This window comes from Eutrigla gurnardus (genome assembly GCF_963514095.1).
Source record: "Eutrigla gurnardus genome assembly, chromosome: 3".
Classification (NCBI taxonomy): Eukaryota; Metazoa; Chordata; class Actinopteri; order Perciformes; family Triglidae; genus Eutrigla; species Eutrigla gurnardus.
The window spans coordinates 23015104-23137948 of NC_139917.1; the positions used below are offsets into that span (position 1 = coordinate 23015104).

General features: G+C 41.2%; 16 protein-coding genes across 20 annotated transcripts in view; 8 read left to right on the plus strand and 8 right to left on the minus strand.

Annotated features, from left to right (window-relative positions):
* The first annotated feature begins 272 nt into the window (after positions 1–272).
* On the plus strand, positions 273–2478 carry slc25a4 (solute carrier family 25 member 4). The gene is made up of 4 exons (XM_084006399.1): positions 273–458; positions 1101–1587; positions 1681–1821; positions 1933–2478. The coding sequence occupies exons 1-4, from the start codon at positions 348–350 to the stop codon at positions 2088–2090; spliced, it is 897 nt and encodes a 298-aa protein (XP_083862525.1). The 5' UTR covers positions 273–347; the 3' UTR covers positions 2091–2478.
* Positions 2479–2777: 299 nt separating this feature from the next.
* On the minus strand, positions 2778–7947 carry LOC311010444 (cilia- and flagella-associated protein 97-like). Of its 2 annotated transcripts, none has more exons than XM_084004933.1 (5): positions 7859–7947; positions 7028–7508; positions 6626–6897; positions 5144–5234; positions 2778–3573 (listed from the first exon to the last, which is right to left on the minus strand). In XM_084004933.1, the coding sequence occupies exons 2-5, from the start codon at positions 7479–7481 to the stop codon at positions 3455–3457; spliced, it is 936 nt and encodes a 311-aa protein (XP_083861059.1). In that variant the 5' UTR covers positions 7482–7508; positions 7859–7947; the 3' UTR covers positions 2778–3454. The 2 variants fall into 2 exon arrangements, with proteins under 2 accessions (XP_083861059.1, XP_083861058.1); XM_084004932.1 differs by having other exon boundaries at positions 2778–3576.
* Positions 7948–9676: 1729 nt separating this feature from the next.
* Positions 9677–14075, minus strand: ufsp2 (ufm1-specific peptidase 2). Its single transcript, XM_084004913.1, has 12 exons — positions 13971–14075; positions 13722–13809; positions 12932–13115; positions 12768–12834; positions 12223–12377; positions 11915–12107; positions 11274–11420; positions 10983–11147; positions 10590–10714; positions 10422–10498; positions 9987–10111; positions 9677–9883 (listed from the first exon to the last, which is right to left on the minus strand). The coding sequence occupies exons 1-12, from the start codon at positions 14058–14060 to the stop codon at positions 9797–9799; spliced, it is 1503 nt and encodes a 500-aa protein (XP_083861039.1). The 5' UTR covers positions 14061–14075; the 3' UTR covers positions 9677–9796.
* Positions 14076–17992: 3917 nt separating this feature from the next.
* Positions 17993–26037, plus strand: gucy1a1 (guanylate cyclase 1 soluble subunit alpha 1). The gene is made up of 8 exons (XM_084004914.1): positions 17993–18414; positions 18643–18710; positions 19164–19252; positions 19336–20051; positions 21370–21855; positions 23050–23193; positions 24341–24495; positions 24796–26037. The coding sequence occupies exons 1-8, from the start codon at positions 18175–18177 to the stop codon at positions 24959–24961; spliced, it is 2064 nt and encodes a 687-aa protein (XP_083861040.1). The 5' UTR covers positions 17993–18174; the 3' UTR covers positions 24962–26037.
* Positions 26038–26892: 855 nt separating this feature from the next.
* Positions 26893–39093, plus strand: gucy1b1 (guanylate cyclase 1 soluble subunit beta 1). The gene is made up of 13 exons (XM_084006127.1): positions 26893–27006; positions 27302–27375; positions 29095–29195; positions 29326–29444; positions 29906–30103; positions 31205–31435; positions 31625–31741; positions 32527–32660; positions 33238–33435; positions 34999–35236; positions 35972–36112; positions 37321–37475; positions 37648–39093. Exons 1-13 carry the CDS (start codon positions 27004–27006, stop codon positions 37790–37792), a joined length of 1854 nt encoding a protein of 617 aa, XP_083862253.1. The 5' UTR covers positions 26893–27003; the 3' UTR covers positions 37793–39093.
* A 1545-nt stretch (positions 39094–40638) lies between these two features.
* fabp2 (fatty acid binding protein 2, intestinal) lies at positions 40639–42116 on the plus strand. Its single transcript, XM_084005675.1, has 4 exons — positions 40639–40868; positions 41116–41288; positions 41607–41714; positions 41978–42116. The coding sequence occupies exons 1-4, from the start codon at positions 40802–40804 to the stop codon at positions 42026–42028; spliced, it is 399 nt and encodes a 132-aa protein (XP_083861801.1). The 5' UTR covers positions 40639–40801; the 3' UTR covers positions 42029–42116.
* A 1934-nt stretch (positions 42117–44050) lies between these two features.
* usp53b (ubiquitin specific peptidase 53b) lies at positions 44051–60746 on the minus strand. Of its 2 annotated transcripts, none has more exons than XM_084006126.1 (18): positions 60329–60746; positions 59530–59726; positions 59077–59237; positions 58436–58528; positions 58065–58199; positions 57157–57270; positions 56514–56596; positions 56151–56256; positions 55300–55446; positions 54973–55122; positions 54722–54890; positions 51070–51192; positions 50278–50986; positions 49055–49116; positions 47747–47825; positions 46825–47636; positions 44264–46551; positions 44051–44139 (listed from the first exon to the last, which is right to left on the minus strand). In XM_084006126.1, the coding sequence occupies exons 2-17, from the start codon at positions 59612–59614 to the stop codon at positions 46475–46477; spliced, it is 3105 nt and encodes a 1034-aa protein (XP_083862252.1). In that variant the 5' UTR covers positions 59615–59726; positions 60329–60746; the 3' UTR covers positions 44051–44139; positions 44264–46474. The 2 variants fall into 2 exon arrangements, with proteins under 2 accessions (XP_083862252.1, XP_083862251.1); XM_084006125.1 differs by having other exon boundaries at positions 44258–46551.
* A 1305-nt stretch (positions 60747–62051) lies between these two features.
* Positions 62052–67410, minus strand: myoz2b (myozenin 2b). The gene is made up of 6 exons (XM_084004434.1): positions 67250–67410; positions 66126–66229; positions 64971–65137; positions 64514–64607; positions 63671–63830; positions 62052–63598 (listed from the first exon to the last, which is right to left on the minus strand). Exons 2-6 carry the CDS (start codon positions 66205–66207, stop codon positions 63373–63375), a joined length of 729 nt encoding a protein of 242 aa, XP_083860560.1. The 5' UTR covers positions 66208–66229; positions 67250–67410; the 3' UTR covers positions 62052–63372.
* A 748-nt stretch (positions 67411–68158) lies between these two features.
* Positions 68159–75793, minus strand: synpo2b (synaptopodin 2b; the record flags this gene model as incomplete). The annotated part of the gene is made up of 3 exons (XM_084004510.1): positions 68159–69625; positions 72228–74293; positions 75118–75793. The coding sequence occupies 3 exons, from the start codon at positions 75791–75793 to the stop codon at positions 69101–69103; spliced, it is 3267 nt and encodes a 1088-aa protein (XP_083860636.1). The 3' UTR covers positions 68159–69100.
* Positions 75794–79423: 3630 nt separating this feature from the next.
* On the plus strand, positions 79424–83046 carry LOC311009859 (solute carrier family 22 member 7-like). Its single transcript, XM_084004286.1, has 10 exons — positions 79424–79843; positions 79951–80054; positions 80235–80389; positions 80480–80648; positions 80739–80862; positions 80964–81073; positions 81468–81682; positions 81772–81880; positions 82018–82224; positions 82460–83046. Exons 1-10 carry the CDS (start codon positions 79463–79465, stop codon positions 82491–82493), a joined length of 1608 nt encoding a protein of 535 aa, XP_083860412.1. The 5' UTR covers positions 79424–79462; the 3' UTR covers positions 82494–83046.
* Positions 83047–85578: 2532 nt separating this feature from the next.
* LOC311009867 (solute carrier family 22 member 7-like) lies at positions 85579–88212 on the plus strand. 2 transcript variants are annotated; one of them, XM_084004298.1, is made up of 9 exons: positions 85579–86075; positions 86182–86285; positions 86358–86512; positions 86615–86783; positions 86925–87048; positions 87140–87249; positions 87347–87561; positions 87679–87787; positions 87900–88212. In XM_084004298.1, the coding sequence occupies exons 1-9, from the start codon at positions 85695–85697 to the stop codon at positions 88111–88113; spliced, it is 1581 nt and encodes a 526-aa protein (XP_083860424.1). In that variant the 5' UTR covers positions 85579–85694; the 3' UTR covers positions 88114–88212. The 2 variants fall into 2 exon arrangements, with proteins under 2 accessions (XP_083860424.1, XP_083860425.1); XM_084004299.1 differs by having other exon boundaries at positions 87877–88112.
* A 706-nt stretch (positions 88213–88918) lies between these two features.
* On the minus strand, positions 88919–96599 carry LOC311009812 (ATP-dependent RNA helicase DHX15). Its single transcript, XM_084004224.1, has 14 exons — positions 96442–96599; positions 94871–95213; positions 94572–94765; positions 94311–94470; positions 93790–94008; positions 93519–93686; positions 93324–93410; positions 92982–93131; positions 92775–92883; positions 92490–92681; positions 91114–91236; positions 90434–90624; positions 90119–90288; positions 88919–89354 (listed from the first exon to the last, which is right to left on the minus strand). Exons 1-14 carry the CDS (start codon positions 96501–96503, stop codon positions 89237–89239), a joined length of 2286 nt encoding a protein of 761 aa, XP_083860350.1. The 5' UTR covers positions 96504–96599; the 3' UTR covers positions 88919–89236.
* Positions 96600–96906: 307 nt separating this feature from the next.
* LOC311009978 (extracellular superoxide dismutase [Cu-Zn]-like) lies at positions 96907–99007 on the plus strand. The gene is made up of 2 exons (XM_084004459.1): positions 96907–97198; positions 97648–99007. The coding sequence occupies exons 1-2, from the start codon at positions 97185–97187 to the stop codon at positions 98294–98296; spliced, it is 663 nt and encodes a 220-aa protein (XP_083860585.1). The 5' UTR covers positions 96907–97184; the 3' UTR covers positions 98297–99007.
* Positions 99008–99155: 148 nt separating this feature from the next.
* Positions 99156–105500, minus strand: LOC311009837 (coiled-coil domain-containing protein 149-like). Of its 2 annotated transcripts, XM_084004254.1 has the most exons (13): positions 105280–105500; positions 103785–103946; positions 103599–103637; positions 103360–103467; positions 103038–103154; positions 101735–101907; positions 101463–101535; positions 101236–101320; positions 100958–101105; positions 100781–100857; positions 100632–100667; positions 100408–100464; positions 99156–100323 (listed from the first exon to the last, which is right to left on the minus strand). In XM_084004254.1, exons 1-13 carry the CDS (start codon positions 105328–105330, stop codon positions 99800–99802), a joined length of 1650 nt encoding a protein of 549 aa, XP_083860380.1. In that variant the 5' UTR covers positions 105331–105500; the 3' UTR covers positions 99156–99799. The 2 variants fall into 2 exon arrangements, with proteins under 2 accessions (XP_083860380.1, XP_083860381.1); XM_084004255.1 differs by lacking the exon at positions 100632–100667 and having other exon boundaries at positions 105280–105499.
* Positions 105501–107669: 2169 nt separating this feature from the next.
* LOC311009850 (leucine-rich repeat LGI family member 2-like) lies at positions 107670–111960 on the minus strand. The gene is made up of 8 exons (XM_084004274.1): positions 111715–111960; positions 111485–111556; positions 111253–111324; positions 110875–110946; positions 110681–110752; positions 109695–109864; positions 108812–108976; positions 107670–108555 (listed from the first exon to the last, which is right to left on the minus strand). The coding sequence occupies exons 1-8, from the start codon at positions 111888–111890 to the stop codon at positions 107720–107722; spliced, it is 1635 nt and encodes a 544-aa protein (XP_083860400.1). The 5' UTR covers positions 111891–111960; the 3' UTR covers positions 107670–107719.
* Positions 111961–118061: 6101 nt separating this feature from the next.
* LOC311009800 (uncharacterized protein C4orf54 homolog) overlaps positions 118062–122845 on the plus strand; it is an 8445-nt gene continuing 3661 nt past the window's right edge. Inside the window, exon 1 of the mRNA XM_084004208.1 lies at positions 118062–122277. Coding sequence (XP_083860334.1) covers positions 118123–122253 — 4131 coding nt within the window. The 5' untranslated portion in view covers positions 118062–118122 and the 3' untranslated portion in view covers positions 122254–122277. The remainder of the gene's footprint in view (positions 122278–122845) is intronic.

Here is a 122845-nt window from a genome sequence, read left to right on the forward strand (position 1 = left end):
TAATGTAAAAGACTTCATGATTTAGATTAGTTTAGATTACAAAAAAAAAATCGACGTTTTTATAATAATCAAACTACACACATTGTGTCCTTTAAACGTCCCCGGCTTGACCCAGCCTTAACTTCAAGAACATGGCGCACGTCTTGAACTTCAACCTCGGATATTTATTCAATCTCGTTTATCTGTTTGACCAAACGCAAATCCATCACTCAATATTCTCGCGATATATTGCGCCGGTATATTAAGACAGACGGGATGTGGGGCTCGCCCATTCTGAGGGGCGTTGGGTTTCCTTAAGGACCTTAGTGGAGTTTCGGTGCTCAAATTTGCTCAAGACAGATTCAACCATGTCGGACGCGGTGATTAGTTTCATGAAGGACTTCTTGGCCGGTGGCATTGCCGCTGCCATCTCCAAAACAGCCGTCGCTCCCATTGAGAGAGTCAAGTTGTTGCTGCAGGTAAAATAATTGAACCACCTGTTGTCCATTTGTGCGTAAAGTGTGCGTAAAGTGTGCGTAAATGTTGGGTTATTGATACAATCTACCGCTGAAATGTAAACCTGGAATAGATTTTAACATAAAAATGACAAACTATGCAGAGTTGATGTTCTTATGGACCGGTGCATAAAGTCAAGGGGCACGTGACAGGTTCTGGGGCAATGTGGAGATGGTTTTACGCACTGGACTGGATATTTTGGCGATGGTTACAAGCGCTCATATGCGTCAATAAAATGGCCATAATTATAGTTTATAGAATATTGGTAGTTTTATTGCGTTACTTATTACTGCAATGTGACAGATACCCGCAGTACTATTTAATGAAATCGTATTGCTAAATTTAACTTGAACTATGTAATCTAATACACAGCTGATTCTCAAGTGACATGGGTGCGTAGATCGGGCTAAGGCCTAAAACTACACACAGTCATGCCTGGCCGACAAAGACTGTATAATAAAATAAGTTATTAAAATCGAAATAAACAATATATTCATTTGTTAATGGAAATTGGGCATGAACATGTTCATTTGCACATCGTTTGACAAGGGAATTAAATCACATTTTGAGGAGGCAATATGTGCTTATCTTGTCTTACCTTGTAGGTCCAGCATGCCAGCAGACAGATCACCGCAGAGATGCAGTACAAAGGGATCATGGACTGTGTGGTCAGGATCCCAAAGGAACAGGGCTTTATTTCCTTCTGGAGAGGCAACCTGGCCAACGTGATCCGTTACTTCCCCACCCAAGCCCTCAACTTCGCCTTCAAAGACAAGTACAAAAAGATCTTCCTCGGTGGCGTGGATCAAAAAACGCAATTCTGGCGTTACTTCGCCGGTAACCTCGCATCTGGCGGCGCCGCTGGAGCCACTTCCCTCTGCTTCGTGTATCCCCTCGACTTCGCCAGAACAAGACTCGCCGCCGACATTGGCAAAGGCGCATCTGAGAGAGAGTTCACCGGTCTTGGAAACTGCCTCTCCAAGATCTTCAAGACCGATGGCCTCAGGGGTCTTTACCTCGGGTTCAACGTGTCAGTGCAGGGCATCATCATCTACAGGGCGGCCTACTTCGGATGCTTCGACACAGCTAAAGGTGCGCACGTGTGACTTGTATCGTGTTTTTCTACTTAATACGTGTATTTTGTATTTCGTGACGAGGGGGTGACTAAACTCCTCCCCCACACAGGTATGCTGCCAGACCCCAAGAACACGCACATCGTCATCACCTGGATGATCGCCCAGACCGTCACCGCTGCAGCTGGTATCATCTCATACCCCTTCGACACCGTCAGGCGTCGTATGATGATGCAGTCCGGACGCAAAGGAGGTGAGCGTCATTCATGCTTGCGGGTTTGATTTGATTTGGCGCAATTACGCATTTTTACGCACCCATGGGCGTTATGGTTCATTCTCCTTTCTCGCTGTCACATTTCCACAGCCGACATCATGTACACGGGCACAATGGACTGCTGGAGGAAGATCCTTAAGGACGAGGGAGGAAAAGCCTTCTTTAAGGGGGCCTGGTCCAACGTGATCAGAGGCATGGGTGGTGCCTTTGTGTTGGTGCTGTACGACGAGATCAAGAAGTACACATAATAAACGTTTCTGATCGCCCGGTCCCCAAGGAAACCCTCCACTTTGTTTGAAGTCTTAATTGTTGTGATAGAGTGAGAACAGCTGGTCATACACTACACGGTGGGCATGTACTGTACAGGTAGGTGTACTTGACCTGGGTTAACAGGCCTCCTGAGGAACATGTATACATCCTGTCTCCGATGCACAGTCTTTCAGTGCGAAAGACTGTCAAACTGGTGTTTCAGTGATGTTGTTTCACGATGCAAGAGAAAACGTCACTACCCCTCATATGTCAGTGAGTAAAGCAGACGCTGAGGTCCATGTGTTGTTATGTTGTGACCACTCCGATCCATGTATCCCACCTCACACATTATTTTATGAAGAATAAAGATTTATTAGTCTAATACTCCATTGCTTTTGATGTATGTTTTTTTGTATGTTTGTTGTCGTGGCAACTTGTCATCTGCAGTTATGTGTGTTTTTTTCCACAGCAAACCTTCTGACAAAAAGTCTGACAATAATGACATTCAGAATGGCTCTTTTCTATGCAAGTGTCTCAGTAAGTGTGAGAGCGATCCAGCATCCGCAACACTAAGATCCTGAATTTGAAGGAGCTAAATGAAATACCGCCATCACTGATTTTATGATTCACCTCTGTGCTGTTACAAGTCAAATGTCTTCATTGAAACAGCTCTATTAACAACACAATCCAGTTAAAACACGGTAATTCGGATTTTGTCAAAATATCCACAATGGTTATATTGGAAAGTGGCATCCAGTAACTACACCATACATTTAGTATGGACAACCACTGCCCTAACCAAGCATCTTATTTTATTTGGCATGTGCTCAAGTGGTAAAAGTATGTTTTAGGAGAGAAGAGATTAGAACATATATCTGCTGGAGCAAGTAGCTCAATTTTATTAAGAACAGAATATACATAACATCAAAATATCCATCCATCCATTTTCTACCGCTTATCCTGTATTCAGGGTCGCGGGGGGGCTGGAGCCGATCCCAGCTGTCATTGGGCGAAGGCAGGGTACACCCTGGACAGGACGCCAGTCTATCACAGGGCCAACATGTAGAGACAAACAACCATTCAAACTCACATTCCCACCTACGGGCAATTTTAGAGTCATCAATGAACCTATCCCCATCCTGCATGTCTTTGGACTGTGGGAGGAAGCCGGAGAACCCGGAGAGAACCCACGCTTACACGGGGAGAACATGCAAACTCCACACAGAAGGGACCCGGGCCGACCCGGGAATCGAACCCAGGACCCTCTTGCCGTGCAGCCCACACCAAAATATAATATTTCAAATATCTTTCCAATTGTTCCACAGATGCAGATATTACTCAAATATCCCGAAAGGCAATGTTCTCAGCACCAGGCTGCTTTGGCTGCACTCCGTTTGTTTGACCTGGGTACGGGTGTTTGGCTGTATCCAGTAGGGGTGGTAACTGCTGTGGGACGACGGGGCAGAACTGGCCGGCCTGGGCCTGCTGGTCAAACAAAAGAGAGATAACATATTAACAGGTTCATAAATTGGTCAGTTCATAATCAAATCAGAAATTAATGCACTTTTTACATGTTTAGTTCAAATTCTTATTGAGAAACAAAAATATAAACTCTCTCTCTCTCTCTCTCTCTCTCTCTCTCTCTCTCTCTCTCTCTCTCTCTCTCTCTCTCTCTCTCTCTCTCTCCCTCCCTCCCTCCCTCCCTCCCTCCCTCTCTCCCTCTCTCTCCCTCCCCCCAAAGGCTTTATTGGCATGACATGAAATGTGTTGCCAAAGCACAATTATATACATACAATAAAATAAAATGACAATAATAATAAAAACAATAAGAGATAACAGAATAATAATTGAATGAACATACATATATGCAAATAATATAAGCAGAATATACATATACCTACATATACAGTGTGTGAACATGTGTGCGCCCGTTGGGTGTGTTTCGGTTTCACTGGTTTTCCTCTGGTCTTCACAGGCTGCTATAAATTTAGCTGCTATAGTCTCACATTTATGTTTTTCTCCCAGTAGATATGGGAGTGTTTGTGTGTGTGTTGTATGTTTGAATTGTGGGTGCATGTGTGTTATTTGGGGGAAGTATTCCTCTCTTATATTCTGGTATTGGGGACAGGATGTGAGGAATACACCGTCAGGACTTTTCTTAACCTGACAGTTTTAACGGTGCTCAGGTAATCTGCCAATTTGTATTCTCTATTTAGGGCCAAATAACATTTTAGTTTACTCTGTTTTTGGGTTGTTTCTTTCCAATATTCAATATATTTCTGTTTTTGTTGGTTGATAATTTTGTTCGGTCGTAATGGGGGGGGGGGGGTGCTGTGGTCCTGAGGCTGTCCAGGGTCATGTTATGTGGGTGGAGCCTTTGGACCAGCTTGTTGAGGGGACTTTTCTCTGGTTTCAGCTCTCGGCAGCTCAGGGCGGTGTGATGGTAGCTCTGGGGATCACTGGTTTTTAGGTGTTGATAACATTTTAGGGCTCTTTTTTTAATTTTGAGTATAAGGGGATATTGGCCGAGTTCTGCTACATGCATTGTTCGGGGTCTTTCTTTGTACATGTAGGAGGTTCTTACAGAACTTGGTATGGAACGATTAAATTATTGTTTTGTCTCATTTGTCAAAAGTCCTGATTGAGTTTTGGGCCCCAGATTTCACTGCCATACAGAATAATTGGTTCTAATACGAATTGGAAAATTTTGAGCCAGCTTGTAATGGGGAGGCCAAATTTAATATTTCGTTTAATTGCACAGAAAGCTCTTCTTGCTTTGTCTCTCAGATCTTTGACAGCTACGTTGAAGCTTCCTGTGGAGCTGATGTTCAAGCCTAGATATGTATCGTTTTTTGTGTATTGTAATTTAGAGGTGTCCAAATAAAAAGGGTGTCTGTTTTCCTTCTCTCTCTCCCTCTCTCTCTCCCTCCCTCCCTCCCTCCCTCCAACCAGTACATCCATTTAAACATTAAAAAAAGATTTAGTATGATGCTTGAAAATAAATTAATGGGTGATGTTTAGGTTATATATATATATATATAGGGTGTCTTACAGCTCCCATGTCTGTTCTGGTAGTCTTTCAGTTGTTCTGAGCGCTTTAAGGCAGGTGTAGGTTTGATGGAGTTCAGCTTCTTCAGGAAAGCCTGGAAAAAACAAAATTAAATTTCTTATCTAACAAGCAGTGATTAGAAAAATTAATAATAATAATAATATATATATATATATATATATATATATATATATATATATATATATATATATATATATTGTCTTAGAAAAGAAAAATAGTCCCTATTCAATTATATGATTCTATTTTATTTTATCACAGCGAACACAACCAAACAGCATGAGGCATATCAGTGTAGGTAAGTGGCTGAATGTCATACATGCAGTCACGCTCCCACGTGCATGCTGTGCAGAAATCCCTCAGTGAGCAAAAAAGTCCACATGAAGCAATGCAGCTAACAAAAAGCTCAACAGTCAAGAGACCGTTTTTCTAAAATGCATCGTCCACCAGAGGTCAAGTGCAAGTCAGACTGGTCTCCTACTGCATTTCCAATACATGAATAACTTAAGAATTTATAATTTATTGATCATTTAAAGATATACTGTGGAATTGAACAATCTTGAAATGCAACTAGTTCTAGTTGGGCAGTCTTAAGTGTGTGGTGTGTGGGATGGATAGACTGATCACACGGCAGATTCAATTACTCCACTCTAAGAATAGAGAAAGCGAGATGCATCCCCCGACAACGTGGAGAGATGGACGCCAGAGAGAGAACAGTCTGTCCTGAAAATGACTGGAACACATTCCCTGATAAAACATCAATCTGAATTAATGTGAGGACTCTAATTAGCAAAGATGAAAAAAATAGGGGCCAGTATCAATCAAGTTTTCTGTTTTCACTAGTTAGAGGAGACAATAACAGCCTGTCATTACCTACCAGTTATAATTCCCTGATTCCCTTTTAAACAATGCTTTTTTTGTTTGCTTCCATCACAAAGTGGTCTGGCAGAGTTAATGTACGGGGTGAGAGGCCAAAGCTGCAGAGGCTGAACCGTCTCATAATGTCACTCTGTGACGCTGCTAGCCTTCCACCTGCTGCCATCTGTCCAAGTCCATTCGGGTCTACTTTCAGAGGTGGAACCCTTCGTCGGACTGACTCAACCCAAGTAACTATAGCGTCCTTAAATACATGTAAACTTTGAATGGCACAGAGTATTCTCATTGACAGAAGTTAACCAACAGATGAGAACATTCAAAGAGCCAACAGCAGCTACACATTTCAGTATCAGTTTAGATATTTACACTAATGAGAAATCTGATATTTTTCCATCTGGAGATACAGCAGCACTTTAAATCTTGCGTTTAACAGAGAAGAACTCGTAAGTTTCTTGGAAATAACTCAATCATAATGGAAAAAAAGACTATAAAATGACTCATATATAATAATAATTTATATATATATAGAGAGAGAGAGGTTTAGTGTTTGTATTAAATCGAGTATCGATCCATATAGGAGGCAAAACTCACCAGGTTTTCCCTCTCAATGCGTTGCTCTTCACTCTTCCTGTTGATTGTGCTGTGATAGGTGTGAAGGTGAGGAGGCGGCAACTTGCAGGCCATATTGGCTTTCTTCCTTCTTCCTGAAGAATGAAGCGAAAGCACTCGAAGAAGACGCTGGTTCTCGTGATCTATGCGCATCACCTCATCATTGCTGAATGAGTAGTTCTTCCTGTTGTTTCTCCCCCCAGGACCACAGGAGACCACTTCACTACCGAGCCGACTCGTCGAACCGAGTGTGTCTGATTGGTGAAAAGAACATTTGTTATAGTTTTTTAAATCTGCCACCACCACCCCTATTTTCCTCAAAACCAAAACCAAAAAAAGGTTGGCAACATAACTGACAGACAAGAGAGGCACACGTTTACTCACAGTCAGATACGTTGTGATCCGAGTCCTGAACTTGCCGACTGTCGTTAAGGCCACTGGAGGGGACACTCTCCTGCTGATGCTCCTCTGTGTGGTTCAGGTCCACCGAATAGCGAGGGCTGGTGTCAGGAGAAGAGAGGTGGCTCACATCCGTCAGTGTATCCTCTGACTCCTCTGTAGGGCCTATAGGCATTTCCCCAGATCCTGCTGAGCCCGCTCTGGCCCTTCTCAATCTAGGGGATAAAGGATGCTTGTTGAGCCTGGGAATGGTGGGGGAATCTATACTCCTTCTCCCATGGCTGCTGATAGAGGAGCTCTCAGAGTCTGCGTCCACGCTTCTCTCCTTCAAGTCCTTGTCAACCTTTCCCAATCCGTCTCCGCTGGCATCATCACAGTCACTGTCAAAAAACGAGTGATCCACTTCACCTTCTACATCACTGAGGTTGAAGGTTGCCATCCTTCCCCAGCACCCTAAATCTGTAACCTGAAAGATTAAGATTGTGTTAAAGGAGGATCTAACATTGCCGTTACTGAACGAACTATAGCTTGCCGTTGCGATTAAGACGAAAGATGAAAACGGTACCGTCACTTAAGACATTTCCCACCGCGTAATATAGGGGGAAGGAAAAGCGTGACATGGAAAACACACGTCCAACGTGACATCTAACTAGAGTATGCTAGTTAGCTTAGCCCAACATTAAGGTTAGCTCACGCTAGCTTTGCGACAACGACATCTACCTGGCGGCGACTTGCCCCATTAGCAGTGTTTCATGTCACAGTAGCTTTGACTTACGAGAAGACTAGTAAGTAAGTGAAACGCAAAGCTGCACTTACATACAATCTTCCGTCGGCGTTTCCATGCCTTGTAACTATGCAGCGTCACTTCCTGGCAACTGCTGCTGTGGTGCGGAGCTCCCCGCTGCAGTCTTCTCCTGCGTCATCCGTTAGCGATCGTTATAATTTCCTCTTTCATTCAAATTATATATATATTCAAAGCATTTTTCATATTTTATTGCAAATCTCTGTTTTATATTTATGTTTCTTGACTTTTGCAATACTGGCTTTTTCTTATGTTTCTCTTACTATGTTCAAAAACAAAAACTGGCAACTTCCCTGTATGTGAAACGTTCACGTTGTAATAAACCGGATTCTGATACAGAATATAGGGAATTTGGTGAGTTCTCTTAACTATTGCAGTGTTTTTGTTTATATAATTGTTTGGACTAAGTTAATTTAATTTATTGCTTTTTATATTTGACTAACATTTGGGTGACAGGCATCCGAATATTAATACTATTTCAGTAATGAGCATAATACACAATACAATAACTGACAGAGAAACCAAATAATGATAGAAAGAAAATCACACTGCACTGATTTGTTTTTAAAAGGAATAGACAAGAGGTCATTTAGTTTTTCCTTGGGTATCTATTATGCCAAAGTAACTGCTCCCCCTGGTGAATACCCATTACCAAGAAAGGGGATTATCTGAAGGCGCGTCCCCTGACATTCTAATTTGTCACGGGTTTTCTCTTAATAACATTGTTAGAGCTAGAAGTGACACACACTCATGAAATGCCAATGTCCTAGGATAATAGGACGTGGGTGAATCTATCGTATAAACTTGTGTCTGGTCACTGTCATAGAATTTACATGCCTATGCAGGATGGGTAGAGCTGGGGACTGAATGGGTGTTATTTCTGTGGCAGTCCCACAGTTACACATTCAGCCAATGGGGAAGAAATCACAAAGAGTGACAATACGTTTCTGCAAAATGACTGTCCAGTCTAAGCTCTACCTTTTTTCTCTTTTTTTTTTTTAAAGAAAATTTTACATTTTGTTATGCCTAGTGAGGAGGGGAAAAAACACCCATTTGACTCGGACAACTGGCTGGTTGTGAAAACTCAATTATAGGGCCTGATTGTTCTCCAATAATTGGCTGTGTCAAGACAGGCTGCATTCTGGCATAGCTTCTTCTTTACATAAATAGTTCTCAGAGCAGAGCAAGCGCCCGGGGGTCTTTTAAACAATTAAATTACAACTAATATATCGATACATCAACAATTCTCTATATCTATGTTAATAGGGAAAAAAAACCCATTAATCCTTCAATGCAAAAAACCCAGACATTTGTCCAATGGATATTTGGGGCTAGTATTATTTGTGTCTGTGAAAAAGGCCCATTATAATTTCGTACAGCCAATTTCCAATTTTCTTGTTTCTTCCAACCACTTGTTTCAGTCTTAAACCCAATGACACACAATTGACTGTCCTATATGACAAAGTATCAAATCTGCTTTGAACAGCTATAATCAGAGCAAATTGGTATTTTTGCTTTAAAAAAAATCTCCCTAATTTTCATTTGATCAGGTAATCTATTTATTAACTATTCATTTCAGCTTGAGTCTGTTCTTATTTCTAAAACTGGATAAGCAAGTGTATACACACACACACACACACACACACACACACACACACACACACACACACACACACACACACACACACACACACACACACACACACACACACACACACACACACACACACACACACACACACACACACACACACACACACTAGCAAGTAAAGAAAGAAAGAACAGTTTCTTTGCTGCAAAGGCAATGGTTTATTGGTTTATGTAGCACATGACTAAAACCGTAACAGTAAATTACAAGAAATTAACACCATTACAGAAATTACTCAAATTTGCAATGGCACTCCAACGTTTTGCAGACACTTTACCAATTTCAGATGTTGTTTGAAAGGAGCTCAGATGACCTTTGGCCTCTGAGGAAGACACAGATTATAATACGCAGTTTGATCCCAAAAATCTGGTCCTTTCCACCCACACCAGCCCTGGGAAAGATAACATGCATATCACATTCAACGCAACACGGTACATCAAAATGTGTTCTTAAGGGAAAGACATGCAGCCAGTGAAGATGCTTATAACAGTTACCTTGTCTGTGATAACCTGTAAATCCTCTGCTCCCGTGTAATGTGGATCCAGGATGAGATAGCGGATCTGCCCGGTGGTCTCGCTCCATGCCACACCGAGAATAGTGTGAGCTAAAACTCCCCCACCTGCAACACAGGTAAAAACATGAAAAGATAGCTTGCATTCAGCTGAAGGAAACCTTTGCCAAGATTATACCAAGGCTGTGTTAGTGACAGGAAATTAAGATTTGTATGTCTTTGGGCCAATTACTTCTTTTTTTTAACCAGATATCAATTACATGTCGCCTTAGTTTATATGTTATTATCGTTACTGGACGATATTTGAAGTTAAACACAAATGTATGGTTTTAAAGTCTGCGTCAGTTTAAGTAAAAGGCCCGAGTGCTTGTAGCATAGTTTAGGAGCAGTTCTGAAACAGTTCACACATCCAACTTACCGATCATGATGGGAGTCCCTTCAGTAAGGAAGTGGTTGGCCAGTTCTCTGCCTTTGGATGCCAACTCCGAACCTTGACTAAAGAGGACCAACATTTATCCTCAGATTAATCCAAAACATGTAGTACATCATCACACACGTTGCTATCCACAGGTGTCGCACAACAAACCTCACAAACATGATCTTGGAAGTGACCCCAAGCAGCTGGTTCAGAACAGCCTGAAGCTCAATTGATCCGATCCACTGACGTGACCCAACAAAGGATCCTTGTTTGTCTCCAACATCCACTAAAGCCTGGAAAGTAATTACAGTAATTTGGAATCAGCTTTATTGGCCAAGTATGTGTGTACAAACAAGGAATGAAACGGTTTGCAGCACTCTTAATGTACTAAGACAGAAATAGAAATAACACCTAAAGACAAAAATAACAAAGCAGGACTGCTATTTATGCAAGTGGTGAAACAAAAGGTGTAAATGTAAATATTAAATTAATTTATGTAAAAAGCATAAATAACAAGTTATAAATAATACAAATAGTGCAAATAAATAAACACTCCTGTACCTGTTGGATCTCCTTGTGAGTGGGCACAGCCCGCTCTACATAGCCTTGCTGCTGGAACCAGGAGCAGATGGTCTGCAGGGAGCGATAAGCACAGCCCCAGCCATTGTCATCCATATGGTCCTGCATGTAGTGGTGATAGCTGTAGATCCCCTGGACCAAGTACACCTTAAGAAAAGACACACATAAGGGTAGACAAGGTTTTAACAAGGTTCCTTCTAGATGATGTCTCAGTATCAGTCTTCAAAAGAGGATATACAGTGAGACAGACTTTAATTTACCGATTAGACGCACCTTTCCATTTTCCAGCGTGGGATGTGTGAGGACCAGATGAGGGTTTCGGAGGTAGCCATCTTTGTGGGGCTCATTGGGAAAGTGGTAAGCATTGGCTCTTCTAAAATAGGGCCAGTCGTCTGGTAGCTCAAACTGTCGATGCAGCTCCTACTTAGACAGAGATTTTGTGCACAACAAAATGAAAAAAAAAAAAAATGTTACAAAAGAACATAAATCAGGAGTTAGGCAAGGGTTTTCATGCAAGTACAATGAGTTGAATCCACTGCCTGCTGGATAAACAGCTGGACTTCCTGTACCTTAGTATTCATCTCTTTGCTACATGTTGTCTGTTTGTTTGGGATTTTAAAGATTCTCATTTTGTGTTTCTTACTTAGGAGCAGCTGTGGCTCAAATGAAAGCGGTACTATCCTTGGCTCCACTGAAGTGTTCTTGGGCAAGATACTGAACCCTAAATTGCTCCAGAAGGCTATGCCATTGGTGTGTGAATGTGCATTAGAGTAGATCAGGGGGGCACCTTGCACGGCAGGCTTTGCCATCGGTGTATGAACGTGTGTGTGAATGGGTAATGGCTTACATGTAGTGTAAAGTGCTTTAAGTAGTCGGCAGACGAGAAGCGTGGTATATCAATGCAGGTCCATTACCTTCCGTTGTGTCTCTAATTGGCTGTCAGGCACTCCTGCTGGGTAAACCACGGTCACTAGCCCTTTCGGTACTGGGAGAAGGAAGTGGAGTGGTTCGGGTACCAGCAGCGTGGTCCCCTTCATGTGTTGCAGGGTCACTTTCTCCATCTCACACAGCTGATTTGTTAGCGCCTCCAACAGGCGGTCAGAGGCACTGCAACGTCAGAAGAGAAATCTGGTTTGGTCTATATATATTATATATATATATATATATATATATATATATATATATATATATATATATAAACATGTTTAAAGGTAAGACATACTCTTTGATTGTGTCATTACAGGTGGTACGGACGACACAGTCCATTGGAAGAGTTGTAAACAGGAAGTGGGATTTCTGGACTGTTCTGCTGAGGATCGGGACTGAAAGAGGGCCTGTCCTTGTCGCCTCCATCATCAGACGAAGGTTAATGACACTCTGAACGACAAGGGAGAATTTACATTCAAGCACAGGCACACACACACCATAAAGACAATAAGGCATAGGTGAATATAGTAGTAATAATAATGGGTAATAGGCTGAAACAATTAGTCAGTTGGAAGACAATTAATCTACAACTATTTTCAGAAATGTTTATATCATGGAATTATCCAAACAGCAGGGTCTAGCTTCTCATATATGCATATTTGCTGTTTTTTGTGATAGTACATTCATTCTCTTTGGGTTTTGGTCTTTTGGTCAAAAACAAGACATTGGAAGTCATCATCTTGAACTTAATCTACAATACAAATACTGGTAAGATGCTGTGGCAGATACCTCTTAGTGAAAAAAATAATACATAAATAAAAAATCCCAACATGTACATACGGCTGCCAAACTTTTTTTGCTTTTCTTTTTTGCCGATCTCTTGCCAGCTGTCTCTTGTTCTTCTGTCCTGAAAAAACAAACAAAAACAACTTAAGTATAATTCAGTCAAACAAACTAAAAGCAGAGGAATCCCTGTAAGAGAAGATTTTATAAGCTTAACTTACTGAATCCATTGATGTAGATCATCACACAGTGTGTTTGGAGTTATTTCATCAGGCGTTGCATGAAAACCTCTGTTTGGCCAAATAATAACAGGACTGTCACAGACTGTTAGGACAAGGGATTCAGATTTCACCTGAGAGAGAAGCATCTCAAATGTTCTCGAGATGACTTTGTGCACAAGCGTTTCTGAAAGAAGACAGGAAGACAACATTAGCCCTTTATCAATTACTACATTGTTTACACGTTATATTTCATAGCCTGCTGGTAATGTATTATTATGCTGCCATGCTTTTGATCTCTTAGTCAATTTAAAAACATTATGAAACCAGTGCACATCCTTTAATGTGATACTGCACTTTATGAACGTTTATTAATCTCTATCTATTTTAAACACAAACAGAATCCTACCATCATCATTTGGTTCACTGTATTTCCGACCTTGTTGCTTTAGTGTGTAGAAAATTTTACATAAAAAATGGTTCAATAAGCTTTATTAAAGTTAGTAATTAAAAATAATCTATTTATTTTTGTTAAAGACAAAATATAAATCAAAATAATGGGATCTCCTACTTCTCCAGACGTTTTGGTGTCTAATCAAAAATGATTCAGGGTGGGTGGGAATGCAGTGGTGGTGCTTTAGTTTAGTTTTAGGTAGTGTTAGGAATGTAATATATTGGGGTTGAGGCTTCCATCTCATCTGTGCTCTATGTAGCTCTCCTTTGGATTATAGATAAGTAATATAAAACATATATTTTTTAAAATACAATAGTATCAAAAGGTCCATGAACATACCATCTGTGCTGTCCAGCTGACATTTGAACTCCAGCGGCCCTCTGACACGAAGGATGGTCCCTGTGTCGGAGGATTGCTCTCCAGCAACCTGAGATCACACAAGAATAGTAAACTACCTGAGAGAGAACCAGCTGGCGCTGCTAACAAGGAAGCGAGGAGCCGCTGTCAGTTGACAACTATGTAGAACAGTAAGCGCTAAACAGAGAAAGACACGAACGTCTCGTTAAGTTAATTAATCGGTAAACTTACCATAGTGAAGCTCTGTCCAGTCCTGTAATATGAAATCACGAAGCTAGCTGCTGTTTCTTCCGGACGCTGACATGTCTGTCGCGGTATCATCGACGTGTCTCTGGGTGATGAATTCTATTGGACCACACTGACCCCGCCCACTTGTGTTGCATTCACTGTACCTCGTAAATGGTGCATTTCCTGGATGACACGAAGTTTGCGGTCCTTTTGAAATTAATTATGACAGGGATTTTGCCTTGAGATTATTTCAGAAGGAGACTTAAAAAGGTCAGGTGAAAATATCCACTGTTTCACAAGAATAATACCATATTAGCAGACTGAATAAGTTAGCAGAGCAGTGAGACAATTCATTTTTAGGCCTCTATAGCTCTTCTTTAATGATTTAATATTGTAAAATGATTTTTAAGAGAACCAGGGAAATAAATACACAATGGCCTAATATTAAGCACTTCAAAGTGGGGGTAGGTTAACATTTGGGGCTAATATAAATTATCATTAGCACTACTACTACTATTACCACTACTACTACTAATTATCATAATAATAAAACCTACTATGGGTGCAATCGCTTAAAGAAATTATCCAGTCAGTTATAGTGATCATTACATTTCTTGTGAAAGATGGAATAATGTTTGTACTGTTGATGGTGTTCATGCTGGTTCTGCTATACTTGGATAGTGTGAAGCTTATTGTATCTGATTATACCACCATCAGTTCACATGTCACACCATTTGAAAAAGAGCGTCAACATTCTCATATTTTCATCTTTTGATTCTGCAATTTAAATTGATTTATTTACTTTTTTGTACATGGACAAAGAACGCAAGGAGAGTGCAAAGAGTCACAACTAACAAAACATCTTCGTGTTCTTCATGTGGAAAAGAACACGAGTTGTGTGATGTGTTCATGCAGTTTGATGGACCAGTTTTGACCCATAACGCTCAAAGCGATCCGCTATCAAATCTGCCTGAGTGCATAAATGCAACATTACCCAAGATTTCCTTTAAGTATCTATTAATGGGCTTTATGCCCCTGAATGTTGCAATGGGCCTTAAAAAAAAGGTTTCTTCTTGTTAAACTGAGTGCAGCTTGAGTATATACATTGTAACCGTCTGATGTCATGGCTGTTGAGTTCCTGTGGATTAAGGTGCCTGGTTTGATTTGTGAAGAGATTAGTTATCTCTTCCAGCGTTTCATAAACAGAGTAGCCTATTAGGATCTCTGGACGAGTGTGTGCAGGGACTTAATATATGGCAAGCGCTATGGAAACACATTACAATTGTACATTCATCATATGGGCATAGGCAAAGGTTAAATTTAGATTTACTTGCTTATGTAATATCAAAGGAGGGATGGTGAGAACCTTTCTTGAAGACGTTGCTTAAAGAGATTGCTTTTTTCATATTTGAATTTTTTAATATTTAGACATTTTTATTGCACATTTTTCTCTCCCCATTTCACATTTTAATTCAAGGTTGTAATGCAATAATAAAGGAAAACACCAAGGAGTGTGAATGCTTTTACAAGGCACTGTCATTTCAATGTGATGAATTTTCAAAAGCTAAAGACAACCGAAACCAGGAGTCAGCAATTAGGTCCAAAAATGGAAGAGAAATTGTTCAGATGTTTTGCAGATGCTGGCTTATATGGTTTTAATATGTGTATTTAATGTGATTCATTTAAGAATACCTCGTTTTATAAAAGTAATTTCTCCATCCTGTATGCTTTGTGTTGCACTACGACAACCGACGTTATTGACTGGTAATCAACACACAATAAAAAGTTGGTTTAACCATATATGGTTAAAATGCTGTTGCTGCTGCCCTGCGATTAAAGATATGATGATAACTAAAGTAAAACACCGCAGCATGTCAGCATGTCAGCTGTTGACCATCCAGCATTCATTTCTAGTTCATATGTGTTGTTGAGTTTAATTTCAGCACCTTGAGCTGCACTGTTCGAAGCCCCAGCGTTCATGTCTCTCTTCGTGTAGGGGCATTCATTATCATTGGATGTTAAAAACTTTCATTTATATATTCGTGATTTATCAGCCTTGTATTTACAGTTTTATGCAGCAGATTTATGAAAAAGTACAAAAAAAAAAAAAATAGAAACGGAAAACTTTCATCAGACTTTTATCATGGGGCCAAATATTTGTGTTAGGGATAGATTTGGCCATTTGCCTTCCACTCACCTAAACCTTCCTTATTCAGACTTTAATGACCACAATGTCATCATGTACCATAATGCTCCATGAAAGTGTCACTGATAAAATAACGTTGCACATTTCAAAGTGGCCAGTTTGATGAATTGCATTGAGGATGGCCACCCTGGAGCCTAATGAAAGGATTCCCTGTTTAATGTCTAACCTATAAACCTTTTGTTGTCATGGCGACAGAAACTTCCTGCGGCCTTGTTGTTGTAAGATTGCCAATGTAAGCAGCCTGCTCATCCAGAGTTATCCTGCAAGAAATGAGAAAGCTGTTCATTATTTAAGCTCTGAAATTGATTTATTATGTTCGACTATGAAAATGCTCTTTTCAGACCAAACAAGGCCGACAAGCACTGCAGTAGCCTCACCATGGCCAATGAAATCTATTTCTGACATGTGTTTTATAAATGATCACCAAACATGTAGCCTATAATCATCACTGAACCATTTCCGGAACAGTCTTCAGTCAAATTACTTGTGCAAACCACAAGTGAATTATTAGATTAACTTGAGATATAATAACATCATTTTCACATCATGAAAATGTGAAAATATTGTAGTTAATGTTGTTTTATTTCATTTATAGGAATAAAGCAAATGAATCAATGCTTATGTAAATGTGTCACTGTTTTTATGCGAATGAGAGGAATTAGTTTTTTTGGCAGGATGTTCGAAAAACCACTTTCACACTCTTCCTTGTCAAAACCTGGTGCCTACATTACCCACAATGCAACGCAACCACCAACAGTCAGAAAACAGATGTTATGTTTACATCACTTGAGGGAATTTATAGCATAGCTCCCACTTAAGGGCTTTACCCCCCCATTATACATACTCCTCAAGACCTGTTAACAGATTTCAATGAGTAAAATCTGTGGAGTTCCCCTTTAAGTCAATTTAAAGGAAACATGCTGCCACAGCTGGTACTGGCTTCATAATTGTATAGAGTAGCAAACGTAATGTCTTTGGGTTATGTTGCGTGAACAAAACAAGTCAGGCTAATTTGAAGATGCCCCCTGAAATGTAATTGATGAATTGATGAATAGAAAATACATTTTATGGATAAGGAGTGTTCATCTGTCTGACATCCGACTGTTCAGAAGCATGCAGGTCTGCAGAAGGAGAGAACAGAAAAGGGAGACGGGTCGAAGGAGCTGCTCCTGTGAGGGATTGGGCAAAATCCAATCCCTTCTCAGAGAAGACCTTGTCCACATGTTGCTTGCGCTTCAATAAGAGAACTAAGAGGCGAAGGGTGGAGGGGGACCTCGCCATTTATAACCTTAAACGTCCGATAGCTGTCAATTTACAAGGTTTTCACAGGGGAAATACAGCAGGGAAGTTGCAATGTGTGTGTGTGTGTGTGTGTGTGTGTGTGTGTGAGAGAGAGATGAGGTAAGCTATATTAGTTATATTATTAAATCCAAGTATTACAAATAAAATGTTTAACTATTAGGCCCAGTAGAATATTCTGGAATATAGTGGGGGAATACATAGCACCATGCAGACTGCAAACACGACACTAGCTCACGCACCTGAAGTCCCATGTGAATATAACAGAAATATGATTATTAATTTATGGGGGCAGCTCGTATGATGGGACCCAGTCTCTAGGCTGATCTAAATAAAACAAAAATAAAGTCCCCTGCATGCGAGGAGTCGCCTGGAAATCATTTCTCATTGCTGATAGGTTGTTCAGCCCCACTTGCGCATGGATTGGCCTACTGCTCTTTTTCCTTCCAGTTTCTCATTGGCTTTTGGTAATGATAGTTCCCTGCCCTTCAATTGCGCGTGCAGTTCTCAGTAAATATGCATGTGTTCTCTGGCTTTGGTGCTGATCATTTGAATCAGTGGGTCGCGAGGAGGGAGGTCTCTTGCATGAGCACACCAGATGATGGAATTTCTCCCGGAGACCGCAGCCGCTCGACCAGCACCGTCTCCCTCCGAAATTAGATAAGACGAGCAGAGTCGGAGGGGGATCACAGAGCGGGGAAGATGTTCTGCGCGAAGCTGAAAGAGCTGAAGATATCTGGAGAGTGTGCGTTCTCTGGCAGCGCCAAAAATAACGAGCTGGGAGACTTTGAGGAGCGCTCAACTGACGCCGCGGATGTGTTGCCTATTTCTCAGGACGTGCACGGGAAAATAGGTGAGGATCTACCTCAACAGAAGACGAGCAGAGGCAAAGTTAACCTGCACACGCTCGGGGAGAGCATCCGAAAATTAGCATGTCCCGAGGTGAGTTAAAAATACATATTGATATTCTCCATCATGCAATTACTACAGTATGTTTAACATGTATATATGAAGGGGAAAAAAACATCTTGGCTGCAGTTGTTTTTGTCGCATGTCTGCCTCAACCTACAGACATCATGACTGATGAAAAACATATTTTTTTTTATTTCAAACTGCTGTTCAGTCTGGCCAGACGGTAACCTTTAACACGCTGTACACTTTGTCATACAGTTTCAAAGGCTGCACACTGCCCTCCAACGAGTGATGAGGCTATCAGATCAAACCAGGTGCTCTGAAAGGTAACACGTGTTTTTAAATACAGCTGCCACCACTAACAACTACGTCACTCCTCATCGACTGCTAATTGCTGCCACTGCTGCTTGTAAATTTGTATATTCCTAATTACAATAATGATGCTGTCAGTGTCCTTTGGCCACCTGTTTACCTCTTACACATTTCTGTTGACTGATACTAATGATGATGAGCACAATAAAGGTGTGAGGGGAGCTGCTAAAGAAATCCTTTATAAATCTGCTGAAATACAGATAATGACATTGAGGCCATATATGATTGTAAATGGAATATCTTTGGGAAGACACAAGCTTTTGGAAATGCTCCATTTTTCTCCAGTTAAAATGAGTCGATTTATTGACCAAATATTTAGCAGATAAACTGATAATAGGTAGTTGAAATTCTAGTCTGCCCTTATTGACCGTTTTATGGAGATCTGACTGATGTTTGTCGTCTGGCAGTCCAATCATCTGCTGTTCAGACTATACGAGTTGCAGTGACGAACCAGAACATCTGGTGGAAATGATGAACATTTACTCAGCCAAATCAGGTAATGCCAAAAATCTATTTCCAAATCCCGGGGTATTGTTGTGCTCCACATCTTCACCCGTCTCCCTCCGTTTGTCCCGACAGCAATCCAGATGGAAGCTTTGAAAGTTGCTCTTGGCGAGGAGCTCTTCAACATGTGTTATGAAGAGGACGGACACATTTTGAGGGTGGTGGGGGGAGCTCTCCACGACTTCCTCAACAGCTTCAATGTCCTGTTGAAACAGAGCAGCACGCCACTCAACCCGGACAGGGAGGATTGTGTAAACGAACCGTCGGTGCTGTGCTTAGACAAGGACGCAGGTCTGCTTACTGTCTACTTCTTCAACCCCTGCCCGACCACTGAGCTCTTCTTCCCTGGAGTCATCAAAGCCGCCGCCCGCCTGCTGTATCACACCACTGTGGATGTGTTGATGGACCCCCCCGGTGCACGAGACAGCATCCTGCAGTCCAGCCCGCATCCCAGTCTCCTGTACACAGTGGTAGTAAAGGATGCTAAGAATCTGAGCCCCAGTCCGCTGCGGGCTACCTCAGCCGGGACCCTTCCTACCTCTCTGTTCTCCACCGTCTTCCCTTTCCATCTAATCCTGGACCCGGATTTGGTTCTGGTGCAAATAGGACACGGGCTTAGGAAGAGACTGTTCAGGAAGGATGGACTGAGGCACTGTGCTACCTTCCTAGAACACTTCTCTATTGTCTCTCCCCAGATCAAGTGTACCTTTCAAGGTATCCTGACCATGCTGAACACACAGTTTCGCATTCGGATCAAGCACGGAGTGTCCATCGCAGAAAACGAAGGGAAGGTACGTCGACGTGTCCGGGAGATGTGACTTGAACCGTGACGTCGCTGACTAATGAGGCAGAAAAGGGCTTCCAGTCATTGTCTTGATAGTAAAATAGAGAGAAAAAAATCATGCTATTTATAAGCAGCAGAGCTTATTAGGTTTTTACTCAAGTGCACTTGGCCTGAGGTAGAGATCAACATTATACCCCCCCAACGGAGATCAGAAGCAAATGTCAAACCATTTCAACCATCAAAGGCACAGCCGTGCCCGTGCTATTTATGTGAGGGTGCACAGCAATTGGTCACCATGACAAGAAAAAAAAAGATCAGTGGGTAAACCTGGCAGTGTATAAAACAATCAGCCAGAGATGCTTCCACTTACTACTGTGAGTAGCTACAGAGTCCAGTCAAAACAGGTAAATATATATTTATGACTGACTGTGAATAGAAGTGACACATATAGCATGAATTATTTCCAAATACTCCTGTGGCTGTATTTCTACCGATAGCCATTGTCGTTATAACAGTTCAGACGACACACGAGCGTGGCTCTGTGAGGCTGTGATAAGAAAACCAAGTGATAAAAGTTGTTCGAAAACCCTAAAATATTGTTTGATCTTCTGCGGCCGTTAGGAAATAAATACATAATACCTGGAATAAGGGTGGTGTCTGAAATCCAGACACTCCTTTTGTATTATTTATCATTTAAGTCAGTATTTCAGTTCAAGTGGCAGCACTAAACACTGATGAGTATGTTATTGTTTTTACCATGTTAACGATCTTAGTTTAAACTATTAGCGTGCTTTTGCTGTAGACACAAAGTACAGTTTATGCTGCTGGAAATTTTGAAGGTACCTAAAAACTGAAGTACTGGACGAATTAAAACTTTGACTCCATGTCGGTGCCAAATGAAAAGTCAGGAGATCTCCTGAATTCAGAAAGATGAAAGTCTGCATCAAATTTCATGGCTATCCGTCCAAAAGTTGTTGAGACATTTTACACTTTGAACCACAAATATCGACGTGGAGGAAAAGTCAGAGGATCGCCAAAGTTAGTTCATCTTCTGGGAATTATCCTTGTCATAGTTGTTCAGGTATTTTAAGTTAGACTAGTAAATAATAAAACCCTATGACAAAGTTCACTGCTTTGACTGACGGCTGTCGCAAATTTGTACTTAAGGGAAATAATGAGAGATTTTTGCTTCAGGATGTAGCCTTCAATCTTTCAAACCCAAAGTCCCTGAGCTACAAGTACAGTTAAAATATTTACATGATCCCAACTCAAGTTTTTCAAATTCCACTAAAAACCTCACTCATCTGATTTGTTCCTCCTTTCAGCTCATGGACCTTAAAGGTCAGATGATCTACGTCTCAGAGTCCAACGCCATCTTGTTCTTGGGCTCGCCATGCGTGGACAAGCTGGAGGATCTGACGGGCCGGGGCCTCTACCTGTCGGACATCCCTGTTCACAACGCGCTGCGTGACGTGGTTCTCGTGGGCGAACAGGCCAAAGCCCAGGACGGTTTGAAGAAGCGTCTGGGAAAGGCCAAGGCCGCCTTGGAGCACGCTCACCAGGCGCTGGAGGAAGAGAAGAAGAAGACGGTGGACCTGCTCTTCTCCATCTTCCCCGGCACGGTGGCGCAGCAGCTGTGGCAGGGCCAGACGGTGCAGGCCAAAAAGTTTGACCAAGTCACCATGCTCTTCTCCGACATCGTGGGCTTCACGGCGGTTTGCTCGCGCTGCACGCCGATGCAAGTGATAACCATGCTCAGCGCGTTGTACACCAGGTTTGACCACGAGTGCGGAGAGCTTGATGTTTATAAGGTAGGTTAATGGAATATAAGCGTATACTGATGAGCAGAATATTGATTTGCTTGAACATTAGACAGTTGTTTATACTGTATTCTCACAAAATAGTAAAATGTAATTTAGGTTTTACTATCATGACTCAAGAAACTATTATTTATTCTATTATATGACTATTATTTTTCTTATGGCAAAGGATGAATGTCCCATTTATCATCCCAGTATATTTTTGAATACAACCAAAGAGAAAGTGATGATGTTTTAAGGCGTTTTACACACTTGTAAATAGCATTATCTAATAAATGTAGTTTTTACACTATTGCCCGTTTTTAATCAGATTTTATTTCTAACAGTTCAATTATGATTATCCAGTGACACATCTACACTTCAGGTACAGTATGCAATTGTGGTGGAGAATAAAAAAATGAGTTTTTATAGTTCTTTGGCAGTCAAATCTTCTGATCTTCTGATATTTTTGTTCTCATATATTCTGATATTTAGCCTAAAAATACAATTGATTCCCAGAAGCATTATGAAGGAAACCAAGATCAGTGTCCTAATAGCTATAAAAACATCAAATAAAAACCAACGTATTATTTTTATTGATACTTTTTCCATCACATTCATTTATTTTCAAACAAAATAACACACTAATCCGCACCAGGTTCAAAAGACAGACTGAGACGATACCTCAACCAACGACCCTGGTGTCTGCCAAAGGCTGCTAATCTACAGGGAGGTTGGATAATGTAATCAAAGTGTCATGGAAGCATAACAGAGAGAGCAGCATGTCTGACAAATATCTCGTAAAACGCTAGGAAGTCAGAGGTTCCTTCAGGACCCTGTTTCCACTCCACATGTATTAGCCTAAAAATAGTTTCACTTTGTCTCCGTCACATAGCTGTTGAGTGCTCCGCCGCCCAGATTTACACGTACGAAGAAGACGAAGAAGGAAGCGCTTGTGGACTTTTTAATAGGACCGGGGATCAAGTAGTATTACAATTGAAGTTTTATTACTCTTCATTTTTTTTTTTGCTCTTCTACTGCGAAGTGAAGAGCAAGTCAGATTGTGACAAGATTTTAACAAATGTCCGCTCCCTATTTGTGATTTTGCTTGAGGTTTATAGTGACTATAAAGTTTAAACTTTCAAATGAAATGTTCTCTGTCGGTTGCCAGGTTAGAAATGTTTTTTAATAATCATGCGTTTTCAGGTGGAGACCATCGGTGATGCGTACTGTGTAGCCGGAGGCTTACACAAGGAGAGCGACACTCACGCGGTCCAGATTGCACTCATGGCCTTAAAGATGATGGAGCTTTCAGACGAAGTTAAGACGCCGACTGGAGAACCGATACAGGTGAGGTTCAAGTATTGATTAGCATAATACTCATTCATTAATTTGATGTAAATTCCAGAAATGAGTTTTCTTATATGACTCTGTTGAAGTTTTTGGTTAAAAAGAAAAGTCTCCCATTTGAAAATGAATGATCCCTGATAGAATAGTTGCTTTCACTAAAGTGAACTCTTGTTTAATCTTCCATATCTATAGATAATTTAGCATTCACCAGTAAATAAATCAAGAAATCAGCTATCTCCAAAGTGCTTCAGTGTGTTTTTATATTACAAACACTTTATGTAAAGCTATCAAAACATAAACACATCAGAAAAGTAAGTGGAAAGTATTAAGATCTATTGACTGTATTCATCTAAGTAAACATAAATCAATTGGCAAATTACAGGGAAATAAAAGGAAGCTACCAAATTGGATTGACAGTTTTCCATTTGATGCAAATGCGCAGCCACAAAGAATGACAATGTCTCAAGTTTAGATGCAAATCTGATAGATAATATATAAAATGATATACCGGTATACATTTTTAAATATTTTTAAAATATAAATATTATAATCAGGCTTTTAAAATAAATGCACCATGTGTAAACTCCTCTTCATAGCATTACACCTCTTAAATAAAAACAAGTGTCCCCAATGGTACGTGGCATTAAAATTCTAAAATTCTGTCTAACAAAAGTTCTTAATGCTGTTCTCTCCTCATCCAACATTTGCAAAGTAAATTCTACATCGTGCCTTGTTTGCAGTATGTTGTATTTTTACTTGCTAGCGGTCTTATTTACTGCCTATGTTGGTGCATTGCTATAAGTTTGTTTGCAAACCCGCACCAAGTGCAGATGAAAGCATAACTTCACAGCATTAGTGACCATAAACTCCACAGGGAATCTTTAAAAAAGAAGTAAATCGCGTATTTGTTCGGGACGATATCAGCGGGAGAATTTGTGCGCAGAGCGAGTATTTACAGCAGCAGGACGTTGCTCATTGTTGAATTTGTACTTTTCATGGGATTTGTTGACAATAACGGAGAAGCATTTCCAGATGCCTGAGGAAATACAGGATCCGTATCCGTGCCAGAACCAACAATGCAGTCGTGGATTCCAATTTGACTATTGATGAATAAAATCACATGTTTGAATGTTTCCTCCTTCCTCAGATGCGTATAGGCCTCCACACCGGCTCCGTACTGGCTGGTGTAGTTGGGGTGAGGATGCCACGCTATTGCCTTTTCGGGAACAATGTCACGATGGCCAACAAATTTGAATCCTGCAGCCTGCCTAGTCAGATCAACATCAGCCCTACAACCCACAGGTGAAGTAGCACAGCCAATATAACCCTTACATGCTCTATTAGAATTACAGAACTAACTCCTATTTGATTAAATGGCAAAACAAACAAACAAAGAAAAGTGCATGTCAGATTTGAATGAGCCTATGGTACAGTATATTGTTTGGTTGTTGAGTGGTTGTTGTAGGGGGAGGGGGGGGGGGGAGGGGGGGTGCTCTAGACAGGAAACGTAACTTTTAAAAGAGCACTGTGTTTCCTCCCGTGTCAAATAATTTGCCACATTGTTTTTAGATTGATGTTTTATTTGCATGCTCTTCGTCCCAGATTGCTGAAGGATCGGCCAGAGTTCGTCTTCGTTCCCAGGAGCAGACAGGAGCTTCCGGCCAACTTCCCAGAGGACATCCCTGGTGTTTGTTACTTTTTGGAGGCGTCCTTCGAAACCGCCTCGGAAATTAAGTCAAGCCGCAGAGCCCAAAAGCATGAGATGTGACGAAATGTAAATGTGTCGGGTGAAAGTGCGAACATCGTGCAGGCTATCAGTCGGTTGAGGTCGTTTTTGTGATTGATGATATTGTCGAGCCCATAAGTCAAACTCTTGCAGCTACTTGGTTACAGACATGTCAGTTTAACGTCTTTGTCTCTGTGTCCAAGTATCCATTTTTAACGGTTGTAGCGCAGAGAAATACTCACTTGCTTTATTTTTCTTCCAGAGTGAGTCATCTCTGCAAATTGATATTATATGAAAAAGTGGCTTTCTTTGACTGTTTTGTTAACTTTAAGGAGGTACAAAATACATAAAACGTGCTAAATGTGGCCAAAAGTCAGTAGCTGCTTCTGGTTTGCTGTTAAGATTAAATATATTGTCTTGTATAATATGATATAGAAATTACATTTTGAATGTCGATCCTCAATGTGATGTTGTAAAACAGATGAGTTCATTTTTTATAAGGATTGTTCTCTGTAAATATCTGACTGGACCATCTGTCCAGACGAGGTACCTGCTGAAAGCACCGTGACCTGTTGGCACGTCAGAAGAAATCCAGATTTAAACTGTTGGCTCCGTGTGTTTCAGTGGAAGATGTCATAACAAATCATTTGGATTAGCTGAAGCCAATGATAAAAGTGAGTGAGATTAAGGAGACACCCAGCCGTCTTAAGTTTCACTCCTTGAATTGGATGAAGTGATGCAGAGCAGATTCAGGTGCCTTATGGGAAATATACAGGCAGGAATCACAGATGTTTAATGCAATTTTATTTCACCCCTTTTTCTTATGTTTCAATATGATCTGTGTGTCAATTTCTTCCGAGATATGTGACTCCGACTCAGTATATATTTGTAATGACATGTAGACTTCCATTTAGTAGACACGGCATTCCAAAATTGTGTTTTCCTAATATAATATACATGTATTTTTTACTTTTTTTTCCACACGACACATGTTTATACTATATTTATTACATTGGGTTCACTCCTTTCCTCCACAGCAGGAATATGACACGAGAATACAATGAATGTTCTGCTAACCCTCATTATGGTGTGTTTTAATCATTATTGTAATGTAATCAAAGCGCAATAAATATTGACATGAATATACTTAAGTGACTCCGCAGTGTGTAATATAACGTATTATGTAACAACAATTTGAAATGTGAAATTACGCTATTGACAAAACCCATTATATGATATGGTGGAAAGCATATTTTACTAATATCTGTATTTACAACGTTCATGTACTTGGACATTACTTAGAATTTTGATTTTATGCTATAATACTGCTACTGTGCTACATTTTAGAGCAATATATAGCCTACTTACCTAAGAGCTGCACTGTAGTTACAAGCTAATTTTGAGATTAAGTTTTACATAAGAGGAAACATCAGCTCAATATATACGCTATGGTCTATTGTTATTAAAGCTATTAAACGTATAAAATAGTTAGAATTAGCTCTCATGTGACCTCATTACATTGCTCTTTAGATGTTAAAGCATCAATAATAGTAATACATAAAAACGGCTATATATTATATTTTGTTTAATAATGAGTACATTTACTTTTGATGCTTAAAATGCATTTTGCTAATATAATAATTGTGTATTTTTAACAAACGTCTCTTTTGACCCTTTAACCGTGTTATAATATATAAACTATATATTACGATATGATGTTTTTGACGTAATACTTTTGTATAAAATTACATATTGTGCTTAGTTTTTTATGTTACAGTTCCACTAGTATGTTATCTGCGTAAAGTTCATCGACTACAACATGATGTTGAATATAAGTAGCTGCCTGCGGTGACTTCAGGTTCACCAGCATCAGTTGGACAACGCAGCTGTGTTCTCATTGGTCAGAGATGTGCTTACGTAGCACCCTTTCTGCTCTGCTATTGGTTAGACTCGTTGTCAGTTACCAGAGGGGGAAAAAAGGGGGAATGGACGCAGACACCCAGCATCCGTACCAAACGATGAAGGTTGAGTCACATTCAACGGATTTTGCTTGAAAATAAGGGAAAAGAAGAGCGGGTATCATCATGGTATGTTTGTCCTCATTTTGTTTATTTTGTATGATGTTTTAATGCAGGTAAAATAGTCTTGTTTTGTCGCGCGACGTGTGTGTTTGCGTTTGACATTTCCTGTTAGGAGACCGCTATCTTGCTAATAATTCCCCTCGATTAATACTGAACTATACATATTTAGCACAACAGTGAATGCATGTATTTCAAGCGAAGCATACAGTTTTAAAAACACGCCGTTGCTGCTAACGTACGTCGCAGGTGTTTACATGTAATTACATTCACGTTGTTGTTGTTGTTTATTATATATTTACAGTATGGTTTTGTGAATCACGCCCTGGAGCTCCTCGTTTTAAGGAATTACGGCCCGGAAGTGTGGGAAGACATCAAGTGAGTTTCGGTTTACTCTTCGGCCCTGTTGGCATCACAGATTACACTGTGGCCAAGCCGACATCAACAAGGACACAAGACAGGGCTGCTCACTGGCAGCTGGCATAGATGTTTGTCTTTACTGTAATGATTAACCATCATCATCATCTGCAACCTCTCACTGAACTCATGTACAGTTGGTAGGCTAATTATAACATTTTAAATTATAGCCGAAGGAAACTTTACTCTTGGTCCAGAGCCCCAGTAATTGTAGGCCAGAAAACACTTGCTTGATGCTAAATAGTGTTACAATATGTCATAAAAAATATTATTGTCGAGTACAAATATGCAAGTATGATATGCATGTCCAAAGTAAGCATAGGCCTACTCATTATATGGACACGATGGTTCCTGTAAGTGTTATATTATTTAATTGTGGAGTAATTTAATGTAGCTGGCCAAAGTGGAATTCATGCCTTTGGCTTTATATACATTGTTTTATGAATGGTGATATGTTTGTCATGTTAAAACCAATTAAAAATATGCAAACAAAATATTTATATCTGTCAAATAAATGCAGTGAAGTAAAAAGAAAAGTACAAAGCAAAATAAAAACACTCAAGTAAAGTACAAGTACCTTGAAACAGGGCCGTAGAAGGGGTTTTATAAATACCGAGGTCGTGAATCGGAGCACCATCCCCCAGAAATATTGTGACTAGGTAACTAAAATTAAGTCTCAAGTTTCGGTTTAATAATTTTTGCATTTTTCATATTTGATTTATTAATTCATGGTCTAATTTGTCTACATGGCATCAACAATAGCTAACGGCGACATGGCGGGTTTTTAAATAAAAACTCCCCACAAACCATATGTAGCTTTTGTATCAGACTATAGAGGGAGGTTGAGGTGCTCTCCATTCCAACACATCCTGTTGGATGAATGTCTTCCACTATAATGCTAACATGTCCGTTTTTCAGCTTGTTGAAATATTTGTCTCAAACTGCCCTAGACGTGACCTTGCCTAAAAAAAGAGTACGAAAAAAACCTGCAGCAGCTGCCTTGTGTAAATGTTTTTAAAGTGGTCATTCTTTAGCCACCAAAAAAAAAAAAAGAAAAAAAGAAAGCTAACTGCTGCATCTTTTGTTATCTCTGCAAATGTAACTCGTTATTTACTGCACAATTTATCATGTTTGGTCTGTTTTTCAGACCTTATGAGTGTAATCATTTAAAAAAAAAAAAGTATTTTCTTTACAAAAGCTTTCAAGACTTGGTATGTTTTTTCAGCTGTTACACATTCTGATAATATGGCGACTGCTGCTCAGGCCCATCAATCACTTCTGTTTTCTCAGTTTAACAGTACTAATCAGAACCTCATTAACTTTTTGACAATTTTATATAAAAAATGGGATGTCAACTGATAAATAGCACTCCCAGTATGGAGCTGTGCTTTTCACCAAAGGATCTGCAGCAGATTTAAACTGGATTTTCTGTACTTGTGCAACAGTTTTTAAAACTGCACAGCCACTTCAAACTAATATAAATCAAGACAGCTCACACAGCCCACAAATAAGACAAATAAGTTGTTATTGCCTTATTCCTGTAAACACAAAGTCCCTCCGTGACATTAGCAACAGCAGAAAAGCAATTCCAAGGCAACACCATTGCCTGCCTAGTGCCTACATTGACTACAAATCTGATGTGACATTTAATCATAAATGGTGGCTTCACTTTGTTTCCAGGAGGGAGGCTCAGCTTGATATTGAGGGTCAGTTCCTTGTTAGAATCATATATGAAGATGGCAAAACATACGACCTTGTTGCTGCTGCAAGTAAAGTTCTCAGTAAGTCCCAGAGTTTTTTTTTTTTCAAATTGGTTATTATTGCAATTATAAAAGTCACTGTGATGTAATACCAAAGTAATAATTTATATCATAAGCTGAGATACTGATTACATCCTTTTATGCATTTCAGAGATCGAAGCAGGAGACATCTTGCAGATGTTTGGCAAGATGTTTTTTGAATTTTGCCAAGAGTCGGGATATGACACCATCTTGCGAGTGTTGGGATCAAACGTTCGTGAATTCCTGCAGGTAGGCTCTCTCCTTATTGCATGTAGAAGAGCTGGATGGTAATGATCAAACCACAATGTGGCAAAAATGTTGAAAGGGGTTCTCCACACATGAACCTCAGTCAGTTTACTCATTACTAGGTGTATAAAGTCTTCTGTAACCCTGGTGATGTCATCAGGGTCATCCCGGTCTGGGTTTAAGACTCATTTTTCACAGAAAGGATGCATTAATAATTGGGGCTGTAAAAGATGCTTTTGCATTGCATTGTGGGAGTTGGATCCTGCATTTTGACCTATAATCTCATCTTACTTTCTACAGCTTCAGTTTTGAACATTAATTTTGTAATCCGTCTCTCACAAGGCCCATACTTCTGTAAAGATTCATGTTTAATGTACGTTGTTGTTATTAAACCTCAGACATGGTTTAATTAACTGTGCTGTGAATTAATTTAGCAAATTTCATCTTTAATCTAAAATCTTCAGAATCTGGACGCCCTACATGACCACCTGGGTACCATTTATCCCGGGATGAGGGCTCCCTCGTTCCGCTGCACCGATGCAGAGAAGGGCAACAATCTGATCCTTCACTACTACTCGGAGAGAGAAGGCCTACAAGACATCGTGATTGGCATCATTAAAACAGTGGCTCAACAAATCCACGGGACGGAGATCGAGATGAAGGTCTGCTTTGCGGTTTTCATTCCTTTTTGGGTGCAGCTCTAATGGCTCACTCTGCTAAGGATGATGAATGAAGATGACTTCATTTTTTTTTTCTGTGCCTCTCCTAATTTGTGGCTCAACATTCAACGAAACCATTTTCATCCCTGTAATGTTGTGTGTCAGAATACGCGTCTGTGTCTCAGAATATAATTGAAGAGTTTATAACGTTGAGCTTGAACTGTAAGTTCCAAAACACCTAAACGAGAACAGTGCCGCGCTGTGACAACCCCAGTTCAGCAGTGAGTTTTTGGCTAATGTCTGTGAGTCAGAGGGTATTTTTAGATCTAAGTTATAGAGATTCTAGCTTGGGAGTCTTTCAGGGAGTTTTTTTTTTCCCTTCTCTTCCACAGTTTTATTTTAACAGATTATTTTAAATTGGCGAATGGCTGCACATTTATTACATAATTTCTCCAGAGGAGAGATCCATATTTGTGATTTTTGCTCATTTACTCGACCACGCTAATCAGAATTTGTCTAAGCTAGTAGGGATATATCCATATCATAAACGGTCATGTATTTTTATTTGATTCTTCATGTGCAGCCCACAAATTAGCCTGTAATTTGTACCTGTAACTGCTGCGTGTTATTCTCATGACATCTCCTGTTCTTTGGCTGGAGTTCTCTTTGGTTTGGGAGAGACATTTCCTCCCAAACCGAATCATGTTGTTCAGACGGGATCATATTTTTTCAGCAATTGTGTGTGTAATGCAAGAACAGAAAATGGCAGACCCTCCAAATGTGACACCCAATTTCTGGAAGTATTAGCCACTGTTGCTGTGGCAACAGGGTGCAGAGACAGCAGCTTGACGTCAGCAAGCCGTATGCCCATAAACCCACTGAATAATGACATTTTTCACTGCTAATTCGATAATAATAGACTAAATGTCATCATTAATGGAATCATATTTGATGACACTGAAATTGTGTGGGTGAAATGTTTAATTAAAAATGTTTTATTGCCGTTACAAAGAGCCACAACACTATAGACACGTTTAATTACATTTTAACTTAAGTCAGTTTTGCAACAACAACATCAATATTCAATCTATTGTTATTTAACAGATGATCCAACCGAAAAGCGCGGAGTGCGACCACATCAAGTTTCTGATTGAGGAGAAGGACTCGGAGGAGGAGGCGTTCTACGAGGACCTGGACGGCTTTGAGGAGAACGGCACACAAGAGACCCGGATCAGCCCCTACACGTTTTGCAAGGCCTTCCCATTCCACCTCATGTTTGACAAAGACCTGATGCTCACACAGTGTGGGAACGCCATTTACAGAGTCCTGCCTCAGGTGTGGATTCACATCCAGTTAGGATAAAGCCTGTTTTACGTGAAACAAACACTTGATGTTTTATTTTGACTTGTATTTGTCTCAGTCTCCCTCTTAGTTTTGGCTGCATAGAATAAAGCAGTAATTAATCATAAAGATAAAGCAATAACTACTCACCCATGTAACTGAATGTTTTAATTCTTTCCCCAGCTCCAGCCTGGTACCTGTATCCTCCCTTCAGTTTTTTCACTGGTCCGACCTCACATTGACTTCAGCTTTCATGGAATCCTTTCCCATATCAACACCGTCTTCGTTCTGCGAAGCAAGGTAGGCACGCCATGTAACTTAGCCTTTTCGTCACATCAGTATGTTGGCCAATCGCATCAGTCATTTTCTTATATTGCCACACTTTTCAAGGAGACAACATAAAGCACCACAACATCTCGTCTAGATCAAAACAGGATTTAATTGTACATGACAGAAGTGATATTTTTAGCATCAGCATAACCCTTTAGCACTCAACATCCATCCAACCATTTTCCTACACTTATCTGGGGAGGGGTCGCGGGGGCAGCAGGTTTAGGAGGGCATTCCAGACGTTCCTCTGGGTACACGCCTGGAAAACCAGGAAGAGGCCTGGTCAGATGCTCGAACCACCTCAAATGGAAGGAGCAGCGGCTTTTCTCCGAGTTATCATAAATCATTATCATTCTGGAAATCTGTGGGTTGCCAGTAGATAACCATGGCCTCAGACTTGGAGGTACTGACTGCTTTACACTCAGCAGCAAATCACTCCGGTGCATGCTGATGGTTACGCTCTGAAGGAGCCAGCAGAGCCACATCATCTGCAAAGAGCAGAGTTTCTGGTTCGAAAAATGGTTGGAGCCTTTTTCCAGCGCCCTGGATTAAACTTTCCCGGCAAAGTGTGTGTTCTTTACACACATCCCATCTCATCTAAATATCTTGAATGGTGGATGATGCATTTGACACTTAAGGGATAAAAACATACAGATTTAAGAATAAGGAGTGAGCTGAACTGGTGCCCAGTTTTAAGGCCGATTTAGTGAAGAGCATATCATGCAATATTCATAAGTGTGATGTAATCCTGACAGGAGGGCGTGCTGAATGTGGAGACGGTGGAGAACGAGGACGAGCTGACGGGGGTTGAGATCAGCTGTCTGAGATTGAAAGGACAGATGATTTACTTGCCAGAGGCAGAGAACATCCTTTTTCTTTGCTCACCCAGGTAAACCCAGTCTGTCCTGACAGAAGAACAGACTACAGACCACACACAGTTTTACTCTCTACACGTATTTTGCTTTCGTGCTTTCATAAACAAAACATGTATCGATACATGGTCAAGAGGAAAGAAACCCCTGCAGTGTAATTACATCGGTTCTTCTGGTTGTGACCTCCATTAGCCTCTGCGGCCCTTGTATAACCAATCAAACATTTCGAGTGAAATATCGGATGCAGGAGAGCAGGGTTCAAGAGATCTGGTCCTTGTGGAGCGAAAACGCTTCGCAGAGGACAATATCAGTGTTTTCACGGAAATAACAGCACACTTATTCACGAGATAACCGTCATGCAATGTGAGTGTTTGACCGCTTAACAGGAATATGTATATGGAGACAGTACGCTCAGCCACCGTGGTGATCTCATTGCTGGTGTGGACTTATTCTGCTGTTTAATTAATTCCTGAGATGAGTAAGACCAGAAGGGAAACGTCCTGCAGTTTTCCTTCTGCCCAGACATTTTCTGCCATTCCACTGAGAAAATAACACCTGTATCCTGCCCACTTTCTCCCTCCCTTGTTTCTCTAGTGTGATGAACCTGGACGATCTCACGCGAAGGGGACTTTACCTGAGCGACATCCCACTGCATGATGCCACGCGTGACCTGGTGCTGCTCGGAGAGCAGTTCCGTGAGGAGTACAAGCTGACCCAGGAGCTGGAAATCTTGACGGATCGCCTGCAGCACACGCTCAGGGCCCTCGAGGACGAGAAGAAAAAGACAGACAGGTGAGACCATTTCTCTCAGGTGGAAAACTGCAGCTTCAGCTTTTAGTTGAAGAAAAGATCCTCATCCTTGGGTCATGATTTAACACTATGGATGTGCAGTCAAGCACAATGAGACACCCGGAGAGTCCCATTCAATTGTAATATTATCGACATGGAAAGGTGGCGGGGCAGGTGAGGCTGGCATTGTCAGTGTTGGATTTATCTAAACAGAAAATAGGTACCATGTATGATCACCATACACTGCATTTTACACACAGGGAGCAAATATCTTAACATAAATAACTCAAGCATCAAGATTCTGCAAATATAAACGTATTACGAGCACAGAAACTCACGTTTTCTCTAACAGTTGTTGCCAGTAGAGAGCCCAGATTCTGCTGCAGATCATGCAAGGGTTCACACCTGAACTCAACCCCAAATATAGAGGCTCTGATCAAACTAGGCCTGCTCCCCCTCCTGACCTACAGAAATAGTTTGATTAAAGCATGTTACATGGTAAACCTACTTAAAAACGTTGGTTAAAAACTAAGATAAGATAAACGTCATGGTGTTCTGTACCAGAAATATATATTTTGCAGGTTGTGAGTCAAACTCAATAAAATAACAGTGCTGTCATTCTTATTTCATTTTTTTTTTTGGAAAAATACATGTCAAAGCTTATTCATGTGTACGTCTTTTAGGGGAGTCTCTTCAAGTATTTCCTTCAAAGGAAGGACAAGAAACACTGAAAACACACAACAGGTGTCACTCCCGTACAGTTGGGTTGAGACAGTCGGACCACCTAGGGCCATAATCTATTGTTATACCCAAGTTGATACTTGCTAGAGCGTCTCTTCAGTCCCTGTTATGGGGAGGACAGTCGGGTTCGACTCTGGCTTACAGAGAAGGGGCTTGTCATAGTAATTTGGCACAGCAGTGTGTGACAGCTGGAGAGAAGCACGGAGGTGGAGCGTAGTCTTTATTAAGACCGCTGCAGAAGCCCCGTTTTCTTATAGGAAAGGCCTTTCACTCTGCCTCGGATCTCTGGATTATTATTCTCGCCATTCTCCGGTCTGAAAGTGCCTCGGGCCTTGAACATCGATTGGAATTCATGGCTGCTCTCTAAATATTTAAGAGAGCAGCTACGCTATTTTTTTTGCCTTTTAACATTTTTAAAACATAAAATGTTTTCTGATAATGAAAGCAAACATTTGACTGTTTTTGCTACTGTTCAACCGTGTATGTGGATTGTTAAAGATGTCACAGATAAATATGTTTAGTCCCCTGTCCCGGGTAAATATACTACATTTCAGATTTCTGTGTGGTGACCTGTTCTCTATGTGTCATCCTCGTATTATGATGCATCACGGAAGGTATTCCACTTTTAATGGGCAGCTATGATCTAAGCCGTTACCATGGAAACACCACCCTCCCATCTGAAAGCAGCTTGTATAGGGGAGATGACCAAAAAGGTGGTGGGTGAGCAAATAAAATGCTGATCCAAAGGATGAACCCGTCACTGCTTGAGTGCACCACGACGACGCTTTCCCTCAAAAAAATGATCAACCTTCCGTTCCCTTCTAGATTGCTCTATTCTGTTCTGCCGCCATCTGTTGCCAACGAGCTGCGACACAAACGGCCCGTGCCGGCAAAGCGCTACGACAACTTGACCATCCTCTTCAGTGGCATCGTGGGATTCAACGCCTTCTGCAGCAAGCACGCCTCGGCCGAGGGCGCCATCAAGATAGTCAACTTGCTCAATGATGTTTACACACGCTTTGACATCTTGACAGACTCTCGGAACAACCCTTATGTATACAAGGTTGGAAGCAAGAATTCTACCATGACACTATATCATGCATTTGTGTACATTTTCTCTCAGTAAAGGAAGAAGAGAAGAATCCAAGCAGCTAAGGGACAATAATCAAAGTTTATACAAAAAAAAAGCAGCCAAGTCTACGCTCTAAAATTGAGAATTTAAGGGCTTTTTCACAACTGTGCTGGTTCTTGAGCCTAAAACGCACCAGTGAAGCACAGCGGCCCTCTTGGTGAATAATGTTATGCAATTATGCAGAAGCCAGCAGCAGTATTTATATCAGTTGACTTGAGTTTTTCACCATAAGAAGAGTAGTATTAACTTCCAAACACAGTGTAGTTTTACAGAGGGACTGTGCCATTTTATAGGCCTCATGCAGCAGATTTACACTCCAGGCTTTCAGACAAGAATGCACTTTAAGAAGTCAAACAGACCTCGGCACTTCCAGGGGATCGGCTTCAGGCACTGGGTCACCAAAAGAAGTAATATTTACTCTACAAGCTGAATGGCTTGGTGGTCCTCGGGTTTTAGCAGGACTCAAAGAGGCCCCGAATGTCTTAAAGCTGATGTAAGTGTTTAAGTGTTTATTTCAGGGTGTTTCAGTTTATTTCTAGCCGGACAGTGCATTAAAAACAAAAGGAAAAAAAAGCTTTGTAGCACAGTGGGAACAAAAAGTAAAATGATGCTGAATGAGTTATAATTTTTTTCATGAAAAATGACAAGATGTTTTTCTTAATGTAGGTGGAAACAGTGGGCGATAAGTACATGACAGTGAGCGGCCTGCCAGAGCCGTGCACACACCACGCCAAGTCCATCTGCCACCTCGCTCTCGATATGCTGGAGATTGCTGGACAAGTCAAAGTGGATGGTCAACCAGTGCAGGTGTGATGAAATACTTTGGTTGCACAATTATATTATATTGTTTTCTGCATTATATAGCTATATATGTATTTAATAATAAATGTTATTAGTTATTTTACACTGAGAACACCACAACATGAGTTTTATAGTGTAATATATCCTTAGTCAATACAGAAATATTTTTTTTTTTATTGTATTCACAATTCTTAGACTCTTGCTAGCAATGCTATTTTGGCACATATAATTGAGGAATTTTAGAGCGTGGAAATTTCACATATTAAAAATGCTGAGTTTCAGACCTGACAACAGTTAATACATAAGGAGTTTTGATTGATTTTAATTGTATCTGTGCGTGTGGAAATATTTCCACGCTGAAGTAACGCACGGAGAAAACGTTGGATGAAGAACAGCAGACTTTTGTTTAACTGACTGCTGGAGATTGTTATTGTATCAATGACTGTTGAGATTTAACTTTGGAAAATCATGTCTTGTTAACAAAAGGCTGTTTATTTTGGGACATGGCACTGGCAGAAGAGGAGTCCGGTTTAGAAGCAGAAACAGACTCAAATCATCTCACGATCCTGCGTCTAAAAATAGATTCTCATTTGTCTTAGACACTTTCGGTGTGCTCGTGCTCTGAGGACAACAAGCACTGAAGTGCCTACAAGTTCAAGTGTAAATATTACTTGGTAGATTGGCTGGGGCTACTTTTGGAATTGCCAGTATATTGCAAACATATATATATATATATATATATATATATATATATATATATATATATATATATAAATGTTGTGCATGGAGTGATTCTTGGAAAAGTTAACCGTATATATCCACCCACAAAATGTTGCACCTTTCCAGTCGATAACTTTAAGAATTTGTGCCAGCAAACTAAGAAAAGCATTCAGCTGCATAGTCTCTCTCTCTCTCTCTCTCTCTCTCTCTCTCTCTCTCTCTCTCTCTCTCTCTCTCTCTCTCTCTCTCTCTCAAACTGCATCTTATTGTTACTGTAGTTCTGAAGATTAATCAGGTGTGCTGCTTCGAGTCATGAATTCAACACAGATCACTGATGATCAGATCTCTGTATATCCTATAATAAATATTTACGCGTGGTTTTGCCAGTATTTGACAAGAATGAGGGATATATATATATATTTGCTTGACTAACAGTGGAATTACAGTGGATTGTGGGAACAGTCTCTCTTTTCTTAATGCCCCTTTCTGTCCAGATTACTATCGGGATCCACACAGGAGAAGTGGTGACTGGGGTGATTGGCCAGAGGATGCCCAGATTTTGCCTTTTTGGAAATACGGTCAACCTCACAAGTCGTACAGAAACTACTGGCGAAAAGGGGAAAATAAACGTCTCCGAATACACTTATCGGTAAGTGAAGTGTTTTTTTTTTGTTTTTTTTTGGGGGGGGGGGGGGTTATGACTGGCTAAAGAGAAATTTGGCAGGTGAGAAAACACAAGAATTATCTATCAAGGGCTTATAATAAGATACAGAATCCTCCAGTGTTCAGCATGAGTGATTCACGATGCTGTTGTATTCCAGGTGTTTGCAGTCTGCTGAGAACGCTGACCCACAGTTTAATTTGGAGTACCGGGGCCCCATCACCATGAAAGGAAAGAAGGACCCGATGAAGGTGTGGTTTCTGTCCAGGAAGCCCACCGACACAGAGTCCACCACCGTTAGTTAAATTCCACACTAAGACACCGTGAGTCTCATCTAATGGAAGCGTCGGTAAATACATTACACACATTTCGAGGCAGGGATGAGATGAAGAAATCTATCCACTGGCATACAAATATTTTTAATATGACAAACATGTACCATTGCTCTCACTGCTTGTTTCTGCTTGACCTCACTATATTTTTTTAGAGTTGACACAATAGTGAAGTGTTTCATGAATAGCAGAGGTCGGCGAAATTCAAGGTTTGATACATTTTTGGACTCACATTGTAATTGTACATAAAATCACTAAAGGTTTTTAGCAATTTTCCATCCATCTTAAATATTTTAGTTGCTAATTTCGTCACAAACAGTATTAGTTCTGTACTGATAATTGATTGTTTTGTGTAATAGAAAAAATATGTATCTATATATTGATATGATGTTTGTGCCAAAACATTAATGACACTATTTGAGGGACCCATTTTTTTTGTTCATAGGCTTTTAGTTTCACACTGAATATGTTAATATGTTATGGCATCAGAACCACTAAAAAGAAATAATAATTTAGATATTACAGCTGTTGAATTTATATAGATTTTTTATCACCACGAATACGTGAAGATTCTCAGTCATCCAGGTCGTGGTAATCTTTGAAAGCTTTGAACTGGACTTGATTTAGGTTTTTGAAGACTTTTGAAGAAGCCTCTTGGATGAAAAGGCGAAACGTCCACGATAAAAACTAGAGCCGTGTATTACATTTCAAAGATGTATTTCATTTATATTTATATTTAAAAACAGTCACAAATGATTTATGTTGAGCAGTTAGTAAACCTGTATCATCAAGTATCTTATCACTGATAGTTAAAATATCTACACCACTTTGATAGATAGATTGCACCTCATTTTTTTTGTCTGCTTCTATGAAATAAGTACGACTAAATGTTGAGATATTCTTCATGATCTTCATATTTATTAACATCATGCTATTTGATATTTATTCTTTTTTTTTGTCATGAGAATTAGAAATGAAGTAAACTGTATTATGGGTGAAAGTACCGTTTGTGCCATATGTTCAACTGTGTTCCTGTGTGTGTGTGTGTGTGTGTGGGTTGGGTACATGTCACATTACTAAATGTATTACACTTTTTTCACCCTATTTTTCCAAAGTCATTATTAATTAACTTCACATAATGTCCATGTAAGCACTCCTGTCCAACGATGCAGCTTCCACTGTAAGAAACAAGCCTCTTGTACTGTACGAGTGTGTTTCTGTGCTTGTAAGACATGATTGTTTTATTGTTTGGAGGTAACTAATAAAATAGTCTCATAGAGAAGTGTCGGTTACTTGAGATTTCCTTTGTGCAACACTCTCATAAAGACTCAACTTGACAGAAATACAGAGAAAGTAACATGGTTAGTAACACAACAGGCAAGTCTCTACAGCAGATTGATTTGTAAAGAGCGCCTTCTGTTGGCCAGTCAGAAGAATACATCCCAGGGAAAAAAACATCCATAAATGTGAAGCCCCCACTTTTTTCACTTTTATGCATAGCATGCTTCTTAAAATATACAGTAGGTTACCTTAACTGGGTGTAGGGTTGTGTTACATGTGAGATGAACTGTTACAGAGAATCATTTGCACCATTCCATCCTTATAGTCTACAGGAAATGTATTTATTTTGTCTTGTGAACTAAGAATCAGATATGATCATTTTAATACCAATACAAATATTTGCAAACTGAGATTTCTGTTAAAAAAAACATCAGTAATGTGAATATAATTACTAAAGGGGCAAATAATAACAGCTAGAAAGTCGCATCTTTTTACCGTAATGCAACAAGCCAGGAAAAGACAACACTAATTGCCCCAAAACTCTTACACACTTATCTCCAGAGTGCAACAGCTTTTCTGACACAAACACTAAAACAGAGTACCTTTCCTTCTATAGATCACGTTATTATGTCGTCTGCAGTGTTCCGGCAGATACTACAACTTGGATTGTGCATTGTGGGATGTATTTATGTTAAAGATTAGCCTGATCAAGTACATTTCCTGTCAGTTTCATCACTGCAGTCGTAGTAGAAAGGTCTTGTGTGTGATAAGAGGTAGATTCATTGAGTTTGAGGTGAAGGTCAAAGGCAAAGTTCTCATTGGAGAATAAGAAAAAGCAGAGATAAGAAAGGTAATTGACAGATTGTGTTTTATACATCCCTCAGTGAGCCTTTCCCCCCACCTGTGGACAGTTTTCTGAAATTATAAAAAACAGAGACAATAAGACAGAAACGATACAAAACATCACAACAGACTAGTGGGGCGGTTCAACCAATGCCTGCAACATTCACCCGACAGAAATAATGGGCTTAATGTTTACTCAGAAACACTGCAGAGGACATTGTATCTGTTAGTGTACCATAATGTCACGCAATAAGTGTGATTGGTTAATATTAACTTCAAATATCAAAGGTCTGGTTGATCAACAAGGACCAGATTAAGGTCAAAGGTAACACATTATCAACACACTCATCACAATATTGGTACAAAGCGATTACATCCTGGGCAGTAATGTCTTGGCTGAGTGGCTTTGGCAAAATGACATCAGATAACAACCTCGTTTAAAGTAGGGGACAGATTGTATTCAAATACAACACGTTTGTTTGCTAAAAGAAATGTTTAAAACATGATTGAGTTGTTAATTGAAACCTGCATCTGCTCTATTTCTTGCACGCTCAGTGCCGTGGATGCACGGTGAGGTTCCTGCAGGTGATGACCTACGCCCTTTGCAAACAGAGATTCATGTACAACGGGGTGGGGCAACCATTCTGTCATTCAAAAAGTAAAGCCCACGACCCAATCGGCCGCAGCTGTGGATATTGCCTGGAGAAAAAAAAAAAAAAAAAAGATGAGCTTTCAACGGCCACATCAGCACTGAGATTAGATGAGGCAATAAGGGGGAGCGTGGTTTAAAAGGAGTGGCAGACTGTGAGTAGAAGCCTTCCTCGCTGCAGAGTCGTCCAGCTCACCACCACCGCCACCATGACCTTCAACGGCAACTGGAAAATAGATCGCAATGACAACTATGAGAAATTCATGGAGCAAATGGGTGAGTGAAACGGAGCAGCATAGTTCAACATGCATGCTCTCTCTGTGCAATAAAGACCATAATATAACCCACATCTGATGCAGCTGATAAACACTGAGATTTAATTTTATGAAATAGTTATTTCTATGTAAAAAAATGACAGCCTCACATGGACTTAATGGCACAACCGCCTCCTGAACGTGCTTGTGATTTGATCTGATTGTGATCAGAGCCTTTTCAGACTTCTTTCAATGGGTCTCTTTGATAGGCATCAACATGGTGAAGAGGAAGCTGGCCGCTCACGACAACCTCAAGATGACCATCGAGCAGACTGGTGACAAGTTGCACGTCAAGGAAAGCAGCAATTTTCGCAACCTGGACTTAGACTTGACCCTGGGGGTCAACTTTGAGTACAGCCTTGCAGATGGAACAGAACTATCAGTAAGCACTTCGCCATCATCACACTTTATAGTTCAGAAAGTATGACAAGGAAAGACTCCGTTTGTCTCCTTTTCTCAACATTTTTGTCATGATGTGTAATCGTTTGTTTGAGATGACCTGGTTTTAGACTTTGAGCCCTCGAGCTGCAGGAAAGAGGTCATTTGTTAGCTCAAGGCTTTTATTGTGGTAACCGTTGTTCCCCGTTGATTTGAACTAAATACCACAAACAGTCACAGCCATAAAGCTGTCAACCCTCTGCAAAATCTTTTCCCACCTGGTGTTCATGTTATGGATAACTTTCACTGTTTCACCCTTCAGGGCTCATGGATCATCGAGGGCGAGATGATGAAGGGGGTCTTCACCAGGAAGGACAACGGGAAAATTCTGACAACAACCAGAATCGTCCAAGGAGATGAACTCATACAGGTAGGATGAATTTCTACATGCAGGGATGCAGGGAATTCTACATTGTTCCAAGATACTGTAATACAACGCAAAATACACATCAGATTTATTTCAAAATCTGATATTTTGCACAGATTTGCATCTGTTAATAAGTTATGAATATGCAGTAAACCCTTTGATGTACTTATTTGATGAGTGTATTCATTTAAAATGATTCAGCCGGAAGCAGAGACCATGAGGTTTTATATAATAACCATATCTGACATATGATCTTTCGTCAACAGACCTACAGCTATGAAGGCGTCGACGCCAAGAGGATTTTCAAGAAGTATTAGACCAGACTGATCAATGAAACTGTAAAGTGATACATACAGTGTTGTGTTAAATGATCAACTGCTTATCCCAACATAATCTGTAAAGAGTGCACTTGCTTACTTGTAAAGTATATGAAACAGACTTGAATTGCACAGGATTTTGATACCTTCAGTAATAAAGCTGTACTGTAAATGCCTGTTTCTATGTTTTGTGCACCCCCCAACACACACACACTTCTTTCATCAACATGATAATTGTCCAATTGTCCAACACCAAGCAACTAAATGAGCATGCAACAAGAACAAACTAATGGTGCATGTGCTAATTTGTGCTGCGTCATGCTACACGCACCAAAAGTCTTGACAGCAGCTGAGGAAGAGAAACAAATAAACTTTATACAGCCATAACCATGAATTATGTCTCATCTTTGTTGTTTCGTGATAAAAAATGTATTCAAGGGCATATCAAATGGTTTTTATTGAGTCGTTTCCAGCGTCTGTATTCATTTGCGTGGAGGAACATCTGGCCTTCCTCCATGGAGCCGCCGACCCTCAGCCTTGCATGTGAAAACACGGCCGATGTCTCCATCTGGTGGACTCGTCGCGGTACTGCACTTATTCCCCACATAGCCCAATGGAACTACTACCTATGAGATATTTAAATTACATTAGTTTTACTCACAAATCTGTCCTACTTTGCTCTCCTTCACGTTATTAGCATCAGTGAACGGGTAACCTGATGTTGTTTGTTAGAGGTTTGGGGTCGTTCCAAAGGGAATCTCCACTCTAAGTTTTGTAAGGCGGGAATTCAATCTTTAATTTATGCCGTGTTATTTAGGCCGAGTCTGACCCAGTGACATGTATACAGATGTTTACACCTCACAAAGTCCTACCTACATATGATATCAAGATGAAATCATGTCGTAGTAGCACCCCCATTACTTTCATGTGCAATAATAATTTAACTACACAATAAATGTTACAATAATTCAACTGTACAACTCTGCATTTATATTATACATTTCAAATATGTGCCCTATCCTTGCATTTATATGTAACACACATCATTTTTACTAATGTATTTACACTGTGGTTATATATTGTATGTGTTTGATGCACATATTGCTTTTATTTCTCATTATTTTTCTATTTATTTATATTCTCTACACATATTGTGTTATATATTGTAGAATTATAGACATAAATTACATTTTACAGTCTTTTTTTTCTAGTTTTTTAATGCTCTTATATAAGATCATCTGTAATATTTCCCCCCCAGGTATGATTATTCGATTATAGACCTTGCAGTTGCAGAGATGCACTCCATTCAGTTAAGGAAAAGGGCTAAAGAAAACACACACAGTGAAGGGGCCTATTTGAGAGTGATACAATAATTTAAACTTTATTCAACAATGAATAAAAATAAATATATATTATCTACAAAAATATAAAGTGTAGACAGATTTGTATGTTTCTTGAAATTGATCTGTACACAAGTCATGAAGCGTTCACTGGAGCACCAACAACTCAGTTCAACAGTAATGTCAGGCCGAATCCTCGCCACACTCAGAGGCATGACAATAGGATTCAGTGAGTCATACAGTTCCAACACATCAGGCCAGATCAGCCAGCTACTTATCAGATCAAATCAGTGACACAACAGGGAAAGTTCTACTTTGCTCAGGAGTGTTGATGCAATACGGTGTAATGAGGTTCTGTCCCCGCATAATTAACACATAATCAAAGATATGGATTGATGCAATGCCAACTGTGACGTTTTTGGGACACAGGACAAACTGCCAAACAGGCCCTTTGAGTATATGAAGCTTTTCTGTGACTGAAGACTATGGATCACGGGTGCAAAAGGAAGAACAAGTGTCAGCTTCTGTTTCCAAGCTTGCACACAAACACACACACACACATGCTTGCACATTTATGAACCCAACTAAATCTGCCAGTTATTATATATTAAAGCTCTTTCAAAATGGGAAGGTTTAGTTTTGCTGCCGACATTTAAACATGTCAAATTTGTTTTGCCAAAGTGCAGCCGGATGCAACGTGAACTTCACTGCTGCTGTTGGAACTTCCCAGTCTGAAAGGGCTTTTACTCAAATTGCATCTGGCACAAATCCCTGCCCTCTGTCTCTCGCACACACACACACACGCACACACATGCACACGCACACACACACACACATACATGCATGCACACACACACACACACACACACACACACACACACACACACACACACACACACACACACACACACACACACACACACACACGCCTCATCAGATATGTCACTTTTAGCATTGCATATGTAAAAAGTATTACACGACATCACCTTCATTCCTCTCATGTGGCTTCGATCACAAATACTCGCTGAAAAATGTCAAGGCACTCTGGATTTAAATGAAGACACAAAAGTTCAAAATGTAAAATACAATTTGTGAAAACAATTGCTATCGTTGCAGAGAAAGACAATAAGTCAATAACAGGAAAAATAACTGTAAGTGAATGTTATAACCATTAGTCACATAAGAAAGCATGAATGAAATAAACACTTTGCTGGTGAGATAACATTAATATCAATCTGGTTTATATACTCCAACTGAGCTTCATCTAATCCAGGAGTTTAGTGATTTTATATTAACAGCGTGTCATGGCATCCTTATATTATGTCTTTTGAATGAGTGAACAGCTCAGGTAAAGAAATTCTAAATAGCTCAGTTACTTTCTTCAATTTAAACAGTGTCAATAAATAAACCATGACAAATGCAAGGGGATGCTCAATCAGTTTAGGTGTGGTTTACACACACACACACACATAAATCTCTAAACACCCTCGTTTAGTGGACAAACACAAACACAGCCAACGTAGGGGCTTAATGTGGGACTAGAAACACCTGAACAAAGGTTACTGTGGACACACAGAATGCAAAATTAAAAAAAAGATATGCATAAAGGATGTTTAGGAAAAGATGTGGCAATCTAGTGGGCGCAAAAGTAAATTGATAAATACATGAACATGAAAAAATACAGATTTTTATCTGTTCTTGTGGATTTCGGACAGAAAATAAAGCCTTAAAATACCAAAACCTGCTTTTAAATGAATCTTAAAGTTATTTTTGAATGAATGCATAGTATGTCAGTATTGTTTGCATCATGTGTTTATATTTACAATGGATTCATAATCAAAGGTAGGGAGTGTTTAACTAGTTTCCAAATTAACTGTAAATTGCTATTTAATTTGTTGATTTTTATTTACTATTCAGTCAAATCCAATGGGGCTATGTTTGATGGACTCGAAGCCTATCATGCTCATGCTTATGCTGCACACACAGCTAGTAAGATTCTGTAAAGGCCACATGCAGGTTTCCGAACATCAGTCTGACAAACGAGAATGATTATATTGGCATCGTTATAAAAAAATACCTGCAAATACAGACCTGTTCAAATCTGTCTACTTTAAAAGGAAGACTGAAAAAATACAATTTGACATCACTGTGAATTACAAAATAAATAAATAAATAAATAAAAAGATTACAAGGACCAGCACAATCCAAGGTTGAATACAGAAGGTGACGCGGGTCGTACGCTACATCGACCTGCTAAATAACACGAGGGCCGCCCCAAACTACACAACGTCGGGGTCAACAAATTGAAGGATTTTGTGCCAGAAAGTGAACACAGTCATGCAAAAAAAAAAAAAAAAAAAATTCAGAATGATCAATACATATTAACGAATGACAGCAGAAGAGTTTTTTGGTACGGGACAGCCCTCAGTCATTCATTAACACATAAATGTCGTAACATTACTGATATGTGATAACGGTTCAAACCAATCAGTAACAGAATATATGAACGTGAGTGTTGCAATGTCTGTTCCCTGGTGACCTAGAGCCCTCCATGTGCATAAAATTGGAAAGCTGCCCAAGTATCGCTCGACCTGTAGGATTTATTTTGTTGTGTAGAATGACATCATATTCTGATAAAGTACCTAAAATGCATCTTTCCTCGTGGACATGCTGCGATATGTCATCATACTTCCTTAGTTCGTCTTTTTATAATTACAGTTCAGTCTCTCAATCAGTCTAACGCACCAAAACTCTGAATATATTGCAGCACTTCTGCATAAATCAATTTAAACTCGATTTAAAGAACAAATAAAAGACTCAAGGACCCTTTTGTGCAAACAGTCACGAGTTTGGTTAAAAGTAAATCTTCTTGCAGAGACGCTGCGGGACGACGGAAGACGTTACAGTGTGCGGGACGTCGATCGTCCGTCAAACGAACCGATTTAGAAACAGCTTTCAGTCGTGTGACAAGCTTGCATAAATAAATTCCACTCAAACGGGAGAAGTCGCGCCTCAAGACACATTTCCATTCTGTAAACTCTTTGGCATCCAGTTCGTACTGACCACCGTCCCCCCCTCCATGTAAACACACCTTACCAAGTAACACTCATAAAAAACCACGCTCGTCCAGTCCTTTGGCTGTCACTGGGTTCCATTTTGCAGTGGGTTTATTGCTATTATGGCCTGTAAAGAAACAAAAAACAAAAAAAATAATCTGGTTTAAATTATATTTTAGGAGTTTTAGGAGAAAACATCCTCATTTTGTCTTTTCCAATAACTGTCAGGTAGGAGCGGGCAATAGAGATAAAACCTTATTGTGATTTTTATATGTACATATGGTGAAATACTGACATTTTTTGTAATGTATGTGTAAATCTAGGTTCTTCCTAAGCATTGATCCAGAAATCAATGGCATATTACAGTATGTGGTCAGCTTGGCGTATTAGAGGGGCTTACTTGTTTCAGGTCTGGCTTTTGGCACATCTTGTGAGTATGTGTCAGAGGGCAGCGCGTGGCCGGCGTCTCTGCGTTCGCTCACCACCAGCGTCCGCGGCGCCGTGGCTGAGAGGACAAGAGGTCTCTGGTTGTGGTACTTCAGACGGTATGTTTCCGTCATGCAGTTATCTACGGTGAAGTACGTCGTCAGAGAGACCTCTTGGGCCGGCGCCGCCTGTTCCACTCTGCAGCCGGCCGGCCTCTCCTCGCTGTCGCACGACGACGGCGTGCTCCTCTCCGGGTCCGACCCCGACTTGGAGCTCGCGTCCGAGAAGGTCCTGAGGCCCGAGACATCGGGCCTCCTGTGAGGGCTGACGTAGGACGCGGATGGAAGACGAGGGGGGAAGGGTTCTTGGAGCATCCTCGGACGAAACGCCGCGTGGCTCGCTTCCCCCTGGTGAGGTGAGGTCCGCGGGGTCGGTCGGAGGTGGGGCGACCCCGTGGGGGCGAGCTGACGCTGGTTGTTCTGCTGCAGAGGTTCTGCCGTCACACTGCTGGGAGGGTGGTGCTGCAGGGGCGGATGAGCACACTGGGACTCGGGGGCGACGGCGTTTTCTCTGTCCTCGGGCTCCGAGAGAGCAAGATCATCGGAGCTGTTCCATTCAGAGCTGCTGGTCTTCGCCATGTGCCTCAGGGCCGTGCTTTCTCCAGCGTGCCCTCTGCAGTTGGTCTGCAGCTCTTGCTGCTCGCTCTGCCTGCTGTCTGAACCGGCGGACTCCCTCTCCGAGGAGGCGGCTTTTCTGGAGGTGCTGGAAGTGTACTTTGATTTCCGTCTACAGGAGAGAATGATGGGAATTATTGTTTAGTATAATGGAAATCCAAATTTATGAGTCCACATACACATTAGAACAAATCGTGTACAGTTTTGGATAAAGGGCACTACCTCGAACTTGGACTGCACTTTAGATGTGAATGTGAAACTTGGTCATGGTTCTTTCCCTGAGGTTTGGGTTGATGTTTGCCTAAAACATATAAAAACAACATATCAAAACATAGTGACAGAAAAAAAAGAAGAAAAAAAAAACCCATATCTCTATAGGACTGGAAAATCCTGCAAATAACTATTTAAATACTGTAATTATAATAGGAGATAATGTATGTTTTAACATAGAAATCTTCTAAACTACAATACTAAAATGAAAATCTCCAGAACACAACAAATGAGAAATCATTCAGCATAAAAAAAAACAGGACGACGATAAGAGACTTGTGAAAAAACAAGATTGGAGTGTGATGCGTGACATTAATGGTTCGTTTTCTCAGTATTTAGAGAATCCTGAGAATTAAGTCAGAATCTTAGAATTTTAGACTCATAATTCAGAATCACTTTTCCCTTTTACCACCTACTCCTAATTTGTTTTCCTAGTTATGAACTAGGCACACACTTAATAAAGCAAAATCAATCAAAAGAAGAGACCAGGCGGAGACAAAATCACCGACTACGAAAGCGATAACCGCTCAGGACACCAGGTGGCAGCAGCAGAGCGCAAAGTCACACTTCACTTTCTCACAGCTGGATGAACCAGTTAGCACGCTCACCCAGCGTGGTGCTGAATTCCTTTCCCTTTAAAAATAGATGTGTCATTTTTTTTTTCTCTTCGCTGTTGCCCCGGAGAGGCCCATGCAAGGATAAAAGCTCTAGCTGTCTGTCGGAAAACGCTGGCTCGAGATGCACACAGCCTCGATAAAGCATCGAGTGCAGCAGAGTACCGCATGAAACAAGAAAGATATTTATGACAATGCCGGCAGCCACGTCCAGCTGTGCTTTCTGAATGAGCTTTGTGGGATTATCATCAGATTAATGGCTGAATGGGTGAAGAGGTGAAGGAGCCGGTCCAGGCTCAGAAATCAGTCTTCAATTACTCTCACATTATCATCCGTTACACCAAGAGACATGTAGAGAAAGAGAGTAGGAACTTTTTATTTCTCTCTGAAATTAAACTACATGGGGCGTGCATAGATAATAAACACTTATTGCACTTTTTTGGTATATCTTTTATTTACAAATCTGATCTACTGTAAGATCATTGGAATTAGACGTGAGATAAAACTGATTTACGTTCATTTTCACATCACGCTACTTTGGTTGGTGGCGTCTCTCATTCTATCCTTCTTTTTCCTTTTATCACCTTCCGTTTTTTTAAAACACCATCATTTCTGTTTAAGAATCTCTTAAAATCTTGGAACTTACCATTGTGTGACAGTGAGGACGTTACACTTGATTTGGCATCGCCTCCTTTTTGGTGCAGCTGACTGAAAATAAAAGACTAAAATTATTCTACACAAGTTTTCATGGTTAGTCAATTAGTATTTTGAAAAAAAGCTCTCTGCAAAAACAAAGTAGCAAACAAACAGTCTTTCGTGGTCTTCTGAGGCACCAAATGTTGCAAAGCACCATGGGGGAAAACACGGGGTCTGCATGGGTCCACTTGGATTTAAATGTCCAAAAAATAAAAACATTTTATTATTTGTATAATTATTGCATTGTAGGCCTTGGGTATAGCTGCATGTATCGATTTCGTTTTTATTTGGTGACAATTAACTTTTGAATGTTTAATACTTCACAAATTTGACTGACATTAATTGTGCACCGTGTGCATTTTGGGGAGATTTTTAAAAATATAATAATAACCGGTATTTCCTGATTATGCCACTTTCTCTTACAGTCACCATAATAAAGTTATGTCCAGATAAATACAGATGAGTGAACCACACACAAGCATTTACAGCTGCAACACTTCACTTATAAACCCCAACTTAACGTCTTTATCATTAGTAATGATAGCATGGATACTTTTGTTCATTTAGGGAAATAAAATGTTAAAGTGTTCAACAAAAGTCTCTCCTAAAAAGTTGAAAGGATTGATCCGTGTAGATCATATAAACTTAAGGTTTGCTTCAAGTTTTCAGTTTTCTTCCTGATGCATTGATATCATTAATAGCACAAGTTATTTGAAAGGTTAGGTCTCCTTATGCAGTTCAGTTTTCAGCCTTGTTTCCAAGGAAATCAAAAGTATTTCGGAGTGATGATGCGTACACAGCAGTGTCAACACGCATCACGAATCTCAGCAGAACAAACTGGTGGAAGAAGGAACTGAAGGAAGTGTGCTGAGAAATGGTTGAAAAGCATGTGAGAGAGACAAGTTATTTATAGGACAGTATTTACCCTCAATTAAACTTGGACTGATGCTCATATAAACAAGATTTTCTCCAGAATGACAAACAAACCCAGCTTCAATGTTAAAATGGGAACCTGACTATTGTTTTTAAGACGGAGAGAAAAATTGTGAATTGTGATCCTTCAAACTGACACCCAGAAATGATAACTTCCTTATTCACCTTCCAATGCTCCTATTTGTTGAATATGAAACCTCCATCTGTCCTAATAAACAAATAGAAAACAATGCGTCTTACCCTTGCAGCTGTGCCTCTGGCGTTGACCTCGGGTCTTTAACCACAAAGCCCTCGATGCCAGGCGAATCAGGATTGGTGGAGCCGCTGCTGAGGCGATCGCTACTCTCATAGCCGGACTCTGTCCTTTGGATGGTCCAGGTGTCACTACGCAGCAGTGTCTTGGGGCCCCCCTTAAGCCTGGTGCCCCTCTGCTGGTTGGCCCTGCTCTCCGACTCCACGGAGCTGTGGCTCTCGGTCTCGTGCCGCTGCTCGTCCTCGTAAATCGTCATCAAACACTTTTGCTTCTTATCGTCTCTGGCTCGGACGTAGTCCCGCTCGCGGTCTCTGCTTTGTTCGGCGTGCGCCCGTTCCTGGGACGAAGGCTTAGCGTGGCGGGGGCTGTCGTGTTGCTGTTGGCGCCGCTGCTCCAGTTCGTTCAGCACGGTGTCCACGTTCAACGCCTCCCGGACGGGTCTCCAAGTGGCCTTGGGTTTATTGCGGCTCCCTTCGCCTCCACCTTTCTCCCATTGCTCCTGGCAGCTATCCTGATCGTGGCGACACGGGGAAGTGTTGTTCCTCTGCGTACTGAAGGACTGTCCACGTGGCTCCTGAGAGCCTCTGCCTGAATGGTTTGAAGGCTTCTCAGTGCGCGGGTATGTTTTGAGCTTCTGGTCCGCAGGAGGCCTCGGCCCGTTCTCCGGAGGAGATGAAGATCTTGCGTGTGCCATCTCTAGAGAGAACGCACGCAGGTTATTTGCATGCTCTCACGTACATGGGTTACCTGTGATGCAGACACAATGATCCAGATGCTACCTTTGTGTTGTGAGGGGTCCGTTTTCCGATGCCCTCGATCCTTTTTCGATGATTCACTTGGTCTCTGCAAAGCCTCCATGAAAGGTTCCTGGAATTTGTTTGGGCTGCCAAGGGGATGTTTCACTGTGGGGAAATGATAGAAATGGCAGATGAATGGTTTCTTATGGACTTTTCTTAAATATCCATTTATATAACCTTTAACCAGGAAAAAGACTCATTGAGATTAAAAATCTCCTTTCCAAGACTGTCCTGGCCAAGACAGGCAGCAGCACACGTAACACACTTTCACACATTAACACAAACATATAACAATTCAATGAAAACACGTAAGGGTCATTCCATGTGAAAACAGCCAAAATTGGGGTATCATGTACATGACACCTCTCAGATTTTGCTGAAAAGCGGTGAAAATATGCCTTATGTTACCAAACGAGGGAATCTGAAGTTTCAGGTCAATATCTCAAACGGTTTGCCCGTGGCGTCCATTTTAGTTTCAAGTGCCACACCCCTTTTTGACACATTGGAATTTCGCATTTCATTTGTTGGCATTTTTGGAGGCCCATAACTTCTGTTTTAATAGTGATAGAAGGCTGAGAATTGCTCTGTTAGTTTATTGTAATGTGTACTTCACAATTCTACAGGCAGAATCAACATTCCTTACTGTTTGGGTGAGAGGTGGGTCACCAAAGTCCAATTTGTTTTTGACGGCCAAAATTATTTTTCACTTTTTGGGTGCTCCTAGCACCACGATGAATGATCACATTTATTCTAAACACGATTATTTGTTGTATTTGGGACCTTTGCTCTTGCCAAAATGAATTTGAAGGGTATGGTACCACTGGTGGGGGTTTTATGGGGGTCCAAAAACCCTCCCGGGCAGAGGTGACTCTTTTGGAACCCCATATTTGGACCCCCAAATGACCAAGTGGGCACTTGATGATCCTAATGGGATTTATACCAGATAAAGATACATATTTGTTCTTTCTTTTAATGAAATAAAACCTTTGACTGAAGCTCCTTGATATGAATTTTATTCGTCAAAATGCACCATTTTGGACATTTTTCCCAAGAAGAAGAAAGTAGTTCAGATATAAAGGTCTCTTTTTGGTTTCAAAGGAAAAGCAAGAAATGTTTCTAAAGTAGAAACCCAATTTCAATTACTGCTATTATGTCCTAAATTACCTGCATAATACACCATGCGTTATGAACAACAACAACAACATTCTAACACGCACAGCGTGACATATGAGGTTTGCCAGAGGTGCTGGAGCATATGTGATAGCCCTGCAGCATCATGTATTAGGCTCAGACAAATTCACACCGGGGTCGGCTACCTCGCCACGCTATTTATTCGCAGTCTGGCACTCTCACCTTGAATCTTTGCTGTAAACGAGGCAGGAGAACAGAACAACAAAAACGATCTCAGAAAAGAACAGATGCTAGAGCTTCGTTAGCGATGTTAAAACACATTACTCCTGCCACATTTGCAAACCCCTGTGAGAAACAAGACACGCTGTGAAGTGTGAACATCTGTCTCCGAATCAGCACATTCACCAGACAGCTGCACTGTCTGTCTCGTTTTCATCCAAACTCCTCCTTGCTCGCCGGTTAGCACCGTTTCCTCCCTTTATCTTTGCGTTTTGGTTTAATTAGCACCGCGCTTGAAGACGCCGTTTCAAATCGTAGTGAAGATCTACAGTGAAATACAATATAACACGACAGTATATATATATATAAAAAAGGAAAGCGCGATGCTAAGTGCATGAGCATGACTGTTGGATGTCACAACAGCGGTGAGTAACAGCAGTGAGTAAGCCGTAGTGGATGTCCAGATTTGTTCATGTAGCCTAATGCTGACATTTAAGTAGTTCCACTGAGAAAGGAAGCTAGATTTAGATGAGAATTAAGAGTTTCTCCTCCACAACAGCCAAGTAATTAACCAGTCCACATTACATCATGTTGCCTGAAGTGATGCAGAGACTCTCAGATTTAGTAACACTAGTATAACACTAAAGCACAACAACAACAACAACAACACATACTTACTCCTATTTTCATGAAAACAAGAATTCAGTCCCATACCAGTCAAAGTGTCTGGGCAACGCACTAAAGCAAAGCAATCCATCTAAACAGCAATCGCCAAAAAAAAAAACCCCAAGCAGTATAAATGAACGTAGGCAAACAGCCGAAATGTGTCGGGGAGGAGTGAGAACCGTGGAGCAGGAGCAGGAGTGCGCTTGGCCACAGGAGCAGGGATTAGGGAGGGAGGCGTGGGTGGTAATCTGCATGCAACAGAGGCATCATCCTCATGTCAAGTTCAAGCCAGCACACAGGGCAGGACAGTCTTTCTGTCCCCGTGGTTTAACAGCACTCTACAATCCCGACACACAAACCATAACGTGAAACGATTATTCTCGTACCGTTTAGACTTTTAGTGACGCGTTCATGAAATTAAAAAAATCCGATCCTCTAATAGACTGGGGATTTATGGAAATTAAATTATTAGACAAATTGAAATCGAGCACCGATCTCTTATTGATTGTCACTAGTTTGCAGCAGTCTGGCAGCAACTAACCTCTGTTATTCAGAAAATATGAACTGCATACATGTCAGTGGAAAGTTCAGTCACATAACCGAAATGTAAACAGAAATAAAAGGACATAGTTACGTCAGCGTTTGATATGAATATAAGGCATGTTAGCAGTTGCATTCCTGCAGAATTTTATTGGGTACATAACCCGAAGACTAGAATATCAGCTGCCGAATGTTACCTCTCTCAAACATCCTTTTCTGCTTGCATACTAGGATAGTTTTATGCCACTTTACACAGTTTAATGTTGTGTATAATAATGTAAGCGATCATTTTAGCGTAACCTGAACCAAGTCATGAATATAATTATGTTATGGTAGTGGTTTATGATACCGTGATCTGGGTCATTGGCATGTATAAACATGTATAAACATATGGTGCCAAAGTTTATCAACGTTCTAAAACAATATGCACATAGTTTCTGGAGTGCAGACTTACGACTGGAATAGTTTACTCCTGTTGGAAAAGTGAATATCATTATTTATTCTGAGGGCGGGTCAAAGAAGACAACTAAAACAACGTAAATAAACATACTATATATTAATTATAGGCAAGTAGGCTTGGATAATTAAGTTGACTGAACAGTTTCTGGTGGATTATGCCCATCTCGACTCAACTTCTAAGTTCATTCATTAATTAATTCCCTGAAAAATAGAGTCACTGACTCTTTGATTGCGTTGCTGGTGTTGTCATGTCAAACACGCAATCCGAAGCTTTCAACAAAACGGTGCAAGAGATTCATTTACTTGTTTTTTTGGGCAACTGACTGTGGTCTAAGTAGGATAATCCGTGATGAGGTTTGTGTTTAGTCAGCAGTAATGCATGACAAGGTGTCCCGATATAAGAAAATAATGAAAGTGGATTTTTTAGAGGATTAATGCACTATTAACATTACCGCTCTTCAAAGTTAGAAATCACAGAGAGCAGCTGCATTCATATCACACTTTTTATATAAAAGTAGTAAAAGATTTGTAAAGAACTTATGTCTATGCTGTATTTAAATTTCTTAAAAATGTCTAAATACACACATTTTGGATTGTCTGTCAGAAGTTATTGTCTCACCTGTCACATCGCCATTGATTTGGGCTTTGTACCGAGGACACATGGTGGTTTGTCTCGGTGCATCTTCGTTAGACACTGGGGATCCCTCAGGGTTAGTGTAAAATAAAAGAAGTGGCTGGAAATGTCCCCTGATGCATTTAGAGGCAACATCTTTCCATTTGGATCCAATCTGGAGGGGGAGAGAGTGATATAAGAGCATGTAACACGCAGTAACGGGGATAAAGCCGATAAAAAGCACAGAGGTTCCTAACCTCCTTTACAGTAGCATCATCGAAAAACATCCATTTTGAAGATTTGGTGTGATAGGCGAAGGCTGAGTAGTGTTTACTCGAAAAGCAGATCATCCCCACCAGATGAAGCTCACTGCGTTTGGCATTTTCATCAGTGACACGGTTGAAAAGCTGAAATGGAGCAAATCTTTGATCTCCACATATCACAACACACTGACAGCTGTGATCATTTTGGTTTTGTACATGAGTAACTGGCCATTCTAGCATAAAACTGACTCTATGTAACATTTGGATAATGTCTATAGAGAAATGATAATACATAGTAATGTGGTGAGCATGGGCTCTTACCCCACACAGGTTCAAACGTGGGCCAAGTGACCGAATGACATCGTCCGTGAGATCAGACTGCTCAGCATCCCAAACAAATCCAATAGTGACAATCTCTGGACAGTTCATGAGCACACGGCGGATCTTGATACTTTGACCACAGTTGCTCTGCAAAGGAAGAAGAAAAACATATGGAGGTCCACAATAATCTCAATGTTCATACATTTGGGGAAACAAAATTGTGATTTTGATGTAAATTTCAAGGCCCAATTAAGTCAGAATTGACAGATTTCTGTGCTTTGCACAAAAGGAAATGTATCAAACAGGATTAAAACTAACAAGGCAGAAACCAGTCAATCAGACACAAGATACAAATCTAAAATGTGCAGCGAGTAAAAGTGAAATTGATACATTTTTTTTCTCTCATCAGTATCATTAAATCTACACTAGAGCTCACATTTCCTGATTTTCTGGAAGAATAATGGGTTAAGGGAGCAGATTACCCAGCTTCCCCCAACCGATGCACACCAAAGAGGAAGACAGCGGCAGCGAACACAGACAGAACAGTGGATATACCCCCTTACTGCTATTTATATCCTAACACTAGTCTGGCACCGTCTCCTCCTTCCAGTCGCTTCAAGTGCAGAGTCGCAGCAGAGAGCACACCATGTACTCTGAATAGCTGCTACAATCATCTTACTTAGTAACATGCTAAACGATTCAATTATTCATTAACAACCGCCTGTACAGAATCAGCACTTACTTTAATTATGGTTGAATTCAGACGCATATTTTCACAAAGCAGCCTAATGGGGGAAAGACGTCTTGTTTTGTGAATTGAAACATGTGAAGAATGACAGTATGTCACGTACCGGGCAGCTTCGGAGGTCACCTGTGTTGTTTGCTGCCTGCAGCAATTCCCCAAACATGTCGGATCTGAGCCGCTCGTTCTTCCCCGACATGCGATCGACCTGTTGGCTGTGCAGAAAAACAAGAGGTTGTGTCAATAGTTGGTCCGAAGCCTTTGGGGAAATTAAATTGAGGATCAAATAATAATATTCAACACTAGGTGTTTTGATTCGGCTGCTAAAAGTACAGGAAGTGAATTGATCTAAAATCAAATCATTTTCTAGTATTTAATTATTTGACATTTGTATCAGGATTAGCACTCTGGCCTGATTTATTTTTTTTAGCCCATTTTTTTTTAAAGCCATGGCAGTAAACCAAGTACTCACCATAAAGCAGTGGTTGAGACATAATGTACTAACTCTGTGAAGGGGTGTGGGTCTGAAGATGCACCACAGCAGCGACACACAAACTGCAAAACAAAGATTACATATTCCCGTCATTAACATTTATTTAAAGCAGCTGTGGGAGTCTTGATCATTATTCTACTTATTCTACTAAAAATATTGATACGGCAATATATCGCGATACTTTGCCGCCCAATACAATATTGATTTTTCAACTTCAAAGATTGAAAGATTCATGTTTAGACGCGTTGTGAATGCTGTACTTTATCCTTTTTCATTTTATTTTCAATATTTATTCCAGTGAATTTCATGGGAATAAATAAAATGGAGTTATTTGAATGCAATAGTTTTGACTCAATTTGTCCTCTGATCAATGCCATCTGATGTACAGATACTTGTGTTTTCATCTTTATTTCTATCGCAATATCGTGATATCGTGATACGTATCGTATCATGACCAAAGTATCGTGATACGTATGGTATCGTGATACGTATCGTATCGTGATACATATCGTATCGTGAGGTTCTTGCCAATACTCACCCCTACACATCAGTAAACATATTATTATGATTGTTTTCTTTGCAGATGACATGACATACAGTATTAAAAGATAAACATAGTTACCTGCTCATAAAGCATCATCGCAAACTTCTGATGCGTGATGCAGGACTTGGATGGACACGCGTCGGTCGCAGTGTCTGAAACTATGTGTAAATGAATTCGCTCCAGGATGTTCTCCTAATATAGAAAGAAGAAATAAGTATTACAAATACAAATATTACATCTGTGCAAACATGCATGCTACACAACACTATTGCACAGTGTTTACCTTACAAACTGTGAATTAGTCGGTCTATTGTCATACATTTTTCAACATGGTTGTCGATTATGAATCAGGGTCTTTTTATTTATTTATTCCATAGCTTGTAATGTAAAGTCAGACTGAACCACTGAGGTATCCGCCCTCAATATAGATGTTCAATAGACACAACATGTAAAACCGTACAAAAAAAGGGATTTTAGATGATCGAGGCACTTCGACAGACAAAGACCAAAAGGCAAACTTAACCAAATAAATCCAAAATACAATCCAAAGAGGGCTTAACGTCTGAGTGAAACAGAAGTAGAGTGTCTTGAGCTCCTGTACTGTAAGTATTCCCCAGTGAAATGAAAATTTGAGCGGAATTCAATTACAAAAGGGATTGAAATCAAATGCGAATTTGATTGAAATCCCTTTTTGTAAGGGAACACCGCTGATTTGACTCCCTTGTCACAAAAGTTCCAGATTGCTGGATGGATGATATTTTTGGCGGAACATTGGTTGCAACTAGCTTTATGTAAGCGCATATCATATTTGGTTATATATACGGGAAGACCAGATGATTGGATATAAAGTCAGTGGCCTCTGCTTCCTTTTACCTGCAGTCACAGAGGAGGAAGCACCGTAACATTATTCAACACACAGTTAGTGTGGAAAGGACTTCCACTGGATGTTACTTTGATTAAAAGCCAAAGGCACAGTGTCAACGTACGAAGCACTCGGCAGCATCATCCATCAGGCCAAGCTGGAAGCGTTGCTCATCCTTAAAAGTTTCAGCGAGGGCGTTTCGCAGGCTGTCGGAGGGCAGAACGCGCTCTCTGCTCTGCTGGAATTGGCTGAAGATGCTCTGTAATAGACAAACAAACGATCCGTCACTGTCCTGAAAATTAACAGTATTTTCAAATGACTGTTCCTCACAAAATTATAATCCATGACTATTTGATTTTGTTATTATAAAATCAAAATGCATCATTTTTTTTAAATCACCAGCACCATAGAGAAGGCTACAGAATTAGAATAAATTAGAAATATTTGACATTAATACAAATTATGCCAGCTTTAACTCAAAGTGCCGAATCAAACCTTTAAAGCACAGAAGATGCAGGCGTCACCGAGACAGAAGTGACCTGAGAGCTGCCTCAAACTGCGCCTGAAGATGTCCAGTTGCCAAAGCACCTGTGATGGTTTGTGAACAGCAAAAAAAAAAAAAACATTAAAATACAGACATACACAGAATCTCTTTTCAAGGATTTCAGATGAGAAAGAGCTTACAAACAGCATTGTTTACATTAGCTTCTCCTGGCTTTGAGTCATTTTTAGCTCATTGTTTTTATCCCAGCATCTTTTCTATGCACGCATTTAAAAAATCCCTCTGAAAATCGTAAAAAAAAAAAAAAAGGAAAATAATTTTAGCCCAGAAGCTAGATAGATATTGTATTCAGGAGTTAAATTAATTAAAAAAACAACAAAAAAACATTAATTTTGCCTGGTAGAAAAAAGGATTTTACCCAATACTGCTGTTTATGTAATGTTCTGCTGCTACTCCCATGATCATAAACCACTTAATTCAGCTTTACATGGTGCTAACTAAGTTATGTTCACAGGATAATTTGCTGTTTTCTTAGTCTGAGCACACAGAGTTATGTCATGATTTCAGCGGTGTGAAGTAATTTAACCGAAGTCTTTTTAAGTCATTTGAGCTGGTAGAAAATGGGGTTCGTCACCTGAACAGCGCTGTTTAGGAAGCAGCTATTTTGCCCAGGCTCATTCAACAGGCCTTTGGTGAGCGCGAGAGACAGCATGCTCCCAGGCTGGTAGGATTTCTTAAGGCCTCCACCAGGTTTTTTGAATATCTTCACCCATGCCATGGAGTTAGAGCCTGCAGCTGATAAAAAAAAAGACATCCAAAAAGACTGTCGTCGTGTCTTTTAATGCAATGTACACCCCATGTGCAACCTTAAAATCCTATTATGTACAAAATATACAAACACGTTAAAACCTATAAATGTCAGTGTGTTTTTCTATGTATACTAATGATTCAAAGTGTGATTATTATGACATGGCACTACGGGAGCACAATAAGCCACCCTGGATGAAAATCATCTTGGACACAGTTTTGGTTACATCACTAATCCAAAGTGAGTGATGGCTGGTTTGCCAGATGAATCATGTCATACCTTCCCCGGAGTTGGGGGGAGACTTGCTGCGGCCGGACATGCTGGGAGGCGGGAGCTGGTGCGCTGGTCTGGCCATGGGCTGCATCCATTTCACCCCCACGCCCCTCCGGAGCAGTTAGTGGAAAGCATCTTCGGGATCAGCCGTAGGGCAGCCTCGGCCATGTGCTGCAGCACATCGAATGGCAAGTGAACAGGATCTGAGGGACAGAAGGGGAAGGAAGAGGTGAACCCACACTGACAGCAACTAACTATAACAATTACAGATTGTTAGTGTTTTTGATCTGATCCTGCTCTGGTTTGTTTACATTTGTCATGTTTACACAGGAGGGGGGGGGGGGCAATAATGATCACACTTTTACAGGCATATCATTTTAATGTTATAGGCTCATTTGTAAATGTAGCTATAATCTCCATGTAAAACAATGTTACTGATTGCAGGCCTTTCATGGGGTAACAGAATGACATATTCCCTTAATATTCCAACGTGTTCATCATTTAAACTCATATTTAATGCCTACATTTGGTGGCCCGCATGTGTTTCTGCACCAGCTTCATAACATGTGATAAGAGGCCTCTGACATAAGCGCCCATTTTTCGCATTATGGATCATAATAAGGGACACGAAACGTTTCCTGAGCGGGGTTGTGTGACCATCCTGAGCTCCCGCCGCTCCCGCAGCAAGCAGACACGCTGCCAGCGTCGCAGTCTCACGCTGAACTGTGTATACACGGGAAGAGCGCCCGCTCGGCAACAGTAGCACAAATATGCCGCAACAAAAACAAGTGCTCCGGCGACTCACCTTTAAAGGGAAGCGGACACTTGAACGCCTCCGACGAAGCGCCGCCACAGTTCGAGTCCAGCTGTCGACACGCAAATCCACCCCCCGACTCACTTGTCCCCGGAATCGTCCAAATCAAACTGGCTGGAAAACGCCGCAGATACGTCCACACGCATGTAACGCGCTCTCCGTCATGGTGCAGCGCCCCAGTCCCTCCGACGCGGACACGCAAGGCAGCAGCGTGTCCGCTGTTTTCCTGCCTCACAGCGGGACAACGTTGATTCGGTGGAGGGGGAACAACAACAACAAAAAATCTTCCCCTTTTTTTGATTCTGCACAAACGGCGCCAGTGATGGCCTGTGCCAGAATGTCCGACGCGGATTAGTGATGTTTTGAGACTTGAGAGGTCAAACTGCGCCCCTAGCGTCGCCTGGAGTGCACTGCTGCTGCTGCTGCTGCTGCTGCTGTACTGCGATCTTCGGTCCCTGCATGGCAAACTGTGTGCTGGCGGAAGGTCAGACTTCCAACTTGTCATGATGATGATGAGAGAAGACATCACATGACTGCACTGGTTTCATAATCATGCAGCACTATGGGGACTAAACTCTGCCTGTATTTTTTTTTATTTTCTCAAATCTGGGTTAAATGCCAAACCACGGAACAGAAAACAGTTTTATATTATTATATGACATAAAATACCGAAAGTGTAAATATGACAAAATTACCAACAAGACACACTGGACACAGAAATGTCCAAAGTTCCATGCTTTCATCCTCTTTCTTCATCATTCGTTACACAGATGTAACACATAAAGCATTAATTTCCCTCAAATGGCAATTCTTATAGTCAACATCTACTATATGTGTTTCTGTGACAAAAACCCCGGGGCAGATGGAGGGCCTGGAAGGGTAAAGCCTGCAGAGCCGAGCATGCAGGGTGTAGGTGTAGACGGCTGATGGTGCAAACAAGCCACAGTCAGCAAAAATGACACACAGAGATTGGAATGTCTGTTTTAGCAGGTCTGTTTGGCTACTTAGCATCATTATGTGATCATTAAATGTATATAAAAAATGGCCAGAATAAGTAAAGATTTAACGAGTCTGATGACAGGATGAGTAAACCTGACACAAAGTTCACCCTCCTCATTCCACATGCCAAGTCTTCATCACCTGCTGCTTTTCTCACTTCCTTCAGTGTGCAAAGGGGATCATTTATGTGTGTGTGAGTGTGTGTGTGTGTGTGTGTGTGTGTGTGTGTGTGTGTGTGTGTGTGTGTGTGTGTGTGTGGGCCAGACGTGTTGAAGCGTAATAAAATCATTCAAGCTGTTACACCGAGAACATTTTGAGTCCAACAATGAAATGTGTTTGGGAATATTAAAGATGCACATATTTCAGTGATACTCAGCGACTGTAGTTAAAATAAGGCTTTTCATTATTGTGATACAAGTCCTCTCTATACTGAAGCACATGGGAGAAGTGAGGACCACGTGCAGTCTCTGGTTCAATCTAACCGGATATAGCTTTTTTTCTGATCCTACCTTGGCTCCAGCAATAGCACCGAAACCTCCCTTGAGACACATGAAGTTCTTTTGGTATTATTTATTTCAGGCTTCATATTTCAACCTCTGAATGTTGCACAGCTGAGCTCCGTTCAGATGAGCTGTCAAACTCTACCGTTCTTTAGTTTATTTTTGGAGACAGGGTTTTTTTTATATCTCTTTTGTTTTTTCTTTTTTTATATCCAGAGTGTAATAGTTCAGCCAAAAGTGACTTAAATAGACTCCCAGCTATTATAAATCAGTGACTACACACACTAGTTTTAGTTCAGTTCGTTCTATTAATAGGTTTTTAGACTTTTATCACCAAATAATGCCCCAGTTAACAGTACACCTTCTATATGAAGCAGGATTTACATGCTGTCTCCTCTATACACACTCTTTCATTAACTTGCTACACGTATTGCTACACAGTTTAATAGCTCATCTTTTTGGGAGTGGGTGAGAACAATTCCCAAAATGCACCGCTGCTTTAATTCATTTTACAATGAGACAAATGGACATTTCATATCATGACAGTAATGAAACAGCTGAAATCACATATGCAAATTATCTGGATTGTAGAGGTTTTGTTGGAGTTGTCACTCCTGCACCCCCCCCCCACCCCTCCTTACCCACTTCTCTCTGAAATGCAGAGTTTCTAAGTTACATTCATAAAAGATGTGCATCAAGTTACTTATTAAACATACAATGTAGAGTATGTGTGACAAGGCAATACACTTAAACTGTAGAAGTAAAATCATGCAGCTCAAATGTTTTCAGCTCAGAAACACACAAAATATCACTCACACACATCCAGTGTGTTTTGCACTCAGTGTTGCTACTGTAGGTTCTGTTTCTGTTACAAGCTTTTAGTGCATCTGTGACAAAAAAACCCCAATACAGAACAAATATGTACATTTTATCTTGAGTGTTACTCACTTCAAACAAGACTGTATTCATTGTATACAGTTATGAAGTGCATAAAGTCCACATTTTTGAGTCCATTAATATGTTTTTTTAATTAATCAGTTCCATCGCAGGTAAAAGTCCAGGTTTCTCAGTCTTCCTCCCAGATTGATGTGACCTCTGTCGTTTCTCAAGATAAATGTTTCCTTACAGTAGATATAATTGAAATGCTGCCTATTGATAATAATAATAATAAGCAAATATAACTCACTGCATGTTCCAGTTCTGTGCCATTAATAAATAAGTAGCATTCTTTATTTACATTACATATTCATCAATTCATCATTTATAAAAATGTACAGTTTTGCTGTCGGTATCAGTGGGAACTCGCACGTTCATTTAGCTATTTACACGATTTTCTCTGAATACAGTTTAAGTGCACACCAAACACACTCGTCAACAAATGCATGGAACATTTTTGTGTCCACTGACTGAGACTAATCCAAAATAATGGTAAGGAGTCGTGACTGCCGCTACTAAATGAATGTTTTGCCTTCATCACAGGCGAAAAATACTACAGCCGACATCATCATGTGGCCAGATTGCACACAGGGAGACCACCTACAGGTCGTCGGACTCTGGGACTGTGTCAGGCTCCAGGGTGATAGTGGGTAGGATCAGATGGGTGCCCTCAGATATCCACCCCTGGGCCATCCTGTTGAAGGAGGGCCGCTTCATACCCGGCTCCTGCAGCTCTGGGTACATGGGCGGGTTCAGGTCCACCTCGGGGAGCTTGAACGTGATTCCTCGGGGAGCTTTGTCGAATCCACCAAACGGAGTGGCGACCCTGGAAACGACATCAAGTGTGAATTGGTTTCCTCGTGTTCTGTACCAGTCGACTAACATGTGGTTTTCTCACCGGTTAAAGCTTTTGTACTCCGGGAGGTCTGGTCGGGCGCCTGGTGCTGACATGACCAGTTTGAGGGTTTCGGCGAGGTTGGGGTCACCAAGGATTGCCATATCCCAGGGGGAGTGGTAGGACTTGGGCATAGCTGCGGCGTCTAACTCTGCAGTCGTTTCTGTCACGTCGGAGCAAACACAAACAGAGAGGCGCCATGAGATCTGAATGTTGAGCTTCGTTTTTAACGTTTTAACAGAATGATCTGACAGTTTGGTTTTTTGGTTTACAGGTTAACGCCGAGCTGCTTTCCTCAGACCTTTTTGGGAGCAGGCTAAAGTTTTATAGGATTATGAATAGAGACCGTGCTTGGAGAACACTTACACAGGCAGACTAAGTTGTCCGTCATTGAGATCCGAGGGCCTCAAAATAGCACATAGTTGAAGAGTGCACTCATCATATAATGTGTCGACATGGGATGACACCCTGCTGGAGTATTTTGGAATAAGCGCAGGCCTCTGTTGGCTTATTAAAATATAATATAATAAAATAAAGCATTCATAGCTACTTAGGTTGTCAAAAAATCATGGTGTCAAACTATTTAAATTAGTTGCCATCAAATAAGACTGAATGATACAAGTTACCATTATTATGACAGCATTACATTTTTTTTACAGTTTGATATTGGTAGATATACAGTCATGATTTTAAATTATACAATATAATGCTGATTTTAGGACATTTAACTTTTTCTTATGGTTATTATGATATTGTTTTAATGTTTCAATCTCTTCAATTAAAACGCTGTAAATCTTAAATGCTCCATATTGGATTCATTGTAAACATCCAGAACAGCATAATTACCTGAAACGGTGATTTCTGGATTAGCAGTATTTCCATCGGCCGGTGCATCCACTTTAATCTCAATAGTGTGTGTATTCCCAGGGAACAAATCATTCTGCAAAACAGAAGAATGCACAGTGGTACAGTATGGGTTATCAGTTCAGCAGCAACATGTAGAGCTTGCACATCTAGAGCTGCTCTTGTCTCACACACACACACACACACACATACATAACCACATTGCGTGTGCACGCACAGAAACACATCAACACTGATAAAGAGGGGAGCTGCTCCTCAGCAAAGTCCCTGCAGCCTCTCAGAAGATTTGGCTGGACGATGAACAATTAAAGCCACGTGTCTCCGTTTATCATTCATGTCTTGTAACACTTTTTTTTCAAAAGGCTACACAAAGACTATTTTACAAATTTCATTTAACCCACTCATTCAAACATATATGAAGTGACTGAATAAAACTTACGCTCAGCTGTGCGTTCGCCTCGTTTTGGATACTTTCAAATGTGTATTTATCAGATCTCCTCTGGCGCATTTTAAAAAGCCGGGAACCTCTGTTGGAAAGTAATGATAACTCCTCCAACATTATGTCTTGAGGAGTGCTGAGCTTCTTTCCGAGATCCATTTTGTCCCCTGTTGAGAAAAAAATAATAATAAAGATCTGTAAATGCAGCTTTAGTAGACAATCAATTAACAATCAATCAGTGTATTAATTGTTTCATATTACACAATGGTGAGCAAACAATATTTGCAAAAACTAAAACACGTACTAATGCTAACAGGTATCATTCAGTGGAGCAATAGTATCTGTCACTGACATTATTGGGTTTCCAGGCAGAAAGTGGTAAACTGCCTCAGGAGTCCCAAAGTTTTTGGTGTGGCAATCATGATAATTTGATTAATTGCACGTTTGTTTTGCAAAAACCACCACAAAAGCACAATATAGACTGAAATGGTGAACACCTTTAACCCAATCCTGAGGCTGTCTTATATTAAAGGTCCGGTGTAAAAAAAATAAAAATATCTTCCTTTCTAATGCATCAGTTGATATTATACTAAGCACATTCTTAGATAAACTTTGTATAATCGAATTATCGCTATCTTGGGAAGAGGCTGAGGGATGGTGGTAGACAGTTGGGACAGTGGGTTAATCCTGTATCTGGAAAGGGCTACATAAACAATATAAATACATGCTGATGTCATTTTGTCAGCTGGATAAGTTTTGAGGGAAGGTTCCATAAATGACATCCAAGGTGTGACAAAATTAAATTTTTTCTATTTTGCAAGCCTTGTCCTGGAAAATGAGTTTCCATTGTACTTGAGAATTAGCTTTGGATGGACATGATGCTTCCTCATCCGTCACTGGTATGCGCCCCAGCTGTCACGAACCTTCACATTATCCTAACAGCTACACACAGTTGGCCATCACAACTTCCCTCCCCACTCCAGAAATAGACTTTTTGAAAAGGACAACGACAAAGGATTAGCTGCCATCGGTAGTAAATCATCCCATTAGCTTATTTATGGGGAGTGCTAGCGCTTAGCCTTGACATTTTGAACCCTGAGCACAATTGATATTCTTCTGCATTTTGTCCACTGCGACTCAGCTCTGACATCATACCATTGCTGCCGTGGACCTCTTGGCAAATAGCTGCAGCGCGCTTCTTCCTCTCCCCAGTTGGCATTGTACAGAATTGAGACATTGTTTGGCAGAACTCGGGAGCTCTGGAAACACATACAGGACACAGGATGTAGTTGTTCATGCCCGAGTCATAAAGAAGGACTTAATCCGACTTTAAATCCCAAATCTATGACGCCATTGGACATCAACGCGGTGCTAGTCCGCACGTTGACGGGTTACAGCTCAACACAGTTTAGAGTTTGCTGCTTGGTGTGTAAAGTGTAAAGTCCTCTTTCATCAGAAAAATAACTTCTGTGATGTTGTATTATTGTGATGAAACTAAATTGAGAAAGTTAAAAGGACAGAATGAAACTCATAGCAATGGCCATATTAGATTATGTTACATAATATCCTAGCACAATACACATCATTTTAGTCTATTAAGTAAATTATAGGGGAGATATTAAGTATCCCCTATTTGTTGTCAGCTATTGAATGTTGAATAAATCTGCCAAGTGTTTGCCAAGTGATAATTTCTCTGTAAAGGTTATACATTTAATAGATTACAATGTATTGCAGTATTTGAGTATGTAAGCAAATGTATCTCCCTTTAATGTCACAAAATATATCACCTGTGTAAAGGTCAAGGGTGAGTATTGTGTCCTGAGTTTTTATATGTCGCTGTACACAGAGAATGTTCAACAGTTCAGGAATAATAATATCCAAAATAACTCTTTTACATTTGCAGTGGCCGGTGCAATCGCATATTTTTAGCTTTGCTTTGTTGCCAAATGAAGAAGATGATGCCAGCGTGGTATAACACTATATATTAAATGTTCAATAACTCAACTGTGCCAATCTGCTGACATTTAAAATGATTTCCATGCAAACTCAACAGAAAGAAAATCAATCTATCTCTCAAGATAAGAAATTGATATTGTCAAAATGTTGCGTTTCCATAAGGTCATAAGAAAGTGACTCCTAGAAATCATAGAAAATCAAGGCCCAATTTATTTGATCACAATCCTATGACGTTTTCCAAATGATGTTATAACATAACATATTTTCTATATCATTTAAACAAACCACATATTCATAAAAACCTTGACGACGCTTGCCCGTACCTGTGATGGGATCCCTTAGTGTGCAACCTGTATCCTTGAAGGGGAGACACGGAGGCTCAGGGGTCAACCTACGGCAGGTAGTTTGATCTTCCCTGATCTTCACACTCCCGGACACTAAAGCCAAACTGTGAGTGTGTCTCTGTGTCTGTTGTGAACGGAATGCAGCTTACATCAATAGGCTAAATTTAAACTGCCAAACACTTAAAACCACTCTCAAACACCATGGGGGCAAGGATAGCTACCAGAGAGAGAGAGAGAGAGAGATGGGGGGGTGGACACACATGCCCACTGTTGTTCTTTGAGGCGAGGACTCCCCTCCAGAGACATATTTCCTTCCTTGTGTTGAGCCTTTAACGTCAGCATGTCTCCGTGGGTGGATGTATCCCCGAGGCACTGTTTTACCTTCGACAGCTGCTACTCTTCCTACGGAGTTTGGTTAACTGTTATTATGTGCCGTTACTGACATTAGGTGTTGCTGTGGAGACCAGTGGAAGGGGCAGCGTCACCTCATACCTGAGATGGTGGTCAGCCAAAAAGACTTTTATAAAGCAGCACCAAGGTCATTCCCCTGGCAGCTAAAGCTACTGTCATACTTCAGACATACTGGACATTTAATCTCTAAGAAAAGACTGTTGACACATGAGAGAAGTTCCCTGACGTAGACTTGATCGTGGAAGTTACCTGTCATTTTTAAACCAGCGTTAACTGCCTGTGTTCATTTTATATAGCATGAATATACATTTTATTTAAACAAAAGAAGAAAATTCAACATATAGTGAATTAATCAAAACCATCCGTACACAAAACGATGCTTACTTTCTGATTATGTTATGATGTCATGGAATTGAAGCCTAAATAAATAACACTTTAAAGACTGAAAGCATTTTCTCATCTTTTAATTTTTCAGGTTTGTGTTTAAAAGGTGCAAAAACATAACATTCTACTGAAGAAAATCATCAAACTCAGGGTAAAGGCCCCCCAACAGTTAGGGAGGAAACATGGCTACATCGCTCACATTGAAACTGACGCTCGTTGAGAGAATCTGCGGTTCTGTTCACACTTTAACACCACACAGTGTATGAGAAAAAGCGAGGTCATGAATGCATGCATGCAGCATTTATTCCTCTTGAATTCAAATATGTGGCATTGCCACTGCAGTCATAGTGAGAGAAAAGGCAAGGTTAAAACAAAGATGATGAACATCTGTAATAGTTGTATGAAACTACGAAAGGTTCTCATGTGCAGGAGTGATCGCAAAGTCACTGTGAGATTTAAAGCTAGAGTAACACACACACACATACACATACGATGTCTTAAAGTGCCTTATTTCTCCCTAATTATTCATAACCAACAATGTCAAATTGTGCAACGCCACTCTACGTTTGCAAAGCAATCTACTTAACTTTTTTTTCTTCCATCTACTACACGTTCACTTTAGCTCTCATAACACTTTTCTGGTTGACTTCTGTCCTAAATCTGTCCAAACCAAACAAATACAACATAATGATTCTGAAATGAAACTGCAAATCTCCCATTGATGCCTTGCAGGTTGATATCTCGTGACAACAGAATAGCTGCAGGAAGTCATTGTGCTCTTCAAACCAAGTGACCACTCGTACCGCGAAGATAGCGACTTTTAGTTCTCCCATCAACAACTTCAAACAAACGTGATAAATTGTCTAAAAGCCTCGGACCTATTGGAAAAGCTTGAACCAACACATCAAATGTTTCATCCCATTAGAATAATCATATTCCAGACAACATGTTAAATATACCTTACACCACATATCAATTCTGTTGATTTTTAAAGTATATTTCTCTTGATCTTGGTCTGCCTTCATCTTGACGGCACTAACTTCTCTGGACTGCACTATGCAAGGGTGTGTACTTTGTTGGACTGGAGCCTCGCCCTCCGTATACACTACTGGCCCTGCTGGCAGGCCTCAGTGGCTGGGCAGGTCTGAAGGGAGGCCCATAGAAGGTTGCTTTCTCAGGTGAAAATGTTCTACTCATGAACGGTGCCTGAAAAGCTGGGGCCGCATGATATTGACCCATACCGACAGGTGCGGGATCAAGAGACACCCTGCGCTTCCATTCATCTGGAGGCTCTGGCAGAGACCTGCGGTGGGCTGCGGCTTTGACATTAGAGGCAACAGATGACGGGAGGCTCTGAAACACAAAGGCGCCATCTACCGAGCCAGTGAGGCTTCTGGACGCCGCCTCCCAGGGTGACAGTGGCTTGTAGGCTTTTTCTTGAAGGGAAGTTTGCCTCTGTGTGGGTAAATATGACGACTGGATTCCAGGTGACAGAAGACTGGGAGAAGGCATTGAATTCAGGCGCTTGGGCAGGCTCAGGGAGCGGCTTCTCCCAAATCCCTGAAAGAGAAGCACAGATCAGCTGACTGGTGTGACTGCAGCGCTGCAGTCTTTGCTGCCACCGTCTGGCTTCATGGAAGCCTGGAACGCTTACATTGTAGTTTATCCACGTTTTATTTGAAATGACTAAACAACAAATGGATGAGGATTTTGGTAATATAACTGTTTCATGGGAAAATTGCAGCAACAAAGATGATGCAAAATAAATTAAAATTACTTTTAGAATTTGAGACCAACTTGAGTTTTCCATTAAATCCCATGAAAGGTCTGAATGATATAAACACATAAGATCTGAGTTGATGTCTTCAAGCAAGACTTGAGACATTTAAGGCTGAGCTGAAACGGTAATTATCTATCTTCTGTATCAGGATGTATTTACAAGTGAAACGGAATCGGCAGGCAGGAATATGATTTCATTGTCAAAAAGATTAGCTTGAGATCTGTGTCACTAAATGTTGCAGATTGATTGATGGATGGATGTCATGATATTATTGGTTGACATTGGTTTGGTACTAGCTGATGTAAGCATGTGTCATATTCTGTTTTCCAGTAAGGAAAAAATGTTGGAATTTCATGTAAAAAATACGAAGAAACCATTTTTTTTGTTGTATTGTTAAATAGGTGCACAATGACCAGGGATGTGATCTAAAAGAGTTAAAACAGCATTGACATTTCAGCTCAACTTTAATACTGAAAATAAATTAAGATTTTAGAACTTACCTGCTGTTGGTTCTAAACTCAAAATAAGCACAGTGGCAATTTTACTACATGAAACATTTAAAAGATAATGAACCTTTGCTTGAAACTATATATAACCTCTTTTTGTTGGGGAAATGAACTCTAAAATACAATTTGCTTGTACGTTTAATTTTGTATTTCCATTCAGGGTCACTTCACCCATGAATTATTTGAACAGCAAAATGGACATCCTGCTTTAGGATGGATTTCCCTTCAGTAGCCTGTCAGCATCGTACCACAAAAGAAAAGAGAGAAAATCTGGTCATAGTTCATAAACTAGATTTCCAAAACACTCATCGAGGTAACGATGGACTGATGGAAATTTTGTGAAAGTGATCAAGCACATCAGTGCAGACCTTCAACCTTCAGCAATTTACCATTTTATATTAAGATGAACAATACGTTAAAAATAGTTAACCAAGTAGTGAATCTTAGAAAAGTGATATTGCTGAAGGTCCAATGAATGTGAAAAACTGTGGGAAAATGGCAGGCAGTGAAAAAGTGAAGTGGTGATGCAGTCGTTCAGGAAAAGAGAAGAGAAGCCACGACACACAGAGAGTAGACGAGTAGAGGAAAAGAGAAATTTAATAGCATGATTGTGCTCAGAGCAAGAAGTGCAAATATGTTTGAGAGACAGACATAAAACACAAACAAGATCATTGTATCCTTTTTTTTCATTTTTGAGTTGCGACCGTCAATGTGAATAAATCCCTAGATCTCAAATCTCTGCGATAATGTTTAAAATCAAGGATGAAGATACAGCATGATTTTACTGACAGTTAAATAACTGGCCATCACTGACAACTGCATACAATATGTCCACATAAAAAACATTTAAAGTCATCATGGGTGATAATCACAACTTAGTGCTTTAAGCTGTTGTGATGCCATTGAAGTTTGGAATGAGACTGAAGGAATTGCAAATTGTGTGCATCCCAAAAAAGAAGTGCAAAGTTTCTCCATTAAATCATCAATATTATTCAGTAAATATGTAAAGATAATTGTGAGTTATTATCTGTGATGGGAGTATTTTTTTTTTACTAAATTGAACAAAAAAATGTATTAAATGTAATAAATAAATGTCAATGGTAAGTGATGACTACTGTGAGATAAAAACTTCAGGTCAGGCATGTAATCTGATTTCCTACAAAAGAAAAACAACTAAAGAAAGTAAAACAAGTCAGTAGAACAAGGCTCTCTGCACACATTATTGCACATGTAATAGCACTTCCTGAGAATCACTCAACTTCATCCTCACATTTCCTTGTTCAAGCCCACATGCACCTTCCAAGCTCCAGGAAGATGATATAGTGTCCCAAATTCTTATTTTTATGTATTTATTTTAGTTTATACTCTATTTCATAAGCAACGTTCAACATGTTTACTTACATTTACATCTACATAATGTAAATCATTTTTGGGTGAACCTACATTTAGACAAAAGTCTGTACACTTCCACCAAGTAAGGCATTTTAAGATCTACCGAGTTGTAACTGTGTTCTATTGTCTCAGTGGTGACTGCACCGAAGCGTGACCATATACAGTATTAGAGCTAATGAAGCGTAGCAACAGCTCTCCATTGTTTGCCTGTGACCACTGGCTTCTTAGCAGAAAACTTTGGGCGAGGTGCCATTTGACGTGCTCCTCTAGCAATAAGAGACGCAGGAGAGAAAGCTGAAGCAATGCTGTTACCGATAGATGAATGCTGGGAGGAGGCGCTCGCAGGTCGGGCGCTTGGCGCTTGCTTGCTGGCTACGTGATTGGCCGCAGGTGTGACAGTGTGCTTTTCATCCAAGCGCTTGTCAATTGAAAGAGGCTCAGCTGATCTTGTGCTTTGGCGGGCGGAAGAATTTTGAGAACTTACCGATACTGGAGACTTAGCAGGGACTTCTGGCTCACTTTGAACAACAAGCTCAGAGGTATTATAAGTAGAATGAGAAAGGGCAGATCTATGTTTAAGACTTTTTGTAGCCTCAAACTTCGATGCTGGAGTTGGTTTGGGGCTGGGGCTTTTGGCCTCCGGGACTGCATCATACTTGAATAGTGACGAGTCCAACTGATAAGGCTGATGTTTCATAATATCTAATGGGTTGAGGTGCTTTGGGGCTGCTTTAGGTTTCGCTTTGGTCTTAGGCTTGATTGTTGGGCTTGTGGAAGTGGGTTGCTTTGCTGCCGACGGAGGGTAGAAAGGTGCAAGAAGGGGATTGTATGATAAAGGAGGTGGGGCACGAACAATGGAAGAATATCTCCAGGACTGAGGGAGGGACATGGTTGGGGAGGTGGACCTTGTTTTGTTAGCATGAACCGTTTCAGCATCGACAACAAACTTCTCCATACGAGACTGTCTCCTGGCAAACAACTCTGCACCTTTTCCCACCATAGTTGGACCGTCGCCGGCCTGATTAGTACTTCTGTCTGAGACTCGACCCTTTGGAGAAGCCTGTGATGCTTTTGCTGCATGGACGTACGACTTCCTGGCTTGTGGTGGGCAAGAGGCAACCGAGTTTGGGGCGGTGTCTAACTTACTCCTTGAGGGTGAAGGTGGGTGATGTGGGCTGTAAGTTGGACTGCGTGCCTGCATACTCACAGGGGATCGTGACGGCAGCTGACCCCAGCTATTTGTGCTTGGCTGAAGATGAGGCTGAGAAGAGGAGTCGACGGGAGCCCAGGCATTGGCAGGTGTTTGAAGTGCTGCCGGTGTTTGATCTGGTGCCCAGTGGTTGGCCACCTGTTGAGGTTGAGCCCAATGTTGCTGCTGCGAGATATGCTGACCATGAGGCCCCACAGGACTGTGAGAAGGTTGCGAAACCGGACTTCTTGGTGGAATATAGGGCTCACCAGAAGGGCTCCTCCTCATCCAAGGTGGGCAGGCTGGGTCGATGGTAGGTTTTGGGGCAACTGGAGGGGGATTCTTGAGTCTTATTGTTCTGGGTTGCATGAAGTTACAAGCTTCAGCACCTAGACTAAAACAGTCTTCCTCTGAGTCGATATAAGACCTCCTTTCCCCTTTGTTTTGAAGGCGACGATCTGATCCTTGTGCTAGCATTGATTGTTTATTAGCCGCCTTCCTTTTAGACTCCGGCAGGATGCCAGTCTTTATTGCTGGCACAGATATTCTTTCATCTCTTGAGGCTATAATGTCTCCCGTTGGGGACCAAACCTGCGGGTGAGTGTTAATAGGCACGGGTACTCTGAATCTGGGTTCGTGCTTCTTTGCAACTGGAGCGACGCCACCAGGCATAACGGGGGAAGATGTGCTGACGTGAAATCCAAGGAAAGGCTTTGCAGTTCTGTTTGGCACCAACGGTCTTGGCATGTTGGATAGGTGGTTCATCTGTTGAAGACTTTCTTGATGTTCTACATGCTGTCTAGGATTTGCATCCATGTAGTTGGCCTGATCAGTGTGCATGTACATTTCCTCAGAGTCATAAATATTCTGTCTTATTTCTGCGCGTTCAGGTTCTGTTAATGTCTCCATGGGTAATCCTTTATTGCTCAGTTCTTCGTGATCCGACACAATTTCATCCATCCGCTTGCGGCGTTGGACAAACATCATAGCACCCTTTCCTTTTGTTTCCGGTAACAATTCCATTTCTTTAACACTTCCCCAATTCAGATTTAAATGTCGCTGCTGGTGATACACAGAATACTCTTCTTCCAACTCAGATTCACTTGTTGCCACGAAGTTATAACCAGCCGATCGGACTTCTTCAGTTTCCTCCTCTATTTGGTCTTCACTGTCAAGGTTTCTCTCACCAGTCCCGTAACTCACAAGTGTGTACTTCTCGACCCTCTGGCGGCGTTTTTTAAACAGCAAGGCTCCCTTATTTCGAGGGTTGGGCGCATCCGTCAGAAGCTGAGCGATTCGCTTACATTTGGACTTGGTCTCCTTGACGTGTCTTTCTGATTGGCTCTCGTTGTGACTGAGCCCTGAGGCAAAGGAAGAGAGCGGGACAGTGAGAAGAAAAGGGAGACGAGGAAGATGAAAATGTCAGTCAAAACATTGCCAGAGTACATTTACATTTGCTTAAGATTTATAGTTTTTGTTTGATTTCAGTTTGAAGATAAAACCATCATTATTATTATTATTATTATTATTATTATTATTATTATTATTATTATTATTATTATTATTATTTGAAGCAAGCACACTAATAACAAGTAACCGGTCTACTAAAGTTGCCCCTGCTGAAGCCAGCACACTAATAAAAGCATCATATTCACTTACAGCTAACTTGGGGGCGTCCACGAGGCAAGAAAAATGAGGAGCTCAATTTCCATTGCTGTCAAGTCTTACGATTGGAAACGGACTCGGGTGACAGGCACAGGCTGACACATGCTGGTGTCTGTCAAATTTGTTTCAGCCAGCCTCATCATATGGTCATATTTTATTCTTATCCTGCACTGACTATTAAAGCCATGGGAATTCTCCCTGTAAGTCCACCTCAAATAGACCCCACGTTACAGCATGAAAATAAACGGCTCCCATAGTGCTTTGCACAAGTTATTTATCGATGAAATTAAATCTTCCTGAATTATAATATTAATTACAGGCATAAAAATGTCATTTAGGATTATTATCAAAAGGTAATTCATGCCTTGCAAACACAAAATCATATATTTTCTATTAATAAGTCATACATATCATAAATTCAGAAAAAAATACATACTATTACTATGCGCTGTACAGACTGCACTACTAGCTGATGTGTCCACTGGAATCTAACAAGTGAGGGTAGAAGATAGATACTTACGTGTGGACTTTGCCCTGTGCCTGTCCGGTCTGCACAGATCTGTGTCAGACTCTGAGTTCCACTTCTCTGCCTGCTCAGCAGCCTCGTCTGAAATTCCAAAGAAGACCGAAGCAGGAGGTGCTTCACTCCTCCCTCCTTCCTCTGAAGATTCAACCCTCCTGTTCTCAGTCCCTGGGCACTGCCTACTACTGGCTCCATGGGGCTGCTCTGTGGTCAGGGTCAAGGCAAGGGTCATGTCAGCCGCACGACCAAGCGAGGAGGAAGAAGACTGGGAACGCGGCTGGGACATCCGGCCAGTCGGAGGCTCAGTGTCGGGGCGCTCTGGGTGTGGGGACAGTGATGTTGGTGAGGGTTGGATGCGAGGCGACTCTGTAGTAGACTCTCCTGATTCACTAAGGTAGATGTCATCCTCTTCTTGGTACGAAACGTCCTCTTCACTTCCGCTTAATTCAGGAAAGGACCGTTGCTCACCTGCAGATTCACAGTCTTGTGATGAAAGGTGTTCTGGGGACTCAAGATCAGACTTCAGGATGTGAGCGGGTTGAGGGTCTAAAGGGTATTCTGCATCACTGGAGTCATCTTCATTGAAGGACTCACAAAGTTCCTGGGATTCATCTGAACCTGACCAAGGGACCAAGATGAAATTGTCGTCTGCACCTTCAGCTTCTGGTTCCATCGCTAATGTGGTTTCACAATGGAGACCAAGAAGACCTTCATAAAGGAAAAAACAATCTGTTTCAGGCCAAGGAGCCCTTTGAAATAGTAACACGTTTCAGCACACATTCAATATTGCATGTTATCTGTATAAAATACTTCTCCTTCTAGACTTACATCAGTGTAAACACTAGATTTAATGATTAAAAACACTCTGGAGGTCTCACAGAAATATACAAATTCGAACACTTAGGACTATAAACTCCTTTTCATTTAAATGTTTATGGTTCAGATTAAGAGATGTCAGCAGTGCACTTGATAATATTTTGAACTAGCATGCAATTGTCTGAATCATTCCTATCCCCAATAGGAAGTGCAGCTTCTCTTTGGCAGTCGCATCGGGGCTGCCATCGCTCTAAATGGAATGGTATGTAATATCAGGGGGGGAAACAGCTTTCACATCCAAGAGGATAAGCAAAGCAATTGGGTGGCTGTTTTCCGAACTTCTGTTTATACAGTGAGGTTTGTTCCCTCCCCTTTTCTCGTCTATCACTGCAACAAAATATCAGCATCTCCATTTAAAGAACTGAATCCGAGAGATGCTTTGTTTTATACATAGTACAAATACTAGGCCTTCTGCTCCCTCGCTTGTTTGTTTCGTTGCTGAAGTTACATTACATCAACACTTAATCTATCAATTATGCTACCAAATTATTCCCCTCAAATTATTCTGGTCATCAATTATTGTATTAAAATCAATGATAGACAAATAATAATTGTATTGATTAAATTATACATTGCAAAACAGCTGCTGTCAACATTGTCTTATCCAAACAATCAATATACACAAGAATGAAATTAAAAGTTTTGCCTTTTCAAATTAGTGTGGATATCAACAGAAAAAGGTGTCTTTGAAACTGTAGTGCCTCCCCAGTGTGAACCTATACATCAGGTTTCAGTCTTTTATTGGTTGCAAAACTTTAGGGAAGCTTCTATTCCCATAAAACCTTTCCTGACATCCACCAGAAGGTGGCGACCTAACATACAACCTCAAATTTGGAGGTTTTTACAAACTCACTCAATAATGTATTTTTTCATCATATTCAACAGCAATATTTCAGCTGTGCAATAAATAGACTGTAGTGTGATGAAACGGCAGCTTGATCTCATGTCAGGGTAACTTTGTGGAGATTAAATCTGTTAATGCCATAAATCACTGTGAAGACACCGACATCTGAACAGATTCCAGCTACAGTTCCAAACCCATAAATTATGGCAGCTGAGGACAAACTGCCTGAAGTTGTTGAAAAGTCATAAAACACGAGTATTGGACGGAACAAACGGAAGATTTTGTTATTATTAGATCCCTTAAAATAGTGGGTCAAAAGGTCAGAGATTGGTGCTATTTCTTTTCCCCATTGGCTGTGAATATGGTCCTGAGATGTATTCACTATCATTTTATTATTATGTATTTATGAATCTGCCTAATTTAGATAATGAGTTCACATTTTGTCTCCTCGGGAAATAACAAAAATGCATGAAATTTAATATCAATCTGCTATTTTGGATTTCATTAATTATTTTTGCACAGGAGGGCATCGGGCTTCATATTTGCACTAGAGGGTAGTTAAAGGGGATTCATCCATTGTGGATCAATGAATATCCAAATGAATGTCAATGGCAATTTAAACAAGTCTTAAGTATTACAATACAAAGTATTAGTTAAGTGGAGAAACAGGTTGACATTGTCATCCATAGTCCTCAACTACGAGCCAAATAATTTATGAACATGATTTCACACCTGAGTACATTTGTACAGGTACTTATAAGAGCATTTGAACTACAAACTATTGATTTTATCCATTAAAAAAAGAAAAGTAGGATATTGTAGCTGTTGCTCCACTCCATAGGGAGCAACAGAACATCATTGATAACAAATAGCAATATACAACAATAAAAACACACTACTATGCACCATGCACACATTTCACACAGTTCATGCACACATTTGTGTATTTGCAACAACATTGCTGGATTAAAGGTTGTTGAGGGATCATATAAATTGCATTAGACTGCACAGACTTAATAAAGAGACCCAAAAAACACACACGGCTCCAGGATTAATGAAAAAGGCCCAGACTCCTGGACACCTTGTCCCATGCCCACACTTCCCTTCACACTTGGTTCCACTTAATTTTAACACTCAACCATCATCAAGCCTTACTTTGGTGCTACAGGAGTTTCTGTTTCCTAGTATGGCAGTAACCTCAGCATGCTGACTCATTACCATGGAAACGTCTTTGAGATGCAAGTGAACTCTTGGTCTGGGGTATGACCCCTGTGAGGATTGAGCTCTAGCGGATTAGAGGTTTCCACACAATTACTGCCTTACTTCAACTAATGATAAACATGCACCTGTTAAACACCTAAAAATAGCTTTAAGTACTCACATCAAGAGCCTTACAACAGAACAGAAAAACAACAGAAAAAACATGGATTACGTTAGATTTAAAGTGGGATTATGTCAATAAAAAAAGATGCGTCTTACCGTTAAATAGCTCCTCGTATATAAGAGAACCATGAAATCTAAATGAAAAGAATAAAAACACCCAATATTACGATCAAAGCCAAAAGCAGGCAGACTTTGACGAAATCTCACATAATAAAATACACAAAAGCAAATGAAACAAAGAAATGGCTTATGGAGGAGGATCAAGAACAAACATCGTACATCACTTACAGTATTCATCGTTTCTCCAAACAAAAAAACGAAAAAGCCTCGTCGGTCGACATCCAGTATTAACACATCCTGCTGGTTTCACTGTGTGAGCATCGAGGAGAGAATTTGAGCACTAGACTGCAGACGTTCAGGTTCAGGTGCTACCACCTTGCTCATAGTGTAGTCCTGCTCATTCATGTATGCTACCGTATTTAAAGAGAGAGAAGAAAAAAGTTTCCTGCCCCCAACCCCCCTTCGGACACAGCTCAGTTAGCATTGTGCAGCTGCAGCTGATTGCCATAATGAACTTCCTTAGAAGATATTTTTAGAGTGATATAAAATGTGTATTGAGTGCATGTTTTATGCTTTTAATAATCACTTGTTAACTTCTGACAGAAAGAGCCTACAGAGGAAAACAAACAGCCTTATACAAAATCAACACAGATGCTAGCTTTTCAGTTACAACTTGCATTAATGAACATTTGCTCGTTGTTATCAAATTATTATAAAAGCTGCTGTAGTGTAAATAGATGAGGTAAGACAGTTCGTTAACAGGATGCCCGTACATGGAACTAAACCCGAACTAAAATGAGTGTACATCCTGACACCGGTACATGAATCCCCAGCTGTCTTCATCGTTGACGGCCCAAATCAGCTGCAAACGACACCCTCCCTCTTGTAGTGAGCGCAGCCTCACACAGGGCCGACAACACGCTCCCAAATGAGACAGTCAGACCTCTGCCCAGCTCCTTCCTTCAAGTTTCAAAGTCCCAAATGGTGCAATCATTCACAGATGCAACTGATCAGCTCATCACAAACTCACTCCGCTCCACAGTGCAGGCCCGCTGCCCTAATCTCAATCCCAATGATTAACATGGTGCCGGTATAAATGTCTTGTGAAGTGTCTTCTACCTCACTGTACTTGGACCGGGATCCGTTTTCTGCTCAGTGACCGAAAGCAACAGCAGCAGAATGAACTTTGACAGCATCCTTTCAGAAATAAATGGATTTGGAAAATTCCAAATCAGGCTCATATTGATTCAGCTCCTCTCTCGCATCACTCTGCCATGCCACTTCCTGCTGAATAACTTCATGGCAGGTGTTCCCTCTCACCACTGCGACCTCATTGGCCTGGAGAACGGAAGCGCCTTTGGGAATTTAACTCTGGAACATAAACTGGCCGTCGGCGTGCCAACAGAACCGGATGGGACTCCGAGCTCCTGTCGGATGTTTTCGAGGCCCCAGTATCAACATCTGACAGGCTCCAATGGCAGTGAGGATGTAGTTACTGTTCAGTGTCAGAACGGCTGGGTGTATGACAACAGCACGTTTAAATCTACTGTGGTAACAGAGGTAAGTCTCCCCACTTGTGCCCCCCCTGGCCCGATTTGGTGTCCAGCTTGTGTGATGCCGTCGCAAGACAGTCTCCAGTTCTAATGCTGTGAACGGTCTCTCTGCAGTGGGATCTCGTGTGCAGCCGAAAAGGGATGAAAGCAGCAACCGCCACCATCTTCTTCATTGGGGTTATGTGTGGAGCCCCTTTATTTGGGTACCTCAGTGACAGGTGAGATTGTTAATGATTAATTAATCTGTAACAAACAGCACATGTGATTAAAGGGGCATTCCATCGATTTACCCGTTGTAGACCAAATGTCTTCAGTGGCTCAACAGGAGCTTTGCGATATATATATATGACGTCTCCCTACAAAATCTTTGCTTTTAACACTTTACCTTTCATGATAAGGTTTGGCCGACGGCCGCTGCTGATGGTGTCTTATTTGACGTCCTTGACGTTTGCAATTCTGAGTGCATTCTCCTCCTCCTACGTGATGTTTGCCCTCATGAGGTTTTTTACGGGGATGTCGCTCGCAGGAATCAGTATCGTTTCTGTCGTTCTAAGTAAGTGGGCTCTTGCTAAAACAACAAGATGAGGAAAATAAAAATATCTATCAAGAACTTTAACGTTAAAACCATCTGACTTTTCTCCAGATGTTGAATGGGTCAGCGTTAAACACAGGACCTTTTGTGGTATAATCATAAGCCTGGATTGGTCACTTGGAACCTGGATTCTGGTTGGAATCTCATACAATGTAAATCAGTGGAGGCTGCTCACTGTGGCGGTGTCCTTGCCCTTGATACTGGCCATCATGACTTGGAGGTATTTCAGCTTTCATATTTTACATTTGCAACATAAAAAAGCTGAAATAAAAAAATTAAATGACTGAACTCTCCACACATGTCACTTCAGGTGGCTTCCAGAGTCTGCGAGGTGGCTCCTGGCAAACAACAAGGCAGATGCTGCTCATCATTACATAATGCAATGTGCCAAAATGAACAACAGAGCCAAGTATATGGCCTCCGTCACACCAACGGTACATTTTAACATTGGTTAACTGACAGAATGTTGCAGTGATATATGAAAAAAAAAAAAAAAATGTGAACAGATGATTGTATTTGTTTGCTTTTTCTATAGCAATTACTGGAATCTGCACAAAGTCTAACTGGAGATAAGAAGTACACTATTGTGGATCTTTTCAGGACCCCAAATATTAGGAAGCTTTCTATATGCGCAGGAATAGTTTGGTAAGTGTCCATTTCATTCAGCAGCTCATGAGATGGGTTAAAGTCATTGTGGGGTTGGTGGAGTTTGTTGAGGCGGAGCAAGGCTAGCAGTTTCCCCTTGTTTCTGCTAAGCTAATTGTAGCCTGGCTACAGCCCTGTCATTCAATCTTCTAATCCTCAGAGAAGCATTTCCCAAAGTGCTGAACTATTTGTTTATCATACTGTTTGGCATTAATCAAACGCTACTATATGTTAAATATTGACAGTGATGCTAACCACTCTGTGCATAAGTAGGCTACATGCTAATGCAATATTTTTTTATAATATGCAACATGGATGATGGATGATACTCACTAAAATTAGCATTTAAATACAGAACATGTCACATATATGTATACTTTTTTTCATTTTCTAGGTATGGAGTTGCATTCACATATTATGGGATAAGTCTGAATATCACCGGGTTTGGACTGAACATATACCTCACACAGTTTATATTTGCATCAATCGAAGTCCCATTGAAAATTGGTGTGTACTTCTTCCTGGATAAATTTGGTAGAAGATATGGTGAGACATTATCCCTGCTGTTAACTGGTCTCTGTCTCTTCATCAACATGTTTGTCGCAAAAGGTAATTGTTATTTTTTTTTATTAATTTTTTTTTTTTGTCAACACGGCTGAGCGCGACCTCGATCATATATCTCAACGTTTGTCCCTCAGATAAGTGGGCCATTCGTAGCGTTGTGGCCGTCCTTGGAAAGTCCATGTCAGAAGCCTCATTCACCATCATATTCCTCTACACCACAGAATTCTTCCCAACAGTCGTACGGTAAGTCAACAACAAGCGAATGCAGCCAGTTTGATGGATGTTCCACTCTGTTTGCGTGACCTCATGTCACCTCATGTCACCTCATGTCACCTCATGTCACCTCACGTCATGTTGACCCTGGTGCTTTGTGTTTGCAGACAGAACGGTTTAGGCTACACCTCCGTCCTGGCACGGCTGGGCGTCTCCATATCACCCCTCATCATGCTGTTGGGGGACTTTTGGCATCACCTCCCGACAGTCACGTATTGTGTGGTTGCCATCGGATCTGGTTTAGTGGCTTGGCTCCTGCCTGAGACGTTAAACACCCGACTGCCAGAGTACATAGAGGACATTGAGAAACCACGGTAAAGAGGAGAGGAAAGATTACATGTATTTCCATATTATAACTGTAAATGGTTAGCCACCTCACTGACCCGAGCTTTAGTACAATGTCCAGTTTAATCTCTGAAAGCTTTATCAAGTGGATTGTTGTTTTTAAGTTTACACAACCTCTTCCACAATAATTGATATTTTCTAAACATTTGCAGGTGGTGAAGATAAATAATTGACTAATGTTCTTTTTTTTCATCTGTATTGCAGCTTACAATCCTCAAGGAAGAAGGAGATTCAATAAATTTGTTTTGATGATGACAGTGATTATATTATATCCACATTATAAATGTGTTGTAGTGCAATGTATTAAGTCTTAATAATTGACCGTGAGTTGATTTTTAAAATGTGTACCGTTTTGTAACCATAACATTGTGTGAAATTTCCATAAATACTTGAACCAACACTCAACTAGCATTTAGCATTATCCAAAGGTGTACCATCGAAATAATGTGCTGTACAGACGGACATCGACATCAGTGTTTCGGGTTTTGTGTGTCTTGTATGTAACCTGCAAACTAATTTTGATGTAATGAACAATAAATCAAAGTATTGGACAAAATCAAAACTTTAGGTTACCTTTGATATCTGTTATTATTTGCAGTATTTTGTGTATTTTACTTGTTTTGGTTATTTGACACAAAAATTGCAAACCATTGGCCTTTATTATTGAGTTTAGTACAATTTTATTTCCATGATAGTGTTATTAGTATGCTGTGTTGAATGTTATCTGTCCTGCTCTATGAGCTCACCAAGACATACAAAAAGAAATGTCTGTATTACATTTCATGGCAATCCATCTGGTAGAGGAATTGTATTCTGGACCAGTTTGGTAAAGAAAAGTGTTGAAAAAAATATTAATTATGAGTGATTTATTCATAAAAAAGATGTAACTTGTAAGACTACTTTTATACAGTTGAGTGGGAACACACTTTCTGTTTTTAAAATTACAGCACCTTATTACACATTCACACACTCTCTGAGCTGACCATTAACCGACAGCATTTGACAGTGTGGCTCATATAAAGGTAGTGGCTATTATTCTCCGAGCTTGTGAGCTTCACTCCAAATTGGAAGTGTCCTTTCGTTCATTTTGAAGATGAAGTTTGAGGATGTGCTGGCAACGGCTTTGGGAGATTCCACATGAGGACGATCCTCATCATGATAATTCCTCATGACACTTTGAAACGACTATAGCGGGACGTTTTTTGGTCTTCAACGTTTTTCAGGCCAAGGACCCCTAGGCCAAGTGACACGGTGGGGGGGACCCCCTATTACATATCGTATAAAATTGTGTTGCTTATTAAACCGATCAATAATAATGTGTATTGCAGCTTAAAGTGCCAGGTATAAAAGTACTTTGTAATGATGTATATACACAATGCTAAGCCACAGGACCCCCTGTTGAAGATCTCTGTTGTAGGGTCATAAAGTCTGTGAGCCATCAAGTGAACTATTCACGAGGGTGCGGGTTTGAATAGGTGTTGTCCGAGTCACCTAAGGTTCTTATCCTGCAGCACACGTGTAGATGATTGTTGATTTGTTCAGGGAGAATTAAGAAATGCATTGTATGTGGCCGATAGGATATGTCAAAAAACCCCTCCTCTGTTGAAGGTCGTTCCAGGTCTCTCAAATCATCAATCTTCAATGGCCAAGATGCAAACATTGGTGTCCTGGGAGGAGCCTCCCTTGTCCTTGATATGCAGATTCACTGCTGAGTCCTGACCTGAGGAACTGGCTCTCCTGAGCCATTCGCTTGTTCAGCGGTTGTAGGCCTACAGGTCTGTGATTTCCTCACTGCACTGGACTGCAAACGCCACATTGAGTGCTAAGAAAGTTTTGAACATGAATAGAATAATCTTGTTGAAAGATATATCAGCTATTACATTCCCATGGTTTATAATTAATGTATTGAATTATTGAATAAAAAAATGACAACTCATTTCACCATAAAGACGGTTTTTGCCCTTATGTGGTGTTTGGGTCTGTGGGACCCGTTTTCAATGTTTGCTAAAAGAAAAATGATACAATTCATTATTTTTTTCAACCTGAGACTCACTGGCCTTGGCTCATTTTCTATGAAGAACATACTGTATAACTGAAGACATTTTCAATCAGTGCCCACTGTGGATCCCCCCTATGCATTCACATTACATATCTGGTGTCCGGTGTACCTTCACTCTGTCCTGCACCTATCTCTGAGTGCGTGTGTGTGTGTGTATGTGTGTGTGTGTGTGGTCAAGAGGTCAGGAGTGTGTGTGTGTAGGTGGTCAGGAGTGTGTGCATGTGCAGGGGGTGGGTGAAGGAGTGTGTGTGTGTGTGTGTGTGTGTGTGTGTGTGTGTGTGTTTCTGCTGGAGTATGTGCAGGTGTGTGTGTGTGTGTGTGTGTGTGTGTAGGTGGTCAGGAGGTCAGGAGTGTGTGTGTGTAGGTGGTCAGGAGTGTGTGCATGTGCAGGGGGTGGGTGAAGGAGTGTGTGTGTGTGTTTCTGCTGGAGTATGTGCAGGTGTGTGTGTGTGTGTGTGTGTGTGTGTGTGTGTGTGTGTGTGTGTGTGTGTGTGTGTGTGTAATAAACCCGTATGGCTCCTTATGACAATCAATCAAGATGGCCGCAGAGGGTGTTGGAAATGATTTTAGAAGAGAGAGAAGATTGGGGAAATTGTGAAGAGGGCTATTTATTTAGATATTTCAGAATCTGAGTATCACATTTCTGACCATTCAGAGACTGACAGTGAGTTGGACAAGCGGTATGAGGATCAGCCGCCCCCAAAACGAACCCATCAGGAGGAAGCCACAATACGACAGGAAGACAGTATACATGCATCAAATGCAAGAAAGTCATATGCAACACACAGACACACAAACAGTAAAACTCATGTGTTGTATAACCTGGCATATGTTCAATGGGACTGCATGAAATATATTTTATCTGTTAATCTTTATAATACATTTGTTCACTTAACACCAGTAGTGATGAAAAACCTTGTTTCATTTATATTTGTTCAAGATAAACATAGTTTTTCTCACTCATATATTTCGATTACAAAAAAAACGATCGTCACTTTTATTTAAAAATGTGATCTAACAGAGGTAAATGTCAAATATTGACCATATTAGCTATCTGGTTGTAATTGAGATAACTTCTGTTAAGTATTTTTAAGAGCTAATAATGTGGGGGGGTGCACCAGACCCGTGAACATTGGTTGTGTAACAGAAATATGAACACCACACAAGGGTTAACTATTACCGAAAATGTCCAGACATATCAAGTTACTTTAGTGGTTAACTAGGGTAAAAGATTTGCCAGGCCGGCAGCCCTGGGTTGAAGGTTGTCCTGTCCAGGTCTAAGAGGGTGTGCTGTCTACGTCTCTCTGTGTGCAGGCATGAGCGTATGAGGATTTCTTATTCTTCTCTCAGTTTCAAAGGATTTTGCAGTCGGAGGCCAAAATGAAGTTTGAGAACATTTTAGCTGATATTAATGGATTTGGACGTTTTCAGAAAATGATCATCGCGATCAACTTCATCTGTCGCTTCACATTGCCCTGCCACTTCATGCTAAACAACTTCATAGCGGCTGTCCCCTCTCACCACTGTGACGTCAGCTCTCTGGATGACGGGGCTGTTTTTAGGAATTTATCCGAGGCGGAGAGGCTGGCTGTAAGTATTCCAATGCAGGCGGATGGGACTCCAAACTCCTGTCGGATGTTCGCGGAGCCTCAGCACCTTCTGCTGCTCAACGCTTCCAACATGACCGAACTGCCTACGGTGCCTTGCCAGAACGGATGGGTGTACGATAACACCACCTTCAAGTCTACTCTGACCTCAGAGGTGACCTTCATTTCATTGTAAAACAGAAATCAAATGCACTCGCTCACCATCATGCCCATCTATTTCGAGATAAGTCATCGTGTCATTTTGTATTTCCTTGTCCAAGTGGGACCTGGTGTGTGATAGAAGAGGGAAAAACAAAGCAACTGCTACCATCTTCTTTATTGGAGTGATGTTTGGAGCCGTGACCTTTGGGAGTCTAAGTGACAGGTATCACAGTGTGGCTACTTGACGTATAACTTGGATTCAAACAATCAACTAAAACGTCCGGACTCTCCGCAGGTTCGGCCGAAGGATCATGCTGCTGGTGTCGTACGTGTCTGCGTTGTTCATCGCTGTAGCGAGTGCTTTTTCTACATCCTACACCATGTTTGCAGTGCTGAGGTTTTTAACTGGGTTTTGCATCACCGGCATCATCATTGTCTCAACCGGCCTCAGTAATAATAATAATACATTTGAATTTATCGTCCAAAGCTGTTAAACATAACACACTGAATTCGGATCCTTTGCAAAGCGATGAGGTGTTTTGTTGTTTGCAGGTGTGGAGTGGGTGGACATCGAGCACAGGAAACTGGTGGGAGTGATCGACAGTTTATCCTGGACGTTTGGGAACGCAGTATTCGCAGCCATTGCTTACTTTGTGACTGATTGGCGGTGGCTAATTGTCAGTGTCAGCTCACCTCTAATCGTGGCCATCATCACCTGGAGGTACGACCGAAAAGGTCTGACCTTCTGGTCAAACAGAAGGCCTCTACCATAAACCCCCGAGGCTTTTGTTATTAATGTAAACACACAATAAAATCATGTAATATATCAGTGGTAACAAAAAAAGTCTCACGTCAACATTAGGTGGATGCCAGAGTCGGCAAGGTGGCTCATTACCAATGGAAAGCTGGAGCAAGCGGAGATGTATTTGAAACAATGTGCCAAGATGAACCGGACAGAGGACTCAACTGACAGACTTGAAACCAAGGTAAACATATTCCAGGGTTGAGTCATTTTATACATGATTATAGTTATCAATCCTTAGAAATAGAGATGAATGCTGCTTTGTATTCTTTCAGACACTCTCCACTATTGTTGTGACCGAGAAAAGAGATCGGAACTATTCGTACCTCGATCTGATACGAACCCCCAAGATGAGGAAACTGGCACTAACTACTGGTTTAGTGTGGTCTGTATTCCCAAACGGCATTGTGCTCAATGGTTTGGTTTTCATCTAAACAATCTGTCAATTCGTTTTGATGAGTCTCCACTCTCTCTTCCTCTAGGTTTTGCGTGGCGACTGCATTTTACGGCATCAGCTTCAACATCACAGGCTTCGGGCTCAATATCTACCTCACTCAATTTACCTACGCTTTAATTGAAGTCCCAGCCAAAATCGCAGTTTATTACTTACTGGATAAGATAGGCCGGCGACGCACTGAGTCGGGAAGCCTGCTGATGGTTGGCATCTGCCTGGGAGTCAACATCGTCCTACCTAAAGGTAAGCGTTCGTTGATGTCCACAGACCTACACCTACATCTAAAGTTCCTGTTATATTGTTCGTTTTAAAATGTGACGTTTCTGATATCGACGTTAAACCCAACCATGTGGTTTTCAGATATGTCTACTGCCAGAACAGTGGTGGCAGTGATTGGAAAAGGGTTTTCTTCAGCATCCTTTGCAACTATTGTGCTCTACAGTTCTGAGCTCTATCCCACTGTAGTAAGGTAACTATACAGAGCTATGGCAACACTGCAGGGCATTGAATGGATCTACCCATAGGGAATTAAGTCATCATTAAGAGCCCTACATTTAGTCTCCTGTTTGGTTTTGTTTCAGGCAGAACGGTATGGGTTACAACTCATTCATGGCTCGTCTCGGTGTCGCCGTGGCTCCTTTGATCGTGTTACTGGACGAGGTGTGGAAGGAGCTGCCCCAGGTCGTCTTGTGCTCTGCAGCTGTACTGGGGGCGATCGTAGCGAGGACGCTGTCAGAGACACGCAACCGCTGCCTGCCAGAGACCATAGAGGACATTGAAGAGCAGCGATCGTGAACGGTCACCAACATCACTGCTAATTCAGTTAAGCAGTTATTTTTAGTTAAAAAAGTGATGTTTGGTCCATTACCTTCAGGGTTTATTTTTATTGAAAGTATTTTTTTTTACACTTAAATTAGTAGTAGTACTATTGCTGCCAATTTAAAAACTACTTAAGGTGGTGTAAGGCTGCGGTTACCAACCTTTTTTGGCTCAAGACTCTTAACCATGTGTGGCCCTCGCACAAGTTACTGTGAGTAGTTCCCTTCTCAGAATGATTCATTTCAGGTTTTTAAATCTAAAAAAAGTGTTTAAAAAATCTTCTCATCATTAGTTTTTATCATGGATCCCTCAGACCCTCAGGTTGGGAACCACTGTTATAAGGTGAATGATATTGAAGATGTACATTTTTGATTCAACAAATTTGATTAAAATGAGCTTTGGACCCCTATTTTGTTTCCTGAAAACTCACACCAGAATACACATCACTATTTTATCCATACAGTGAATCATAATCTAAACTCTATGATAGGTAAAACAAACATTTTGTTGAACTGTAATAAATTGTTGCATTTAAAAAAAAAACAAAAAAAACAATATGCATTAATACACTGAGCAGAATGGAAAAGTATTGTGCAACAGTGGTGGTATCACCCCAGTGTATTAATTCATCATAAACCAGCATGAAAACGTGTTATTTTTAAATGAAATCAAGCCAATTTAAAACTACCAAATCCAAACAAGCAAAAAAAAAAAAAAAAAACTCCACAAGGAACCTTACTTTTCCATTAACAGGCTTTACTAAATAATATGTACACAGCAATTAAGTCAAAGCTTATTTATTAAAGAAACAAAGCAAGCACACATCTTTTTTTGACTTAGCAATCCCCTGAAGGAAAGTCAACCACATCTAATTGACATGATACTCCTTTTGAAAATTGATATAGCCAGGTCTAATATTTGCTGCTGATATTTCATCTGACAATACACTTAGTTACAGAATTAACATTGATGGGGAAAAAGAAACAAAACAAAATATAAAAATCGAAATGCCAAATTTGAAACATTAAGATACAATGATACAGAAAGATCTAAAACTTTTAGTACCCAGTTGGTTTCCAGGATACTCCTTGGCTATTGTTCAGTACTGGGAATACTCTTTGCTCTCTAGTTTGGCAACGATTCGCTCCAGTTGTCTTTTTGCTTCACATTGTGGGAAATTACTCATTTCATAGTACTGGGGAGCGATTTTCACGAGCCTGTAACAGAAGAAAGAAAGCCATGAATGTGTCTGTCAAGAGATAATGTACCATCACAGCTCAATTATATGCATTTATCACTACTAATATAGTCCCTGTGCAAACCATGTCTGTTCAGAATAGGTCTAGGCCTGTGGTATTGCTGCTTGCAGCCTTCTTGAGAACCCCTCATATAAACAACTTAACACTTGGCATTAAAACACACCCAAGTCCGGCTCATTTCCAAAATAGGCATATTAGTCGCTTGTTTTGACACACTCATTAAGTAGACGATGGATTTAATTAGTTGAAGTTTTTGCCACTGGTAATGTTATAAGTTAGTATCACAAAAACATACACAATTTGAGTTGCAATGACAGAGGGGGCGCTCTTCCTGGAGGGCCTGCATGGAGCAAACAGCCCATCACTCGTGCTTCAGGGAAGAAGTTCAGTCTATCCAGCAGCAAAAGTCAACTGCAGTCAGTGAGCCGCAGCCCTTAAAAGGCCCACTGCAGACAACATAATGTGGTTGACTAAAGCCCTGCCCCACGGCTGCACAGAGCGCTGTTGGGTTGTTTATTCAAAGTTTACTGTACGACTCATGTGTCCAACAGAATTGGACAATGCACGTCCTTGGGTCCCCAGCTATATACCCACCAAGTGTGACGTAGATTTGAAGAATGGTTCTCAAGACAGACCCACAAACACACAGTTAGACAGAGATTCTTAGCTTTAATAGTTAAATGAGCCTGTGTTCCTGAAATGTTAAATCCCTGCATACATACCACTCTGGTTTGATGTCTGTGCAAGTGCGGATGTAGTTTTTGGTGGTGAGGACGAATTCGTTGTAGAGAACCCACTCGGGCTTGTGGTCCAGAACTGTAGATGGGTGCAGTTGGACCACTTGGTTGTCTTTGACTGTGAGGTAATGACCTGTGCGCTCCAAATGAGCCACCTGGAGGATAACAAAGGCAATTATTGATTAACAGATACATGTAGACCTCTACAAACATCCGCCCGACAAACTTCAGTTATATCCTGTTACAGTTACATCAGCATCGAGTTACAAAGAACTAAAACATTTGCTAATCTGCGTTCACCTGCATGAAGAAGCCTGTGCAGAGCGCTCGGCGGATGTTGGTATAATAATCTCTGCTGGTGAACTCTGTGCTCCGACGGGGCAGGTTGAAGCGGTCCATGATCCTGGACAGCTGTTGCCTCACGTTGTCAGCAGACATCAGTGAACGGTAGTTGACAAAGTTGTCATAGCACCACTGATTAGCCTCGTGGTCTAGAATAGGGATAACAAGAATAGGACATTTGGTTAAGCGTCAGGTCTTCAGACTTTAAACAGGCAAGTATCAGAAGCAACACATGTTGAGCTGCACTCATCAATATTTCTCAAACAATGGATTTAAATGACTGTGTGCAATGTAAAAACTTTATATTGTTAAAAACTCTCCTTCAGACAACTACTATAGTATTTATTCAAGTTTCTCCCCAAAACACTAGAAAAGGTGTCCGATTAAGTTAGTTGTTCCAAATGTTTTAAGATTGTTCCTCCATGGATAATGTTGGACAGTTGTGAACGGCTGCAACATTGCTGTCTAGCCAAACCATCATGTGGTATAAATACAAGTATATAAATAAAATTGGCCATTTTTTTTAAAAATATGACTGTTTGGCCGATCAGTTGAAACCTGGCAGCCGATCGGTCCGTGCATCTTTAATAATTCAAGTCTTGAAACACATGAATGGGATCTTTAAGACGGATGCTCACTTTGTTTGAAGGCGTGGTAGACGTTGAGCAGCGTCAAGTGGTCTCCGTCGATGTGAGCAAACCTCATCTTGGACTCGTCTGCTGCCTTCTTAGCCTCCGTGGGGCGGACAAAACACTGTGGGACTAAACAAGGTTGGTATGGGCCCCAACAAAGCCGCCCATAGGGATGAGTCAAATATTCACAGAAAAATGGAGCAAAGCCTATGATGCTAGGGCACTCGACACTGCGTTGGGACAGGGCAGGACCACAAGCTCTATCAAAGGGGGGGTGCAGTCTGTTCTCATGGTCATTCCCAACTGTAATGGCTATTAGCTCGTAGAGAGGGGGTCATTTAACCACATCTGTAAAACAAGAGTTTCACACAACTACAAAGTGTTAGGGACACCAGCAATGCTTTAACTTTTCAAGGTTCAGAAATGGTACTTTTTTGTATTGAGACATAATGCTTAGGCTGTTGAGAGACTGCGTATAATAACTATACATAACAATATAGATACAATTCAAATGAAGAGAACATGCAGATACACACGATGAATATGAAGACATTTTAGTGGTGCCTGCCCTATCCACTTGTTTGATGAAACATTTGTGGAAAAAGCTTGCTCACTATTCTAACTTAAATATCTAATTAAAAATGAGTTCAAAGTTTAAGTAAAGCTTTAAAATTGAAGTGATGCTGTCCAGAATGAAACACATTACAACCAAAAGATAATTTGTGGATTAAAAATGTTTCTTAATGACATGCAAGTTGATATTGAGGTTACATGGCTATGATAAAAAGGTTGTGCAGATTATGTTGGGATAATAATGAAATAATAATGATTATACGTTATCTCTACACAGTATTTGTAAGGAATAATGCAAATCTTTGTTCAAAACTCTGGTCTGCACCTCCCGGTGTGCATTTATCTAATATTTGCCACTTTCTCACATCTGAATGTGACTACAATTCAGAGGGTGGCTTCATATACTGTACAATCTGGTTTAATTAAAGACTCAAAACTAAATTCAAAAACCTTTTGGTGCTGCTTAATATTAACTTTTTATGACATCTTAATTTTTTCCTTTAAGTCCTGCTAAGGGCATCTGCTTCTCCATTTTAACACGGTCATATCTGTGCATGCTGCACAAGGCGTTGACTGAAGTGCTTGAGATACCACATCAATACTTTCATGGGAATTAAAAACTTCAGGAATGCAAAATTAAATATACAATTATGTATGATTAATAGCCCTACTTTAATTTACAAATGTTTCAAATAGTGTTTGCCAAACTAAATTCTAGGTGGGACTACCAGTGAGTAGTAGTATGTTTGACCCCAGTAGACTTGGCCTACAGAAGGCAAGGGAGATGTCAGCCCAGTCCTGGGCATTACCTGACAGCATGGCAGTAATGGAAAGGATCTCATTAGAGCAGTTAAACTCGCAGCTGGCAATGACCATCTTAGCCAGCTGGGGGTCCAAAGGGAACTCTGCCATCATGGAGCCCAGCTCCGTCAGGTCACCGTCATCATTGAGAGCTGCCAGGTAATTCAGCAGCTCAAGGGCCCTCATCAGTGTCTCAGGAGCTGCAGAAAAGGAAGAGACGGACAGAAACGTCAAGAGTTATGCCCAAGTGAGAATGAATAAATGTTTTAAAATGCATAATGCAGACTACCAACCTGGTGGATCCATGAAATCAAAGTGCACAAGGTCATCAATACCGAGCTTTTTCAGCTGCAGCACAACAGATCCCAAGTTGGATCGAAGAATCTCAGGGTATGTGTTATCCTGGAGTGGGGCAGGGGGAGGGGGGTGTTCACAATGTTAATAAACAACAAAAACCAACACCAAAAAAAAGGGAAAACATGTTTGTAACTTTCCCTTACCTGCATCTCCGTTTTGTAGGCCTTCTCTGTATAGAGTCGGAAAGTTTTCCCTGGCCGTGTTCTGCCGGCTCTTCCCGCCCTCTGCTGGGCAGAAGCTTTACTGATGGCTGTGACAAGCAGAGACTCTACTCTGATACGGGGGTTGTAAACCTGGACACACATTAGAAAGCATGTTTAAATGAAAAAGTTGACCCTGTAAACGGGACCACTAGCCCCTCATAGAACAAACTGTATTTTACTGTTTTGGTTTAACAGGTTCATCCATATTTTTGATGTGGCACCATGTAACAAACATGATTAAATGCAATAAAAATCCAGTGACGCGAGTAAGACTTAACCCACCTTTTGCTTGGCAAATCCAGGATCGATGACAAACACCACACCATCAATTGTCAGAGAGGTCTCGGCAATATTGGTGGAAACAACAACCTGTGGATGAAGCAACAGACTATTATCAAAATCAACACATAAAGTAAAGCCATCCACGGAGTAAAACGCATAATTTCAATCGTATCTATTCTATCAGTTAAAATCTACCTTTCTTCCTATAGCACCATTGGGCTTTCTTGGAGGAGGAGGCTCAAAGATCCTTTGCTGCTGCTGTGGTGGCAATGTGGAATACAGTGGAATGATTTTGATGTCTCCGACCTCAGGTCCAAGGTCATCTACTTCACGCTTTATCCGTTTGCAGGCCTCATCAATTTCCTGAAGGAAAATTTTGAATCAACTTTGTGCGTTGAGGAAACAGAAGAATGGGGCTCCAACGACAATTCCGCTGGACCAGTACTGCAGGTGCCATGAGTCTTACCTCTTGACCGGTGAGAAAGAGGAGACAGTCACCTTCTTCTTCCTCACACATGTGAATTTGGATGACAGTGCGGATCGCTGCCTCAAGGTAGTCTCGCTCTGGTTCGGGAGTGTAAAAAATCTCGACAGGGTGTGTACGCCCGGGAATAGTCAGGAGAGGACAGTTGTCAAAGTACACCTGGAACTTCCCGGCATCTAGCGTGGCACTCATGACGATGACCTGTGCATGAAGGAAAAAACATGCTGTTTTTCTGCTTGATATTTGTTTTTATATTGAAGCACCAATGTGTTTGTGCCTGAATGTTTAGGTTGGTTTGATTCCATTAAGGAAAGGAAAAGTAGAACAGTGATGTGAATCCTTGGGAGATTTATTTGACTGCATATGTGTGTGTTTTGCACGATGATGCATTTTCTTTTTGGCCTACCTATTTAGTAAAGTGCCCTGTAGGAGCAAATTGTAACTAATACCAGTATAAAGGCGAACGAGTAATTTATGACTGTTATTAAAATATGAACTGGTACCTTTAAATCTGGTCTTTGACGGACCACCTCCTTGAGTACGCCCATCAGGATATCTGTAGCCAGAGTTCGCTCGTGGGCCTCATCCAGAATGATCACCCCATATCGCTCCAGCAGTGGGTCATTCATAGCCTCTCTTAATAACATACCATCTGTCATGTACCTAAAGAAATTACAGACATGCGTTGTCAGATTAAGATGTTCTGGATTAAAACATGCCTATTAAAATATGTTTTTCTGCTTAAGAAGACCTCAATCACTTACTTGAGAATAGTTTTAGCAGAGCTGCAGTCCTCAAATCGAATAGAGTAGCCGACTTCCTGTCCAAGCATGACGTCCATTTCATCGGCCACCCTTTGAGCCACGCTCATAGCCGCCACCCTCCTGGGCTGAGTACAGGCTACCGCCCGCTTAGGCCCAGGTAAGCCCCTCACCATATCCACGCACCACTGTGGGATCTAGAGATCGATGCCAAAATGACAATTAATTAAGATAACATAATTTAAGAGGAAACCACATGTATAGTGTCCAGCACATAAAGTACTGGCTGATTTATTTCAGACCTGTGTTGTCTTCCCAGAGCCAGTTTCTCCAACAAGGACAAAGCTCTGATGACGTGTGATGATATCGCTGAAGTTTTCCTTGTACTCCCACACTGGAAGCTGTAACCTCTTCTTCAGGATCTCGTAGAAGCGCGGTGTATGGGGCAGGTTGGTAAAGGGGTTGATTTGCTGTTGCATAGCCAACTGCTTGATGGGTGCCAAGCAAGGCATGGGCACCGTGCTGTTAGACGGGACACTAGCAGGCTTTGGGTCTCTGTCTCGGTCTCGATCCCTGTCCCGGTCCCTGTCTCGGTCCCTGTCCCTGGGGCGGTCCTCACGGTCTCTGTCACGTTCCCTTTCTCTCCTATCAACATCAGAACAGGGCATCATTTTAAATAGTTTGAATGTAAAAGAAATCCATATGATGATCATTTGTGATTAGCTGCTTATTATGCTGTCAAATAGAGTTTAATCCCGGGAAGTAGGATTCCCAGGATTACACATACAAAAAAAGGCTGATACATACAAAATATAGGAGTCAATAAGTAGAGTTGTATGAAGGAGAAGTTTTCATAGCAATATAAAATAGATATGAGAGGTAATTATGTCCTTTTAAACACTGACTTCAGGACACTACAAACTATATTTTGTAATGGTGGTAAAATAACATTTACATTTTTTTCATGCTGTCTATTATAGTTATTTGAATGCAATTGGAATGGAAAAAAAACAGAATCTGCAAGTCATACTTTTAAAAGACCTGAAGAAAATTGCAATCAGTGTGTCTTAAAAATATTGTGCAATGACAACAAAGCGAAATGTCCATTAAATTTGGGTTGAATTTCCTTGAATTGTGACCCATGTAGGGTGACACATTTGACAGGTGACAAATTGGCTTAGCAGTGCTCCCTGTTGGAAATCTATGTATCCCTTAGGAAAGTTACACCACTTAGCATTTGTTCACTCATGGGTCATAAGCCGTAGCAAACTCTCTTGATCATTTACCTCTTTAAAACATTATAACCGCCACCTTGTTGTAACATCACCCAACCAAACTGGAAAACGACTTACTGAGCCAAGCTGACTATAATGACACATTAGGTTCGGTGAACAAAAACACTAGGCCATCGTTAAGAATGTGATTTGTTTGAGGTGATAATGTCTAACAGTAGATTAGTATTCGAAAAAAACAACAACAAAACAGCATTTTGCTTGGTAGCTAAGCATAGCCAGCTAACGTAATGTAATCTAGCTAGCCAAGATTGTTAGCAACTCGCTAAGTGAACGTTAGCCACACATACACGTGCCTCAATGGTGAAGGTAACGTCAGACAGCTAAAGCCGTCATCAGAAGCTAACCTACATCTACTAACACCATGTAGCTAACCGCTACATGTATTTATAACCCTACGGCATGGGAACATTCAGCCGCCGTTATGCAGTGGGAAATGCCAGAGCTACAAAATGAATAGCTACGGTTATATTATCTCGGTTCTTATACTACATTCATGGTGGCTATTAGCCAAGTTGTCAGCTAACAGTAAGCTACCTAACTGGATAAAGCAGACATGGTCACGTTGAAGCTTCACGTACCCCTCAGACCTCTTCTTGGTGGTGTAGTCTTCACCCAAATCCAAACGGTGTCTTTTAGACATCTTTAGGAAATGTGTTTTGCTTTAATTTAATCTATTAACACCGACAATATACTACCGGGCAATATGGAGCTAACAGGTCCAGATTCCTGTGCTTGTGTTTTCTTCTGTTGAAATTAGTTTTTTTTACAGTGTACGTTACCGCGTTACCGCCACCTGCTGGTCTGGAGTGTGAACTGGCACTACAAGTTCACACAACTCTCGCAGCAGGCAGGCATGGACTGCCGAGCTCCAGGCAATGTGATGAATTAATTGAAACTGTATAGGATTTTTTGCATCACTATACCACAACGTTCACTGACATGTTAGTATAGAAATCAAACCAGTTATGTCAAATATTCTTCAGGGAACCGAAATTATTGTTAAATGTTTTGTGTTGCTTCAAGAGGAGGAGTTTGTTTTAAATTGTCTCAGGAGGAGGGGTTTCTGTCCCAACAACAGCAGCACGATTCGATTATCTACATATTTTAGGCTTTGGAAACATGCTCAGCTGAAAACAACGAAAAGTAAACGCCAGCCTGCCTGCGTGCGTCTTAAATCCCCGCCCCATCCTCGGCGAAAAACGCCCGCTGACACGATTATAAAAGACTGAAACATTTTGCATAATAACTCGTCGGACGATCAACAATAAACGGTTTATGTGACCGAGTTTTGGGTTTTGCAGCAGTGCGTTCATACCGGACCATGCGTCTACACGGGTAAGTGGACTTTGTTTCCAATGGAGGTTACAGTGTCGTGCATTTATGTTAATAAACATGCAAAGAAGTGTGATACGCAGCAGGTTATTATCCAGCCTTTGTGGCAACAGCGAGGCAATCAGAGTTGAAAAGTAACCATCATCTGCATTTGTCTGTAGGTACTACTTTATACTTTTAGGATACTTTTTTTGCTAAACTACATTTACAGTGGATGAAAGTTACTAAGTGTGTGTGTGTGTGTGTGTGTGTGTGTGTGTGTGTGTGTGTGTGTGTGTGTGTAGCCTATATGGTCTAAAAAAGTAGGCCTACTTTGTTGCCTAAGTACTTTTTTCTTATATCTCTATGCATGCCTTTGACCAAAGTATTTTCTATCATGTAGTGTTAGTACTTTTTACTTTTACACATGATGGCTCTTTTCATGCAATCCTATCCATCTTAATATCTTTCAGGGTGATGAGAATATTGGGAGCTGCCCTGTTGATTCTCCTGGCAGGCTGTCAACAATGTGACTCAGCCGACAGCGACACTTTGGCTCCACCAGAAGTTTCGCAGTACAATGGTACTCTGTATGCAGCCTGCAAAATCAGACCCAGCGCCTCGCTACCTGACGGCCTGCCCAAAGTGCACGGTCAGGTGCTGTTTAAGCAAGATTATCCTCAGGGAGAGCTCAATGTCCTTCTTCGGCTCAACGGCTTCCCCACAGAGGGTGATGCCGAGCCCAGAGCGGTGCACATCCATCAGTACGGGGACCTGAGCCAGGGGTGCGACTCCACCGGCGGCCACTACAACCCACACGGTGTGCATCACCCCAACCACCCTGGAGACTTTGGGAACTTTGAGCCCCAGGAAGGAAAAATCAGTGCAATGATCGGATCTGAGGCTACGCTGTTTAGAGAGCTGTCTGTGATGGGGAGAGCAGTGGTGGTCCATGAAAAGAAAGATGACCTAGGAGGCGGTGGAGACGCTGGGAGCCTGCTGAGCGGAAACGCAGGCCGGAGGCTTGGCTGCTGCATTATTGGGATGTCCTCCCCCGACCTCTGGAATATGCACTCGAAGCTTTACAATAGGTGGCGGAGGAGAATGGTCTTACAGCAATGACCTGTACTGTAGGTCAACTTACAGGTTTTGCTTTTATTCACTCCGTCATTGTGTTCCTTGTCTGATACCATGAAATCAATGACTCAATCAAATCAACCCTGTTTCTCCAAAATATTCAATGTGGCTAATCAAACACGGTGAAAGTCAGACTTCAACTAAGATTATACTAAGAATAAAACATAATAATTCAGATATTCTGTACTTTTCATTTCACCATTAATATTCAGGGCTCATATTTTAATTCAATACTTAAAACATGTTTTCCAACGTCAAACCAGTCGACAAAAATCATTTATTTTGCAGAATTAAATCCATTTTGCACACATATGACTATGTGATTTCTATCTGATGTGTTAACAAGATTTTTTAAACCACAAAAACACGACATCAGTGCTGGTGATTTACATGTTGTGGCTTCATTGTGTTACAGACTATTTCTATAAGTGTCTACTTAATAAGGTGTTTATCATCAAATATTAGCGTTGAAGATAGCTAAAGGAATTAAGAGGAACATAAGTAAATGCAATTATCTATAATCAATAAGTAGTGTGTTGTCATGCAGCATTTTATGGAGCTTTGATCATATTGTGTTTTGATGGGTGTTTTAGCAAAAGAAGCTACATGTTACACATTGTCAAATTTAACACAACATACAGAAATGTTTGTACTACAAAGTAAATAAATAAAAATAAAGCTGCTGCTTAACTTAAACATTGTTCACAACAGCTGAATGTCTATTTGTTGACACAGTGATCAATAAGATGTGGTAGGGAAGTGCGTGTAGAGGTAGAAAGATAAAGAATAAATAATTTCTGTGTAAAACCTGAATCAGAGCATGAATTCCCATGACTAAATTAAATTATTGAAGACTGAAATTATGTCAAAAATCATAATAAGCACACATATGTCGTGCTATATTGCTACTTTTGAAATCAGCATAAATCAGTTCATTTTCAGCCTTAAACACAATGGTGTGGAAGAGCTCGAATGACTTTAAGCGCATCCAGTGCCTTTTTGGGCTAACATGACTGTGAGTCAGGTTTTCTTTGCCCAACCTCACTATTGCTCCTGAAATCTCTGCCATCATTTGTTCCACAATGCTGTGGAAAATAATCCCAGTAGAGGGGGAGGCTGTTAAAGCAGCATTACTGTTCAACGATCCCATATGGGCGTTATGTTCCCACATTCGTTGGGCCGTGTATTCATAAGACTCAAGTGACAAGCACACATTTTGGAGTCATGAGTCACTCTTACTCCTTTGATTGCATTATATTAATTAGAACGGAGTGCTCATGTTGTGTTTAAAGAATTGTTTTTTGTTGCAACAGACATAATCATCCATTATCAACCACTCATGTACCAATCATATCAACTCATGTGCTCCACGTTTTTTTCATGAAATAAAAAAGTAAAGTGGTATCATATACACGTCCTTATCTGTGGATTTTCTCCTCACGTTGTGCAACATGTGAGCAGCTCATGGAAGACTTCACATTTCCTGATTTAAAAACGAACATCCGTCCCACTTGGAAGCTCCGCGTCCTGCTCTGACCGGGCGTCCTCCTGCTCCTCCTCAGAATATGCAGCGGCAGCAGTGATTATTGTGCAATTGTGGATGTTTCCCTCCGTTAGAACACACTCCGTGTCCGCGGTTTCAACCCGTTCGGTGCATTCGTCCGACTCGTCCTCTCCTCCCCCGGCGGGGGCAGAGTTCTCTAAAGTTCGCAGCAGATGGTGCGTGGGAGAGGAATCACTCCCACACTCCTCTTCTTTTGACCGCTGACCCGTTAAAGTTATGAGCTGTGATTGGCCGCTGTCGTGACGCTCAACGCATTCTAGCGTTTCTGTCTGAGGACTGAATGGCTCTTCCTCAGCTGACTGGTTCAGCTGGTATGTCTCCTCGCCGGACGCCGTCTCCTCAGGAAGCTCCTCCCGAGCGCCTGACACAGCTGGTGGTTCACTCTCTTGGACTTGGACTCCCGCGGAGCTCAGCGGATCAACGGCTATCCTTTCAGACCCTTCATCACCTGTAAGAATAGAAACGGTGAGAAATATGATCTCCGACACACAGAGCGACGGCGTGGACTGAATAAGTCACGTTGAATATTCACCTTCCTGTCCAGGAGGCTCCGTTGACTCGGGATTCAGGATGATGATGTCTTTTTCTCCTATTATAACAGAACATTATTCAAAGTAGGCCTTCAGAAAAGTGGTAAATTCAATCACCTGTATGTCACGACTTTAAAGGGTTGGATTGGATAGGAACACGTGATTTGTGTGGATATGAGGAGTAAGGGTTAAAGGTTAAAAAGTAGAGGAAGTGACAGGAACATACTTCCATATATTCCCAGAGACACATTATAAGTCAGGCCTCCAGCGAGCAAGAAGCAGAAGGACAGAAGAAAGGATAAGGAAGAGGAAATTATTGTAAACAGGAAGTGCAACACAAGCTTCAATGAAACAGAGTATGAAGATAATTTTCACCTGGCAGGCTCCATAAACCAGACATTTCTAATGTTTTTAGTTTCTTCTCCAGCTCTGCTACTCGACTTCCAAGAATCCTAATGATAAAAAAAAAAAAAGCAGACGTTTTTTTTTTTTGCTATCTGGCGTCCGGGTTAAAGTGCACACAGGGAGACGGTGACGTGTGAGATTGCGTACTTGGTGATTTGGCGCTGGTGCTGGATGACCATGTTCTTCTCGTGGATGGTTTCCAGCAGAGCTGTGGCGAGGGACTTGAGGTCTGAGATGGACTGAGGAGTCACCGGCAAACTGCAGCCGTTCTCTTCAGACAGCAACAATTCTTTCACTGCAAACAGTTAGTCACAGTCTGAGCAAAGAGTGCAAAGGAGGGGTTTGTAAAAGCATTTTTTTCTTCATAGCTTGTGTAAAAGTGTGACATTGTACACACTGAAGTCAGCTCATAATATCCTCCTGACCTTGTTTAGCAGAGAGAACCCCAGTCAGAGCACTACTGTTGGGTTTCCCACAGATTTTAGAGGTTTTCCTGGAGTCCAGGGCACTCTGAAATCAGTGATAAGCATTAATGAGCATGAAAGGGTTGCATTTCTGAGAGAAAAGAAACCTACAAGTGCATTTTTTTCTTCTTCTTAGAATTTAGAATTTCTTTTAAATATTCAAAAGCATATAAAAACACATAGCTTACCTTGTACTTCACCAGATTTGTTTTGAGCGAGTTGATTTCTTCCTGAAGTTGACAGAACCGTTCATGCAGATACCTGAGAGATTATATAGATCAGAAGCCCATCATTAAATTAAGTAAAACCTCATCAGTTCTATCATCAATCACTGGCAAAGAAGACTTATTTTACAGCTGAATACACATCAAATCAAATATCTGATGTACAATTTTTCACAGAACCTATATTTCTAACAGTGAGGCACCGATACAATAAATTTGACAAAGGGGTAACAAACCTGTTCTCCATGCAAAGTGCGTCTATGTCTAAAATGCGAATCTCCTCGTTGCCCACAATGTGGTTCATTTCCACGTTGAGCCGATGAGCCTTCTGCTGAAACACGTCGCGCTCCGCTCGAACGTCCTGAAGCTCGTCTGTGAGCGACTTCACGCTGTGCTCCAAAACCTCCGTCTATAGCGACACAAAACACACACGTGTGAGTGCAGAAACTCCCATTTCATTTACTGATGATATAGCAGAATATTTCATCTATGGCATCCGTTTCCCCGTTTCTTTTTTCTTTCTCCAGAAAATGTACTTATTATATAATTTTCCATTATAATCACATCTCCTTTGGATTGATCACAGCAGTACATTGTACATATATTATGATGTGTCTGTGTACAGAGGGCATCCTGTACTTATATCTATATATATATAAATATCAGCTCTTAAATGTTAATGTGGAAGTCATTGAATAATGGCAGTTCCTAGATATATTCTCTGTGTAATAACAGCTACATTAAAGTGATTGAAGTTACTACTGTAACAATAAGGAACAAATGTATCGGCTACACTCATGACTCATTCAAGGCAAGAACACAACTCTCAGGTCACCAACACTCATACTAACTTAAAGTTTGATAAGAAAACTTGTTTCTATATAGTTATTCTTGGCGCTCGTCATCGGTGATAAGTCCACGGCCTTATTGCTGGGCCCACTGAAGGGAAGGGAGGCACTGGAGAACCAGAACCAGGAACCAGACCCTGCAGTAAAATGAGAGGTTTTCTAAAGGGAATCCGGTGCTCGGAAACAGTACCGCTTTTGTCCACAGGGGGCCAATAAAATCAACACAAAATGAAAGTTCCTTATTGAAGCTTTAACAAGTACAGCTCAAAAAATTAATAGACTGACTGAAAATTAATTGACAACTATTTTCATAATTATTTAAGTCATTTTCATACAAAAATATGTTTAATTATTACAATTTATTTTGAATAATTTTGAGTGTTTTCTTTTTTGTTTTGTGCTTTTACTTCTAATAATTTTCTAGTATTTCTCTGATTATATTTGCACACTTTTACTGAAGTAACATTTTCAATGCACTTCTTGCATTTCTTGTTTGTTTGTTTTTTACAGTGTAGGCCCCGAGTACTTGCTCCACCACTTTATGTACATGTGGTCACTAACATGGTTTACCTACTTCCAAGTCTTCCTGATTTGACAGGATGTTGTCGAATGTCACGATGCTGTTAACTACATTAACTGAAAGTCACCTGAACAGCCTGACTTGTAGCAGGCAGTGAGCCTCTCTTCTCACCTGTTCTCCAGCTCTTTCCAACTGTTTGACCAGATCTTCTCGTTCGTGAGCAGGAAAGTGTCGAGCGCCGACCTCGTCGTCTCCCAGCCTCTGTTTGGTGATGGTCATTCGTAGAAGCTGTTGGGACAGAGAGACCCAAATGTTTCCACACAGTTGTCATTCTTCTGCTTTATTCCCCTCAATTAACTCATTTAAATCAATTTGAGCACAAATCAAACTGACTCAGGGCTGGAAAAGGTTGGGGATATATTCCAGACCAAAAACAAATAAATAATCTTAATTTGATGGCAATTTGCAGGATATAGCACGCAGTATGTCGTACCTTATTATCACCTTGAGCTTCCACCAGTCGTTGTTTCAGCTCCTTCACCTCATCAGCAAGTAGACTGCCTTTTTCTCTGGATTCTCTCAGTAACTGGGCTAAATTCACCTGAAGAAGACACAGATGTGAGGTCACATGAGCTCCATTCAGCCGTTACATGAATATATCCACAAACGACATTTAAAGCTGTTCAGAACAAGAATTTAGTGTAAATAATGCTTCAGGGTAAAATCACTTACTTGATTCCTTTTCTCAGGAGGCAGGGAGGGATCGCCATCCTATTAGTTATAAAAAACAAAGGGAACTGTCATTAAATGCAACATCTCTCATTAAATAGGGGACAATCTAAATATTTATTCTTCGTTTTCTGCCTATTGCGATGCTCATGATGCATGTTTACGACTGGTACGACTAGTTCAGCTTACAATGAGCTCTCTGTACTTCTTCTTGAGTCCTTGGTGCCGCTCACGGAGCTGGTTGGCCATCAGCTTGTACTGATCCCTCTCCTGCTGGCAGGTGTCCAGCTCCTTCGACAGGATCAGAAGTGCTTCTTTCTTACTGTCCAACTTCCGTTTGCAAATGAGGAACTGCATGTATGAACAAAAGAGAGAGAATAAAGTACTGGAAATGTTTATTAAAGAAGATAAGGAAGCAGTGTGGCCAATTTAGGAAAAAATGTAGATCATAATAACCGCATGAGACAAATTGTCAAATTATGAATATTTGAATTTTTTTGAGCTCTATGACGGACCGGCGACCTGTCCAGGTGAACCCTGCCTTTGTCAGCTGAGGGGGAAAAAAGTGGAACACAATTTTGCAGAACCCAAAGATATTCAATTTGCAATCATGTTAAACAGAGAGAAGCAGTAGATCCTCACATTTGGCATTTTTGCTCGATAAATAAATTAAATTTTGAAGTCAATTATCAGGATCATCATCAATGAATTTTTTGTTGTTTGACTAATCTCTTTATTGTTGGAGACCCTTACTTGTTAAAGTGGCATTTTAGAATAATTCTGGTCGAAATGCATGCAATAAAGTTGTGCATCAAGATTCACGATAACAAAAATAGAACAGTAATGTCTGCCATAACAAGTAATATTTGCTGTACATTATACTGGATCCATATAAAACATGGACATGAAATCATTACGAGTTGTCATCTAAACCAGAGATCTCAACAGGGGGTCCGGGACCCCTAGGGGGGTCCACAGAGTTACTGCAGGGGGTCCCCGAAATTATTTGATCCCAGACTTTTCATCTTCCAAAAATGTAAATATGTCCAAAAATACACAATTAACATGAATACAACCTATATTAAGCAAATATAAATCTTTCTTTGTGTTTAATATTATGTTGAGAAATTGTGATGTAGAGATGCCAATATATAATTAAAATATGAATCTGTCAACAATTATTATTTTAATGGCTTAGCATTGTATACATACATCATTACAACGTACTGTTATATCTGGCACTATAGGCTGCACTACACATTATTATTGGCCCGGTTTAATAAGGAACACAGTTTTATATGATATGTAATATCATATAAAACTGGGTCTTCGGCCTGAAACACGTATTGATTGTGGCAGATTATCAGGGAAAAGCAAATGCAACTGCAGTCTGGTGCATATAGTTTTACTGTACATCTCCTCCTATTGTATGACAGCGCCGGGCTCTGCAGCTGAAGGGGAAAACATCTACTTCCTGATCTACAGGACCACATCAGTTTAATCCTCTTTACTCGGTTTAATCCAAACAACACTCTTTGACTGTCTGTCGGCGCAAACAGGAGACACCTAAACACGCCAATTCACCACTAACGGGACAGTTTGGTGGTGCACAAACTAACACGCGTCGGGGGTTCGGGACTGTGTTTATATCCACGCTGCTCTCTCTGCGTCCTTCCAGTCTCACCTCGTTGACCAGCCCCTGCCAGTCGCTCTCGCTCCTCCTGGACGGATCCATCTCGCTCCGCGCTGCGGGGAAGGGAAGCAAGAAGAACGGTAGCTGTGACGCAAGGCGAGCTTCAAACAAGCAGCTCCATGTTGTGAGCAGATTTCGAGACAATTTGCATCATCGAGACGGATTAACTAGTCGAGGAACAGGAGCTGCATCACTTCCGCCCGTTCTCGACGTCAGCGAAGAAGCGTGGAGATGCCTTTGGGAACCCTCGTAAATATGGGAATTATACGCAATAGTCACGCACTATGCGCTCATAGCGGTGCTTTGTCTGTATGGCGACCTAAATTAGTATTAATAGTCATTAAGCTTACTTGAAATTAAATATAACATGAACTTGGCAATCATATGAATACATACATACAAATATGTGCTTTTTAGGCTGTGTCAAGGTCTATAATAAACAATTAAGTAACAATTAAAAACAGCAGGATAAAATATCATTCATACTTATTAGCCAAGTTGTAAAATTCACATTTAAAAATTAATTGCTCTTGACTGACTTATATCTAAACCAGATGTTTCAAATACATACATATATTCATGAAACTTCATTTATGAACACCTCTAAATAAATCTGTAAATCAAGTACCCATACTACTTTGTATGCCAGAAAAGATTTATTATGTCCCAACACCGTACGACAAACACAGCGTGCCAAAAATACCAGGATATCCTGCTGCATCCAGTCGTGTTTTGCAGAATGCAAGCCAGCGTGCTTTTCTGGTTCTTCTGACCCACAATGCACAGCAGATATATGAGCAATAATTATGGTGTCTCAGTACCAGTACCGTACATACTGCAAGAATAAATAAATCATATGTGAATTGGAACACAGCTTTTATAGCTGGTTTTATAAGTGAATTCACAGCGGCCATTTGACCTTTGACTCCTTATTTTGTGACATCAGTGTCTGGGGCAAGGCCAGAGGAGTCTCATGTTTCTTTGCCTCATTTCTTTGAGTGTGACTGTAGACTTTTCACACTTAACTTGAAAGAAATGCTCTTGTCTCACAGTATGAACAAGAGGGAACGACAGGCCGTAACATTCAGTTATTTCAGTAAATTGATTTTTAGAGACGATGACGACACTCTGTGTCTATTCTCGTTCTCTGTCCCATGATGCAGTTGATAGAAAATGCTGTCTCAAACTCTTAATGCTGACAGCACTATCGATTTCAAGCACACTGTCTGAGGCACTCTGCCTTTGCTTTATGGGCACATTTCACAGTCTGCCCATCCGCCCAGAATGGAGGACAAAGTAAAACACAGATGAACACGTGTGGTTAAATGTCCTTTAATACATTCACACAAAGTCATCCTTACATAAGACTGAAGGTTGTCGGTGTAGCTCTTTAGTTGAGTGGAAATACACGTCACTGCTAGGACATGAGGATAGATAGAAGGCTAACAAAAAGACGTTGCTTGTTCTAGATCTTGTTACGTTAAGATGTTTGAGTGTATTCAGACGTCATTGTTATGTGTGCGTGGAAAAAGTGATATAATCCAAGCCAAACAGTAGTTAAATCTGTACAATACAGGAAAAATATCAAAAGATCAGTAAAGAAAAGTGCACACGTTTGTGTCTTAAGACCACGTCAATGTCATTTCAAGTCACATAGCAAAACAAAAGTGATTGTAAATCAGAGCAAAGCTCAGTATTATACAATTTGCATAGGTGTCAGGAGTTAATTACATGTAGTTCTGACACTAATCAGGCACTCTGTTAATACATGTTATTAATGCTGTGAAGTTAGGCTTAAGCTCATAATATTTACTAGCTAATACATTCAGCTGCATTTTGATGGGAGAAAGATTTTTGAAGGATACCTCTGCTTCATGCACATTTAAATCATCATCAGTCATGACAGTTGATATGAGATAACATCTTCTTGATGCTCCGGTTGTCTCAAACTAATCACTTCACTCACATAGTTTAGGGAATTTAAGCGTAGCTTCAGGCTTTTTCTTGCCTACAGTAGTGCGGCCCGGTGTCTCACCCCCAACTTGACATTTTTTTGAGTGACATCAAACAATTTCTGTTATTTTCCGATGCGAATAATCTAATAAGCGCTCTCACTTGGGTTTGCTTTCTTTTTCATTTTAGCAATAATGGACTTTACATTGTATATAACCCTTGATAAATCAGCTTCTTACAACCTGTTTGCTTGATAAAATTACCTCTTAAGCTCATATCTAGTACATTTTTCATATTTCTGGGTTAGGGTGACTTATATTTCAGTTTCAAGTTAACTACTTGGTACCTATACCTCCATCATTGCTAGAAATGCATATGAGTTTCAGAAACTTGCTTCAAACTGAGAAATATACCTAAAGATATATCTAATTGCATAAACGCAGACTAACTGATTCTGTGATTAGTCATCTTTACGTCATTATAAGCTCAAATCTACGATTATATTCTCAAAAACCATCGATTTGCCCTTGAAGCTGGAGGAGAAGATGAAATTCCTCCGGTCAGTGGTCACTGCCGTAAAAGAGCGGGGCGACTGCACGTAAATGTCCTTGAACTTGTGAAACGTTTTGGTCTCCGCATCCCAGAGGTAGATCTGCGTGAAAGAATAATCGCTGCCAAGAGCGAGGTAGTGCTTATCCGTGAAGGTGAAAGGTTGGAGGATCATGGCCCCTCGAGAAGGCAGAGTCTGCACCTCGGTGAACTGCTTATTGGCCCACTTCAGGACTTTGGAGTCGCCGATGTAGCAGGTCATGGCCAGATACAACTCGTTCTCCACCCGGAAAGCTTTGACCGCCACCACGTCGTCCACACTCGGGATTTCACCGTGGAACATGAACTTCAGGGTGCTCTTGTTCCACAGGTAGATGACGGGGGACTGAGAGCGACTGCTCAAGATGAGGTAGGATTTCCCGTCCGACTCGACAAACTCGGCGTCCGTGTCGCGAAACCACTCGTGGAGAAACTGGTAGGAGTAGAAACCGGTTTCGTTGCGGTCCGGTTGGTCCGTCCACTTGTACAGAGTGGACAGCCCCGCCTTGGAGCTGTCCACGATCACAAAGTACCACTCGCCGTCCATTTGGAAGACCTCGATGTCGTTGGGTTTGGAGATGTTGAACACCTCGACGGTTTGAAACTTTGTGAACTTGTTTTGACGATTGTCAAACTTGTAAATGTGGGAGCCACCGAAGAGCTGGGTGACGATGATCAAGACGTGGTCTTCGATCAGAACAGACTTGCATCCCACAACAGACTTCCCTGGGAGGATAAAAAGTGGAAATAAAACACAGAAAATTATATTAACCGGACCTAGAATGCTAGATATAATGTGTATACACACATAAATACACAGGGTCGCCCATAAAGTTGGAAACTTTGCAAATGTCTTGTCTTTTATAACGTTAAACGAATGTTATGCATGCATTGTTTTCATCTGGGTAATTGGGACACATGATCTAATCATTGCACCAGCAAAAGTGATTAACGATGCATTTACACACATGCACACACAAACCTGTTATATTGTCAAATTTCCTGAAATTCATTTCGATGTGATCCCACTCCATCACCACACAGCTGTTGGAGTTGGGCGCGGCCATCGCCACGTAGATGTCCTCTTTGAAGGAGAAGATGTCCGCTGACATGGACTGAATGGGAATGGACTGATGACGCACAAAGTCTGTGAGATGCAGACAGAAAAGAGCCGCGGTGATTGAGCTTTCGAGGCCGTAGCACCTCAACTATGGAATGTATATTCCACCATATGCAATTATTGTGTGCGCGTCATTGCGTATTGAATGTTTAATGTGCTTTGTGCCCTTGTATAATCAATCCTACCAAAATGTCTTCTCATATTTTCATTATGCCTTGTTAAGCACTTTGACGACGCATCTGTGAAAAGTGCTGAATACATTTTATTACATACTTGTACTTACATCTATATATCTAATAAGATCGTGTGACTAGGAAAAGCTCTTCTTCTTCTAGTAGTTTGTGTTATCTACTACTTAAATATCTTGACAACTATTAAATAATTTGAAATGTGGTACAGATATGTGAAGTGTCCAGAAGACAAACCCTACTGAATTTGGTGATCCCCTGACTTTTGCTTGAGAATCTTACTGTTTAGAGTCAACTGTTCTCATGCTAAATTAAGATGGTTAACATAATAAATCTTACACTAGCACTTTAGTTAGCATGCTGACGTTAGCATTTAGCTCAAAGCCTCGGTGTGCTTAGTGCCTCACAGCTACGGTGAATGTCAGCACGTCTCCATGTTTATTTTTGAGTGCATTGTAGTGCCCTGTTGAATTATTTAACAGTTTTATTGATGTCTTGCCTTCTTTAATGTGACATCTTCAGCTGTCACTGTGGCTGCGTGCGATTTGTCAGTTTACCTGTGGAGATGCACTCGCCCGGCGGGATAGGAAGGTCATTGAGCCGCTTGCCCTTCATCTCATTGGGGCCGGCACAGAAGACATCCGACACTGTGGCGTTTGTGTTTTTCAGCCACATCATCAGCCACTTGTTCTCACAGATGCACTGGAATGAGTTGCCTCGCAGATCCCTAAGTGAGACAAAATCAGTAATATGTTAGGATATGTTAGTAAAATGTTTTATATTGTGAGTGAAGTAGGTTTCTGTGAGAAAACAAAGTCAAATTCAGCCATATATACCAACACCATGACAGTCAAAATAATGCTGCAGCATAAAAACCTTGCATCTTCCAAATGTTATTTTTTCAGGAACAACAATATACGGTGATTGGTTTAAATCGATAATAATAATAATAATACTAATAATAATTATTATTATTTTATTTTATATAGCCTTTAAAAACAAGCAAAACACGGCACATACAGGTCCACACATGAAACATTAGAAACGGTAGAGTTGGTAAGATAATAAAGACAATAAAATGTAATAAAAAAAGAAAGAAAGAAAAGGAAATAAATAAAAAATACAATTAAAACTTAAATAAATTAAAAAGTGGAAAAGAGGCGACATAAAAGTAAATCTGTAAAAGTATGTTTTAAGAAGTGATTTTAAAAATGTCACTGATTCAGCAAATTGTACTTTAGAATGTCTTAACTGATTCTGGGTGATAGTTTAATGCATAAATGAATCATTTTAGCTTCAGTTTATGAAAAAAGAAGGTGCTTCTTTCATCGATTTGCATCACTGTAGAAACTACTTCCTGAAATATACTTAAAAAGATCATACAAATAGCTAAAAGCCACCCTGAAAACGGTATGCCCTAAACCTCATATGTGTGCTATCCATATCTGTGGGGTTTAATGCTGCCAAACGCCAAACACAGCCTGAGTCAGCTTCACTTAGTAACGCAGCACAGAAAAACACAACACCACAACTGCTTACTCACAGTTCCAGCAACGAATCCAAGTCAAAAAACAGATCTCTTGGCAGAAACCTCATCTTGTTGTTGGCAAGCGATCTAAACCAGAAACACAAGGAGACCAGAGCACGTTCATTGTGGTAATTCCTTCAGCGTCTCAGTAATAAGGTGTTGGCACTGCGGAGCTGCCCGGGTGGTTGGGAGAATGACAGCAGACTTACAGATGAGTCAAATCTCGAAGACCACGTAAAGCATTTTTGGTGATTGTTTCAATCTTGTTCCCTTCAATGAATCTGTCAATGAATCACAGAATATAGGTTTATCAGAGCAACATGAGAACAAAAGGAATGCTTGGCAAGAACGGCAGATATCGTGTCACCAGTTGTCAATATGGTTGTCAAAATATTATGAAGGAGTAAATTATGGAGATGAGGTTGGTGGGTTGGAGGAGGAGAAATGATCTGCAGTTGAAGTTACAGCAGGATGTAATACAGTCCTTCAACATAATTGAATTTGAAGTTGACTATGAATACTGTGCAAAAAAAACATGTCATTTCACATGTTAGGAGAGAATAGGAAGTTTATCAAATAATACTCACAAGTATTCGAGATGTGGGAGGCCAGAGAACGCACCATCTTTGATTGTTGTCAAAGAATTTGCATTTAGAAGTCTGTAAAGATACAAACCAACTATTGAACTGAAAGTTAAAACAAACATGTGTGCTTCTTTTCCTAAAGCCAAATAAGCGCGAAACAGATTGCATTATTGATAAGCCATATTGTTGTGTTTGACTGTCCAACTAAACCCTTAAATTTCACAGAAACACTTACAACAGCTGAAGAGAAGGCATAAGAGAAAACATCCCCTCTGTGATTTCAGAAATAGATCCATTTATCATGCTCCTGTTGGGAGAACAACACAGAAAACAAAGTCTTGGCTTGGGACATTTTTAACACTGTCCCGGACACAGCGAGAGCCAACTCTGCAGGGAAACGGTCTCATTGAACGCAACATCTGCTTTACTGAAGAGATAAAACCACAAACGCGACGTGTTACTCACAGGGAGTTGATCTCATTCGGTATAGTCCGCGGGATCGGCAGAGTCCCGACGCAGATGATGGTCTCCTTGGTGCAGGAGCATCCTGAAGGACATTTGACAACCCTTTTAGGTTCCACCGCTCCATACATGCACAGAAACGCCACACCGGTCAGTAGCCACCGCTGAGCAGACGTCATGCTGCTTCTTGAGTGATGTATATTGTAATAAATGAGGCCGTGGTCTGTGCTGGCTGCAGCTTTTTCTACTGGGCGACATACAAATGCAGCACTAGTGAAAAAGCCCTGACACAGGCTGATACGGCTGCAGCTGCGTCCCGGAAGGATGCCTCGCTTTCGGATAGGGGAGGGGGGGCAGAAACGGCCAGTTGTCAGCAAACGGTAGTCTAATTAGTTTCAAGGAGATACTTTTAAATATGGTGTACCTATATATGTATTTATTATTTTCATATATATTCATGGTGGGGGACTCACTGCGACACAAAAAAACAAAACGATCCAAAAAGGACACAAATGTTATATAGGCGACATTTCAGCACCATGGAGAGCATATTTTACAAGCAGACTTTACTTTTTGACTTCATTAGTACAGAAAGTCCCGGGAGAAAATATACGTCATGGAGACTAAAGGACATAATACGTTATGTCGTCATTGTTCTCTCTAATGTGCCCGAAACTTGTCAAATATCCTTTAAAACCTATTGTATATACCTGATAACTGATGCCTGTCTAAGTTAAGCGCTCTAGTAACCAGGTACACACACACACACACACACACACACACGCACACACGCACACACACACACACACACACACACACACACACACACACACACACACACACACACACACACACACACACACGCAGACACACACGGTGGTGCTGTTTGCGTGCTGTTACATGACCAAACCACTAGAGGGTAGCTGATGATAAGCATGCAACGAATCTAAAAGAGAATACTTTACAGATTTCTAAAATATATATATATATTTTTTTTTAGTTAGTTAAGTGATTACTTTTGTTGGAATGTATTGTATTCCTTTTTAATTATATTTAATTATATTATACCTGTGTGTCTCAAACAGACGTCTTGTAGCAAATAAAAAACATGAAAAAAAGGATTCCCTTTACCAACAACAAGGTTTTCACAGTCATCCAGCCAAAATCAACATGAATTGGGGTCATTTTACCAAAAAAGTGCATACCTCATGTCCTCATAGAATGAAATAACCTCATTTTCAGTTTCACCTCGCTCACACGACAAACATCTGTCCTGTCCTCATGTGGCTTTAAACCTCATGTTCCTGAAAGTAACTGCACATCAGGATCTTTGCCTTTTGTTCAAATTATACTTCAAAATTCCACACTGTAGTTACATGTTGTAAATTTCTTTTTAATCATCCCATCTCATATCTCCACGAATCGCCAAAAGTGAAATCAATTATTGGACCTCCAAATCGGATCCAACGCCATCAGGAAATGGACATCGTAGATAATAACGATTAGAAAACCGAGCAAAAAATAAATAATAAATCAAATACTTGAATGAAAACATACTTAATGAAGCAAACGTTTTAATCAACTAAAAGTTCCCTCACATATGAGCCACAACACTTACACTATCCTCAAAAGCTACTATTAAACAATTACATTTTTAATTGATTAGATGGATGGAAAAAAAGTATCAAAAATGTTAACAAAAAAATAATGATAAAGGTTTTACATTGAATGGTGTTTATGAAGGCATACACTCAGTTTCTCTTCTTGCATTCCACAACCATGGCCTTAAAGCAATAATAAAAACAACATCATCTTTGCTCTGAATGCCTCGTTATTCATAGAAAGAAGTTTTCTCCACACAATAGGGTTGTTAGTTGTCGCAGCAGGCCCTAACAAGGTGCTGACCTTTGCTGGAGGACCAGTAGTTTATGAGTACGAGTGAAACCAAATACCCATTGCCAGAAGGGGGCAACCGTACATGTCTGCCATTGCTGGCATTGCTCATAACAGCTCTGCATCTAGCATTGCTGTTTTTAGGCTGGAGTATCCCTGAAACACTCGGGACACGTGCACGCTGAAACCAGAGGACGCCACAGCAAACAGCTCTTTGCTATTTCTTTCTAGACAGCCGTCACCATATTGTGACATTTTGCTCGCGTTCTGGATGTCTGGATGTCAGCTTCATGAACTCGGTTTGGTGTTAAATGAAACGAGACCTAAACATCTTTACACAGATGGAAATATATAATATATATATGTACATTTAGTAAGTGCTTCCACTATTATGTCGATGGCATCTTTTCCTTGTAAATAAAGTTGTTAAACAAACACAGGAAGTGGAGGATTGAACCTTTGTTCTGTTTTTTTTAATTATTATTATTATTTAATTCTATACACAAAGCACGTTTTACACTGTAGTGTAAATCCTGTCATGTCAACCAATTTAATAAGTTCTTTGGCTCACATGTCCTGTTTTGTTTCAGTAAATAATTAAATACACTTTTTTTTAAAGTAAAAAATAGAAAAAGCATAAAATACATCAATAAGTTAATAACAAAATACACAAATATACTCACAATATACAGTGTAACAAAAGTTAAGGAACTAAGTATGTGGTGATTCTGCTAATATTTGTTTTATTATTGTGCCATTCAGTCTGTTAGAATAAGACCAATACGCAGTATGTACGTGTTGCGTCTTCAAATTGTTACAAATTGGTAAATCTGCTGAATTCTTCACCAACAGTTCTGTGAAAGTGACCGAGATTCATCCAATGATGTCCTTTAAGTGAATTGTCATTATCCGTGGTTTGGGGTTACGCTCTAATCCTTTACATCCAGTAAACTAGACTCCCATATGACACTTTCCAATCCAAAAATGACCTTTTACCCTTTGAACCATGAAACCCTTGAGGGCCGGGAGGCGTAACCTGGAGAAGTGCGGTGTCTGGCTGCCGGTGACTTCTTCACAGCAGGTGTTCAAGCTCTCAGACATCTCCAGTTCCCACTCAGGAGCTGCAGAAGGCTCAGGAGTCAGAATCAGAGAGTCACCGGCGCTGCTAGATGGTACAGTCCTACAGGAAACGCATCACACCGGCGGCATGCATACATTCAACTAATCTGGGTGCACAATACAATTCTCAGAGGAATATATTTCAAATGTATTTAAAAGAAATCTCATTGTTGTAAGCAAAGATTATGTATGACACCTTTAACCTTTAACATGCAGTCTGGACAATAGCTTTAAGATGAATTATCATACAGTCTGACAATATTGTATATATATTAACTTTTGCTTGCTTGTTCCAAACCCTCATTGAAGCGATATTAAGTGACATTGAGTGAAATCTTCAAACTGAAGTACATCTATTTCACGGCACTTGCACTTCTATGTATATATCATGATCATCATAATTATGAAATACAATGCATAGTTATATATTACTCGACTGCTCTATCCGACTCCGTATCATAGATGATAAAGTATCTCAGCTACTGCAGATTAAACACATAAACTTACATACTTAAACTTACATACTTAAAGAACACATTAGAATCATTTCACTCAATTACATCTTAAACGCAGGACATTTAATAACGTATCTAAATACTCGCTTAAACATTAACATTATCACAACTCTATGAGAGAAGAAATCTTCTCACGTATCAGAGTTTATCAAACACTTGCAGCCCAGACCCACGTCTGCTCCGTGAGGATAGACAACCATCTCACTGTAAAAGCAACACTTGGGCCTGCTGGAAGAATCGGTGTTTAACTTATCCTTCACACTCAACGGTTTGATCTCCCGAGCAGCTACATACTGTGTATTCTGTAGCGACGCCTGATGTGTGTGAGGATGGGAGCCAGGGTTGAAAAGGTCTTCACACGCAGTGCTGGTGGCGTTGATTAATGGCACTCATGATTTAACACCTGCTTTTTTAATGTAAGAAACTGATCTCAACATGCTTGCGTGAGTGAGTGGTGTGCCCATTTTAAATAGCTGCCTAAATTTATCAGCTTTGCAGAGGTCAGTTCAACCTGCGTGTGTGTGTGTGTGTGTGTGTGTGAGTGTGTGTGTGTGTGTGTGTGTGTGTGTGTGTGCGTGTGTGTGTGTGTGTGTGTGTGTGTGTGTGTGTGTGTGTGTGTGTGTGTGTGCTCATGTTTTGGCACAGAAAGAGGAAATAAAATCTTTAAAAAGCTCTGACTTTGAGGACGCCCAGACCACACGTGCTCACATGCTTCCACAAGAAGTTTATTATGAAAGTATAGCATATTTTTTTTAATATAATTAAAGGAGGTGGATGTACAATATGTTCATGGATATTCACAGCGTTATGATTTAGTTTAATTTGCTTTAGCACTTACAAAATTAAAGTACCAATACACTAATGCAAATAAATAATCCATTATGAATCCATTATAATAAACTCCTGGATTAAACTCAAACTGAAGTAAAGTATTATCAGCTAAATGTATTTAAAGTGTAAAAAACGACCTGCTCCCAGTCAATATGTAAGCAGCATTTCACTGTTTGTGGCTAGTTTTATTACATACAGCTGAGTATTTCAGTCCAGTGGGGCCCAACTTAAAACACTGGGCCTCCAGAGTCAGCACATAAAGCTGAGATGATCAATAGAGATCATAAACAAACTACTTCAAATCTACACAATTTATATTTGTGCTTTAACTTTGCTCTCTTTTGTGAAATCATGGATAATTTTATAAGGGGACCCCAACAAGACGGTGGCTTTTTATTAAGGTACAACAAGCCTAAAAGGTTAGAAATCACAGATTTGTTCTTAACAACTTGGATTTTATCAGAATGTCACACATTAACGTAAAATCTAAATATATGAGAAACTGCAGGTATAAAAAGTATAATATTTCCCTATACATATAACACAACATGAGATGGAAATACTCAAGTTAAGCACAAGCAGTGCTAAAGTGTTTCAAGTATAGTACTTGAATAAATGTACTGAAAAAAAAAGCAGATTATTTGTAAGAGGCTGCACCGCAGTAGTGACACTGAGGGTAAACGTGGGATTTGAGGGTGACAAAGGCTTCATACTTGTGGCCTCCGTCCTTGATATTGCTGTCAGTGTGCCCTCCACATGGAGCAACTGTTGGCCCAACCCCTCCCCGCTGCATACCACCAATCTGGGGCCCCGTCCAGAAACAACACTTGTGTCTTCAACACTTACACACAGCTCTAATAACTAGATCATTACTGTGGAAGATAATAGTATTCAGCATTGTCCCCGACAGTCAAATTATTAATGAACACCCAGTCCTTTATCTACCTTTGGCCCACGAGGCCCACGTGACCCGGCAGTGGGAAATACTTCTCAACAGATTAGACATAAATCTCAAACTACAGCCAGACAGGACTGGATGAACTTGTAGTAAATTCTTCTAGCTGACTGGCACCAGCTGGTGGGGAATATTTTTCTCCATCAAGGAAAAGGCAGCTGTTTCACTGAGCGGGCAGAGCACTGATGGCATTTCTCCAGTCCACAAATATTATTAGAGCCAATAATTCTCAGTACATTAAACCATACAATATGTATTCCAACGTTCTTTGCACATCCAAATATGACCTGGATAGACAGTAACAATGTGACCTCTGTGTATATTCCTGCACATAAACCCTTGGCACCATGTAAATATACTGAACACTAAGAACAGGAATGAAATGTGTTAAATTTAGACATACTTTCCACATAAAGTTGATTCTTACTTCTAACATTTTTGAAATGACTAAAAGCTCAATTAAAGCACACACTTGGCCTTTTTCCTCAAGCCTCATGGCATTCACTTTTATTAAAGTTCACAAAAGTAATAATTCATGTGGAATTTTATATATCAAACAAGATATTGGGGATTTTGTTTTTAAAAAGGGCTGAAGATGTTGCCCGGAAGTGCTTGTTTTCCAGAGAGTTTTAATTGTTGCTCTTTTTTAAACTTTTTTCTTAAACGTACGTTCACAACAGGTGCTTTATATGAAGGTACATGAAGGTAAATATGTAAAGAAATGCAAACAGTGTCTCAGAAAGTGTGGTGATTGAACTCTTTGGTGAAGCTCGTGGAGGGGAGCTGTTCTCCCGGGAAAGGTGCTGAAACTTGGAACTTTTTTTTGGAGGACTTGTGCTTCGTGTACAAAGTTCCAAAAAGTCTGATTGTAAACGTCTGTAAAGGCCCAGCCTCCCCACACCAGAGAGAAATCATCGTGGGATTTTCTTTTGGACTCCCCCCATCTCCCCCCTCTCTCTCTCTCTTCCCCTCGCTCACTCACTCCCTCCCCCCTCCTCGCTCTCCGTCCCCCCCTCGTCCCTCCGACCTGCAGAGTTTTCCGTCCTGTGTCGGGGTAACATCGCAAACGAGGACCACCTGACGGTAAGACGGGACTAAATGGAAGCAGCGGAGGAAACTCTCACTTACCGAGATGACGCCTTACTCCACAGGACGCTGCTCCCAGGGGACAAGCACACGGACGGCAAGAAGGGCCCCGCCGCCGAGACGAAGAGCGACGAGTCCAACTACGTGGACTTGGACATGAAACCGGACGGCGCGAGAACCGTGAAAGTCACTTTCGCCGGCGGGGAAAAGCAGCTGTCTGTCGTCCAAAGGGAGAGGGAGCGCGACGAGGAGGAGGGTCGGATCACGTCAGAAGACTTCGTCGGGGAGCCGTTGGAGGACACCCTCGGGTCCGAGCCTCCTCTGGAGACTCTGACCAAACATCATCCCGACGCCGACCGGGACTCGGAGAATGAGGGGCAGCGCCAGGCCGAGCTGGACCCGAGCGACTGCAGCGAGCACGCGTGCAGCGGGAGCGACGAGCTCCGGTACACGGACATGTATCTGAACAGCAGGACGGAGTCGGACGACGGCGCCAGCGCGGTGCTGTCCGACCGCTGCGGCTCCTCCGACGCCGTGGAGGACGAGTCCCACTACATCACGACGCACGAGATCCAGCTGACCGAGCTCGACCACGACGTGGACTACGACCTGGGCCGCGGGACCCGCTGGGACTTCGAAGACGACAACCTGGTTTATTCCTTTGTGGATTACGCGTCTTTTGAGAGCGACGTTACGCGCGAGGGCACTTTGATCTTGGAGGGCAGGAGCCAGGCGAAGGTGCAGTCTAATCTCGGGGGAGCAGTTGTCAGCACCGAGCAGGAGGATAGTGATCTTTGCGACTCGGACAAGTGCCCCAGCTCGGACGAAAGCCTGGACAAAACCCACAGCGTGGACGCTAATTCTGGGGAAATCCACGTATCGATAAAAACATCCTCCAGGGCGGTGAACGAACCTGTCTTTGACAACAGCACCCATGGGTACACGGAACACTTTGGCGACGCGAGCCACTTCTCTGTCGTGAGCTCTGGCGCCAGGCTGGGGCCCTTGCGCGACAGAGCCCAGTATTTCATCCCTGCCCCGGGCCGTCAGCACCTCGCATCCAAACTAAGAAGGAAAGATATCAATGAGTATTCCAGCGGGGCGTCCAGCTCCATCAGCGAGCTGGACGACGCTGACAAAGAGGTGCGTAATTTAACCGCGAAGTCTTTCCGAAGCTTGGCATGCCCATACTTCGACGCCATTAATCTAAGCACCTCAAGTGAGTCCTCTATGTCGGAATATGGGCTGAATAACTGGTCGGCGTATGTGGACTGGAATTATGGAAACATATCAAGGGGACGAGAGCGCAGCGTCATTGCGCACAAGACTTCCAGGGCAACTTTGGAGATGAATAAGACTGTGGACAGTAAGAGGCAAAGTAAGGCTGGCACGAAAGGGCCGCAAACCAAAGTGTACGCGTTGAACAAGAGAAGTAGTTCTCAGCAATCATCCTCTTCCAGCAAAAATATCCAACTGAAAGATCCTGTTCAGCCAGAGCATCGTGGAGTCATGCTGAATTTCCGGTGTGACGTGGAGGCGCCAGAAGGCGCCAGGCGCCCAAAAAGCTCCAAGAACGCACGGTCCCACGAGGTTTCTGGGACTGTGTTGGCCAGATCGGGCCCAGATGGCAAGGGGGGTACACACAAAAGGGCAGTTTTCGCATCAAGCCTGTTGAAAAATGTGATTTCCAAAAAGATGCAGTTTGAACAGGAGCGCAAGATGGAGAGGGGTGAGATACGTGACATGTTCCCAGCACTCTCCCCGCCGAGGCTTCAATTCAAAGAGCACGACGGGGTGAAAGACAGGGGTCAAGGGAGAGACTTCCAAAGACAGACGTCAGACTCAGGCTCAAGTTTTACTGTTCGTTCTGCTGACGATCAACGCCTGGAGGGCAGCAGGCCGAGTTCCTGTGAGCCTGCAGAGGAGCAGAAAAGCAACGAAGCACCGGACGATTCGGAAAAGGCACAACAGGAGCCTCCAAAAGCAGCAACACTCATCCACAGTCAAAGTAGTGCATTTAATTCACTGAAAGAACACGAGCCAGAACCTGTGAAGGAGGCCGAAGCCCAAACTCTAACTGACACACAGACCACAGCAGACGGATTAGACACCAACAGCATGCTGACAAAACTACTGTTTGTTCCAAGTTACCAGATCCGTCCAAAAGAGAAGGATTTTGCAGAAGACTTGCCGAGCTCTGCGTCCGTCACGGGAGCACCTACTGGCCCGCAGAAATGTGAAAAAGAGCTCCAAACAGGCAAAATTGGCAGAGAAGAACACGAGAGGGGGGTAAAAAACCCTGGGATCAAAATATGCCTGAGGAGTGTGAAGGAAAATAAAGGCTGTACACTGAATATCGCCAACCTGTTAACCCCTAAAATAAGTTTCGACACAGTGAACACACACAGGGCAGAAAGTGATGCCAAATGCCACATTTCGTCTGCTTCAGATAAACCCCCAAACTTCACCGTTAGAGACATAAGAGACACCAAATGCAAGTTTCAAACGCCAATATATCAGGTGAGGGATGTCCGTAAGTTGGTAAAAAGTTCATATCGCTTTGTTTCACTGGACAGTATCGAGAGTAAGTGTACCACCACAACAGCTGATAGGCTGGAGGTCACAAAGGCGCCGATTAAGCACGTATTGCCGTCTCCCATTGTGATTAAATGTCACTCTGTGAAGACAAACCTTAAACAACAGACAGCTGACGCACAAGCGGAGGCTGGCATCTCATCTGAACCACCTCAAAGTGAAAACGCACCATCGCATTGCACAGTCATCTCAAAACAGCCGCACACCAGCCAATCAGAAATCCAGCCAAATATAGAAACTAAACTGACGAGGAAGAATGAGCCGAAAATACCAAAACAGGCCGCGTTAGAGAAGCTCAAAGCCGCAGTCAAATCGATGGAGCAGCTGTATGTTTTTGATCGAAACGAATGGAAGCGTAAAACTCAGGCCCCACAACCGATCACAGACAGCCACGTGTTGTCGCTCATTGCCAGTGAGGAGCAGGGAGCGGAGGAGCCTGAGACCACCGACCAGACCCCTCAGTCAGTAAATGTCATCCATGTCCCATATCACGACGACGCGTTTAAAACACACTCACAGCAGAGCAAGACGTTCAGCAACAAACGAGTGCTTCATTTTGGCAACGAGGCACGCGTCAGCATCAGTTCGGTCAGTAACACTATCCCACAAAGCTCCAAGACACCGGCGGCTCCACTGTCGGTGAAAATAGAGCCCCCGAAAGGCGGCCAGGTGGAGCAGGGAAAGGTCAAAATCATTCCCACTAATCCCACTGTCACACAGGCCTGCCCGGACTCCGAGAACTATTTGACCATACCGGGCTACACAAATGAAATCAGGCTGCTGAATCGAGAGCCAGTTTCGAGGGAGGCGAGTTCAAACGTAAATCAAATCACAACGGGGGACAGGAAAAGGTCTCCGTTAATCATGGAGCACCCAGCCTCGAGCGTCTACCACTGCTCGGGGCCTCAAGCACAGCAGATGTTGTGTTTCTCCCCATCGGTCCCGACTGTGTCACCTACGCCTTCTACTGGAGAGGCAGCCCCACAAACCCAGCGCAAGATGCTTCTGGACCCCACGACGGGACATTATTACCTGGTGGACACGCCCATACAGGCCGCCACAAAGAGACTCTTTGATCCTGAGACAGGCCAGTATGTAGACGTACCCATGCCCCATTCTCCCGTGGCGCCCGTCACCCCCGTGCCTCTCTCGTTGTCCCCCCTGGCCCTGAGCCCGGGAGCGTACCCCCCCACCTACATGATTTACCCAGGATTCATCCCCTCGCCCACTCTGTCAGCCCAGGCGGTGCCGTCGCAGTCGCCGCGTCTCTTTGAGGACGCGGGTGGAGGAAAGATCAAAAGCGCCAGAAGCCCTAAGCTGGACACGAACACAACAGGCGCAGAGAGTGCATATTACAGTGCAACAGGTGAGACGCCACAAGGGCCACCGCAGCTTCCTGTTAGTTTGGGACATGTGACCACCAGAGGAGGCGCAGCCAGCTCTGACAGGAAGCCAGTTATCAGCATCACGACGCAACAAGGTCCAAGAATCATTGCACCGCCCTCCTTCGATGGAAGAACAATGAGCTTTGTAGTGGAGCATCGGTGACCAAGGAAACATCCCATCATACATGTAAGTTAGCACATATTCACAAGTCCCCTTCATACTGCTCTTCTTCCATCTGTACATTTATATAAGTGTCGTTTATTTAACATTCGATTGAAACCAGATGAAATAACTTGTATGGAAAACGATATATAATTTATTCGTAGAAACAGAACAATTGAATATAAAATGTAATAGACATTTACTCAAAAACACAAGGAAGCTTCTTTTAATTGATAAAAAATTGACATTTCTGAGATCTATAGTATTAACAGGGCCGTGCACTCAAAAAGCGACTCAGTTTCAGCCTGTACATGTAATTAGACACCTTCCATTCCTGTTAATAAATCATCCATGCCCTAAATTAGCAGTTAGATTATAGAGTTCAGCAGGGGTGGAGCCAGACGTGATAAACATTGGGGCAAAAGAGGCAAAACGTCTTACTATTTTTAAATGACATGAAACCTATTTTTGTTGCTGAAGTCAGAATAAATGTTTAGCTGACAAATCTTCTATCAAATGTTTTAATTACAAATCAAGGATCCCCAACAATGCCAAGTAAATGTGGCAGTCAATACTCTAAAATGGCCAATAT

Coding starts and splice junctions, on each gene's coding strand:
- LOC311009850 (XM_084004274.1), bottom strand. CDS start 111,890: ATGACGTCTGCTCAGCGGTGGCTACTGACCGGTGTGGCGTTTCTGTGC. Junction 111,557..111,714: donor CCGAATGAGATCAACTCCCT/GTGAGTAACACG, acceptor TTCTCCCAACAG/GAGCATGATAAATGGATCTA. Junction 109,865..110,680: donor TTGGATTCGTTGCTGGAACT/GTGAGTAAGCAG, acceptor TGTCTCACTTAG/GGATCTGCGAGGCAACTCAT.
- gucy1b1 (XM_084006127.1), top strand. Junction 31,742..32,526: donor TCTTCGTTCTGCGAAGCAAG/GTAGGCACGCCA, acceptor TAATCCTGACAG/GAGGGCGTGCTGAATGTGGA. Junction 32,661..33,237: donor CTTTTTCTTTGCTCACCCAG/GTAAACCCAGTC, acceptor TTGTTTCTCTAG/TGTGATGAACCTGGACGATC.
- LOC311009867 (XM_084004298.1), top strand. CDS start 85,695: ATGAAGTTTGAGAACATTTTAGCTGATATTAATGGATTTGGACGTTTT. Junction 86,286..86,357: donor TTTGGGAGTCTAAGTGACAG/GTATCACAGTGT, acceptor GACTCTCCGCAG/GTTCGGCCGAAGGATCATGC. Junction 87,250..87,346: donor CTAACTACTGGTTTAGTGTG/GTCTGTATTCCC, acceptor CTCTTCCTCTAG/GTTTTGCGTGGCGACTGCAT.
- LOC311009812 (XM_084004224.1), bottom strand. CDS start 96,503: ATGTCTAAAAGACACCGTTTGGATTTGGGTGAAGACTACACCACCAAG. Junction 94,471..94,571: donor TCTGCTAAAACTATTCTCAA/GTAAGTGATTGA, acceptor TAATTTCTTTAG/GTACATGACAGATGGTATGT. Junction 92,682..92,774: donor TGATTTCATGGATCCACCAG/GTTGGTAGTCTG, acceptor CCTTTTCTGCAG/CTCCTGAGACACTGATGAGG.
- slc25a4 (XM_084006399.1), top strand. CDS start 348: ATGTCGGACGCGGTGATTAGTTTCATGAAGGACTTCTTGGCCGGTGGC. Junction 459..1,100: donor GAGTCAAGTTGTTGCTGCAG/GTAAAATAATTG, acceptor CTTACCTTGTAG/GTCCAGCATGCCAGCAGACA. Junction 1,822..1,932: donor GCAGTCCGGACGCAAAGGAG/GTGAGCGTCATT, acceptor ACATTTCCACAG/CCGACATCATGTACACGGGC.
- LOC311009859 (XM_084004286.1), top strand. CDS start 79,463: ATGAACTTTGACAGCATCCTTTCAGAAATAAATGGATTTGGAAAATTC. Junction 81,881..82,017: donor TTCTTCCCAACAGTCGTACG/GTAAGTCAACAA, acceptor TTGTGTTTGCAG/ACAGAACGGTTTAGGCTACA. Junction 82,225..82,459: donor GAGGACATTGAGAAACCACG/GTAAAGAGGAGA, acceptor TCTGTATTGCAG/CTTACAATCCTCAAGGAAGA.
- usp53b (XM_084006126.1), bottom strand. CDS start 59,614: ATGCAGCCCATGGCCAGACCAGCGCACCAGCTCCCGCCTCCCAGCATG. Junction 58,529..59,076: donor TCCTAAACAGCGCTGTTCAG/GTGACGAACCCC, acceptor AAACCATCACAG/GTGCTTTGGCAACTGGACAT. Junction 46,552..46,824: donor AAAAGCCAGACCTGAAACAA/GTAAGCCCCTCT, acceptor GTTTCTTTACAG/GCCATAATAGCAATAAACCC.
- LOC311010444 (XM_084004932.1), bottom strand. CDS start 7,481: ATGGCAACCTTCAACCTCAGTGATGTAGAAGGTGAAGTGGATCACTCG. Junction 5,235..6,625: donor GCATTGAGAGGGAAAACCTG/GTGAGTTTTGCC, acceptor TGTTTTTTCCAG/GCTTTCCTGAAGAAGCTGAA. Junction 3,577..5,143: donor CCAGAACAGACATGGGAGCT/GTAAGACACCCT, acceptor TTGTTTGACCAG/CAGGCCCAGGCCGGCCAGTT.
- ufsp2 (XM_084004913.1), bottom strand. CDS start 14,060: ATGATACCGCGACAGACATGTCAGCGTCCGGAAGAAACAGCAGCTAGC. Junction 13,116..13,721: donor TCAGCTGGACAGCACAGATG/GTATGTTCATGG, acceptor GTCTTCTTTCAG/AAACGCTTGTGCACAAAGTC. Junction 11,148..11,273: donor CCACGCTGGAAAATGGAAAG/GTGCGTCTAATC, acceptor TCTTTTCTTAAG/GTGTACTTGGTCCAGGGGAT.
- LOC311009837 (XM_084004254.1), bottom strand. CDS start 105,330: ATGGATCCGTCCAGGAGGAGCGAGAGCGACTGGCAGGGGCTGGTCAAC. Junction 100,668..100,780: donor TGGTTTATGGAGCCTGCCAG/GTGAAAATTATC, acceptor TGCTCGCTGGAG/GCCTGACTTATAATGTGTCT. Junction 100,324..100,407: donor GGAGCCTCCTGGACAGGAAG/GTGAATATTCAA, acceptor CTATTCTTACAG/GTGATGAAGGGTCTGAAAGG.
- myoz2b (XM_084004434.1), bottom strand. CDS start 66,207: ATGTCTCAATTCTGTACAATGCCAACTGGGGAGAGGAAGAAGCGCGCT. Junction 65,138..66,125: donor AGAGGTCCACGGCAGCAATG/GTATGATGTCAG, acceptor TTTTCTCAACAG/GGGACAAAATGGATCTCGGA. Junction 63,831..64,513: donor TCCAGAAATCACCGTTTCAG/GTAATTATGCTG, acceptor CCGACGTGACAG/AAACGACTGCAGAGTTAGAC.
- fabp2 (XM_084005675.1), top strand. CDS start 40,802: ATGACCTTCAACGGCAACTGGAAAATAGATCGCAATGACAACTATGAG. Junction 41,289..41,606: donor CAGATGGAACAGAACTATCA/GTAAGCACTTCG, acceptor TTCACCCTTCAG/GGCTCATGGATCATCGAGGG. Junction 41,715..41,977: donor AAGGAGATGAACTCATACAG/GTAGGATGAATT, acceptor TTTCGTCAACAG/ACCTACAGCTATGAAGGCGT.
- gucy1a1 (XM_084004914.1), top strand. CDS start 18,175: ATGTTCTGCGCGAAGCTGAAAGAGCTGAAGATATCTGGAGAGTGTGCG. Junction 18,711..19,163: donor CAAACCAGGTGCTCTGAAAG/GTAACACGTGTT, acceptor GTCGTCTGGCAG/TCCAATCATCTGCTGTTCAG. Junction 23,194..24,340: donor CGACTGGAGAACCGATACAG/GTGAGGTTCAAG, acceptor CTCCTTCCTCAG/ATGCGTATAGGCCTCCACAC.